We start from the raw sequence: 104,554 nt of genomic DNA, 5'->3' as shown, positions 1-104,554 counted from the left end.
AGGCTTTGAAACGAGTTACTTTAGGTCAGTGACCCATTTCCCCACCATGTCTCAGTACACCTTTGTGTACATGTGACATGGGGTTTTATTTAGTAGTTGCTTATTTGTAGAGGCTTGTTTGCTGAAAAGGTTTGCTTTCTCAGTTGTTTACGTGATACAATTATGATGCTTTTTAGAGGGAGGAAGTGGAAGGCAGTAGTCGTTTTTAATACATCTTATTTGAAAACACTATTTTATAGTTATTTATTTTTGGGTCACCCAAATAATTAAAATGTGTTTTTTATTTTTTAAGCATTTATCAACAAATGAAGCTTACAGGCTTACAGAAACATAGAAATATACATCTGAGCGATCTCAAAAAACAGAAAAGTGAAAAAACAATTACACGTTGGCATCAGGTTATTTCCCCGTCGCTCTTTAAACAGCGAAGTACATGATGTAATCTCAGACTCACAGTTGTGACGTCATATCACACCACTCTTTCCTTCGCTTCCCATTGGACCGTTCTACTGGTTCTACAGGCGGAGCCGCGAATGCGAGTCAAGCAAACTTGATGTTTTTACATTTGCATGCTGGCGCCCCATTGGCTTTCAGGAGACAAGCCCACGTCATACCCGCCCAAGCTGTAATATTTTATTGAAACGAAATGGCGCTAAATTGATGAGTTGATAGCGTTTGATCAAACCATGACGTTTACACGCAGATATGCAGTTTATAAATTACGTCTATGTGGTGTTGCACTTACTTTGTGTAAAGCGGTCGACTGTTTTCGTCCACATACTGTCACACAACATCAAAACAACCCGGCAGGGGGCAAAGTGAATGCGGAAGTGATTTGACTAGCTTCCCTATGACTGGTTGGATTATCTGTCCGTGATCATCAAGCGAGGCGGTCTTGTTTGGCTCGCACGAAGTGGTTGAATGGGTTTCACTGTTTGGTTTGATAAGTTTCCCTGAGCCATCATGGGGTTAGCACCGGTGAGTTAGTTGAAAGACCGGCTACAAAAAAGTCCTCCACCGTGTTACGGGTACACGTTCTCAAATGTAGCTAACCGAGAAGCTGACGAGTATTCGCCGCCGCGAGATCGTTTTACTTTACTCTGGACTATCCTAAAAACACAAAGAGCAGAGATGAACAATTTGTCGTTTGACGATCCTTCGTTGGATCATCTGGATCCGACATTGTCGCTGAATGACCCCAGTGAGATTGACACAGCCCTTCTGAACGACATTGATGGTAAGAACTACATCTTATTTTCACATAATGAGCATACGTCATGTTTACGCCACCATCATACCAGCGAGCATCTTAAAACAAAGCTTGCCCTGACAAGTCTTTGAGCACATCCTACTTTTGACAAAAACGTCTTTTGAAAGAGCATAAAGCGCTTACGCTGGTGCTCGTGGTTGTAGCTTTGTTCCAGCTAGCGAATCGCATGGACTGTAGGCGATAAATATGAGTTTCGTAGCGTTTTATGGTGATTGTGTCATTTAGCACACGCTTATAAAAGCATATTAATTTGTGCAATATAATACATTTGTATTAGATGATTTAAAGAGAGGGAAGAGTGAATAAAATAGACAAGGCTAACGTGCTCGTGACTGCTGCGCCCCGCCCCCAGCAAGTTTCCAGACGGAGGTTACTATCGTTCGTTTCCTCCTGGCGGGTTCATGGACTCTCATTTGACCGAAATTGCACGGAATCCCATTAAACACAAACAGATATGCTGGGAACACCCACAGACTCTGTTGCATTATTTTTGTTCGTTTATTGCAACCCAGCGTGTTGTGTACGCGCTATTTTGTAAAACGGCTAATCCGTATTTGCTTGGCCGACAATAAAATATCTCGTTTTTAACTATTGAATATTATTCTTACATTCATACCTTTTCATGTTATTGGGCAATTATTAATTTTATGACTAGATCAAGTCGCACGCGTAGACGAGATAAACGGTGTTTCCCCCTACCCACATGTGACCGTTAGTAACCTCTCCGTAATACCCTTCGTGTCTTGGACGAGACGCGCTGTGATTGGTCAAGAGCGATCACCTCATACAAAACACTCGCACTCAAGCCGGCTTCCTTGCAGAAAGATAGAAACGCAACAATGAACTATTATTATCATCAATTATTATTTTTCCAGCTTTATTGAGGCAGTAGTTTGCTAATTTCCACATAATACTTTACACATTCTCAATGTGTGATGCCTTACTATGCACATTATATTGGTAACTATATTTCAAGTGTTTCTCTTTTTTTCCCCCCGATATATATATATATATATATATATATTATACGTACATTGTTATAAAATTAAGAATAGATTAATTTAGTTGCCTTGTTTTTTAAATAATATATTAATTTAATTGCTTTGTGTCCCAAATGCACTTAACAAACCACACATTTTTGTTGCTTTGTGACTAATATTTTGTTGCTTGATAGAGACAGCTTTATTTTTTAGGACACCAGATGTACAGGCTTTTGTTCAATAGCGTTATTTTGTACATTTACTAGAACTTGCTTGCCGTGGTGAGGAAAAAAAAACAGCTGATTTTTGCGTAATTTTGCTCTTTGTAAAATTAAGAAAATGCTAAGGACAAGGTAATGTAAAACAGTCAAATATTCTGCATGTAATTTATATCTTTATTGTTGTTGTTGTTGTTGTAGTAAGGGACCAAAAATTAAGTTATTCTATACATTACATATTTTTTAATGAATCGTCCCGATTTGTCCAAGTAATCTGTTTGCATCATCCTAAAAGAAAAAAAAAAAAAAAAAAAATCAAATTTGGTCAGGCCCCAATAAGGCCATTTAAAATGTGGTACAGTGCTATTAAATTCAGTCCTTTCAATTCCGGTGTTTTCATTTTCAGACATGCTCAAGCTCATTATCAACCAGGAAGGGGAACTTGGAGGCTTCTTTGATAACCCTCCATACACAGGACCCGCCACCAATCTGCCCCAGGCGGTCACGTCGTCCGCCCCCCTGCCCACCACAACTACGCCTCCATCTGCTTCTTCTTCTTCTTCTTCTTCCTCGATCTTAAGCAGCAGCCCCCACCTGGATGCGCTCCTGGGCCCTCCCATCACCCGCAGCTCATCCACCCCAGACAAGGCCTTCCAGCCGACCACTTTTCAGCAATCACCGCTGGCTCAGGTGTCCATCCCTTCCCCGCGACAGCAGCCGGCGTCCCCGCAGCCAGCTCACAGTGTACAACCGCCCAAAGTGGAACCGTCCCAACCAGTTCTGGTTCAGACTCCTCCTGCCGTAGGAGCTTCACCTCATGGCTCACCGGTTCCAAACCCCGCATTCAGCAGCTCACCCCCAAAACTCTTCACTTCCACTTCACCGCCCCGAACTCCACCCCAGCCTCCAAACCAGATGCAAACGCAACTTCAGACCAAGACTCCGAACAGAGGCCAGAACAGCTACATAGGTACGTACTGTGATGATTTATCTTGATGGCTAACTTTATGTGATGTACAGTATGCCGGTAGTGTACGATACCTCTCAAGTAGGGCATTTGATAACTTAATTGTCTTTATAGTGGTTCCTTGAGAGATACTGTGACCACACTCACATTTCAAATCATCTTTCCCTATTGAAATCAAGGGAAATACCATTAATCCATTCCAGCCACCCCAATAAAACAAACAAAAATGTTATGTTTCTTCAAGGGAAGTTAGAACAATTTTCTTTACAATAATATGTTGAAAACAGGACTTTCTGGTTAATATTGCATTTGTGTAATATGACTTAAGTAGCAAAATCCACCCATTTTTATTCATCTCGGGGTTGGCGGCCATTTTGCCGTTTGCTGTCGATTGAAAATGAGATCACAGTTGGTCAGGTAAAGACCATTCACGACTCAGAAATGGGTGAGCAGTCATTGTTCGTTACATGAGCAACTGTGATGTCATTTTCAGCTGACAGCAACTGGCAAAATGGCTGCCCTGGGATGGTGGATTTTGCCGATTAACTCATATTCAACAAACACAAATATAAAATACTGTGTTTAGTAGGGGTGTGAATTGCCTAGTACCTGACGATTCGATTCGTATCACGATTCACAGGTCACGATTCGATTCGATACCGATTAATCCCGATATGAATTTATAAGTCGATTGTTGCGATTTTTTTTCATTCAAATTTAGAAAATACTTATCAGTAAACTTGTAGAGTGTAAGATTTGTATGAAAATGTATTATTTATTTATCTGAAACTTCAGTCTTATACAGGTTGGAATCTGTTTCATGCTTGAACAGCATTAAAATAAAATATTAAGGTTTAATGTTCCGTTCATATAACATTCTTCCATGCCCGAAGTAAGACGTTATGTTGAATATTTTTCCATTAAAAATGGAAGTTTAAAAATCGATTCAGCCGCCTATTGAATCGATTCGAGAATTGTGCGATGTAATATCGCGATATATTGCCGAATCAATTTTTTTTCAACACCCCGAGTGTTCGACGGGTGGGGCTGCATAGAGCATATTGCAAATAATTTTTTTGGGTTGACTTTCTCTTTAATATAGTGAAAGTAATGCTCTATAATGTTATGCTATAAAAACATTAGTGATAAGTTAACATAATTAAAATGAATGCAAATAATTAAACAGGTACTCCCTTGTGGTGTGCATGCTTTGGCCACCAGGGGCAGTAGAATAGTGACATAAAGATGTACTGTACACAAAAATGCTCAGAACAGATGGAAAGCTCTGTTGTTGGTTTTGTTCAATTTTCACATGGCAATTAGTTTTACTGCTAGGGGAAAAAAAAGTGCTTGACGGTTTTGTCCTGGCTTTCTAAAGTTGATAAGATAACAAAGGTGACACACTAAATGCTATCACTTCCTTACGATAACAGTTCACCTAGTGGTCTACAAACATGTAACCATTAACTGGCGACCATCTGCTGGGATACGCTTGCTGATTGTGGCGCACCTTACACATTTTCAGCTGGCAGCGTGTGCCAACCGGTTGCCACTTTGTCCTCCTCGCCACCCAAGGTTCAGCCAGTGGCCATTCAGACTCCCCTCCAAGGGTTGACTGCCGCCTCTCCTTTACTGGCTGCGTCAGGAAGCCCACCCGCTCCGACACTCACGTCTCATGTGCAACAAGTACCTGTAAGTGTGCAAGAGTACAACACACTTGAATAAATTGGCACTTGAGTGGACGGATGGTAAAAGATTATTAATGTGTTTCTCAGGTGTTACTGCAACCCCAGTTTATCAAAGCTGAGTCTCTGTTGTTGACCACGCTGAAGCATGACCCCTGCATGGTCACCACTGTGGCCTCCCCCACATCCTTAGCGACTACCACGCCAGTTCAGAGCGCGTCACTGCAGGTAAACAAACCCACAACCTGTATTGAAGGTGTTGCCATTTTGTTCCTTTGTCGTCGACTGAATAATGACATCACAATGCCCAAGGGCTCATGTAACGGCCGTCACGGCTCACCTGTTTTCTGGCTTTGGTGACCTTCGCAAGCGAAGTCCTTTGGCACTGTGATTCAATGTTCAACAGCAAGTGGTGAAATGGATCAAAATGAGTGGATTTTTCTGCTTAATTCATATTCTACAAAGCCAATATTAAGCACTCAGCATAGTAATCTTATGATATAAGTGTCACAAATATCAAGTGCATTTTATGTATTCCAAGGCTTTTGTGGGCGGAGGCACCTTCCTGACTACTGTGCCCGTCATGGTGGATGCGGAGAAGCTGCCGATCAACCGCATCATCACCAACGGCAAGACGGGCGGATTGCCCGCCAAGGGGGAGAAGCGCACGGCTCACAACGCCATCGAGAAACGCTACCGCTCGTCCATCAACGACAAAATCATTGAGCTCAAAGACTTGGTCGCGGGCACCGAGGCCAAGGTTGGTTATCCTCTCAACTTTGTTGATTAGATTTACAGCCGTGAGACTGAAGATATCTGACAAGAGGCAACATAGTATTCTATTGTGTATATAGTGCTCCCCATAATCGGGGTTCTTCTTCCTCTCTTATTTTTTTTGTATCTTTTCTACGTTGTGCACAGTATTCAATTTTTGAATTAACACCCACTTTGTACTCTATAGAGGACATTCAGAGCTTTCCAATCATACCAAATGTGTAGGGGTGGGGCTTTGCTACCTTTGTTTGCATCATAAAAGAAAATGGCTTCCCTCAGTGCAAGCACTTTTTAGGGAAGAGGAAAAGTAAGTGTATAACACATTTATTGAACAAATTTAGGCTTTAAATGTTGTTGGCATGTTGAGCACTTTTAAAGTATTGTTTGAAATATTTTAACTGTATTTGAGCCTAGCATTTAAGTTTTAAAAAATGTCCTCTGTAGTGGACACATCATAGCTTAAAAATAAAAACTTTTTTGTTTTTCAAAAATTTCTTTTGCAGTATTCCAGTTACTTCACAAAGATTGGGGAATGTCAAAATAAACACGATTGGACAATATTTTTTTCCCCTGGTAGTCAGGAGGATATTCAAGAAAACATTTATCATTAATTTGATTTCAAGTTTAACAAATGTTTATCACATGTAATGGATTTATCAAGTACAGCATCGGCAATTACGTTAATGCAAGTACTTATACTCGTACTCTGTCTCAAAAATGGGGTCTGTGCGTCCCTTTAGCTTAATTTTTTTTTTTAATGAGGATATCCTAAAACTTTGCATGAGCTGTCTAAAATGTTGAAGCAAACATTCATTGATAAGTGAAAATATTACCAATAAGAAGCCAAAGAGCTGGTCAGTGCATTGCTGTGACTCAACAACAGTATTGATTTGTTTTTATGGTATTGTGACAGTATATTCCCCAGTAATGGTTTCAATAATGTTTTTTTTTTCCCCTTCTTGAATGTAGTATGGATTTTAAAACGCATGTGTTGAAGTGAAATTCCTGAGGAAAGAGAGTGGAGAACAACCAAGTGAATGATTTTAATTACCAGTAATGGAATCATTTTTAACTTTATTCTACCCTTGTTTGTCCTAGCTCAATAAGTCAGCCGTGTTGAGGAAAGCCATCGACGTCATCCGTTTCCTGCAGCAATCCAATAAGAAGCTCAAACAGGAGAACTTGGCACTGAAAATGGCAGCCCAGAAAAACAGTACGCACTTTTCCTGCCCTTTCCCATCTCAAGATTCTTTTAGTTTCTCAGCAATTTGTTGCAGTTGACCTTTCCATGACGAACTGCAAGCGGAAAAGGCTCGCTTAACGGCCCTCTTCATACGGCGGATGCTTTTACCTCCGTGCGCTTGATTGCCCCTTGAACTTCTCATGTTCCTTCATCTTTACCGCAGAGTCTCTCAAGGACCTCGTTGCCATGGAGGTGGACGGTCCGGCTGACGTGAAGGCCGAGCTGCCCACACCACCGGCGTCAGACGTGGGCTCACCGTCTTCGTTCTCGCATTGTGGCAGTGACTCGGAACCCGACAGCCCGATGGGAGAGGATACCAAGGTATGGCGACGTTCTCCAGTTGTACCTCGGCATTAAAGCCAAACGTTTTAATGTGTGTGCGAGCTTCAGATGTGAAGTAAAAAAAATAATAAAAATGGCGCAGTTAAGGTAGTGTAACGCCCTGGCATGTGGACAAGGAGCATCTTCAGCCGTTTGTTAAATGGGGCTAAGGGGATTTTTAAAGTGGAACCTTAAAGATTTCTTGACAATAACTCTTTGGCCGCCTAATACGTTTAATAACGTTTAGTAAAAGCACAATGTATGCCGCCATAAACGTTAAATGACGTCAACTATGTTTTTTTTTTTTTTTTTAATCAATGGCCAATGCAACGTCTAAGTGCAGCGCTGCCGGGTCAATGAGTTGTGAAACCAACAACACCAACTAACTATGGCCAGCAGATGGCAGCATTGTATCTCTTTTCAATGGGCTGCTGGTGTATGGAATTACAATGAAACATGACGGGATCTGATGAAATCTGATGAATTAGAACGTTTTCAAGGATGACATGAATGATCAAAGACTTTGTCACATTAAACCAAATTCACGGAGCGTCACTAACAAAAAAAATATTCATGTTAAAGTCACTGTTGTGGAGAAAATGTATCTTTTCACAAAAAGCTAATTTTCTCCTTATCTTTTCCATTTTCGGTAAATGTCACTCAAATGACCTATTTTCAAATGGTGATTACTAAGGAACGGAATAAGATAGAGACCTATTTTTTCTTCTTTCTAAGAAAGAATGGAATGAGATCTTTCATGTGGTATATACACATTGTAGAACATGTCGTAAAAGAACACAATATTCTGTTTGCCTTGAAAGATGAGTTAAAATGCTTGAAATTTGCTGGCACTGTGGCGGTTGTTTATTTGGATAACGTGTGGCAGTAAAAGATATATTATATGTGACCTCACTAGTCTAAACATGACATTCTGATTATTAATATTACATTTGTGGAATATGACTGAAGCAAAATCCAGCCTATTTTTTTTTTTTTTAAATCCATCTCAGGGGGTGGCCATTTTGCCACTTGCTGTCGACTGAAGATGACATCACAGTTGCTCAGTGCTCATGCAAGGGCCAATCACAGCTCACCTGTTTTCTGAAGCTTAGCTGCGATTGGTTGTTACCTGAGGCCTGAGCAACTGTGATGTCATTTTCACTCGACAGCAAGTGGCAAAATGGCAGGCCCCTGAGATGGATAAAAACAGCTGGAATTTGCCGCTTAACTGATATTCCACTAACACAATATCAACCAGAATGCCATATTTAGACTAGTGGGGCTGCATATAACATTATTGTGTAAAAAAATAAAATAAAATGTGTTGACTTCCACTGTAAATAATAATTATGATCAACAGATTTATCACATTATCCAATTCATTATTAGTTGCAGTCCTAATATAAACCTATATATGCATGTGGGGTGATTTGACTTTTGTATGTAAGACACATTTAATAAGTTGATGGACATATAAAATAATACTATTGGCTTTTAATATTTAAAAGCATCTTGGAATTTTGTGCTTCAAGCTCAAGCATAATGCATTTAAAGTAGCCTCATGACAGAGTTATGAAAGTCATAAATCTTAAGATTTTAATATTAACATTCACCCAAACATTTATCTATAAATCAGTCTGCCCTCCATCTTACCAGCAAAGTAAAACATGCTCTTAACTTTCTGCACTTTTTTTTTTAACTTGAAAAACTACCTACTTGTCACCTTGTGTGTACCAGCCAAATGTGGGCATGCTGGACCCATCGGCGACAGGCAGCGGCGCTGGCGGCATGCTGGACCGTTCCCGCATGGCGCTCTGCGCTTTCACCTTCCTCTTCCTCTCCCTCAACCCTTTGGCCAACCTGCTCTGCTCATCCGGCACCAGCTCAGCGGATAGCGCAGCCGCCGCCGCCCCCCATCATGCAGGCAGAAGTGTTCTGGGCTTGGATATTGCAAGTGAGAGATTTCAACTGCAGCCCTTTATTGGGGGCGATAAATATTTTTAGAATTGCCCGTATTATTAAGTTCAATTGCAAATATACTACAAACTTTTAATTTCAGATCATTTGATTTGAATGCTGTGTTTTTGTGAATAGTAAACAAAAGTAAATACGGTAAACATGCCATGTCATAAAACGGCACCGGGCTGCTATTTACCAAAATGTTCCCCGCAGCTGACTCATGGGGCTGGATGGATTGGATGCTCCCAACAATTCTGGTGTGGCTTGTGAACGGCATCTTGGTGTCGGGAGTTCTGATCCGCCTTCTGGTTTATGGAGAGCCTGTAACAAGGCCTCATTCTGGATCTTCTGTCTTGTTCTGGAGGCACCGCAAGCAGGCCGACCTGGACTTGGCAAGAGTACGTATAGCTGACAGAAGGGAAAAATGTCTCGATCCTTGAAAATAATCCCAACATAAAATAGTGACTGTGGAAAACATTTCCGCCCCCAAGACCCGCTCTTGGTGGCCTTTAATCGTTGATTAATTGGGTCTTTGTTTGGCAGGGGGATTTTGCCCAGGCCAGTCAGAACCTTTGGACTTGTCTCAAAGCCTTGGGTCGTCCCTTACCGACCTCCCAGCTGGACTTGGCGTGCGCCTCGCTGTGGTCCCTCCTCAGATTCTGCCTTCAGCGGCTCTGGGTGGGCCGCTGGCTGGCCGCCCGGGCGGGTGGACTGCGATCGGACCGCCCCCTGCAGGAGGACGCGTGCAAGAGCAGCCGAGACGCCGCGCTGGTTTACCACCGCCTGCACCAGCTGCACATGACAGGTTGGCTTTACCGTGGAGTCTTTCGTTTTCTGACACGCAGATTTCAGGGTGCGTTTCTCAACTCGAAGCAAACATATTGATTCTCCCGTCTCTTGTAACTTGACATGCAGGTAAGCTGAACGGTAGCCACCTGTCAGCTGTTCACATGGCTCTCAGTGCAGTGAACCTGGCAGAGTGCGCCGGCGCTTGTCTGCCAGTGGCTTCGCTGGCTGAGGTCTACGTGTCTGCAGCGCTCAGAGTCAAAGCCAGCCTGCCGAGAATCCTGCACTTCACCTCCGTGAGTGCCCTTTCGTCAGCGCTCATTCGTTGATCTCGTGCTAAGGTCAGCAAATATATATTTTTTTGCCTACATGCAGTTTTTAAAGCAGCGTAGTAAGTATTTCTGAGGGACTAATACAAACTGAACAGCACGATTGATTTGCTATTAGTGTCAAAATCTGTCCAGCAGATTTTGTGCAGAGTAATCATTTTTGTGTTTTTGATTTAGCGTGTTTTCCTGAGCAGTGCGCGTCAGGCGTGCCTGTCATCCAGCGGCAGCGTTCCGCCAGCCATGCAGTGGCTTTGTCACCCTCTGGGCCACCGCTTCTTCGTGGACGGAGACTGGGCCATTCGCAGCGTCCCGAAAGAGAGCATCTACAGCCAGGCCGGCAACACCGGTAGGAAGAGACATGACAGCGGCATGTGGGCTTGCGTGATTAATCACGTTTTCTTTTCCACAATAGACGTGAGCCAGGCAGTTTGATGAGCTAAGAATCACGTATCCCATCGATTAATAGAGGAATCTGTTTACATGATAAAAATGTTGCCTTAATAAAAAACAAAACAAAAATGCCACCCCATAATATGCATGTGAGGTGCGTATTGATTTTTGTGGGGAAAAAAGGAGCATAACCCTATGTACTGTTTTTTTTTTTTTTTTTTGTGTGACTTGTATGTAAATGGTTTGTTGATGCTCTTTCCAGTGGACCCTCTGGCTCAGGTGACTCAAGCCTTCAGAGAACACTTGCTGGAAAAGGCTCTTTACTGCGTGGCCCAGCCAAAAGGGGAGAAAAGCCCCAGTCAGGGCGATGGGTGAGAAAAACACATCGAGCAGCTTCATTATGCAGTCATATGTGCTTGACAAAAAAGTATATGACATCCAGCCATCATGATATCAAGAAATCATAATCCAGTACAGTACACGAATTGCAGCAAATATTATGCCTTTACAAAGGTAATAATGGAATCAATATTTGATACAGCCCTTGTATTGGCTATCCTTATGTTGTGCAAGTGGTCATAACGGGCTGGCTATTTGGTGAATAGAAACTGCTAAAATGTCCATTGGAGAATATGGCAAATATTAAGATAGATTTATAGATTAGATCATTCTCGCCCTATGTTAACTGGGGTAGGCTGCAGTGCACATGTGACGTTATTGAAGGCAAACACTATAGAAGATGGATGGATGATATTTTCAGACTTTCCATTTGTCTTGACAGTTTTCTATATGGACCAAGAGGAGTCATCTTAAAAGGGACATCCTCTATCAATGTTTTATTTTTTTCTTTCTTTCTCTCAGATTAAAAAAAAAAAAAAAAAGCGGTAGTAGCTAACCTATAGAAAAAATATTGCATATCATGCCACAAGATTGACATTTTCAACATACAGAAATCTATATAAACTTGCAACTTTAAATTTTTAATCATTTGACTGGACATAAAAACAAAAACACAAAGCTACATCTGCAGTGCAGAAAATAATCATTTCCTCCTCTTTGCATGCATAGAAATACACACATGCACAACAGATGATCTGTCCTGCTGTTGTCTGCAACAGATTTCTTGATTTTCTTTATTTGACTTCATTGTTCATCTGTCCTCAGGGAGTATGCGGATGCCCTGGAGTATCTGCAGCTGCTGATTAGCGCTTCCGATGCAGCTGGTGCCACATCCCAGTCCTTCGCTATCGGCTCCAACATGGCAACTGTAACGGGTAAATGACTACTACTTCTACTCATAATAATAACAACAACAATAATAATAATAATAATAATGATAATAATGTGTTGTTTGCGGGGGATGGGGACCGACCTGTGCCGCAAATAGTGAAATCTGCAAGTTAATTGATGCCCCTTACACCAATTTGCCTGTGGATGCCACAAAATGGCAGCAAAGGACTAATTTTGTTGAAATGAAACTTCTCAACTCACTTCAACATTGTTCCTTTGAGATTCATTGTAATAATAATTCATGTGTGGAGTTCGAATTAGGCCTAAGTGTTCAACAAAAGCTGTTGAAAAAAATAAAATAAAGCCACTCTCCTCCTCCTTCACTTCCTCTTCCTGCTGTCTGTCTTGACCTGCTCCGCTGGTTCCATTTTTCCTTAATATTCATAATAGAAGCCGCGAGATAACGTTGATTTTCACATTACAGAGATTGAGTGGACTGATTTCCACCCTCCCACCGCTTCACTCTGTACTTACTGATCGCTCATCTGAGCAAAAGGGAAAAAAAAATGGTGGGAGGGAAGCGGGTGGGGCGAGTGGAGGCGCTAGCGCAAAACGGGAGTCATCCGCTGAATTGCTTCATCTATCTTCAGGCCTGTCAAATCAGTGATCACCTTGAGAGGAGGGAGGGACGGAGGGCGCGGCGGGGATTTTAATGGTCGACTTTTTTTTTTCTTGGCACTGACTTAGTGTTGGAATTGCGTGCGCGTTGGCCCCGTATCTAAATGAAGTACTTTGCTCTCATAACTGTGTCGTCAAAATGGTCTCTGGCCTCATCATGTTGTAAGTTTACCAGAGGGCTCTGACAGATTGATTCAGAGGTCAGACACAGACAGCAGATGTCTGTCGCCACTGTCTTGCATATTAAATTCCACCACGAGCGAGCGGTGAGGGCCTCCAATGTCGGCACTTACGCCATCGTCACGGAGAAGCACGGCGGCAGCAGCATCAAGCTGCCACTTTGCAACAGTTGCAAAGAGCAATTTTGGTACAACGTAAGAGGAATTTCACCTTATAAAATGTACAAATGTCAGCTTGCCTCCAAAGGAACAAATGAAAGCCTTCACCAGATGGAAATTAATGTTTTGGAATGGAGTCATAGCCTAGACCTAAATCCAAGCCTCATTATACTCTGAAACATTTCAAGCACTTTTTTTTCAAGACTATTACCCAAAGGTTATTTTAAATCTCTCTTTCAGCTGTTTTTCTTGTACAACTGAACAACTGAATTGTACAAGTTATGGGTCATCATGTTCAGGTCATCATTTAGCAGGAATGGGCTGATGATTTGATTGTTGGAGGAGGGGGACATCTAAGAGGTTGGATAGGGGCTCTCAACAACCAAACTTGGCTAATCCTGGTTTAGTGTATGGGCCACATTTGGCTATTAGTCAATACTGTATAAAAAAAAGTTCAAATGTTTTTAAGCCATTACCCTGTTTTTTTTTTTTTTTTCATTTAGAAATAATTAAATTCACCAATTATTGCATAAAACGCAACATTAAATGTATTTTTTAAAATGATTACTAGAATTGTTGGATTTTTTTCCAATGAAAACCAAACCAATAATTTAATAAAAGATTAAACCAAATCAATACATCAACCTGGGCAACTAATTTAATTAACCCATTAAGGTCGGGAGCGTGCGGATGCGTTTCTATCGTTAAAGCCTGGAGCACTCCAGCGCTCTTCTCTAGGGATGGGCACCTTTTCACATTTGAACCGATACTGTTCCGATACTCTGTACCTGGGAATCGATACCGGTACTCAACGGTACCAATTTTCGGTACATTTGTGCTCTTGTTTTCGTTTTATTTTTTATTTTTCTTCCCAACTTTATTTATTTATTTAGATGTAATAAATGTTAATCGTTATGTAACAGTATTTTTTTTCTAATCAACTTAACAATTACTTTTAAATATATAATTCATTTGGGGTTCGCCTGTACCTTTCATGTGTCAAATGCTCATTTTTTGTAGGATTATTGTCAAATTTGAACTGGAACTAGGGTTGACCTCGAGCTTTGATCCTGTAGTGTTTTCAAGCCCTAATTAACATTCTGAATTCATTTTCAAGGCAGATTTTGTGAAAAGAAATTAGGCAAACATAAAATTCACCCTTTTTTTTCTGTATTCAAACATCCATAGCTCAGTGACAGGAGCACTTACACAGCTTCTGACTGTTTGGCAGAAAAATTCAAAATGTTACCTTCAAAAAGAGACCAAAACTATGCTGATACTACAAATGGTTCAAGAACAGCTACAAATTTACTCTGGGTGCACCTTTTTTAGGCGTTTTTGGCCAGTTACCCTGATTATGAGGGGTTTTAAGAAAGACGCAAATTTGTTCACAGAAAGTGGTATTGGTTGTTAGTGTTGTTCCGATACCAGTGCCGATACTGCATTAAAACAGTGGTATCGGTATCGGTGACTACTCACAAGTAACATGCCGATACCATTAATTCCAACGCTAATATAGGATTTTGGATGCAGCATTTGTGTCTTGCTGGTGCACGACATTCACTGGTATGTGACATGTTCACTATATGCCGATCTAAGATATCCTATTGGCCCTTGAATGCTCTGAACCAATGGCAGGACAGCTTTTTCATGTTGAGGAAAAAAAACCTTAAGTATCGGTATCGGCCGATACTGCAAAGCTGGGTATCGGTATCGGGAGCCAAAAAACGGTATCGGAACAACACTATTTGTTGTATTTGTTTAAAACAAATACACTAAAGTACTGGCTGTGAAGAAGACACCAGTTTTAAAATTGTTTCAGCTATGGTACAAAAATAAATTATCTCATTGAAAAAATATTAGTTGATGTCTTGAGTAGTTTTAATGTAGATTATCGTGGATTTATTACCTGACCAATATGTCGATAATCACGGTATCGTCAAGTTGGGAGATAATCGTGAGCCTTGTTTCGTATTGTGAGGTAGCGAGAGGTTCCCACCCCTAGACTTAATATCGTTTGTGTAAACTGTTAGTACATGTATTTGTTGTGCGACATCACGCCGGTTTGTTTGCTAGCTAATACTACTGATAGGCCTCATGAGAAGGTGGTTTGTGTGTGTTGAACAATTTTGAACAGCCATTTGGATTCATGATTATAGGTTCATGATTGTGTACAGGCTAGATGCATGGTGTCGATGTTTTATGATCCTCTCCGTATTGTTTTGCTGCCATCTTCTGGCATCCAGACGCCATTACAAAACCGTTTTGGCGATTCGTTTTGTCTTGACCTCGTGTTGCTTGTGTCCCGTCATCTAGGCTGCGACCCCCACTCCAAATGGTGGTCCTCTGTCGCTGTGGTGATCATCAACTGGCTCCAAGGGGACGACGCGGCGGCGGAGAGGCTGTACCCGACCGTCGAGCACCTGCCGCGCGCGCTGCAGAACGTGGAGTGAGTGTGCGCCTCGCATACCCCTCGGGGCCCGCCGCCGCCGCCGCGCTGACCCGCGTTCCCTATCTGTGGCTCCTCTCGCACTGTCAGGAGCCTCCTGCCCAAGGCTTGCCTCAACACCTTCCGAGCGGTGCGGGCTCTGCTGTCCAAGCCTGAAAACTGCCAGTTGAGTCTGAGCCACAGCGACAAGGCCAGCGCCCTGCTCCGAGACAGCCTCAACTTGGGCCCGCACTCCCACAGCTCCAGTTTAGACAAGGTACACACACACTTACAAGCGTGCAAATTTGTTTGCCATAAAAGTTGTTGCTCATCACTCCTGAGAGGGCGCTCTGCGTGTGTGCGGTGGCGTCTGTCTTAAAAATATAAAACATGCCCAAGCACGCACGCAAATACTCGCTGACAGATGTGCTCGCACATGGCCGTGCGTTAAGTTGTAAACACGGCCAAATTGCCTGCACAAACGCATCATCACTCACTCGTGCAAACACACACGCTTTCCTTATCGCAAAGTCACATACGCACACACAGCCACTGGTGCACGGAGTGCGTGTTTATGTGCGTTTTTGGCCGGAGCTGTGGTGCATTGTAGTTGCATTGCATGTGTATATGCTAAGTGCGATGTTCCTGCAGTGCAACACAGAGCTGAGACCCCAACAGCAACAAACAAAAACGCTCACATTTTGAAAGCAGGAATACATTGGATGTGCCAGTACTCTGATTAATATTAAATTTGTATAATCAGAATTAAACAGCATAATTACCGGTAGTCAATTTAAGGGGGGTGTCCGGTGAGTATTTATTTTTTTGTTTTATTTTTTTTTGTTGTTAAAAATGGATCGCTATAATGGTTTGGTGCAGCAGGAGCTGGTCAGCCACGAAGGTACATTTGCGTGCAGATAAATTTCTACCAATTAAACTACTCAATAAGCTCATAATTCTATTTATTGCATCACTCATGGCTTGAAGACCTTTGAACGTGATTTAGGGAAGATGTAATTAAAGTCTGGTTGGGAAGGGGCCATTGAGTTCGATTTGGATGATATTCTACTAGGGCTGCTTGATTATGAAGAAAATATTCATCATGGTTATTTTGGTAAAAATTGAAATCACGATTGGGACAATCATTTATTTTTTGGTAGAAAGAAAATGTTTAAATGTAAAAAATATTAAGTCAAATAAAATTCTTTGAAACACTAATTATTATGCAACTTCCTTTTGGATTAATGTTTTTTTTTTTTAATTAAATTATTTTAACATTTAAAAAAAGCTGCTAATGTATAAATTTAAACACCTCAAAATTATTTATTTTTCAAAATTATTATTATTTTTTTATGGTTATATAATAATGGAGTAATAATTGAAATAGTAATACAATTTTGATTAATTGCATAGCCCTATATTCTACTATTATCAATTTGCGAACATGCTTTTGGGGTGTTGTGTTAATATTTGTGTGCAGCAGTATATGATTATAATATAGCGTACACTGGCGCTCTTTTCATTTCCTGAAAACTTTAATTATATAGCACTTAAAAATGCAACTCACAGTTGTGCTCCTAAGTTTACATACCCGAGCACAACTGTAACTGGAGAGCGATGCAAGCAATCCACCCAATAGCAACAATAGGACAGGTTCACCCCTAAGATTCTGCAAATGTCGAAACACAAATATGCAAATGTTTTCTCAATGGATGGTTTTTCTAATGTTGAATCAAATTCCATTTTATCGGCAGGTGGTGCAGTTGCTGCTGTGTGACTTGTTGTTGGTGATGAGGACCAACGTGTGGCATCTTCAGCAGCAGCAGGGGGCCAGCGCAGCCGGGCCGGGCCCCGGTTTGGGCCCCTTGGGGGTCCAGCAGGCCTCCCCGCCTGAGCTCCAAGGCTTTCAGCAGGACCTGAGCTCCTTACGCAAGCTGGCGCAGAGCTTCAGGCCGGCCATGCGAAGGGTATGTACAAGTACTTTTATGTTTTCCTTGCCTTTTTTTATTTTATTTTTTTTAATTTGATTTGCTAGCATGTGGAATTAGGCCAAATGAAAGCGTCGTGATCAGTGCAATGACATCATCAGCATGCGTTATCACGACGGGTTGTGTTCTTAAGAGTCTTTTAGAAAACATGCTAACAACATTTAAGGCCTAAATTTGTTCAATGAAAAGTGTTATACACTTACTTTTCCTCTTCCCTAAAAAGTGCTTGCACTGAAGGAAGCCATTTTCTTTTATGATACAATCCAAGGTAGCAAATTCAATCGTATGCACTGGGTGGGAGATATTCAGTTTAAAAAAAGTCCACTACAGAGGACACATTTGAATTTCTGGCAGTCAGGAGGATATAAGAAAAGGTGAATGCTTTACAGCAGTTGTAAACATGTAAGAATGATTTTATTATCGACATATAAATCTATACAATAACCTTGTATACTTCATGAAATTTGTTGATAAGGTCAAATTATGAACTTGTCATTCAAAGCAGGGAATCTTAATATTGTGTGTAAGTGACATGCATTGAAAAGGAATTTTGTTGGGGGCGGGGTATTTTATGCATTACTATATATATATATATATATATATATATATATATATATATATATATATTCTTAAATGATCGGCAGATTAATCGGTAATTGGTATTCTTTTCTGATAAAAATTGGTATCTGCATCGGCCTAAAAAAATGCATCTCGGTCGGGCCCTAGTTTGAAGCCAAGATGTTGGCTCTCGCGTGGTCGTCGCACACGCACACACCGTATAGGCTTAAGTGTTTGGCAGCGCTGCCGGCAAAGCTGAGCATTCGGCGTGAGTCATCATTCTTCACTTTCATGCGTCCACTTGTCCCTCTCCAGTTGTTCCTTCACGAAGCCACGGCCAGGCTGATGGCGGGGGCCAGTCCCACGCGCACGCATCAACTCCTGGACCGCTCGCTGCGGCGCAGGGCGACGCCCGGAACCAAGACAGGTAGCTTTATTTGTGTGGATGTAATCCTGTTGCCTTCCTTGTTGTTGTTGTTGTTGGGGAAACAAAGTGCGCATTCACAGTCGATACCATTCTGACATGTGAAGGAAGCTGAAACATACTCAACGTATCACACTGCTTATGCTCAGGCTAACTTCAAAATAAAGTTTGTTTACATTGATGGCAATGCAAATAGCCTTAAAAGACTTTTACTTTGAAGTTGGCCCACGTCGTGGCCTGATGGCTAGCTGGACTTCCCTTTTAGACGTTCGTAGTTTTGATTGACATTAAAGTTGTGACTAACATAAACATAACGCTATCCCAAACTCAGATTCAATTGCTAATTTAGGACGCTAAGAAACCATTAATTAGCGGTGACGCCACACTTGGCAAGTGTGCCTAATGTTTTGGCCATTGACTGAGTGTGCTGCGGAAATGTCACCTTTGTGTGCGACAGAAGAGTGCGAGACGCGACCGGGCCAGCGCGAGCAGGCGGAGGCGGTGATGCTGGCGTGCCGCTACCTCCCCCCGTCCTTCCTGTCGGCCCCTGGCCAGCGGGTGGGCATGCTGGCCGACGCCGCCCGCACGCTGGAGAAGCTCGGGGACAAGCGCACCCTTCACGACTGCCAGCAAATGATCATCAAGCTGGGCAGCGGCACCACCGTCACCAACAGCTAAGAGACTCCCCCCGCCTGACCGAGCCGACCCATCTTGGGCCGTCGTTTGTAGGGAAGGAAACAACAAAAAAAACAGCGCAAGTTCTCATTTGCAAATTGACTTGTATTTCCCCTCCTAGGCACTTGATGAGATCATAGCATTTTTGGATTATGAGCAGAATCTAGGAAGCATTTCTCTTTCTTTGTCCTAGTGTGAGTCCAGTGCAGTGCCACAGTTTGACCTCAGAGAGGCGCCATCACATCCTCATTGTGGACAGTGCATGTGTTTGAGTGAGTGAGTTGCTTCTTTTGATTTGAAAGGAGGAAAACGGCCACATTTGGTCAAGGTGCACTCGGCCCAGCAGGCTTATTTCAAAGAGATACGCGAACCATGATTGCTTTATGAGGTTATTTTCATAGTTTTTCATTTTGTTTTGACGTGTACATATAATATTAATAATGTATTTATAATCTGTATGGATTTTGATTCAGCAGTATTTGGCATACGTGACATGTTTTTAGAGGGCTGCGTTGCCATGGCGATTGTGCATCAAATCATCAAGGTGACATTTTGTGCGTGACTCGGCTGACCTTTCGCAACGTTGCCATTATGCGCGCAACGGCCGGTGTCACCATGCACTCGACAGGCAAACCTTGTAGAGCGCAACATTTGTTGCTTTTTTTTCACGCAACTAAAAAACAAAAAAGTTTTCTTCCAAAGAGGACCTTCTGGTTGTGGCTCCATATGGAGAGCGATGGTTTTGTCTTTCAGTGTTTTCAGGACCATAGATGCATCTTCGAACTGTTAAAAAAGTAAAAAAAAAAAAAAAAATGTTGCAGGAACTGCAAGTATGTTTGCGGGTGACACGCACAATTCAACGTAAAAGACGAGGTTTGTGGGTCCTTGCATATTTTCATTGCCTTCATCCATGTTAATATTAAAACAGTTTTTAGAGAAACAAATCTTCTTGTGTTTCTTTATTGCAGTGAAGTAAAATGCTCTTAAAAATGGTGCAATTACACCAAGATCTTAAAGGGATAGTTTGGCTTTTTTGACATGAATCTCTATTTCATCCTCACCTCCAGTGTGTGCGATCAGCACTCTTACCCCTGACAGCGTTCTGTGACACGAGTTCTGGTCCGATGTTGGACGAGAGGAAAATAGTCCAGCAAGTTGGCTGGAGTCACCGAAATAAATTGTTTTTCTTCTAAAAACAATTTCTGTTCAAAAGCGTGATACATAAAAACGCTTTATTAGTTGGTATCGGTGAGTACTAAGGGTCTGACTATCGGTATCGGTCTGAAGAAAAAGTGGTATCGAACATCCCTAGTTATTAGCATCCCCGCTAAAAGTAGTCCAATTAAGTGTATTTATTTTTTCCATTTAGCTCATTAAATAAGGGCTTAATGAGTTACTGCAGATAAAAAAAATATTGGTAAAATAATTACATAAGAAAATACTGTTTATAATAACAAAAAAGAGAAATTATTAAAATCTAAATGAACTTATACATTTACAAATGTTGTTAGAAGTAATTGTATTACGAAAATAGTCTTTTTATTTTAATTATTACAAACTGAGAATCATTAAAAAAAAATGTATACAGTAAATTATTCTCAAATTGTTTTTTTTACTTATTGTAATTAAATAAACACAGCAAAAGTTTATTAATTTGACTTATAATAAACAAAAATAAATTTTGCTATTAAATGTATACAGTAAATTATTCTCAATTTTTGTTTTTACTTATAATTAAATAAACACAGCAATCAGTTTCTTAATTTGATTAATAATAAACAAAAATACATTTTGCTATTAAAATAAAAATGTACATACCTTTCTAAGCACTAGAATATACAAAATGAAATTCTAGTATCTTAAAGCTGTTCAATGTAGAAATTTGCTCAAAATATCTTTACAATAGCCATTTTATTTGACCACTTTTGACTCAAACATCTTTTAATTAGCAGATTAAAACCTTAGCTGTTCACGATGGGTACTCCTGCAAGCCTCCGGCCAATAGTTTTCACACTGGAATCGGGTTCGAATTTCCTACCCTGTCTGCGGATGTGATGTCATACAAGTATTGTGTACATGAAGAATGGAGGATGCAGTTTCATTTTTCGGCCACATTTGGCAGTAGCGAAATCCAATTTCCTCCATTGAGCAGCTTTAATATTATATTTTCAAACTCATTAGATTGATTTCTGTGATTAATCGTTTGCGATTGAAGCTCACAATTGAAAGGGATTCTGAATGATGGAATAATGACTGAAGTGTTTTAAGTTGGTGTGTGAGAGAAAAGACAAAAAGGAAGGGAAGCATTGAAAGGTGCTGGTATATTTTCACATTGGCGGTACAAAAACATGTCAAACAAAGCAATGCTGCGTCATCGAGTTCAAACATGAAAATAAATTATCCAAAAAATAGCATGCTCCAACTTAACAGGTGACATTCCAAAAAGAGGACATAATATAGTCATCAATGGATTCTTTTAATAATATTTTATAAGCAATAACATATTCCATTTTATAGAAAATAAACATCTCTAGGAAGTACTATACACAGTTATTATTAGTACAGCACATTTTACATTTAAACAGCATCAAATACTTATATACACCATGAAAGAATGAGCGTCATAAAAGTGTTGAATGTTTGGCGTGGTGTTTGTTTGTTTTTTCCCTTTTTCTTTTTTCTTTTTTTAAATATGTCACTGGACCGTGACATGAGCCGACACCTTGTGCGGCGTGTCGTCACGGCGCGGCGCAGTGGCACAGGCTACATCGGAGACCGCGGTGGATTCACACGTCGTGGCCACAGGAATACCATTTTGGAACTGTACAGAAGATATGTGGTGAGACAACCTGACCCCCGGTTGACCCCTTAGAGCCTCGCAAGTCGCAATGTAAAGACAATGGCAGCTACTGAATGTTTTGTTCCATTTTTTTCATCACCTCTTTTGATTTTTATACTATTTTTCCAAGAACACAAAGTCAGATGTTGGCCAAGGGTGGTGAGAGGATGTGGTTAATGCACATTATACACCTCAGAAGATAAGAGAGTGTTGTACAGTGGTGCCTTGAGATACGAGTTTAATTTGATTTTTAATTAGACTTTCCCCATTGAAATGAATGGGTCTGCCATTAATCTGTTCCAGCCTCATCAAATAAATCGATGAAAAACAAATTTTACTAAGTAAATGGCACTAAATTATATTGTACTTTATTAAAACATAACTCAATGAATGTAAAATTAAACCGTTTTTGACATGTTTTTGGCTTTAATTGAATGGACTTTGCACTTCTCCCTCTGGTGTATCCATTCGCATTGGCTACCTGGAGGCATTTTAAGACATTTATACTGTTAATTGAGACGTTATAACAACTCATCTCGGCTCATCAGTTTGGCACTAATATTATCGGTAGTCGTTCTTCACTGAGGATAAATAATATATGACTCAGTCCTGTTACATTTTGTCTACAACATGTATTGCTCTACTGTTCAACCAGTAGCTTAAAGGGTTGTAGTGCCACAACATGGATGCGATGTAGCATTAGCGTTAAGCTAGCAGGCTAATATGTGGTTGTTTTAAAACACAAGTTGTAATTTCCTTTGTTTTGTGTTTAGTGAAAATTTGTTCACTATCTGCCAAATTGCCGCTTTAAGTCAAACTATGGCTGGTATCTACAAACCACTCGCATATCAGATCACTTATCTCTCAAGGCGTTGCTGTATTTAAAACAATAATATTCAGAACCTGTGCAAGCAGTTTTGTGTCACATCCAGTGGCTCTTTGTCGACATTTTGTGTTAGAATTGTACAGATATGCACAGTAGAGTGACGCTTATGGAGATCTCACACACACATACGCACACAAACGCCTTTTGGCCTGCAGACAAGGTGGACAGATGGATGCGCCTGTCCAATCTCTGTCGGCCAGGTGTGGGAATATGATAGCAACCCATCGGAAGGCCACACACGCGCTCCTCGCTCCGCATTTCAAGCAGACCCCCCGTCCCGGAGTGCCTTGGCTCCCAAACGCATGGTCCAGAACACGTTCCGTGCCCGAGTCCTTGAGGAGTTGGAGCATCTTTCTCTCCTTGTCTCTCAGAGTTCTCGCTCTCTCTCTCTCTCGCTCTCTCTCCCTCGCTGTGTCGGAGCGACGCCTCAGGGCGCGGGGCTTGTCCGTCATCCTGTCCGTTTTTATAGGATTAGCTGGCTGTTAGGACAGCGTTTATCTTTGCCTTGCTCCTGCGAGGTGGTCCACTCGGATATCTTACAAATCCTGTAGCGAGACGGAGGAGAGATGGGCGTGAATACGAGACACACACACACACAAACACACAGAATGTAGCGTTTTTGGGTTAGAGCACAGGCGTCAAACTCAAGGCCCGGGGGCAAGCTCCAAAAATAAAGTGTCTTTGGTCCTTTCATTTGGCATTCTTTGATTTTAACATTTATTACAAGCGTGTTAGAAGTGCTAGAAGTACAGAAGTTAATATTTTAGCACAAACATTCAAGCCAGAAAGGTGGGAGGGACTCCCTTCCACTGATATACAGTCCTTATGCAAGTACCTAGCTTACATCGGGGTATGTGGAATATTTCTTACATTTTGTCACTCAATACCAACACACTATTATCGTTATTCGTTACCATTCCACTTTTTTTTTTCTTTTTTTTTTTCTGCTTTTAATTAAAGCTCACCATTTTATATTGTTAGGTAAGAATTGACATTTTTCTACCAAGTAAACATTTCAGGTGGTCACATATAGCACCACTGTCCTCTGAAATGGAATGAGGAAGGTTAAGAGGCAGTTGTATCATGTGCATGTGTTAATATTAGGGGTTGTCAAAATGAGTGCCTTAATTTTGTGTTAATTTAAAGTTCTTTTAACGCCACTATTTTTTTTTTTAATGCTCGATTACTTGGAAAGCCACGTCCAAGTCAAAATTTAGCAATAATAAATTAATGTAAAAAACAATTAATTTAATATATAATGCATATATTTGTGGAGACTTGGCTCAAGTTGAACTTTACAATTTTTAAAATGTGTAGAAGTTCACATTACTTCAGGTTAAATATCAGATAGCTCTTAATATAAAAAGAAAAATGCACTGAGCTGTCAACAATGTCTTACAAATGCAATTATGCCATCTAGTGGCAGAGAAATGACCAACACAAATCCATATCACACTCGTTTTTTATAGTACAGTACATCTTTTTAATGTAACCAAATGTTATGAATTATTTATGAAATTACTGTATTAATGACTAAAAGATGCAGCCATATTTCTATTAGTTTAACTTTTTTTTTCACTTTTATGTTATTAATAAGAGTATAAAAACTTAAAAAAAATATTGTGCATTTTATTGTACATTTGGAACAGATATAAAATTTATGACTAATCATGAGTTAACTATTGAATTCGTGCAAATAATGAATTAATTAATTACATCCCTATAGTTAATATTAAATACTTTGCTTTACTTTCTGAAATGTGGGAAAGGCATTACGTTATGTACAAAACTTGCCTGGCCGAGAGCTCAGCGTTACCTCTACCCAAGTGGGTCACTGTTGTTCCTGTTTTCTCCACAGCCAAAGCCACGATTAGCCACAGTTAGCAATAGTTTTAGCCACGGCACAGACAAAAAAATGACAATTCTTTTATTCTCGCAATCATGTTTGCATTGGTCTGAATTTGATAATAACAACATAAAAGCCTTGTAAAGTTCTTTTTTTTAAGCACATATCCAAACCACAGCATTGGTAGAGACAAGCTTAATTTGAGCAAATTTGTTTGCCTTTTGTGTAAATCGAGAAGGAGTTTCAAGTTCTACAAAGGTTGGTGACCCTTGATATCAAATGTATTTGCAAAGGAATCTCTGAATTCATCTTAGTCTTTAACACATTCACTGCCAGTCCAGCAAAAAATTTTTTTTTTTTGCCATTGACGTCTTTTTCCGTCAATGGCAGTGAATGAGTTAAACGTCAACATGGACTGAGTTAAGTCGATTTATCTGCTGGTCGATTAATCGGTTCAACTCTATCCAGCTGTGCAGGTGTGCATAATGACGCGGCAGCTAATTGCACGCGGTCGCCATTCATCTGGCAAGATTCGCCGTCATCAAAGACGAATGCGGCCGGCGCGAGAGGCAGCGACGCAGCAGGAACGCCCACTAATTGCGTTGATGTGTCGGCGGAGAAGCGCTTACTTCCCCCCCCGCTTTCCTCCTCCGCAACCCTCCCGGCGTCTCCTCGCCTTCCCATCGTTGGATGCGTCGCCTCCTCTGATGTAACTGTCCCCATTTGTCTCTGGCGCCCACGCAAACAAGCCGATTTTCTGTCTTTCCTGCCTCTTGCTATACGTGCGGCGAGCGTATAGGTGATCTGTTAATGAGCCTTGTGTTTTTACACACGATGAGTCACCTAGCTGGGGGAGAAGCTGGCGTCTTTTTTTTGCTATTTCACTTTTTATGTGTGTGTGTTCACAAGGGGACCCTTGGGTGTGGTGTTTGCTTGGGGGGTGGGAGGGGGCGGGGGCTGTTTGTGTGCGTGTGCCAGGCCTTTTGATCAGGCTTTGCAGTTTAAATTGGCACAGCACCGACCTACACACACACGCACTGATGACAGCTAGCTGCCTCCTCTTGCTAACACTCTCTTTCTTGCCCTCCCTTTTCTCTCCTCGCACTCCGCTGGCTTCTGCGGCTCAGACGTGGGAGTGAAGGTGAAGGGAGACGGCGGGGGGAGAAGTGAGGAGATAAGGGGAGGGACGGATGAAGGCGGCATGACTGAAAATGGAAAAAAAAAAAAAAAAAAAAGGCAGGAGCTCGTCGGGGATGAGAGGTGAACGCAACGAGAGCGAAAGCGGGGGGTGGGGTGGGGGTGGGGGTGGGGGGGTGCTGAGACGCCAAATAAGCGGAGTGAGAGAAGGAAGGGAGAGGAAGTGTGTATGTTTGTGTGTAGCATGCGAGGAGCGTCGCAGGCAGTAATGGTGGGTGGGGTTTTTGATCAGCAGCCAGCGTTTCATCACTGTCAGTCTGCGCGGAGGAGAACAGAAACAGGAAGGGAAAGGGGGGAGGAGGGAAGGACGCCGATGCTCCCTGCTGAATGTCAGCCTCACACACTCCCTACCAATCCCCCCCCGCCCACACCTGCTGCCTTTGACCTTCCTCTTTGAGGGCTGCAGTGAGGACAGAACGCCAGCAGATGACGTCTGGTTGACAGCGAAAACATCCGACCGGCCATCTATCCATCCTGTCGGTGTTACGGTGCAAGGTCTCCCTCTAGTGGTACTCAGAGTGCGGTAGGTGGCGAAGTTCTTAATCAAAGTCATGCCACCACGGAAGTTTGTCAACTCAAGTCCAACCATTTTTTCCCCCTGGGTGATTATTTTATCGATTAATCAGATTATTTAAAAAAAAAAAATAAAAAAAAAATCCACCCTGTTATTGAAACACAGTATTTGAAATTGACAGTGTAGAAAATGGCATAAACGTACATTGATTATGATTCGGTTAATGCTCTGGCCGTGTCAGAAAATTGGCAAAAATGTTGACCAGTGTCTTCAAAAGTGAAGTAGACGTTTGTAAATGTCTTCATTGATTCAAGAGGATTTTTACTGTTGAGAGAGTAATTTCCAAGTTTTTGTACAATTCTAACAAAGCCTTTAAATGGTTAAGCAATTCTGAAAATAGTTGTCAATTAACTTGATAAATAGATTTAACTGTTGCATCTCTAAGAAGTGTGTGTGACGATTGTGACAAAAGATGATAGTTCGTGGAGTGAATGACGACCACCATGTAAAAAAAAGGCCACTGACATTCTACTTGTGCCATGCTTTGAGTCAACGCCACTCACGATGTGTTTCGTAGTTGTACATCTGTAAAGAAATAATCTCTTACAATTTGCATTACATGTTACCAGTCTGTGTTGTATCGTAAGGTACAACTGTGCATGACTTCACAGTAAAAACGTCCCTCTGAGGGAAACCATATGTATGACTATGACCAGAGAAATGAGTTTGAGATGACATGAATGTGGGCAAACTCGAGAACCCTGACCTCAACCCCATCCAGTCCTTTTGCGATGAACTAAAACCGAGATTGTGAGCCAGCTCCAACAGAAGTGATGTTATTTCTTCCATTTTCACTTCCTGTTGGGACGTCTGCGCCAACAGAAAAGTGCTTTGACATTTATGATTGATGCCTTGTTGTTATTTGGAGCTATTCCAACCCTGAATGCGCCAAACTGAATGCCACATGATTCCGGGGCCACGGCTGCAAGTGCACAAAATACAGCCACCACCTGAAAAGTGAAAAGAAGCCCCCCCACTGACTGGCGTACACGCATCGTCGTGCGAGCCTGCTTTTGTTCCGCGAGGAGCACAAAAAAAGAAAGCATAACGACGAGACGAGAAAGGGGGCACGCCGAGGAAAATCGAAGCTGTCCGCTCAAGTGTGCTTGCGGGAACACCAACCTCTTCATCCTTTTTGTATTTACACAAACGGTGTTTGTGTGTGAGAGCTTGATAGCTCCTCTCCTTTCCTCAAAGCATGACTCATGGTGGATAATGTGGATTCATGTTCTTTGTCTTTGGGATGTTCTTACCTCATGTTTGGGACATTTGATGGAGAAGTCATCTTCGTGGAATGTGCAGCCTGGACAGTTAGGGAAGAAAGCAAAGACAAAGGAGGATAAGGACAATAGCAACAAGTTGCAGCCCTGCACAAATAGCATCTTAAACAGAGCACAAATGGTAAATAAATAAGCACGGAGGAAGTGGGGAGGAAAGGAATGAGGAGAGGATGCGTTGCAGGGAGGCAGTCCGTCACGTATGGCTGATGCACTCAGCAGGAGGGAAATGGGCCTTATGCTGAGATACCCCCTCCCTCGCCCCAGGTGACTTTGAAATGCTCAAATCCTTAGCATGATGTAATGCCTTAACATCAGATACACCTGTGTTTTAGATTGTTATCAAATATATCAGAGCTATATAAAAAAGATTGCTTTTTATTCTAAAAGAAAGAAAAGTAAAATAGAAATGCAAATCCTGTTCCATAATTTGTATCGTATGTGTATATTTTTTCCTGATTACGCAGATTAATCCATTAATTTTCATCAACTGCCATTGTCCTACACCGCCCCCTGCTGTTGATTGAAATCGACCTCAAAGTTCCCTTAGAGTCTCATTGCGAACTTCACGTGACCAAACTCCGAAAAAAATGTGAGGTGTGACGTTCGCAATGCGAACCCAAAGGCACTTTATGTCAATCCTAGTTGTCGGCAACTTCCTTCAGTCCGCATAATCGCCCGGAATAATCTTCCAAATTGCCGCTTGCTGTATCACAAGTCACAGCAGCAAAAATCATCTGTAAAACTTGTAAGGTGGGTGCCCTTGTAAGACAAGGTAGGACTGTTGTTAAAGTAATCATGTACAGACAAATGTTATGCAATCATGCAGAAAAGTGTGCACAGGTTATGTGATGCATGCCGACATAAAACCTGCACATTCAGCCATCTTGTTGCAGAATGAATGAATGACTAAAGCATTTTGATCTCCCCCTCCCGCTCTCTCCGGCTCGTCTTCAACATCCTTCTTCTCCCTATATCCAATTTCCTCCCCTTCCTCATCTCCTGTTTATAGTGCCCCTCTCACAAATGTCTTATTCCCCTCTGCCAGTATTCGTCCCACCCCCAGCTTAACTCTTTTTTTTTTTTTCTTTTTTTTCCCCCATCTTTTTTGGGGCAACTTTTGGTCTCCTGCTGTGTTCTCTTACCTATCTCTTTGGCGCAGACGTAGTGGTATTTACGAGAGCAGCTTCTCCAACAGCAACTGAGGGACGCCCCCGCAATCTGGCACTTGTGGCAGCTCTGGGGTTAGTCAGACAGATGGACATATGGGGCGGGACCGAGAAACAGAAAAAGTGACCGGGCATGTATAGGGATAAAGAGAGGGAATAAAAAGCAAAGGACAAAAGTTTGAAAGTTAGTGGAAAGCGGCTGCTCAGTGATTTGATGATATTTGCTCTCATACCGTTTGGGCTGAGTTGTTGGCAGCTTCCTTCAGTCCGTATAATCGCCCGGCCACCATGATCACCCCCCTGGTCCAGATAGCACAGTTTTCATGAGCCCAGTGCTCATTGGCCTCTGCGTCTTCTTGCAGCCTTTGGAACAAGCCCTCTTGGTTATTGGAAGGCCCAGCCTGGAACTGATTCATCCTCTTTAACCTCTCCCGAAGGGTTATTCTTCGAGGAACGCCCTTCCAACTCGTTCTTTCCTTTCTTTCTGCTCTTCTGAACGGCCAGTGATGATGTCTGGTAGTATGACCCTCTTGCGGTGATTCCTCTGTGTTTTCTGCTTTCTGGACGTCAGTCTCATCTTTAGCCTTTGAGGATGTGCATGGGCCTTCACTACTTTCATCCTGGTTGGTCTTCTCTCGGCCTTTCCCAAGGGAGAGTGCTGGCTGAGTGGTCAACAGTTTCCGAGGAACTCTGTCTTCTGTGTAGTACGGTCCACAGAGATCGCCCAAATCTCTATAGTTTGATGGTTTTCCGCACAGGCAACATGTAAGACGGCTACTAGTTAGATCTGTATTGACTGTGGGTCCTTGTAGCATGGCAGCAGTGTGCGGTGTTACCTTTGCAACCGTGAAAGGATTCTTCATTCGGAGAATTCCTTTTTTTCTCCGCCTTTGAAATACATGCACATCCTCAGGCTTGTTGACGATGGCGCACCAAGAGGAAAAGTCTCTGGAGTTGTTCATGCGCACATACGGACAGAACGACAGAGGGTGTTGTTGGATTGTCTTGTTTCTGATTCTCTTTATAGAAATGGTCTCTGTCTGTTTTTCTGATATTGTCACCACAGGACCCACAACACAATCTTTTTCTTCCTTTTCACACGGGTCTATTTCTGTCTCCTGTTGTTGCCGCTCGACTTTCTCTGCCTCACACCCAGCAGCCCTCACAACCGCCTCAATGACCTCCAAGGCATCCTTCATTCCAGGTTTTGGCCCCGGCTTTTTGTACACTTTCACTGGCTTGTCGGAAATCTCCTCAGATAAGGCCTTTGCTCGTTTCCGCTTAGCTGGATTTGCAGATGGCTTTCTGCCTCTTTTTGATTTCTGGACAACTTCTGTGCTGCCAACCTCAGGGCATTCTTTGATGTCATCAGGACTGATTGGCATCGTGGGCACCTCTGAAGGTGTTATCGTCTCCTCCACCATCCCGTCTTGTTGCTCTGTGGCTTCAACTTTGATCTCCTTTGCTGCCTCCGTTTCTCCTGTTGCCGACTGACCTTTTCGTTTCCTCTTCTGCTTTAAGTGCATCTCATGGTTGTTTTTAATGGCCCGCTGCTTGGCAGCTCTTGGGGTTGTCACTATTAGAGTCCCTGCTTCCAAAGCTACGGCAGAGGCATCTGCACTCTCCACCATGGCCCAACGCTTCCTTTTTGAGGACTTGGTTGTCAGTAAATCTCCTGATACAAGTGCTTTTGACTCTTGGGTCCATTCTCCTCGAGGACCGAGGTCTACCTGAGCGCCCATTGCTCTTTGGACATTGCACATTGTCCCAGGTTGATGTGCTTGTATTGGCCCTTCATCGTGTACATGCTCTTCTAACAGCTGCTGTCTCAACTCTTCTGACGCTGGTGGTTCTTGACTTATTTCCTGCCTGTCCATTTCTTGTTTGACCTCCTTTCTTATGACGCCTTCTAGGTGTTTCACAGCCTCCTGTCTGTTTTTCACTTCACTTTCCATCATTTCAGTGCCATTTACAGGAATAGCTGTCTCTCCATCTTTGACAGCATGCACAGAAAAATCCTTAGTTGTTGCATCATCGTTGAGATTGATGTCTGTCTGAGAAGTTTGGAAGTATTTCTTCGAGCTAGGTGATGTAATTTTTTGCACCATGGCCTCGTATTTCTGTCCTCTGCCCTTACGTGGAGGAAGAACTTTTGTTCTAGTGGGGCACTGAGGAGGCACTACTGTCACATCACCTTGATCAATTTCAGTGACATTAGAGGGAATATGTTTAGGTGGGTAGGGGGCCTCAGGGTCTTTCATGGGTGGCCCTCTTTTTCTTCTGGGCTCCAGAACATCCCCCTCTTTAGGTGTGAAGACAACCTGCTCAGGTGGTGCAGCTTGAGGTTGTAGAGGTTTTGATTTAGGCTTTGGACCCCTCTTCTTCTTTACAGGCACTGGAGAAGGTTCCATGGATGACTCACCTTTTAGTGGAAGCATAGTCTTTTCCTCAGTATTTTCGGCTGGAAGCAATGCAGGAGGTTCTGTTGGAGTATCTATCTTTTTAACCATGTACGGAGTTGGAGTAAGAGATTGTTCCTTAGTTAAACATTCCTCTTTTTTAGAACAATTTGTTGTGCCTGTTTCCTTCAGTGCTGGTGATGAAATATCTTTGTGTATGGTTTTCTCCTTTTCTTTCAATACTTTTGTCTGTGACGGCTTCCTTGACCTTAAGGTCATATTTTTATTGTCATTTTCTTGTGCTTTTATGTCATTTGGTGTTTTTTCATCATGGTTTATTACTTGTATATCCTGGTTTATTTGTGATAGTGTAGTCTTTGTAGTTTTCCTGCCCTTGCCTTGTGGCCCTGTTAAATGTGGAATGATTTCTTCCTGTTGTGTCTGCTTTGCCTTAGATAAGGATCCTTTGGGGCGACCAACAGGCGCCTTAATGGTTATGTTTTCAGTGGGTGGCAAAGCATCTTCAGATTTGAGTCCAGGCTTTGGTCCTGGTTTCGTACCTGGCTTTGAAACAGGTTTAGGCCCAGGTTTTGATGTAGGTTTTAAGCCTGGTTTGGGCCCTGGTTTTCGTTTCTCCAGAGACTCAATTTTCTCTGCTGGATCTGGTGTATTTGTTTCAGACTTTAGTCCTGATTTAAGTCCTGGTTTTGGCCCTAGCTTTGCTCCAGGATTTAGAGCAAATTTAGTGCCTGGTTTGACTCCAGGTTTTGGCCCTGGCTTTGATCCATTTTTTAGTCCTGGTTTGGGTCCAGGTTTTGGGCCTGGTTTCCTCTTTAATTGAGCCTCGCCTTTGGGTGGTAAGTCTGCCGCATTGAATGAGCGAGTGCACATTCTTGAACTTAGTCCTTCAGTTAACATTTTGGCTGTATGGCTCACTATTGATTCTTGATGAGCTAGGTCCGTTTGATCTGAGAACAGCAAAGTTTTGCTTGAAGGCCTGCAGGCTTTCTCTGAGGCCAGTGGGTCCCCTTCTTCATCCTTCTCTTCATCCCTTTCCAAGCTTAGCTGTCGCCTGATTGCCACGCCTGAAAGCATCATTTTCCTTCTCCCCCTTGCATGCTTGCGTCCAAATGCCCTAGGTTGAGCAGATGGGGCCACGGGCTCTGGCTTGGCCAAGGGGGTCACGGCACTGGAACAGCTGAGGCCCGGCTCCATGTCCTCATCACCTTTCTTTGGGGAGGGTGGCGTGTCTGCCCAGGAGGGGGCTGAGGGAAGTATTGACTTTCCGGGCAACTGAGGAGAGTCTGGCTCCAGCACTTTAGCATCGCTGTGATCCATGTGATCTCTGGACTGGGCTGGATTTGTTGGTGTCTTGTCATTGAGAGCCGAAAAGACTGGCATTGCAGATTGGGGCTGCGGAGCAGTGTCACCAATGGCCGATTCTCTCGAAGAAGCGTCTGGGGCTGCTGCCACATTTGGATGTGCAGGCACTCCTGCAAGCTCATTGTCAGTATGGAACTCAGTTCTTTGATTCTCCGTCCTGCCGCAAAGGTCGGCAGATGGTTTCTCAGATTCATGTCTGTTATTCATGAGCTCAGAAGTCAATGACTGGCTAATGTTCTCCTCCTCCCCTGGCTCTTTTCTCATCTCATCAGACAGGGGAGGGGTAAGAGCATGTTGCTTTCGTTCATCTAAGCCTGTTTCTTGTCTATCGTTTTCATCCTCCTTTTCCTCTTCCTCAATCAATTCTTTGCTCCCTGTCTTCTTTGGAAGTTCCTCTTCCAAAGCCTCAATTTCAGGGGTTGGAGAGGTGTTGTCTGAACTGTCCTCCTTCTCTGTGGAATATTGATCCTGTTCAAGGTCACTCACAGGATTGAAAGGCAATGTTTTGTTGGGTGAGCTCTCCGAAGCAAGTGATGACTCTGATTTGTATGCTTCTTTCATCTCTTGGCCAAAATTGTGGCTTGAGTCAGAGCACGCAGCTGGGGACTGTTCAAGTGAATCTGGGTCATATTTCCTCTGGACCCCTCCGTACACTGTCTCCGCATAGCAAAAGTCTTTGTCTGCTGCCCCTTTGTTTACTTGGCTGTATAGAAATGAACATTTGTCCTCATCTGACCATTTCTCGGGTTGCTGCGTAGGTTTAATTATGTCAGCATCTCTTTCATAGTCAGGTGTTTTTGGCCTAGTCGACGCTTGTTTGTCAGCCGACTTCTCTGTCCATACTGATTCCTCAAAGTTGTCTTTAACAGGCTCACTGATCTGTTGCATGTCGGAAGATGAGTCGGTGTCAGGTTTAAGAGGACTGGGAATGGTAATACTGATAGGAGATCTACCCTCACTGATGTTCTTCACCGGATTGGTATCTTCTCCTTGTACGGACTGACATCTAATTGGGTCAGGAGTAAAGTTGTGCAATCCTGAGTCTCCAGACCTGGTGGATACATCATCTGGAGATGTCATGGAACAGGATGACATTGTGTCCACGTTAATATGTGTGTTGTTGGGAGGCTGAGCTGGACTCCTGCCCTGGTTTCTGTAGTAGTAGCCCCTCTCCAGTTGATCATCACTACTGCTGGAGTAGCCACCCTCGTGTAGCTCCACTGGCATCCGCTGTTGCGGCACATTAGAGTAAAGGTCCTGCATTGGGCCGCCACATAAACTACCAGCACTTTCTGGATATGGACTTTTGTACTCCTCACCCTTTTTGGAGGATGCAGCACTTCCAGAGCTGCTGTTGCTTCCGCCACTGTTTCGTTTCGTGGCTTTTTTGTTGGCCACCAGAGTCTCTGAAAGCAGCAACTGTTGGACATTGTTGGATATGTTCTCTACCTGGGAGGTGAGAGCATTCAGGCTCCACAAGCTGGGGTTTGACAGCAGCTTCTCTGAGAAACGTTCTTTCATGGTAGGTCCTTGTAGTGTGTTTGTGAAGCTGTGGGGTGCTGCGTGGGGCACACTGGGTGATGGGTGTGAGCGTGGGGGCAACAACATAGCATTGGACCCACCTTGCTCTTGGTGGCCCGTTGAGGTGGATGACGACGACGAGGCTGCCCCTGGGGTGATGGGTGGCTGTCCGTACTGAAATGACTCTGGGTTAGTCATTAATGGCGAAGGGGTAGAGCTATATGAAGGGGAGCGTCCTAATGAGCGTGCAGGAGAGTGGCTTGAGGAGGGACTGCAAGTTTGATAATACTGTTCAGGTGACCTCACAGACAGTTCAGAGAGACAGTAGTTTGGTTGTGGTTGGCCGAAATGTTGGTATTTTGGGTGGGGTTCCTGGGGGTTGGCCATGGGTTGCAGAGAGGGCTGTGGCTCATAACCTCTCGTGTGTTGGTACCCATAGCTATTCTGGGATGACCTGTAGCCCCCTTGCTTCAGATTACTGTGACTGCTCATTTGTCTCCCATACTGCGAGGTCGGCGGCATGCTATAACCTTTATAACATGGTGGCATGGGACTGCACTTTTCTATGTAAGGTGAAGGAGAGGGGGAAGGTTGGGGATAGTGCAGGTGACTTTGTGGATACATTAATGGCGAAGGGGAAGGGTTAGTTGGGTGTGACTGGTGGTGGGGGCTGGGGTACGAGGGGGTGGGAGGTTGGTGGCACTGGGTCTGGGAGTGGCCCAGCATGTTCTGGTCCATGTACTGTGAGGAGTTAGGGGCAGACGGCGCCGCAGCCTCAATTCGTCCAACCATCTCTTGCTCATATGACGTCAACTGAGCCGGGTCTTCCCATTTCTGCTGGAGGTGGCCCCCACTCATGTACTGGGCTGAGTATGTCCCAGGGCCCATGTGGTTATTGTAACCACCATGACTTTGTAGATGTTGACCCGAACTTGGTGTAGGGAATTTGGGGATTTTCTTCTTTGCCTGCGAGGGTGCTGAAACTCCATTTCCATTCCCACCACCACTGACTGGGAATACAGGGTAGGCTGGCTGGCTATAACAGTCCTTAGGTGTTCCTCCAGTTCCGGCTCCTGCGGCTGTAGAAATACTTGCAGCGTTTACCAGTGAGCGGGCTTCATAGGATGACCTTGAAAGCCCTGGGCCCGGGCCGGGATGCGGACCAGGACCCGGGTGGGGTAGCTGAGGGTGGGTATGATGTGGGTGTTGTCGGTACGTCTCCAGGCGTGATAATTCGTGGGGCTCCTGCTGGTAACAGGGTTGGTTGCTGTGGTAACCACCAGTGCGCTCACGGAAGGACTGCATAGCTCCCACCGTCTGAAAGCAGAACAGGGAGGGGGAAGTGTGATGGGAAAGAGGGAAGGGGGTAAGGGTTTCTGATGGCAGGGGAGAAATGGGGTGGTGGGGCGGACATAGAGGTATTTGTTATACATTTTGCATTTTGACTTCAAAGGATAGATGAATGATAGTTTGATCACTTTTTGGCATAGCTTAAGATCCAGATTCAGGTTCAAACAACTTTTTGGATGTCGGTACAAGAAATTCAATTGCAGCGTCCAGGTCCAAACGCTTGTTCAACCTCACCAAACTCTCAGTAAGACAACATCAAGAAAATACATTGTGAATATACATCCATCCATCATTTTTTTTAACCGCTTACTCCTCATAAGGGTCGCAGGCGTGCTGGAGCCTATCCCAGCTGGCTTTGGGCGGTAGGCAGGGAACACCCCTGAACTGGTTGCCAATTGCAGTGCACACAGAGACGAACAACCATCACATTGTGAATAGTTTCCGAGAAATAACAATATGAATATTATTTAATTATATAACAAGAAACAAATACTGTCAGGCCTTGAGATTTGAGTTTAAATACTGAAATAGAACGTGAAGAATTGAACAGTTTGTTCTTCATGATTAATTTATTTTGGCTTCTTCTGCATTGCGTGACATGGCCACTGGGCGGCAGTGTCAAAGTCACTCAGTATGGGGCACCCTATTCATTGTTTTTCACAGAGGATAAATAATAATAATAATAATAATAATAATAATAATAATAATAATAATAATAATAATAATAATAATAATAATAATAATAAAAACATGTCCATGTCATGTCCACTTAAATGTGGATATTAATGATTAGGCACAATGTGTTCTTGTTCAAATTCCCTTCTAACTTCATAATCACTGCACTGATCAACAAATTCAGCCTGTTTTTAACTTACTTGCATATTCCAATCTATTTGTCTGACACATGCTATAAATCTTTTTTTCATGGTTTGGCAATGATATATAACTACCTAAATCATTTTTTCTTGCCACACAGATTTAAACGTCATTTCACCCGAAGCATGGGGGGGACAGTTTTGTGGACGTGCTTGGAGTTTAGCAGTAGAGGTGTAATAGAGTGCATCCACTTGTTGCATTTATTTTTTTCCCCCTTCCAGCGGTGTGCACATGGCGATATTTGTCTGTAAAGGTATGTTCGTGTGTGTCTTCTTACAAAATGTAAAAGGGGAGAAAATACAAAGGGTGGATTTCTATAAGAGGAACACAAGGAGACAGAGTCACCTGAAGACTGAGCGCTCAGCTCAGTCTGTCAGCATGTGTTTTGGTGTGCGTGCCTGCTGCCTCTCGCACAATATCCCAGCATGCATCCTGCCCCAGGGAGCCCCGTGCGCCCCACCAGACGCATCTTGGCATTATTCATGTCTGAAACGCACATGTGTGCGCATTTGTGTGTTTGTGTGTGCGTGAGGAAGCAAAGCAGTAAGAATAAATTCAAGCAATCCCTCTTATGTGCATGTGTGCTTCTAAATGGGGGTTTTGGGGGCGTATTGGCCTGTGAATATAAATGAAGACCCTTATAGGTCGACACATATACAACAATTCTATTTGTTTAGGCAAAGACATACAGTGAATGTTACGAGACAAGAGTATATTTTCTTTGCAGCCAGTTCTGTGTTGTTGTTGTACCTTATGTGTGCAGATCCATCAATGCATTGACGCCTTGAGATTCTAATGGTGTTTTTTTTGTTTCTGTTTTTTTTTTTCTTTGACTTGTGGGCAGAAATTTGAGGTACAAACCTGCATGGGGGCAGGAATAGAAATGAACTCAACTAAACAGTGGAAGTTAACTGACAATCTAAACATAAAATAAAGAATTTATTTTCCTGATTTTAAAACAACCACATAGCTTTAATTAAAGTCTGTTTAGCTTACTGCTAACATGCAATACAAAATGAATAGTTTTATAGCACTGGAATATTTGAACACAAATGGGGGAGCAACATGTGTAGAATGACCATATTCCAATACATAGATGCTTATATTCTTTATCCTTAGCAAAAAATTATTACGTAATACTGTATTGCAGCTGTCTGGGTCAGTGAAAATCTCTGTGTGTCACTAGGTCTGTATTATGCTGCCCCCAGATGGCCAAGGCGGGCACACCAGAAAGTGCAGCACAATGTCCATTGAACTGAAATAAAATTCGGTGAAAACGGTTTAATTATTTACATGACATTTGATTGTGTCATTACTGTATATTTTAATAAACTACAATATAACAGACTTGGGAGATAACAGATTTCAGAGGTAGTATCAGAGCAGTAAGAGATGTGGGAAGGTGCCTACGTTAACGGAAATCCGTAACAGGAACCGAAGAAGTCTCCTGCTATTGAAAACTAGTCCATCTGAAGGAAAAACTCGCGTGTCGATTATCTCCACTCTTTCATACAGCACAACATTTACTGAAGGCTAATTAACTGACTTTGTTCCTCATTCCAAAAAGCGACCAAAGCTAAAATAAAAATCCTCCTCCTCAGTTTGCCTCACTCCGCCTGCTGTCTTCTCCCTCCTCCTCAAGCTTAAATGTGTGCACACACTTTTTTTTTTATTTACTTATTTGTATATATAATTCTAATATAATCTCCTCTTGCACCTCGTTTCCACGACAATCTCACAGAGGTATCACGGAGCCCACCACTAATGCATTTGATGATGATGCTACACATTGCATATCTCAGCTTGCTGCCTTGCTAAGGGGTCAAGATGTGAAAGACACACCGCTCAACCTGCATCGCATGGATGCTATATAGCGTAAAATACTTTCTAGAATACACTAGGGATGTAATGATAAGGGCAATATCGTGATATTAAAACTGCCACAATATCGTCGTCGTCATGTTCGCAATATTTACCTGGAAGATAAAATTAAACAACTAACGGATGAATATGCATTAAACCCAAATAATCAAATATGGATGGAACTACAGAATATAAAAATACAGTTAGATAACATGTTATCTAAAAAGACAGAGTTTATAATACAACAGTTGAGATATAATAATTTTGAACATAATAATAAATCAGGTAAATTCCTGGCAAATCAACTTCAACGGAATCTGGAAAAATCTCTTAGAACGGCTATTAAAGATATAAATGGTGAATGCACACAATCACCAAAAGAAATTAACCATATTTTTTATAACTATTATCGAAATCTATACTCAGAAATTAATAGACCTAACCCTGAACATATTGAGGTATTCCTAAATAGCTTAAATATACCTCAGTTATCTATTGAACATAAAGATATTCTAGATGCCCCGCTTACTATAGATGAGTTGTATCGTGCTTTAGACAGTATGCCTAATGGCAGAGCACCTGGTCCAGACGGCTATCCGGCTATATTTTTTAAACATTTCTGGTGATTGTTTGCTCCATTATTTCTAAGAGTAGTAACTGAAATTAAAAGTAAGGGTGATATACGTCAAGATATGAATATAGCAGCAATTAAACTTTTATTAAAGCCAGAAAAAGACCCCACCCTCCCGTCAAGTTACCGACCGATATCACTAATTAATACCGATATTAAAATTATCGCTAAGGCCTTGGCATCTCGATTAGAGACAGTAATCTCGACAATTATTCATAGCGATCAAACAGGTTTTATTAAAGGTCGTCATTCTACTAATAATATTAGGAGGCTCTTTAACTTGATTAGTATGTCACAGCGGTATGATAAAAAGGCAGTTGTTATCTCGCTGGATGCAGAAAAAGCCTTCGATAAAGTTAACTGGTCCTTCCTCTTTGCTGTCTTAAATAAATTCGGCTTCGGGGAGTCATTCATTCAATGGGTCTCAATATTATATGATTCTCCTAAAGCTACAGTTACTACTAATGGGATTACATCACAGAGTTTTACTCTACAAAGGGGAACAAGACAAGGGTGCCCAATGTCTCCTTTATTATTTGCTATATTTATTGAGCCGCTTGCATTAGCTATACGTCAGGATAGACGGATCCAAGGAATCCACTCCGGGACAATAGAACATAAAATTAATCTATATGCCGATGATATACTACTCTATTTAGAAGAACCTGCTATCTCGCTAGGGGAAGCATTTAACTTAATAACTAAATTCTCTCACTTATCAGATTACTCTATTAACTGGACAAAATCAACATTATTACCTATCACAGAAAATTCATGGAATCCTACAAGTCAGGATCCACACTACTCCTTTCCTACAGGTAATTTAAAATACTTAGGGGTTAAAATTTCACCAAAGTTAACTGAATTAACTTCTTTAAATTTTTTACCGTTATTGGACAGTATCCGTAGTGATCTGGAGCGCTGGAATAATCTTCCGATCTCTTTAATAGGACGGATAGCTACTATAAAAATGAAAGTTTTACCAAAGATTAATTATTTATTTTCAATGATTCCATTTAAACCTACGTCTAACTGGTTCCAATCGCTGGACTCTGCTATCATAAAATTCTATTGGAATAAAAAAAAAGCTAAAATTAGTCTATCTACTCTTCAGGAAAGTAAATCTAAAGGAGGTTTAGAGGCACCAAACTTTATGTACTATTATATAGCTAATCAACTACAATATCTTGTGCTATGGACACAACCCAACAGAGATACTAACTGTTGGTTGGAATTGGAGCAGAAGGATTGTAATAATCTTAGACTGTTAGATTTACTCTTTATTACAAAATCAATAAAACGACATAATTGTTTTAAAAACCCAATGATAGCCGCCACCCTGACTGCCTGGTGGAAGGCATTAGAAATTACAAACTCCCAATTGGCGCCCTGTGGGCTCTCTCCCATTTGGCATAACCCCGACTTTCAACTTAATAATCAGTCGTTCCTTTTAAGCTTATGGGAGCAGAAAGGAATTACACACCTTCATCATCTTTTCTCAGATAATAAGTTTATATCGTATACAAACTTGGTCCAGAAATATTAAATAAAAAATGGAAATTTCTTACATTATCTGCAAGTTAAAAATATGATTAAGAAACAAATCCCAACACTTCAGGATACGCTCCAACTGCCTGTCTTAGCTAAAGATATTATAAAGCTTTCTCCAACAACAATAAAGAAAATATCATAAATATATAAGTTATTTTTATACACAAATAAAACGTATTTACCGACTTTAAAATGGGAAAAAGACTTGTCTATAGTTCCGGAACCAGACTTTTGGACCCAAATCTGTGAAAATGTATTTAAAATGACCAAACAGACAAATTTGCAACTTATCCAATATAAGATACTTCATAGAACATATATTACACAATATATGATGAAAAAAATGGGACTCTCTGACTCCGACATTTGTCTCCAGTGCTCACAAAACACTGCCGATACTTATCTTCATGCTTTATGGTCATGTACTCCAGTGCTGCATTTCTGGACTAAAATCTTGGAAAAGCTCGCTGATATATTAAACTGTAGGCTTCCTTTATCTCCAAGATTGTGTTTACTAGGTGACTTAACAATAACTGAGCTACCATGTAAAAAATCTCAATCTATACTTATAGCCCTTACTATTGCTAAAAAAATAATCCTTGTCAATTGGAAAAATAAACAATCTCTAAATATTGACCACTGGTTAAACTTACTAATAAATTATATCTCAATGGAAAAAATCTCTGCCTTAAATAAAAATCAAGTATCAAGATTTAAACAAATATGGTCTATGTACATAGAATATTTTAATCTTAATTTGGCAACTTAATCCTGCCTAGATTCTGCCTGTTAACGAGAGCCACCACATCGTTACAACTTCTGTTTTCGCTGCTTCTGTATTTGGTATTTTGTATCTGATTGTTTTTATTTTTATATAGTCAGGAACCTAGTTGCTGTTAGTGGGCTCGAGCATACCACACTATACGACACTATACTCACTAACTCCTTAAGATCTATTTCTAGTGGGCACTAAGCATCAACACTTGGTGTTACTGCATGCTAATTAGTCAATTTTCTTGACGCCGTCCCCCGTGGTCGGGCGGGGGGTAGCTCTGCCCCAACGTCCCCCCCGCCACCCGTTGTCTGCTCGGTAGCGGTTGCGTCTTGGCCGCTCCCTGGGCCCCCGGTGGGGTGCGGTGTTGGGGTGCTTTCCCTGGTGCCCGGGGCGGTGCCGTCCCGGCGCGGTCCGCTGCTCCGTGCCCGGCGGCGCGGTTCGGGGCGGGTGGGCCTCTGGTGTGCCCCGTGGTTCCCTCTCCCCTCCCCCTTCCTCCCCCCGTCGCCTGTCCCTCATCGCCTCCCCCCGCCCATCCTCCTCTGCCTCCCGGTCCCTTTTCCCTTGTCGCCCCCACCACCTCCCCTACCCCCCCCTCCTGCCCTGCAGCCGCCCTTTCGCCTTCTTGTCGTCTCCTCCACTCTTCCCCCTCCCCCCTTCCCTGTCTGCCCCCCGCCGCTGTGCTCGTTGCGCACGGCTGGAGGTGGGGTGGGCACGTCTTCCCTCTCTGCGCTGCTGCCCGGTGCCGGTTTCCAGGGGGGGGGGGCTCGCGGGGGGCGGGGTTCGCGGGGGGGTTGGCGGTCGTCGGGGGGGGGGCTTGTTTGGGTGGGAGGGGGGGGTATGGGTGGGTGGGGGGTTGGGTGTTGGGGGTCGGGGTGTGTTCGGGGGTTTGGGGGCCGGGGGTGGCGGGGCCTGGGTCGTGGTGGGTGGCGGGTTTGCGTGGGGTGCGGGGGGGTCGTGGGGGGATGGGGGATGGGGGCTGGGGACCGGTGGGGCGCTGTGGGGGCCCGCCGGGCCTCGTTCTGCGGCCTTGGGCTCGGGGGTGTGGGCCGGGGCTGGGGCGGGGGTGTTCCGGGAGTCTGGGTCGGCTCGCCGACCGGTGTCCGCTCGGGTGGCTTGGAGGTGGCCTTGGTGCTGCCGCGGCCTGGGGATTCCGGGGGGGGGGGGGGGGGGGGGGGGGGTTTGGGCGGTGCTCGCTTTGCTGGACCGCGGTTGACGGCTTCTTTCTTTGGTGGTGGTTCTTATGCATGCCAGATCCATCGCACCAGCATCTACTGAAACTCAAACAGAATTTGCCTCTCCCTCCCACAGCCCCTTGAATCAGTGGGTGCTGGTGTCTGGATCTCACTTTGCTTTATCTATCCTTCCCTCCTTCCTCTCTTTAGTTTTTCCTCTGGTCACTTGAGATCTCAATTTATTGGAAGTTTGAGGTTTATGGGGTTAGCATAAGACTCTGGTTTTGTAACCACGCAGGAGGGGTTTGGTTGGTGCTGGATTTCACTTTGATGGATTGGATGTACTGGCTTCTATGGATCTCACTCTGCCTCATCGATCCTTCCCTCCTTCCTCTCTTTAGTTTTTCCTCTGGTCTCTTGAGATCTCGCTAATTTGTTGGAATTTAGAGGCTTCCGGGGTTGGCGTAAGACTTTGATTTTGTAACCATGGGGAAGGCAGGAAGCGTTTGGTCGGTGCTGGATTTCACTTTGATTTATCTTTCTTTTCTCTTTATTTTTTCTGACCTTTTCTCTGGTCTCCTGACCATTTGAACCTCACGACTCTGGCAAGATTCTGAAGTACCTGGTTAAGGCGAAGGGTAATGGGATATTTATAAGGTTTTAGGTGAATTAATGAGTATAAATTTATACGTATTTGCACGCACGCGCACGCACGCGCACGCACGCACGCAAACGCACACACGCAAACGCACGCAAACGCACGCACACATACACACAAAAAAAATAAAAAAATAAAAATGTTCGCAATATTTAAAAGGAGCACATCTGTTCAAAAAGTAAGGTTGATTTTCATTTGTGCAGTTCTAGAACCCTCTAGTGGCTAGTTTATTAGTGCAATTTAATTTTCATTAGGGATGTTTTGGCCTTCTATGTTTAAAATTATGCTAATTGTCAGATGAAGGGGAACCTAATTGGCTTGTGAAGCGATCAATGTGTGCTTGCATTCCCAAGTAAGTGTCTCAATGTTGTTATTAGCGATTATAGGTGGTTATGTACAAAAGCACAATATTGTGCTTTTTTTTTTTAGTATGAGCTCTTTTTTACAATATTGTAATCTTTTTTTAAATATTGCCAAAGCCCCACAATATCGTGATAATTATCGTATCGTGACCTTCATATCGTTATAATATCGTATCGTGATCCCTAGAATACACACACACCCCGACACGCAATCGTGTATAATACACCCCCGAAAATCACAATTAAATGGCAGCTTTTTTTCTTGGTACATGAGTATAAAATGACATTAAAACAAATTTAAATACAATAAAAAAAATGATTATTGTAACATATAAACACAAAATAATTTGTGATTATAAAACAAGATAAGATTAGCAACTTGTGTTGTGAAAAAAGGGAAGAAAAGAAGAAAAAAGAAGAAACAAATGAATAGATAAAAAAAGAAAGAAAAGTCTGAAGAAGACTGGTGAGTATTCAAAGGATGATTTACTGAGTGGGCTTTGCAATCTGGACTCTTGGGAAATATGAGCTGTCGTAATGTCTTTACACACATGTACGCACACACAGATGTAGTGTAATGCAATGCAAAATGGTACATTGCACACACTGGTACAATGAGGTGAGGCCCGTAATTAGCTTTACCTCCTGCTGGAAAACATGAAGTGGCTGATGTGTGTGTAATTGACTGCTGGTGACTGTGCACGCCTCACAACTTTGCAAAGCGCCTGAGCCTCACGGGCAACATTTCCACAAACCCCGGGCATTTATTGGCACCTTTTTTGGGCTAAAAAGTAGCAGCGGTGACCTTTCCAGGCGGCAGATTTCAGTCTATAAGCGTACATCAATAAGCCGGCGAGCAGAGTCGGGAGAAAATCAGATTGTTCAGCTGGATGCTTCATAATGTGCCGAGCTGCCACATGGTTCCGCTCCTCTCTTGGCGCCTTCTTCGCCCTCTCTCCATCGCTTTCATCGCATCATCTTCAGAGGCGCTTTGAGATGGGATTTATCTTCTTTTGCCACACACACATAAACACAAAAGGTGACCTTAAAGCACGTCTGTGCATGAAATATAATGACGGTATGTCGCAGGGCTGTGCTTTCGGGGGAGGTGCGGAAACCGATTTGCGTGGCCACGACATGAGGAATACCCGCTATCCTCGCAGAGCGGAGGGTTGGCGGGATGGAACGGCGCGCTGTGTGTTTACCTCCACGGTCGTCCTTGTTAATTATGCATGCAGACGCAGCTTCTTATAAGGAGGCAGAGCGGGCCTAGTGGAAGCTGACACACATGCACACACACTCGCTCATCATCATCATCATCATCATCATCAAAACTAGCACTGTCCAAGTCAGACAACACATGATCAAAAACAACACAAAAGTAAAGCCTTCAACCAAAAAAAACTTCTAACACACCAGCCTGAAACACGGCGTAGCCTACTGAAAGAAATAAAGAGTAGACCACACTAATCAACACCAACACTAACGCCTCTGTAATTACATACACAAAAATAACATTCACCCCCTCTACTCTCTTGTCAGACACCACAGCCTCTAACTTCAGCTATCTTATTGGCTAGCTAACTCATTAGCGAGACAGATACATGCAAGAAAAAAAGTAACCCCACCCCCTATCGTGGTGTTTGCGTTCCAGACCACCACAAGTGAAATTTGTGATATAATGTTGACATACACTATAGAAATACTTCCTAGGCATATCTATTCTTTTTTTTTAATAGTAGGCACTTATATTTAAAAATGTCTTACAATTTTTTGAAGTAATACAAGCACATTTGAAAACATAATACATTAAGCAAGAGCAAGAGCCGACTTCCGTGATTTTGCACATGAGCTTTGATTACGGTCCGGGTTGCGAACGTGCAACCGAGGGGCACAAAGTAGGAAGCACAAGTATTGTGACGCAGCCCACACGTCGCAAAACGAACCGGAACCAAAGCTGATGTGCAAAAACAGTCCCACCTCTTCAGTGGCATATACCCCATACAGTGAAACTTTTGTTTATGAACCACATGGTTGATTAACAATTCAGTTTATGGACTAAATTTTTGAAGAAGAATTACCTCGGTGCATGGACTGTTTTTGGTTTATGAACGGTCTCAGCAGGGCCACAGAAGGCTAACAACATTGGCTCCGTGCCTCACACATTGCAGGTATCTTTATTGTTTGTTTTTTTTTTTGCTGTAAATTGCCTTCAGTATGGCTCCAAAGAAAGTGAAAACTGCTAGCGATAGTGTTATTCCAAGACTTAGTCACTTTCAAGCACCTCATTCTCGAGCGTGATCCTGCTGACGCCATGGAGTAAAAGGAGTTAGAGTAAACCCCCGCCCCCTACCACCCACAACTTTTCGTCCAAGAAGGACACACAGGTCTCAGCTACCGAGAGAGGTGAAAGTCTGCCCAAGTTTCACCTTCGACCAATATAAAAGAGCTTGCCGGTGAGAGTGTAAGTGAGGCTTCGTGGTCTAATGGTTCCCTTCAATCCCCTTCCCATTCTTGTATTTGATAAGAAAGAAGATTCTGTGTTCTAAGAATTCAGAATCTGAACAAACGTCCCCAAAAATAAACTATCCTTTTATGATGCAATGTACCAAAACTCTGAATTTAAGCTGAAGCTTCAGAAAAGCACTCAATGTGTAACAATAATAAAAACAATAAGAAAACAACAACAAAATATGTATCCTTTACAGTGCACCCTCAGAAAACAAATCACTGAGAAACTTCAGGGATATTTTGATCCAGAACCTGAACAAAATTAGGACAAGACCATTGGGTCGGAAGCCACGGCACTCCAGTATTTCATCAACAGTCAATTGAAATAAACACTTCAAGGAAGCACGGCGAGACAATCTTGAACTTGAACTGAACTGCTTGGGTGAAGACAGACAGACGGGCAGACAGACAGACAGAAAGTCCTCCTTCTCCCCAGTGTCAGACCAGGCGGTCAGGGTAGGTTTAGACCCCAAGGGAGACGCTCAGGAGATGGATCCAGCCAATATCTGCTCTGACATTTGTAAGTGTCCGGTTGTCATGGCACACATCTGGATGTCACGCGGGGTCGCACAGAATAATCGGCCGGCCGCGCAGAGAGGACCGAGGTGAGGCCATCGAATGGTCGCAGACAGACAGATGGCACACTGACGCTTGTGGACGGGCGGCAAATGAGGTGCCAAGGCTGGCTGACAGTCAGGAAGTGATGTGCTCGCCACGGATCACGGACGCATGCTGGAAGCAGTCTGGCAGACCGTGTTGCACGTTACCTCCACCAAGGAAGCTAGCTGTGTTTCCGTCAATGCCGGTTTGTTTTTATGCAACATCCTGGCTACTGTTTTGGATACTGTAGGTAGCGCTGTTTTCTCGCAAGATGTCACCACTGGACTTTCAGGAGAAAATGTTGATTGCATTATAAAATATTACCAAAATTGGTTTGAAGAAGTCAGCTATAAAGGCTGTCCCGAATTCAGATCCGATCTAGATTTTGTGATAACCTGTGGAAGGTAAAGGCAAAGGGTTTTTCACAAATTCCAAAATGGTTTGATGTGGATCCAGTACAGACTCTCACATGTTTCACATAGGGACAAAGGGTTTTTCATTAGGTTATAATCTGGTTTGATTCGGATCAGATCCAGATTTAGTTAGACGGGACCAAGGCCATTTTAGCATTTTCAAACCTTCCTTTTTAATCTGGATATACTCCAGATTCTGTTATAACATGTTTAAGGTTGGAATAAGGGCTGCTAAATGAGGTTTCAAAACCGTTTTCATCTTTTCCAGTTTCTGTAATCTTATATTTAGTGACAAATGATTCTTTACCAGGTTTCAAAACAGATTAATTTGGATCTAATCTTGATTCCAAGAAGTTTAATGTAGAGACAAAGGCGATCGATCTCAAAACGGTTCAAACTGTGTCTGATCCTGATTCTGCTATAACTTGTTTAACATGAGGACAATGTCATTTCCCCAGCTTTTGATGTAGTTCGATCTTGGGATGGGCAAGTACCGATACCAGGTATCAGCATGGAGCCGATAACTGACCTTTTCAAGGTATCAGCATACCGTTATGGCGGCCGATACCATTCATTTCATGCAATTTTCAAAGAAAAAGGCTAGGTTGGGATATATAGGAATATCTGTCATCGTTTTTTTGTTTGTTTGTTTTTTCACATTTTATCATTCAAAAGAATTAGTAGTATCGGTACTTGGCACCGGTATCAGTGTCTATTCAAGAGGTGAGTACTTGTATTGGTTATCGATCTGAAAAAAAAATATAATAAATTGGTATCAAACATCCCAAGTTTGATCCAGATCAACAGTCTTCAGTCAACAGTTTAGCATCTAGTTGTAGCGTTTCTCTCACCTGCAATGGTTCCAGTAACGGTGGTAAATGTTGACGTTTTTTTTTTTTTTTTTGTCCAATCAAATGTCAGCAGGCTGTGAGTTGTCATGTCTAATCTGCCCAAGGCCTTCAGAATCAGCAGTGCGCCCCACGTAACTTCAACTATATTTGTAATAGGACGGTTTCTTGACCCAATCAGATTTCAACTTCACTTTAGAGGTGGCACTTGCATTTTTCTGTCCTCTGATTGGTTGGTCAGAGCAAAACTCTTTACAGCCATCTTTGACTGGCAAAACACACATTCAATTGGTATCTGGTGAGTATAATGTTTTTTTTATTCAAATGTTTTATGTTTTTTTCCCAGTGTGATTATGATACTATTAAGAGGTGGTAAATCCCTTCTGAAAGCCCAGGCGCCAAATTCACAGGCCACCATTTTTTTTTTTAAAACTTCACTAGAATCTCATTACATTAGCCTCATCATTTTCTGATAAACGTTGAAGCCTTAATAGTTGAATCCAAACAAGTCAATTATTCCGTTGTGGAGAAACATGTTCGAAAATGGAGGATCCTCTCGACTCCACCCATTTTCCTCCAAGGGTCCAACTCAGTGTATCATTGCCAATATGGCCGAAAGCCTTATTGAAGGGATATTAAAGTCTAGCAAGACCCTCCTCTTCCTCACCTCTACTTGATTAAATCCAGTAATGCAGTATTTGTTGGAGGCGATCTGACGGAAGTGGCTCAATAGCATCTAATAGCGAGGAAACTCAGCTTGGCGCCGCTCGATTTTTCGGAGAGCGTTTTAGTTGTGTGAGCCATGGCGGTTAAACATGGGGGTCGGCGAGTGCGCATGTGTGCACGAGAAGTGCAATTGCCTCATCTCTGGGGTGTAGCATGACTCATCGACATTCACAGACATGACTTTGTGCTCTCACACTGATGAGGATGACACTCCAGATGAAAATGTCTAACCAGCCCTCAAAAAGAAAAAAAGAAAAACACACTCGAGCCATGGCGGTTACTTCAACACATACACTGGACACACAAACACACACATCCACAATCACACTCAAATGCAATAGCGATATGAACAAAAAAAAATAATGAAGAGTAGTATTGCGTAGGCATGTCTGAAAGTCCTTAATTGAATCTTACAATGAGTTTTCAAACTGAAACAAAAAGTAACATTATGAGAGAAAGGTTCAAAATGTTAATGAATGTCCCCACAAAAGTAAAAATATGAGCCAAAATGCTACAAGTACAACAGTGTAATCTTATCAGAATTAGAGAGCATAATTTAAAGAGACTAAAAGTGAACGTCTAAATTCCCACACAAATGAAAACATTGAGAATTTTTTTTAAGAGAGTCTTTTAAAGTTGTTCTCTTAAGAGAATAATTTTGTCTTCTTTTAAGAAAAGGTCTACTACCTGTGATGGAACAAGTGAACATTAATATCTGCACAGAAATGTAAAGACAAAGTGCTAATATTCGGACTACACTTTTATTTCCTCCCATTTTTCATGAGCTGAACTTTTTCCATGTACATAAAATGCCAAATTCTGCCGCGTCTGTTGTATGAAAATCAGAAGGGGCGAATAAATCAGGCACGGGATGACAAGCACGTGAATGCGGGCTTAACGCGACACTTCTTCTCTGGCACCGTCACTCTCTTCAACTGCAGGCTGATGATGCCTGCTGACCTTTACGAGAGGAACAAACACATGTCATCCAAAAGCCGCGACGACGACAACAACAACAGCACAAAGAGCAGGGTCCGCTGTCGCCATGACAACGGGGGAGCCGCTCAGTATGCTATTGGCGTGGAGAAATCATGCAAGTGTGTAACCTGGGGGGAACATCTGGCTGCATGATGTGAATGGCAGGTCGGTGTGTATATTAAGCATTCGAAACATGCACACACTCACACACACATCATCATCTATCAAGTTTTTTCTATTAACATGAGAAAACTACCTCATAGCCACCAGAGGTGCTGATTGTGATGTGCTTTGCTAGTCAAAGTTGGCTGTAACAAGTTTTGTTCTGACCAACCAATCAGAGGATGGAAAATTGCTGATGTCATCAAGGGCCAGCACACTGGGCCCATGAGGATGAATCTCAAATCTGATTGGTTCAAGATCCAATTTTTACTATAGTTTATTTCACATGGGCTAGGACAACTGAATGTGGCAGATTAAATTGACATAGCAACAGAAACAAGCTGAAATCTGATTGGATAAACGCTGTTTTAGAGAAATGAGCAGTTAATGCTCATGTTTGTGATGATGGTTGTTGAATGAGAGGTGTCCTAATATTTTGGTAAGCTTATGTATCATGAGTGGGTCAAAATATTAGGAACCTCTCTGAGTGTGAGTCCAAGAGCACTGCAAGTGTGTCCATTTCCATACGCATGTCCATATAAAAGCAATACTGTGGTGCCTTGAGATACGACTTTCATGCATTCCGTGACCATGCTTGTAACTCAATGCGCTTGTAGCTCAAATCATCTTTCCCCAATGAAATGGAAATGCCAGTTGTCTGTTACAGCCTTTCAAATAAATAAATAAATAAATAACTATTGTACTTACGGTAATTAAAAAAAAAAAACAGTAACGGCATGAATAAAAATACAAAGTAAAGAAAGAACGTTTTTGGCACATTTTTTTGGTTCGGTTTAATGGACATTTTCTGCGATTGGCTGGCAACCAGTCCAGGGTGTGCCCAAAGCCAGCTGAGAGAGGCTCCAGCAGCCCCCGCGACCCTTGTGAGGAATAAGCAGTCAAGAAAATGGATGGATGGATAATGGACATTTTGCTGCACCTCGTAGTGGATGGAACTGGGCCATCTGGGGCCGTATAAAGCAGACATACTTGGAGACGGTAACAATTGTTCAGTAAGCTGCAGTAATATTAATCACTCTCTCCAGAGGATAAAGAATACATGTCTTTGTTTAGTGCTATATTGTATGCATGTGTTGCTCTTGTATTTAAGGCACTGACATACAAAATCATTTTATACGACCTCACAAACTCACGTTTCCCAATTTGCCAGTTAGTCGCCCCGAACCCCAAAACATTGCATCCCTCTCCTCTCCTGCTCCACTAACCCTCTTCATCCCTCCATCCATCCCTCCTTCCTCCTCATCGTCACTCCACGTCTTTGGAGGCGCGGTCACCTCCAACGGGTGGCTGCTGAGCGTTGCCCTTTGAAGGACTAAACTTGGCTTTGTTGACATGGTAACGGCGCGCAGAGACGGGCGGGGATGAGAAGGACGGAGGTGAGACACGCACGCATGCACATGCGCACACTCTCAGCGGAATACACATCACATAGGTAGCGTTTGCCTCCCACTGTGCGAGGACGTTGTCGTGGTTACCTGGGCATGTGACCAGAATGAGGATTGCTCATTATTTGCTGTCAGTGTGTGTGCGTGTACATAGATGCTGATAGACACGGGGTACTTTTGGTTTGTGTTAGGAAGTCGATTCAAGCTTCCAGGATTACTCCTATATCAAGTGTGTGTGTGTTTGAAGCGGGCTTCCTGCTGACCTTCCACAGCACAGCGAGAGTGACACATGGCAACACCTGACAAAAACGACACAAGCAAGAAGACAGACCGCTCGGTTGACGTTCTCGTCTAATTTCTGGCGTTCCATGCGTCTCTTTCGCTCGCTCACGCTCGCTCGCACGCCCGCCAGGGAGTTGAGGTCCTGCAATGTGGTCTGCAGAGCTACTTGGTATTCCATCAGCGAGGGAGATTGTGGAGCAGCAGATAGAAACAATGCAAGAGGAAGATTAGACGAGGGGAGAAGACAAAAGCGAGCGGAACGGAAGGGACTTGCTAAGTTTGGACTTGTACGATGACTGACAGCTTACGGTTCAAACTTTTTTGAAAGCAGCCACATGAAGAAATACGGCCCATTTGGGCCGCGTTGAAATGGGAAAATGTCATAATGACGTGAACATTATGTCATAATGTTAGGGAAGAGAACGTAGGCTATACCTAAAATGAAGAGAATGCAGTTGCAATAAACTGTGTAGCAATTGAAGTTTTTATTAGGAAGAGCAGTCTATCTATTTATCTATCTATGCAAATAAAGTCAGAAGATAGCAAAGATGAAATTTTAATTTTACGAGAAAGGCAAAGTATAACAAAAAAAAAGTTTTTATTTACACAAGAGAAATATGTGAATTTCTGTACAGGATTAAAAAAAAACAACAACATAATTTTATGAGAGTAAGTTCTTAGTTTTGTAGGAATAAAACTGGAACATAGCAAGAAAGAAGTCAGATTATTTAAAAAATATATATTATTATTATTCTATGGAAAGACAAATCTAATATTTCTTGGGAAAAAAAAGTCCTATTTTTAGGATGAAAAATACAATATGACATGAACGAAGATATATAAATATTATGAATATTTTGTAATACGGAATAAAGACGTAACTTGCAAGAAACAAGTCCTTATTGTAAAGGAAATTAAGTGAGAATAGTCAAAATATTATGAGAAAAATATTGTGATTCTACAAGAATAAAGTTGTAATTTTACCAATTTTTTTTTTTTTAAATGAATTTATACAATCATGAAGTTGTATAATATTAAAAGAAAACCTCCCTAAAACAAGATTTTATTGTCATAGAAACATCACTTTTTTTTTTTTTGCTTTGTCTTATTTGTATACATATTGATAAAATCATACTACAGTATTGAATTTATTATCTAAAAATATTGTCTCAAGTTAAAATAAAACCAAGGATGATTTGCATCTGCCTTTCACTGCACACACACAAACATGTGCACGCACACACACCTGCCCTTTCCAGGAAATTGCAGGGAGCGTTTTGGTGTGACACCCCTGCTGGGGCGCTTCCATTCTTTCCTGCTATTCGACATGGCCACACATGCACATGCTCACGCACACGCAGACACTGATTTGCACCTGCTCCTGCTTTGTGCCACTTCATTTAATTGATGAAGCCCTGTTGCGCGTGCACACGCGCATCCTCTCGTGCTTCACGGCTTCTCTGCATCCTCTAAGAAATATGGCGTCCCTCATCATCGCGTGGCCTTTATTTGCACGTGGGTTGCATTCATATTTGTGTATGTTTGTGTCTGAGTGACGCTGTGAGCCTGAAGGGGTGGTTTGTGAATTCAACAACCGATCATCTCCATCAGTGGTACTCAGTAGTGTCGTAGGCGTAAGTGTTCATCAAAAACTAGGCAGGGTGTCATTCCTAAAAAGTATTTTTTATGTTATTGTAAGCCTCTATACTAGTATACACAGTGTGAACAACAGCAGATAAATACAACCTAACTGTACTTCACAATTAACTGTAGCTACCAGATTAATATGTAAAGATAATGCGACTTTATGCGCAGTTTGAACATTTACTTCAGTGATTAAAAAAATGCATACCACAAGAGGGAGCCTGTCTACCACTGACTGCCACAAAAAGCCAAACTGCAAATAGTTGATGCTTCCCAACATTTATATTGGCTTTACAAATAGATGCCAAAAGAAGGCCTCAAATGACGACTTCTGTCTAAATGAAGCTCCTCCCCTCGCTTCAACATAGTTCCACAAGATGGTGTCAAAGCACCACTTTTGCATTAGACAGTTCTTTGGGCCAAGTATATATTGCAAACATATGTGGTCACTGTAGATGTCACAAATTGGTGGCAAGGCACCACGTTTCTTTTAGAACGCTCCTCCCATCACTTCAAAATACTTCTGTGGCACCAACATGACTTAAGATGGCGCCAAAGCACTGTTTATTTTAAGCCTTTGGTTTGAGTACGTAAACAATGAATAAACAAATTATTTAGCAAAAAATGGAGGATAGGTTCCACCCCAAAATCTATGAATATTATATGCAAATTCGCAGATGCCAAACTACAAACATGTAGCTGCCAAAAGATGGCGCCAAAGCACTGCTTTTTCTATGAGACAGCACTGTGTCCTGCCTGAAGAAAGCTCCTCCACTCACATGCCACAGGATGGCGCCAAATCACTACTTCTCTGTTCGACAGGGCTTAGGTCTGAGCATCAAAATGGCGACAAGGTGACTTTTTCATGCCCATAATTATAGCTTCCTCTCAGCTATTCCTTTGCATCCTGCTGTGGCACCGTTGCAGGCCGACAGCAAATGGCAGTCAAGACGGGCGACGGAGAAGTGACGCGATAGGAATGTGGAAAGCCAAGGCGGCGAGGTCTTTTGATCCGACGCTTTGGGGAAGAGCGGGGGAGCGACGACGGCACAGGCGAGGAAAAGGGGGTCAGAGAGACGCGAGAGGGAAAATATGGAAGGTGCGATAGAGGCGAGAGGAGCGAGGCCCAAAAAAAAAAAAAAAAAAATGACAGGAAGTGACTGATTATATGGGAAAGGGCGAGGAAGAGATGAAAGGGGAAGGATGGTTGTCGAGTGCGAGAGTGCTGAAGGGAAGCAAAGTGGAGACGCTTACGAAGGGGAAGGTGTTCAGGGCGAGGAGGATGTGAGAAGAGGAGGAGGAGGCGGGGGGGGGGGCATAGATGGAGATCAAGGGAGACGCGAGGAAGGAGTGCAGCAGTGCAGCAGCGAGATGCACGCGGGGACGAGACGCGGAGATCGTTATCGCGCGGCCGCGCTGACTATTGATTTGCCGCCGTTGTCTCGAGCGGTGAAAGAACACCCTCCGTCGGCTTCAAACGATGTGTGTGCGTGCGTGCGTGTGTGTGTGTGTGTGTGTTAACATCCCTCTGGGTTTGATAGCCTGTGGCAATATTTACAACAAAAAAAAAAAAACTACAATGACACTCAGTGGAGTGCGGACCTTCGCCAAGGCCAAACGATCCAAATTTAGAGCATCGCTGTTAGTTTTCTATATCACAGTCAGCCCCCGATATTTGTGGGGATCAGGGGCAGAGCCTTGCTGTGAATAGGAAAAATTCACACGTCATTGATGTGAATTTTTGGAATCAAGTTTCCACATGCACGATGGAAGAGTCCGTAGATGAGAAGGAAGGAGGAAGCAAGTGAAATGATTGTGATAATCCAACCTTTGAGTCCTCCTGGTTAGTGACGTGAATCGCAATCCTGCTACATGTCAGAGGTTTCTTTTTTTTTTTTTTTGTACATTTCAAAACTCTATTGTGTTCTGCCGTTTTGTTTTTTTTATTTTATTTTGGGTGTAATTCCACTGTCGACCACTAGAAAGAATGAACACAGGAAGTATTTAGGTCAGCCTACTTTTTGCTGAAGATTAACAAATGACAAATCCTCTTCAAACCTGCTATTTATGCCTACAGACGTAGGTTCATTTTATAATATAAATCTTTGGCCATTGTTATAGAGTTATTTGTTTGTTAACTATAAAATCATGCCTAAGGTTACTTCAAGAGAAAGTCAACCAGCCCAAAAATTCATAAAGGCCCGGTTTGCCATTTTCACTTAGGAAAATGCGCTTTTTAAATACAGGATTTAAATAAACAAACTACTTCTCAATTTACAGCTATGGGCTTCTCTTAATGTCTGGTGGTGATTTTTTCCTAAACCCCAACCCCCACGTCCAGCCAATCGCAGAGCGGGGAGGGGTGCCGTGTTGCGAACGGGGCCGGGCGAATTTGTCGGCTGCGACACTCCGGCGGCAATTTGACAGCATGCACGGATTATTATTTTTTTTTCACTCACTCACTCACTCACTCACTCACTCACTCACTCACTCACTCACTCACTCACTCACTCACTCACTCACTCACTCACTCACTCACAGAAGGTACAAGATGTATTCTCCGGGGTTTGCGAACTCAGAAATACTGCGCTAATTCATCTTGCAAGAGCAAGGTTAGAAAAATCCAGCAGTGTTTATCAATATCAGAAGGTGGCCATTTTGCCACTTTCTGTCAACTGAAAATGACATCACAATTGCTCAGGTCTCAAGTAACAACTAATCACAGCTCAGCTTCAGAAAACAGGTGAGCTATGATTGGTCGTTGCATGAGCCCTGAGCAACTGTGAAGTCATCTTCAGTCGACAGCAAGTAGCAAAATGAGATGGATAAAAGCTCGTATCACAAGTTGGCACCACCGAACAAGAAAAATAAACCGACTGACAGCTTGCATCTTGAAAACTATTCGATTTCCAGGCCTAAAGTGGATAAACATAGAGTAAGTTAGTTAGTGTGAAACTGAACAGCTCAACCTCACTGCCCACCCCCCCCCCCCCCTTTTTTTTTTTTTTGTTAAAAGCAACTGTCGTTGTCCCACTCGTGGGTGGTGATGTCGCCACGCATCTCACTATCTGACTGCGTGAAGCCACAACAGCTGTGCTCACAGTATGACAACGTCCCACCTTGGCGCCGGAAAAGCAGATGCGTTTGAAGGGGAAACGATTGATGGCGACGCATGAAAAGTGATGGCCGACACATCCGTGGATGAAAGGAAGCCAAAGTTTTTGCTTTCACGTGCGTGTGTCCTGCAGGTGACGCGTGTGTATGTCTCACCAGGGAGCGCGCGAGTGTGAATTTGGCTGTGGAAGTGTGCCAAGTGAGCTGGGCAGCAATGGAAGGAGGCGGAAAGGAAGAGAGGAGAAGGAGGAGGAAGAGATGAGGGGTAAAAAGGGGAAGACTCCATCCTTTGTTCTTTGTTGATGAAAGCAGGAATCGGAGCCGCGACTCCCACTCCTGCTTTCTCTCTCTCCGTGATGAGCCTCGATGTGTTCGGGTGAGCGAGCGAACAGAAGGGACACACACGAGACTGCCTTATTCTACTCAACCGAGACCCAAATGACTCCTCGCTCACTAATTAAACTTTAATCTCCAATAGCGCGCAAATTACCTGCCACGCAGCTGAGCGCCAAACTACGGGGATGCGTGGAATGAGTGAGATGAGGAGGGAGGGAGGGAGGGAGGGGGGGGGAGGGATGGACAGATGCATGCAAGAGAGAGAAAGCGGAAGGTCACACTCCACCTGCAGGAGGAAAACTTCCTCCCTTTTTTGTTGGCCGTCACTCGTGTTGTTGAAAGGCGCATACGTGTTCATGCCTACAAGAGTGCTGCTCAAGTATGCGCACAAATGCGCAGTCCTTGCATTCTCGTCTTCCTCCATCTGCCTGGCCTTGTTCCCATCCTCCTCGCAACAGACGCAGCCTCTGCTCGGGCGCCGCCATTTTGTGCCACGCATCAGGCAAAGGGCATCACAACACTCTTGCATGTGTGTGTGTGCCACATGGTTGGTCACGGAGAACTAATGATGATTACCCCAATTTTCCTATACCTCCACCTTTTCCAAACCTGATGTTCATGCACGAGCATCTCTCTGTCTGTTTCGATTGTGTGTGCGGGTGTGTGTGTGCGGTCTGGCTAAGCGACAGGCTGCTACGACTCCAAATGTCAAAACCGCTTTGTTAAACGACGCCATCAATATGATGTATGGCTGTGCGATGGGACCACAATCTGCAATCCCACACCACTCCATGTCTCCCATATAATGATGAAGCACTTTCTTTCCTTCTTTCTTTTCCTTTTTTTTGCCAATTTAAGTTATGTCGCAGCGGGAGTTTGACCTACGAGTGCGCCAACGTTTCAACAAGTTTTCCACGCCGTTGCTCGGGCAATTATTTTGAAAGCCAAAATTTGTGTGACAAGCGAGATTCGGATATGCTGCCACTTAAGTGAAGTGGAAGAAAAATGGACCAATTAAGATAATAATAATAATAATAATAATAATAATAATAATAATAATAAAATAAAAACGAAAATACTTAAAAATAACTCACTCACTCGCTCACTCACTCACTCACTCACTCACTCACTCACTCACGCTTACATCATGTAAGACATACATGGTCTCCCAGGTGGAGAAGTGAACCCACGCCAACCAGCACCGAAGGCAAGTGATGGTTCCACTCCTCCACCTGGAGCCCGGAATAAGGACGCTTAAAAAGTGTGTCACACAGAAATGACATCATCTAGCAGCAGCCAATAGAAAAGCACATCCAATAGAAAAGCACATTCAGAAGATGTAGGCTCCTAGCCGACAATTTTGCGTGCGTGACTTTTGCCTCCAGTGGGTCAGCTCGCCTATTTTTTCATTTAGCAAAGCTGAAATGCAATGCTAGATAAGAAATGTGGTACTTTTCCCATTTTTTTCTTGGTTGCTACTAACAAATTCTGTTATTTTTTCCACTGAAAACACTTTTCAGTGAGTGTTTTACGCCAGGATCCCTGAATGGGATAATGACAGTCTAGCAACATTGTTTGCATCAACCATTCAGAGTATATTATCTCAGTATCATGAATGGTGACTTGCAGAAGTTAGGTTTATATTTCACAGCAATTTATTTATTTTTTTTTCTTGTGTGCTTTGCTTTTATTTCATTGTTGATGGTTCTGACAACATAATGATGCAGACCAATCTTGGAGTAGCATTTGCAAAAACATCTTATGAAAGAAAATTTATATTCACATTCTTACTGATGAAATCTGCATTTAGAGTTTTTTCCACACTTATTTTATACTTATTGGTACAACCGTACTCCACACACTGTGGTATTTTCGCCGTAGAGGAAAAAATAAGCTTACTGTAGGTGTGCCGACCCAAGATGGCTGCTGCCATGAGCAGTCCATGTTATTTTTTTACGTCCGTGCTGTGTCAGCCTGCGAATCCACCGCAGAGTCTGACGACTTTTTTTTTCAGCTTTGAGCCAGGACAGCACAGTAGCGTTTTTCTTGACATTTTCTTAACTCAAGAACTATGGTTTTACACACGCTTTGGTGTCAGCTAGCATCGGGCTAGGCTAGCATCACGTTGAATGACGCAAGCACGCTTCTCTCAGACAGCACATGTATATATTACAACTGGAGTCATCATGCGCTTGGTGATGTGATGCGCGCACGGACTTCCATATTATATGGAAGTCCGTGGACGAACGGCGCTCGGCGGAACATCTTTTTGGGATCCAAATGTGCATTGTCAAGCATCCTGAAACGCTTGACAGACTGTGACAGTACGTTGTTTGCATGTCGAGAAGTACCTGAACGCTCAAGGGAGATTTTTAGAAGTGCCGGAGCTCCGTACGTGCGTTCCGGCTCACTTTAAATACTGCATTTTAAGTGTTGATTAAACATTGCACACAAGTAATACATATTTTTTTAAACAAAACTAATACTGAAACTAATTAAAACTAAACTAAAACTGTCATGTTTTGGTTCTGTTTAGGGTGGGTTTTGCCTTGTTTTTGTTGGGTTTTTAGTTTGTCATGTTTATGTTCTGATTTCCTGGTTTTCCCTAGTCTCGTTAAGCCTTTCCATGTCCACCTGTGTTTACCTGCCCGTCCTCATGTGCCAACCAATCAGCACCCCCTTCCACTTGTGTCTTGCCCAGCTGTGTCTCGTCGTGTGTAATTAGTGTGTGTATTGAGTTATCGGTTTTCACATGCTTAAAAACATTCAAATACGTCATGAGTCATGACCGCTTCAACTGCTCCACCCTCCCCTCTCACGCAATGGACTATTCCATCGACTTACACAGGTGCAGACTTGAATCAGGAAGATGGAAGTTAGTGGTGTGCGATACTGCAAATTTCGGTGTCGATCCGGTATCAAGTAAATACAGGGCCAGTATCACTGATACCGATATCTATACTTTTCCATAATTATGGTATATATTTATTTATTTATTTATTTTTTGGCAGCACGGTGGATGACTGGTTAGCACGTCCGCCTCCCAGTTCTGAGGACTCGGGTTCGAGTCCAGGCTCCGGCCTTCCTGGGTGGAGTTTGCATGTTCTCCCCGTGCCCGCGTGGGTCTTCTCCGGGTACTCCGGTCTCCTCCCACATTCCAAAGACTTGCATGGCAGGTTGATTGGGCGCTCCGAATTGTCCCTAGGTGTGCTTGGATGGTTGTTCGTCTCTGTGTGCCCTGCGATTGGCTGGCAACCAGTTCAGGGTGTCCCCTGCCTACTGCCCAAAGCCAGCTGGGATAGGCTCCGGCGACCCTTGTGAGGAATAAGTGGTCAAGAAAATGGATGGAAAAAGTGAAAATTCAAAAATTGTAATAACCCTGATACTGTGTTGATGACCTTCTATTTTTTCTATTTTGTATACATTTGCAGTTCATGGAGCGAATGGTGAACATGTATTAAAAAAACAAAAAACAAAACACTTTCCTTTCAACTCGAGCCTCACGGTGACTGGTGAGTCAACGTCTCTCATGGCACTGCTCTTATTTGTATACCTCTAAATAAATGATTATTTTGCAGTGCAAAAGCCCTTTCTCAGTCTTGTTTTTTAGTTTGAGGTAATATTAATGTTCCGTCATCGGTTTGCTTGATATCCACTTATTTGTCAGAAAGAGGTGTTTTTGGTGAGCGCAACCCATTTGTTTATACTGTGACAGAAGAATACAAAATTCTGTAGGTCTTGGAAGATCAGTTAACATTTTCTAAAACAGCTGGCAAATTGACAGCAAATATTCTGGTGATTTCAAAACATTGCCAGTACAGTAAATAAATCTTTTATATTGGTCATGTGACACTCCAGGGTCAAAATCTCACCTCCGAGCTTGTGTTTGGGTATTAATGGAATAAAAAAAAAAAATAAAAAAAAAGACTGATTTGAAAAGATGACATGTCATCATACATTACATCATGCAGGATATCATCAAAAAGAGAAGTAAGTAACTTTTCGAGAATGGGAACATTTGTTTCACAGTCTGTCTGTAACGTTTCTAGGGCTTAAAATGCACCTTTATTTTTCTTTTGTACAGCCATCCAATTAACTTCCACTGCACTACCCCGATGACATGCTATTAAAAGTGCAATAATGAGCATAGAGGACAAAAAAATGCAATAAACAGGGATCAAATTTTAAGAGTGGAGTGCCCTTTTCCTCATCTATTTTTAGGTCTTCCAGTTGAACCTTTACTTTAATGTGCACACAAATGGTGGGCGGTGAAGGACATCACCCGAATTAGCTATCATCAGGCCCTATTTCGGAGATGAAGCGTGCCGTATATCCGCCATGAAATTATTGACTGAACACTGTTTCGCTAATGAAGGAGCAGGGCATTAAGTCAGCATGCGTGTGACCACTTCCATCTTGAACCACCTGATTGAAGTAAAAAAAAAAAAAGGCTTCATCTGGCCATTGTAAACAAAAGCCGGGGTCACCGTCATGACCGTTCGCGCCGGAGTGAAAGTGAAAGCATGCTTCACAGTGAATATTACCCACAGTTGGTGGGCAGGTGCGCTGTGGGGAACATCAGGGCACAATCAAGGATATGCCCGTCATGCAAGGCTGCTGATGTGCGCGCGGAAGCGCACCCGCCACCCACCACGCGTGACTTGAACAAATCTGGTGTGTAGGAGGCAATGATGCCCCGTTGTGCTATATCGCAAATAAGTGAGGGCAAAGGGAGGGCACCGCAAGCGGGGAGGTGGGCCGGACGGAGGCGCAAGTGCATGACTTCCTCCCTGCTGCATGGGGGACAAGGACAAGGACGGGCTGGCTGGCGTGATGGAGGCTGATAGTGAGACACTGAGGTGGGTTTGAATGCTTGATGCCTCAAAAGGACAGCAAGGATAAAACAATGCAAACTTTTAAGGTAACAGGCTCTTGTTCTCAAACTTTTTCCACCGGGTACCATCTCATAAAGAATGTAGCCACTTCCCCCTGCTGTCAACTGAAATGAATGTTGAAGTGCCTTCGGGCTCGCATTGTGAACGTCACATGACCAAACTCAGAAAACAGGTGAAACACAACATTATTCAGAATACTGTTTAGATTAGTGGAGACACACATCCCATCAAACCATATCCAGCACAAGAATACAGTACTTTACTATAGTAATTATTTGGTAAGCAAAGCTGCACACACACAGCAACGACGGCATCCGCAATGGCAGACAAAGGAATCGTCAACAATGCACACTGACAAGGAGCGATGGTGGAGGAAATAAGCGCTGGCGACCTGAAGCGAGCCGCGATAGATCCAGCTCAATTCGGACCGGCGGAGATTGCGGTGACTCGACAATGGCAGCGGAGAATAACATTGATTAATGGCGTCAAATGGGTCATATTGCAGAGCGTTACCTTGGCAACCACAGCCCGCCAATGTGTCCAATGTGCCACTGCCAGTGACCACCTGTCAAGTGACAAAGCAACAGGCCATGAGACCAAAAAGAAAAAGATTAAAAAAAAAAAAAAAAGCTGCCTCTTTCATGGACATTTTGAAAAAAAAAAAAAATGTAGTTAATAAATGTTTGTTCAATAAGGTTTTTTTTTTTTTTGGTATATAGATATATAATTGATTTGTACTTTTGATGTTTGATTTGCACCCCAAAAAAAAAAAAAAACATTTTGTAATGTGTTTTTTTTAACAGGGAAAATATAACACTGTAAAATAAGTAGAGCTGCCAAATGATAATTTTTTTTAAATCAGATTAATCACATCTTGAATTTTGATTCATCACGATTAATCGCTTAATTAAAAAGGCTTTTTATCAACATTTTTTTTGCCTGCCAAATTTAAAGAGCACCTGTTATGTGTTAATTCTTTCGATATTTAATGTTATGAGGACGTCTTCAACATTTTTTGATCCACTGCACACACTCATCCTCTTATTCTAATCAGTTAATTACTTGCATAATTTAAAATGGGTAAAAAAAAAAAAAAACCCTATAGTTTGACATGAACAAATATTCTGAATGTCATACGCAACATTTATTTATTATTATTATGTGTACACAACCAGCTCAACAGCTGCTTTCCCGTCCATCCATCCATGGTCAACGTCTGTGGACCAGAAGCCACCTAGCAACCAACGTCCAGCCAATTAGTGTCATGCCATTCCTGTTTCCATGGCAACGCACCACTGTCCTCTTTAGGCACAGCCATTTAGGCGCCCGCCATGCAGTCACGGCAAAACAATTTAGCACGGACAAGTTTGAGAGGCTGACGTCGCCTCATCAATAAACCGCCGTTGTTTGGATTCATGAGTGCGCCGACGGCAAACAAAGGCCGCTCATCACCGGGAAGACTGGCAGCGGTTTCTAATTGCGGGGCGCAAACATAGGCCGACGTCTTGGGAGAAAAAAAACGTGGCACGCAATCAGAGTTGCTCCTCCTCCAGAAAGAAAGGAGAAGAGGAAGAAAAATGCTTTTCGGGTTTCTTGCAAAGGCAGATGGTGGAAGTGAGAAGTGGAGAAGGCCGCTTGAAAAATTCTCTTCCAAGATGTTTATCCTTTTTCTGTGAAACGGATGAGAAAACAAACGCATATGGAGGGAGGGGAGCGGACGCATCTTTGTGATATGAAGGCGGGCGTTGTGCGGAAAACATGGACATCCAACTAAAGTGCTGGCATATGAACCAGGCGTCTCTTTGTACTTGGAAATGCAGCAGAAAATAACGTTCGCAACAGGATTCTGCAGTGCTTCGTAATTAGAACCATCTTTGCTTCTGTGATTGATGTTGAAAATAAGATGTTGGAAATGGTTTGTCCCAGCCAATCAGGAAAGACAATATAAAGATTTGAACACTAATAAAAATGAGAAATGCCATATGAAGGCTAACATATAGCATTTAGCATTTGACAGCACGTAATGGATTGTCCCACTGAGAAGCTAATGGTTAGCATTGATAGTTGCAGTTTTACAAATGTTTAACTCATTCACTGCCAATGACGACTATAGACGTCAAAAATCCAAGCAAACAGCCAGGGCAAATATTGACAAGAAATTTGAATTTAGTTTTAGTTATTAATTGTTTTCATTCATAGTTATTAATCATTGTTGTTATGAATAACAACGATGACAACAATTTCATTGCTAAGTGCTACCATCGTGCGTAGAATGGATTCCTGTTACCCTACAACATGGGCGTTGACGTTCTTGTGATCGGTCTCGGTCTTACTGAGGCCTCCAAAAGCCAATTTTAGTCGACTAAAATTGCTCTTTATTTTTGTTGACTAAAATTGGATTCAAACTAAAATACAATCAGGTGACTGAGTTATGACTAAGGCTTTAATTAAATTTAGTCAGAAGACTAGAACTAAAACTAAATTATTATTTTTTAATTACAATTTTAATTTAAAATTTTCTCTTTCATTTTTTTTTTTTTTTTCAAAATTAACACTGGCTGTTTGCTTGCATTTTTGACGTCTATATTTGTCGTTGGCAGTGAATGAGTTAAGCAATGGATTTTTTAAAAATTTTTTTAAACACAACATATGTAGACTGGCTATCGAACAATACTCACAGGCTTTTATTCTTTATCCCCTGTGAAGAACAACTAATAATACTGCAGCTTACTGAGGAGCTGAGGCGTCTCCATGTACAGTATATCAGCATGTCTGTATTAAACTGCCCCCACGTGGCCATGGCTCACACATCAAAAGACAATACCTGTTTAATGGGGTATATGCCACGGATGAGGTGGGACTTCCGTGATTTTGCACATGAGCTTTGATTCCGGTCCAGGTTGTGAACGCGCAACTGAGGGGGCACAAAGTCGGAAGCACAAGTATTGTGACAAACCGCAAACCGAATTTATTATTTATTTATTTATTATTATTAGTATTAGTATTAGTATTATTATTGTTGGATTTTTTTTTCTTATTTACAACCAAACGTTTTTTAGGGGATGCTGGAGTAAATTCATGGCATTTCCATTCATTCCGATGGGAAGGATGATTTGAGATATTTATGCAATTCAACTCGCATCTCAAGGTAACACTGCATTCCAAAAGAGTGCTCGATGTTGCACAAACCTCAGCTGCATTGAAATTCGTCAGAAGGCAACGTGCCGACATCACTTCCTCTTTCACCTCCTGTTTACCTCATTACACTTTCCTCTTTCTCTCCTTCCCTCCAGCACTTCCTCTCTATTGCCGCTACCTGTCTCATTTGCATAGGATAACTTATTTGCATACATATGAGCTATACGGAGAGAGGGGATTTGTGTGTGCAAAAAAGCTGATGAAAAGAAATGAAATCTTACAGGAGGGAAAGCGTGCTCGCAACCAGTTCCCTCCCCTGAGGCCGCAATTAAAGCGGCCCGAACAACACAACTTTGGCCAAAGGAGGCTTTAAAGGAAAGAGCTGGAGAAAAGGAGCACGCGTGGGCCATTTATGCTACTCGGCGTTGTTGTTGCCATGTTGTTGTTGCCGTGGCGGCGACGGATGATGATTGCCTCGCCAGAGCACAAGTGATTGGCTGTGACGCAAAAACCCACTCCCCTCCCTTCTCCCACCCTTTCCACACACCCACAGGGTCCCGTTCCCGCTAGCTAGGCCAACGCACGCATACACACCCACACACGCATGCACCTGAGAATACACATGCATGCATTAAATATGGACGACAACACATGCTCACGCATGCACGCCTCCATCTTGGTCTCGGCACAAGAACATACATCAAACGCTGCGTTTGTGTTACTATGATTCGCATGTATGCTGCACAGCGCTTCTGGAGTGTAGGTGGACCTGTTTAAACGAGCATGCACACACACACAAACACGCATAAACACAACACACCCCCCCACATGGTTTCATTTGTGCATTTTTAAAATGTTGACCAGATGAAAAGTCCACACAAAGATAAATATCCACATAGCCAAGCGTTGCACCACACAAATATAGAAAGACAAAAACACATTTTCATGCTTGCATTTTATAAGTTTGCTTCATTTCCATTAGTGGTGGGCGGATTGATCAAATATCGATATTATCGATACCAAATCAGTGTCGCTATCGATACCTATAAATCGATCCAGTAGTTTAGTTTCAGTTTGACTCTTTTATGCACAGGCAGACTTGCTCCCTCTCTCCTTCCTCCTCTCCTGTGTTTCGCTCATGTCGCGTGACTTAGCATCTCTTCTTTGTAGTAGATTGCCTGAACACACAGTTTAGTTCTTGAAAAAAATGGTTTTGTATGTTGCTTTATGTTTTACATTTGTTGCATGATAATCTTTAACATCTTTTTATGTAACAAAAAAAATCCACAAAAGTGCAATGGAGGTTTGTTATTTTTTTTTGTATTTGCAGTTTCTGAACAGTATATGACAAATAATTGGTTTAAATTTGTTTTCCTATAATCACTTTGTGCAATTTGTTCATCCATCCATCCATCCATCCATATATATATATATATATATATATATATATATATATATATATATAGTAGGGGTGTGAATTGCCTCGTACCTGACGATTCGATTCGTATCACGATTCACAGGTCACGATTCGATTCGATACCGATTAATCCCGATACGAATTTATAAGTCGATTGTTGCGATTTTTTTTCATTCAAATTTAGAAAATACTAATCAGTAAGCTTGTAGAGTGTAAGATTTATATGAAAATGTATTATTTATTTATCTGAAATTTCAGTCTTATAGAGGTTGTAATCTGTTTCATGTTTGAACAGCATTAAAATAAAATATTAAGGCTTAATGTTCCGTTCATATAACATTCTTCCATGCTCAAGGTGTGAATCCTAACACGAAGTCAGATGTTTTGTTGAATATTTTTCCATTAAAAATGGAAGTTTAAAAATCGATTCACACAAAAAAAAAAAGAAAAAAAGGCAATGATGATAAGACGTTGAATCGGTAAGACTACCGAATGAACAATTCTGAACTCTTAAAAAAAAAAAAAAAAAAAAAAAAAAAAAAACTCGATTCAGCCGCCTATTGAATCGATTCGAGAATCGCGCGATGTAGTATCGCGATATATCGCCGAATCGATTTTTAACACCCCTAATATATATATATATATATATATATATATATATATATATATATATATATATATATATATATATATATATATATATATATATATGTATTGTTATGGTTGTAATGTTTCTGGAAAAAACATTGAGAAAGTAATTTCTATTTATCACCAAACTTAGTTGTGATTTTGTCCTTTGTTCAAAAAGGAAACTACACAAAAACACTTGAAAGTTGAAAATTGATTGTGACGAAGACATTTGTTGATAGAGCTACCATAATTACAAAAAAATAGATCCATCCATTTTCTGAACCACTTGCTCCTCACAACGGTCGCGGGGGCTGCTGGCGCCTATCTCAGATGGCTCTGGGCAGTAGGCGGGGGACACCCTGAACTGGTTGCCAGCCAATCACAGGCCACACAGAGACGAACAACCATCCACACTCACACGCACACCTAGGGACAATTCGGAGCACCCAATTAACCTGCCATGCATGTCTTTGGAATGTGGGAGAAGACCGGAGTACCCGGAGAAGATCCACATAGACACGGGGAGAACATGGAAACTCCACCCAGGAAGGTCCGAGCCTGGACTCGAACCCAAGTCCTCAGAACTGGGAGGCGGACGTGCTAACCAGTCATCCACCGTGCTGCCAAAAAATAAATAAATAAATAAATAAATAAATATATACCATAATAATGGAAAAGTATAGATATCGGTATCAGTGATACTGGCCCTGTATTTACTTGATACCGGATCGACACCGAAATTTGCAGTATCGCACACCACTAACTTCCATCTTCCTGATTCAAGTCTGGACCTGTGTAAGTCGATGGAATAGTCCATTGCGTGAGAGGGGAGGGTGGAGCAGTTGAAGCGGTCATGACTCCTGACGTATTTGAATGTTTTTAAGCAACAGAAAACTGTAAGAATTGCTTTCAATTGGAGAAAACTTCATGAAGCCGTGCAATGAGACATGTCGGGCCCCTGGAACTATCAGAGCAAGGCAATTGCCTGTTTTTGCCTAATAGTAAAGCCGCCCTTGCAAACACACACATGGAGAGGCAGGCAAGCAGCCTCTGGAATATTAAGAGACTCAACCTCCTACCCCCCTTCTTCATCTCCACATCAGGCCGACCAAGATGCGTGCCTTGCAATCTGTCCCTGATTGCCTGCACACACACACACACACACACACATGCACACGCACGCACACATGCGCATACACACTCGCATATTTATCCTGCTCCTCCAGCTCGCTAATTGCACACGTCTAATAACCTGCCGCAGACCCTCCTGCGTTCTCGCCGCATGCGATCCAGACGTGACCCAAAGAAGTTGGGTTAGGTATGTGCAGGGGAACCTCACTTTTCTTATGCCCGAGGTTTCCCATGATTTGATTTTTTCTTTTAAAGTCTAAAAGTTGTTGGTTTTGGTGCAAAAAACCCCCAAAACAAAACAAAACGTGCGACTCATCCATTAATTTCCCAGAATCGATCAAAGTAGAGTTTATTCAAAGCATTTAATAAGTAGTGTAAAAAAGGTTCAACAGAAGAGCAAGACTTATGCCACAAGGCAACGTTCCATGAACAAGTCATAGCAATAAACTCAGTAACTTCCTTGCTTAAAGTCAGACCTTCAAAATAAAAGCATTCAACATAATAAGCACAGTTTCACCATGATTTCTTGTTGACTTACATGTTGGCTGATTTAACATTCACAGAAATAGTCCGAGTGTAACAGATAACAGAGTGGCAAAAAAAAAAGCCACGTGAAACGTATTATATTGGTGTGGTTTTATTTTGTAGGCTTGACTTTAGACAGGAAGTTATGCTGAGATGGCCTTGACTTGAGCATTGCTGTGCAGCCGGGAGGCTTGTTATGGCCTCAAAACTTGCATTTTTGTCTGTTGAACTCTTTTGGCACATAAAGTTTGAGTGGCAGGCGGCAGCCATTTGACAAAGTGTTGTGTGCTTTCTCGCCTCTTTGCTGTACGGGCCATCTAGAAAAGTGACATTAAATGTTCATTAATCAACCGCATGAGTCATTTACATTTATTTTACACTGCTTCCCGTGTGTATAACTATCTCAATTCTCTTTGAAATATGCATTTTCTGTTCATATTTGTGAATTCCTGGAACGAATTAACTGGACTGACAGTATTTCCTATGGCAAATATTGCTTTGGATTTCAAACTATTCAATTTGAGTCATTTCTAGAACGAATGAATTATCGAAAGCGACCTTCCACTGTATGTCGTGCCTTTTCAGCCTGACTTCAATCGTGCACCCCCTTCCATTCTCCACACAAAAACACAAACAGAGCACGGCCGCATGTGTTTAGCATAAAAATCATCCATCAACACACACAATTTCCCCGCCACACACTAATGTGTTATTGTGTGTGCGGCATACGCAGACGTGATGAGGCGAGCGTCGTCTCCTGCGTGTCATCCCGATCGGGCGGAGAGGATAGTATGGGTGTGTGTTGGAGGTGGGGAGAGGGGTGGGGGATGAGAGGTGGCAGGGGGTAAGGGGCCGAGATGAAAGCGGGCGAAGGAGGACGACGATGAGGGGCGGGCGGGGAGGGGGGAGTGTGTGATTGTAAAAGGGCAAAGGAGGGATATGAGAGGGAAGTGAGAAAGAAAGGGAGGGGGGCGAAAGAAGGAAGGACAGATGCGCTTGACTGCTGATTGGCTGGAGAAAAGGGAGCGAAGGAAGTGCGAGAGAGGAAGCGAGAGAGAGAGACTGTCACCTCCAGTCAGAGGCTATTAGAGGGAGCAGCAGCTCTGAGGCGCCATCGCTCATTCGGGCTTGGCACAATTACACGCACGTACATGGGCACGCCGATGCAAACATACACACACTTTCCCCTTCATATGTGCCACCTTGAGATAGGAGTTACATCCGTTCCATGACCACGCTTGTATCCCAAATCATACTTTCCAATAGAATAAATGGAAATACCAGCTGACAAAACAAGAAAAAAAAATGTAACGTGTAGCACTCCATAATATTGTTGTTGTTGTTGTTGTTTTGTTTTTTTAATAAAAATTCTCATCTCCTCTCTCAGCTAAACAGTGCAGCACTAATATGAGTCATTTTACACAGAGGACAAACTGTGAACCTCATGTGACAATTATTTGTATTGAATAATTTAACTGTGGAATACAGTTGATGTAAAATGGTAAAGTTGTAACTTGAGTCACTCGTATCTCAAGGCACTGCTGCATTTGTGCAGAGGGGCTCAAACTAATTGAGTGCATGCATCCAAGTTTGCTGTCTGCTCCGTGTGTGCGTGTCTGTGTGTGTGTTAGAGCGAGACTTAGAGAGGGAAGCGATGTCCTTGTGTTTGATCCGTGTGTGTGCGTGTGTGAGACGCAGCCATCCAGGGCCTCGTGCCCAGGCCTGAAAGCGACTGATAGAGTCCATGCCAGCTTGAGATGCATGCCACAGTCTGCAACCCCCCCAAGTTCCAGCCCCACCCTCCTCTCTCCTTCATCCCTGCGCTCTCGTCGCATCTATTTTTGTTATTTTGCCTAAATTGTTCCATCTTGGTTGTCCCAGCGTGCAGCCCTCTCATCCATTCAATTACTGAAGACACCCCAGCCCACTCCCCAGCAGCTAATTTTTCACATCCCACCGTCTCTTGTGTTTGCTTTTCTCTTTAAAGTGTATTTCAATGGCAAATGTGCTGTTATTTGTCCATTTCACCATCAGCCTTTCATCTCCGTCATTATTCACCAATCACCACCACAGGCCACCACTAGTGGTCACTGTTTCCTACAGTCCTGGCCCAGGACTGCTCCACTGCTGCTCCGTCTTCGTCCTGTTTTGCACCCCAAGACAATTTTTATCCTCTTCTCCTCCCCTGCATCCTTCCATTTCAGGGCTGCGTCGCCTCATTTACATAAAACCTTTATGCAAACCTCCTCAATGCTTTTCCACCTTGATCCACATCAGTGAGGATACATATGGAAATAAACTAAATATAAAACATGACATGACATCATGTTTATGGTAGTTTTCTCCCATGAGTTGATTGGGTCTATGCACCGATAGGAAGGGAAAATAGAAAATGGAGGAAAATGGAAGAAAATACAAAGTTGGCTCCCTGCTTGCAGCCTTCTGGGAAGACATTCTAAAAGATGTCCAGAGGTCACTGATGTTCTTCCACACTAAAATCATCCGAGCGTGCTTTCATGGACCTGACTGGCAACAGTCCCCAACACCCCAAACAGTCCCACAAAGAGTGGAAGCTCAAAATTCTCCAAAATAGCTTCACTTTGAGGGAAATAACTAAGCCTCATCTCTAATTGGTTAATGCATTATTTGTATAAAGTGGACCGCCATGATTAGTAGGGGACAGGAAATGGATCCAACTTCCAATTACGAAAATCCACCAGTTACACGAAAAGTGATTCTCTTTGCCAATAATAATAGTTCAAAACATAAACATACCACAAACTATAATCTTAAAACACTTGGTAAGGGGCTCGTAGAATTTAAAATGCTTACCAATATACTGCAGACAGTATTTTGCCATGAAATAATAAACAATCCAGACTAAAAAAAAACAAAAAAACAGCGAGGCGAAGTTTCCTGTAAATAGGTGGAAGATAGGTTCCCCCCAAAAATCTGCAATAATGTGAACTGGTGAACTATGGGTTAGTATACTACACTGTAATTGTCTCTACATTCCACAAGATGGTAGCAAATGAGTACTTTTGTCTCAATGAAGATCCTCAACTCACTTCCACACCAAGGCAATCAAAGTCAGTGTGTTTTTCAGTGTGATGGCAGTGAACTCAACCCACGTCACAACAAGCTGCATTTTGGCAGATGGTGAACAACTGTTCCAAAAGAGCCTGCAAGCTGTTTATTGCCACTGCCAGTTGAAGTTTACTGTCAAATTAAACATAAGTCAACAACAACAACAAAGATAAATCATAGATGTAATAAGCTTACACAGCTCTGCCATAGGAAAGTCCGTTTAGCATAATGCTAACAAACGGTGCAAAATGCTATAGACGGGTTAATCAATAGCATCAGTGTTGTGGAGTTACAACTGATTTTTTTTTAACACAAAACACTCAAAGGCATGTATTCTTTATCCTCAACTATAACTGCAGCTGACTGAGGAGTGACCGTCTGGTGGTCATTCACAATTCCTCCAGGCATCGTAACAGCATTTCAAGTACAAAGAATGTAGCTCTGAAAGTGCTGATCCAAATAAGGACTGTTTGGCCTTGGCGGAGGTGCCGTTCTCGTTAGTTTCAGGGAGAGCGAGGCAGCAGGGACGAGGGAGATGGATGGAGCAGTGAACTGGGGCGGCCCAGCACTGTGCCGTGCCGCATGCGAGATGGCTATCTGCATGTCCTATGGGAGAGGCTTAGCTTGTTATTTTAAGGAGGGTGACTGGAGCTTACCCTTCAACGGAAGAAAACAGGGACAAACACATGAAGGTACCGCAAATAGCCTACTCGCTAATACGGCTGCGTGTCCATGCAAACGTAGAGCGCGCGAGCGTACGCAAAGAGCCTTTCACCGCCACGTGAGAGGCCTCGATGGCCGCGCGGGGGCAACACGGATGAGCGCCCGCGTGCGTGTGCGCCACTTGTGACATTTGACATACTAGAGCGCCCGCAGTGGCTGCTCGCTAAGCGCGTGGGCAGCTCAGCGCGAACGCGGCGGCATGCTCGTCGCATCACATCACGTCACATCATAAGTCATCTTATCACATCGCATTTCCTGCTCCTGCGCCTATATGTGCCCCCCTAAACCACCACCACCATAATTCCTACGCCGCCGCGTTTTTGTTTGCGCGCTCCCATTGTTCTTTTGTGTTTGGGCCTTCTTTGCGTCCTGGCTAATGCTTCTGTTTCTCCTCCTCTCCTCCTGCATTGTTCTTTATCGGAGCTGTCTCTCCCCGTATCCTCATTTCCTCTCTGTCTCTCATCCGCCACCCAACTCTGTCACGTCGCTCCTTCTTTGGCTTCTAATTTCCTTCCCTTTTTGCTGCCTCTCTTCTTGTTTTCAGTGGGGCTGGGCATGAATTAGGAGGTGGTGATTGGAACTGGGATTCAAGTGGGAGTGGAAAAGCTATCAGCGAATCCTAATTTTCAGATGGATCTGAGAAAATCAAACGTACTTATTTTGTTCTGACATTCTGACAAGCGCCTCAAATGCTGCCACGCCACATTTACTTCAAAAAATAACAAATATTTCACTAGTTTTAGCCTGCGTTTTGTTTTTGACTGCACATAGCTTAGATACGCAGCTTAGTTCCGTGGAAAGACAAATTCTTGAAAGGAAGCCTCAAGAGCTAGCTGGCTAACTGCTAGCTATAAACGAGGCAGATTGTCCCAGCCAGCAAATATTGAAGCAAACGACACAAAACCAGCCAGGGTTCTTATCCTTTGGACACGGTACGAGAGTGACTGGCTATAAAGTAAGCCATTTTGGGCAGAAGAAGTGACAGCCAAAATGTACCGGTGTCGGTACCAGATGTGATCGGGCTGCCAGATCGTATCAAGGTCACCTAACGATGACTTCACGCTATAGGGATTGGCGTCGAAACATTGGAAAGAAAATATTAAAGATGGAATTTAAATAACAAAATGTATGGACTGAAATTGTAAAAACATAAATAAACCTAAGGATGCAAAAACATGATACTTTATATTGAATAAATAATGACATAGATTGAATAAATGATAAATGAGATAAAATACAAATAAATAAATAAGTGCATCAATAAATATAAAAGAATTGAGATATAATGGCACATAATTACATCTTTAATATTTTCTTTCCAATGTTTCAACGTCAGCACGATAATTTCCTGTGGAATGACGTCATCGGTAAGAGACCCCGATACGAACTGGCAGCCCGATCACATCTGGTCCCGACACCGGCATACTTTTTGGGTTCAATAGTTTAGTTAGGGGGACCAGAAGTGAAAGTCACATTTTTGAGCATTGTGTCCTGAGCCCTGGCTGATTTCACCACCCCCAATTGTTTTTTACGCAGGTTACGTCCCAACATCCCAATTAATTTGTTTGTTTTTTGTATAGGTAAACTACACAGCCAGCTTCCAATAGTTTCCGGGTCCAAAGCAAAAAAGTTGGATGATGGTGAGTGCTCGACTTGTTTAGAGTTGTTGAAAATAGCATTTAGCATTAGCATAGTCAATCTGTTGACTGGTGGTTAACACAACCACCAGTCAGATTGACTACTAATTACATTTGTAGTTCCTGTTGAGTATTTATTGAATATTTGAATTTCAATGAAATTGTTGTGCTGATTTTTAATTTTGAAACTCCAGTCACCCAAAGTTAAGTGAATGTAGGCTTCGTAATGCATACATTTACCATTTTGATCAAATTAATTTTTCTTTTGTTGGACTATGACATGTATTTATTTTTAGACAAGTATAAAGGTTTGATTCCATTTGGAAATCATTTGTCACTGCGAATTGAGCTGTAATTTTCAGAATGTGGCCAGGTCACATTGGGGCCGATGACATCACCACCGTCACGCCACTCCTGTAGGCTCGAGTGCAAGCAAGCTGGGGTTTATTTAAGTTTGTTTACAAAGAAAGCAGTCGGAGGCATCACTTTATGAGATCTGCTGTTTTGGTGCATGAAGTCATCAAAACACACACGCACACACACATCTGCTCAGCAAGAGGGCCCGCCACGCACACACTCGCTCCCTCGGCCAACAGATAAACAAGAGCGCTCGCATCTCCCGGGAAGTAACCATGGCAACCATCTCGCCCTCTCTCTGTCATGCTCTCGCGCTGGCTGCCTCGCACACTCGCTCTTTGACGGAGCCGCAGCTTGGCAGTCCTGGAGGCAAGACAATAGCGGGCTTCAAGGCCAATGTCACTTCCCGCAGCCCCTCCTCTCCTCTCGCTCCATCACTACACCCCCGCCTCTCCTGATATTGGTAAACAAGGAAGAAGAGAGAGAGAGCGCGAGGGAGAGAGAGCGAGAGGCTTCCTGGGTTGACGAACTGTGATGTCACATCTTGGGCGGCAACCGTGCATCGCGGCGTGGGGAAATTAGAATAAGGGAGGTTTTGCTCACACATACACAACACACACACATATACATACACAGCATACATGTCTACGCACATGCACACGTTTCCCTCTGCTCCTCTTTGTATAACGTGGCCAATTGCCATCTTTGCTTTGTAGGGCGCGAGAGGAAAAGGGGATTTCATGCAGACTAACCGAGCCTCTAATCCCCTGTTTCATGCCGCTCTCGCTCGCTTTCTGTTCGGAGATACAGTTCTGCATCTCTACCTCTCTCCCTCACACTATTTGTGTGTTTTGCTACCTGGCTGCAATGATGGATCATTGCAGATAGCAATTGAGAAGTGACAAACTGCCCCACTTCCCCTCAAATGCCTCAAAGATTAAGTAACTAAAAAGATGCCATCATAAGCTCATTAGCCCGTTTTAATTGCTAGGGCTGTTTATTTACCCCCAACCTGAAAGATCCAAGTGTTTATTCAAAGAAGGCGTCTATTTTTGGTGGAGAACCCCCCCGGTCCCCACCTTTTATTTATCTATCCATTTTCTTAACCGCTTACGTCTCACAAGGGTCGCGGGGGTGCTGGAGCCTATCCCAGCCAGCTTCGGGCAGTAGGCGGGGGACACCCTGAACTGGTTGCCAGCCAATCGCAGGGCACACAGAGACGAACAACCATCCACACTCACAAGCACACCTCGGGACAATTCGGAGTGCGCAATAGACTCCTTCAAAGTTTGTAAACAATTTAAAGCATGTGCGGTTCTAACTCCGGTCAGCATAATTTCACAGAAAGTTCACGTCGGAAAGGACGCGGAAAACGACCATTTGAGTTAATATGTGAGTAAACTGACTCCCCACGACCGTGACTGTTACTTTAAAAAGTTAACTCTGACTCATGGGCCAATATTTACTGACCCCTACGCACTCACGCACTAGATAGATGATTTAACGGGACTACCCACCATGCAATGGCCGGACATTTAAATCTACCTTATAGAAAAACTGAGCGTTTATACTGAAGATAAACTGAAGGCCTATAACTCATTACATGTCTACAACTAACTACGTCTTGAATGGACATGTCCAAGTCAACGACAGGAACAGAAGACGAGGATATACGAGGCATGTACCTCTCCTACAAAAATTTTACATGAAGTTATCGGAACCATTGTGGAGGCTTTCGCCTCGACAAAACTGAAACATACAGCTAACATTTGGTTAGCTAGCGGTTAGCATTCGCAATGTAAACACGGACTTTTTGTAAGTTCGTGCATGTAAAAATAATCCCACAAATAATGACTAATTTAAGTAATCTCAATCACAACTAAGTCATTGTCCAGGCTGAATGTGATAGTTAAATCTTACCTGATATGAAGTGTGCGCTGTAAACACGAGCATTGTTGATAATAGCCTCAGTCCAATCCTTTTGACTAATCACGTTTAACCACAGCCGTCTGCCATTACTTGACTGGCAGAGGCTGGGATGCGATAGAATTTCACGTTTTTGTTGGTGCTTTTACGGTTCTGGCAACCAAAAACACAACAAAATGACATTTTCTACAGACAACCAGCGTTGTTTACTTCTAGCGGTAAGTTGTTTTTGCCTCCGGTAAACACTGTGACATCATCGTCACGTAGGCCATGAAGGGGTCCATTAACCTGTCATGCATGTCTTTGGAATGTGGGAGGAGACCGGAGTACCCGGAGAAGACCCACACAGGCACGGGGAGAACATGTAAATGGTTAAATGGTTCAGGTCCTATTTGGAGGAAAGGAGTTACTTTGTGACTATTGGAAATTTTGCATCTGATCGAAAGGCCATGACATGTGGGGGTCAAGGGTCAGTCCTTGGACCCCTGTTGTTCAGTCTGTATATGTTACCTTTGGGTCAAATGCTTCAGAACGCCGATGTTGACTATCATAGTTATGCATATGACACACAACTGTATTTATCGATGTCCCCAAATGACAGCAGTTCTATTAACGTATTGTGTCATTCTCTAAGAAAAGAGGATTGCTGTTAAAAAACAGCTTGAGTCACTGTCTTTAGAAACTAAAGACCAAGTTCGAAATCTTGGGGTACTAATAGACTCAGATCTGACCTTCAGCAATCATATTAAATTCATCACTAAAACAGCCTTTTACCAGCTGAAAAACATCTCCAGACTGAAGGACTGCATGCTTCAAGCAGACCAAGAGAAGCTTATCCATGCTTTTATCTCCAGCAGACTAGATTACTGTAACGATCTTCTGACTGGACTCTCTCAAAAGAACATGAGACAATTGCAGCTCATTCAGAACGCTGCAGCTCGAGTTCTGACCAAAACAAAAAGATCAGAACATATTACTCCAGTACTTAAGGATTTACACTGGCTCCCTGTCAGCTGTAGAATCGATTTTAAAGTTCTGCTACTCGTCTATAAATCACTAAATGGTTTGGGTCCTGAATATATCCAAGAAATGCTGATTGAGTACAAACCCAGCAGGGCTCTGAGATCTACAGACTCGGGCCAACTAGTGGAACCCAGAGTTCGAAGCAAACATGGTGAAGCTGCATTTAGCTATTATGCTGCACACAGATGGAATAGGCTGCCAACAGAAGTGAAGTCAGCCCCGAGTGTAAATGCTTTCAAATCCAGGTTAAAAACTTTGCTTTTTTCTTATACCTTTGATTAGGGACTTTTAAACAGCTTTAAGTGTTTTTTATTATTTTAAAAATCCTTATGTTAAATGTTTTAAAGTTTGTTGAATAATGTTTTAAGATTATTGTATGTTCTTTTTAGTAAATTTTGTAACTTATTTTCATTTATTTTTCTTCCTCTGAATGTTAACTACTGTTTCTTGATGCTTATGTGTTGTCTTTCCTCGTGTAAAGCACATTGAGTTGCCTTGTGTATGAAATGTGCTATACAAATAAACTTGCCTTGCCTAACCAGTCATCCACCTTGCTGCCCACCTTTTATTTATTTATTTTTTAATATATGTTGGTGTGAGGAACGAGCTGAATGGTGGTTGGCGAATGGTTGGTGAAGAATGGTTAACGTTGTGTGATTGTGTATCAGTCTCACATTTGCGGTTTATATTTGCGCGTATATTTTTAGCTCCTTTGATAAATCCCGTGCATTTGGAGGTTTATGTACTTGTGAGTTCACTGTACAAAGTAGTCATGATTCAATTAGAACACAGCAGAAGTGGACAATCACCCCCATCCATCCATCCATTTTCTCAACCACTTGCTCCTCTCAAGGGTCGCGGGGGTGCTGGAGCCTATCCCAGCTGGCTTCAGGCAGTAGGCAGAGTGCACCCTGAATTGGTTGCCAGCCAATCAATATGTCATATCATCCAATACAAATTTATTGAACCACAAAAACATGGTGCGGTTGTCAGGGAAGAAGCGGATTGCCACACAGAGTAAATGGGTGACAAATGAGGAGAGAGTAAGTATATTCTGAAAGGTTTTGGCAATGATTCACTGATTGCTCCCATCCATTTCTGTGACTGAGACTCTCTGTGCTTTGCTTTCGAGCCAAAGGTACTGTATATTGAAATTCTAAATATGGCGTAGCTCAGTATCATGTATCATTGAAGCCTCAAAATTTTCCATAGTTGTGAATGTGAATGCTTGTTTGTCTTTTTGTACCCTATGAATGACTGGCGACCAGTCCAGGATGTATTTCGCCTCTTGCCCAGAGTCAGCGGGGACAGACTCCAGACTCCTGTGCGTTTTTATTTCCTGAGGGAGAGGCGTTTATTTCTTCAAGTGGACAAAAGCGCGACTAATTGAGAGCAGAGGCCTCTATTTTGAGGATTTACGGTAAGCCTGTGCTCAAGCAAGGCTCGGTGTGATAAATGTGAGATGGCGTCAAGCTTCTCAATGGTGAGAGAGTCCTTTGCTTCATCAGTGTCTGTGCGTTGTTGTTTTTTTTACCTGTTCTGAATGACTGAAGAAGGTTCAGCCAATCATTCTGTCTCGACTGAGCAAGGGAAGGTAGGAGGGGTGGGGGAGCTGTCAGCTGCTTGGGCTAACCGTCTAATAGGTTGCCATGCTGAAGTGACATTTCAAGTGTATGGACGCATTAGTCCTGAAATGGAAAAGAGGGATGAGTTAGAGAGAGAGAGAGAGAGAGAGAGAGAGAGATTGGATATGCAGAATGAATATTGTGAAGTCGGCAGAGCTTATCAATGCATCTGTCTCACCATCCTGCTCCAGAACACGCCTCCCCCTCAAGAAGAAAGACCATCATGGAGGAGGGTCTGCGTGAGCATCACGAAGTACGACGCCGAGGCGGAACACAAGGACATGAGTCAAGGTTAGAGCACGGCCGAGAATTGATGTGGAATTTTTTTGGGGTCTTTCCAGGCCGCATTTGATGGAACGAGTGCTCCAACTTCTGGGATAGCAATCGGTCAAGGTGACCTTGGTGTCCTCAGATGTACATGCACCTGCATCCATAGATACCAGACAAATCTGGTACAGTTATTTATAGGAAGTTTACCCCTCTGTGCAATCCAAGAGATGTGGTGGGATTATTAGAAAATGAAATTATTGTACCTCGTTCCTCTATAGGAACCATCTCCAAAGTTGAACCCTTGGGCCACTTTCTACCTGCCATACGTTTTATTGAACAAAAAATAAAAATTGGCAATGGAAGTGGCTCCTCTCATTTCCCTTAAATTCAGCGCAAAAAGTGGCCCATGGTTGACATGGCGGAAGCATAATAGGACTCACTAGAGTTCATGCAGGAAATCAACGCGTGCAAAGTACGTTTATAATTAGCGTGTAAAAGAAAATGCAATCGGTCTCCCAGAACGCCCAGCATGGTACTGCACAATCAGCCAAATTCCCAAACACACAACTGCACGAAAATCAAGATGTGGCAGTTTGGATGCTCGAGCGCACGTGTCAAGGTCAGATTTGTGAAATACATCACGCGAACAATCTTAAAAAGTAGCCACCTCAGCTCACCTCACCTTCAGCTTACTTAAGATTGCTCTTATTTGTGTTCAGAATGCCGAGATGTGATTTTGGGCGGATATATTCGAGGCCACCCCAAAATCATGAAACTTTTGCCTTAAAGTGAAGATGTATATCAACAATATGCTTATATGCAATGTTGCCTATCGCATATCTTAACTTACATTGATAGATTGTTTTTCCCCGCGCCCTCGCATAAAATAAAATGATGATGTGGAGTGTGGTCTGGTTGGCTCCTGACAATATAGAAATGATGCCATCATCACAGAAAGCAGCCAGGCCCTTTGCCAAAATTAATTTCTGCATGCCAGTGTTTGTGTAATAAAGCAACTGGTGCTTATGCTCCATCATGAATTGTCAATGATTGTTATAGGAAGAGCACACACAAACACAAACACGCAAACAGATACACAGAAGGTCCAACCCATCCATGATATCGTGATTGGCCAGACAGACAGACAGGCAGACAGAAAAACCGACGACCTCAAGAGGTTTTCAATTAATGGTCTCTGCTATGGAGGAGTTTTCGGGTCAAAAAATGCTACATCTATAAATACACAACGTACAATTATGAGAATAAAGTTTACATTTAATGAAAATTTAGTTCTAATTAGGCGTGTGGGGGCTCAAGATTTTACAATTCTAATTTCACGAGTCTTAAGTTATAATATATTACTAAGGCGAAAATTCGAAATATATCAAAATTAAGTTGTAATACTGGGGGAAAAAAAATTGTTATTCCAGAAAATAAAGTAGATTTTTGAAAATTATATACTTTATTGCAGTATTTATCATTTTAAAAATATATTTATGTTTTATTATATTTTTTCTCAAAATGCCTTCTTCCATGTAATTTTACAATTTATTTTCTGAATGGGCCATATACATCATATTTTGTTTTATTGTGTCCCATTATTGTGATTATTATTGAGTAAATTGGCTGGGGAAAATTTGCTAGCGCCTCCCAAATAACCAAATGTGGTTCTTTGACCTCTAAACGATGAACAATTTTCAGTGAGGCTTCTCTGACCTTGACTTGGTGTCATACTTGATAAGTCTGCACTGAGTTGTGAGCGACAGAGTGCGTATACTTCACTGTGTGCGTGTGAACGTGTGTTAATGCCTCCACGCTCTGCCAAACTTTGTTGTGTACAAGCGCGTGTTCACAGAGCACAGTCGCCGCACGTTCGCCGCGCGCATGTGCGTGGAGGCGATAAGCACCTGGGCCTGGAGGCGGCCTTCTGATTTCCCCTCACGTCCTTGGTAAAATCAGCCCAATCACTGCACTGTCATCTGCCTGCCACCAGGAAGAGGCCTGGCACGCATACTGACAAGCTCATTTGACTATCGCTGTTACACACTAACATGTGTGCGCAAGTTCACGCACCAAGGCCTTCAAAAAAAAAAAAAAAAAAAAAAACAAGAAACAAAAATAACCTCCCAAGTGGGATAAGGGAGGGAGAATCATACCTCACTTGCAAACCTGTTTATGGTGGAAATGGCGCCCCCTGGCTTATGAACCCTTTAACCCCTTGCTCATACAACTCGACCTTGCAGTGTGATTTTTTTTTTTTTTTGGTTTATTTCAAACAAATTCTACCTAATCTTATCATGTTGAGCATTTTCCCTGTAAAGTGAAAATATGTCTTGTAAATGTGACACATCACATAGAAGACAAACGTGAATGATGAAGAACATTGCCAAATACATCAAATGAGGCTTCAAAATGGTGAAAAATGAAGCACTTGTTTCTGTTCTCAAATATTGTAAGCGTGTTCACTGGATGCATTGAAACTACTCAAGCTCAACTGGCAACTGTTAATCAAATGTTCAACAAACTGGGAAAATGGCTGACTCTTATCTATTGCCTGGTTAAAGCCTGCATTGGCTGGAAAATATCCAAATGTGTTGTCACTGGGCTTTTCCACACACCGCAACAACAAGGCACTCTAAAAGGACCATGCAAGCCCAAAGCCCCAGTCCACATGCAGGCTGTCAAAAAAAAGAATCCCCCTTTCTCTACATGACATGCATACACTTGTGGTAAACAATGAGTCTCTCTACAGCTCAGACTTGTTCCCCACACCATCGCTCTTCTTCTGCCTTTCAATCTATGGCTGGCATGCACTCATGGCAATCCATGAGGCACTCTAAAACAGCCAGAAAGTATCCCGAAAATGAAATCTCTGAATTCTCGACATAGGGTCTTGAATGAGTTGATGAGTGTTAGTTGGCCGGTTTCGAACCTTCCTGAAGGTCAGAATGCTTCTGAAAACACAAACACACGCGTGCGCGCGCACATGGTGTGACATCCCCCTGACCTAAAAATGTCCCCTAAGTAACATCCGGCGAGAGAGGGGTGATGTTAGTGTTGATGACCCACAGTACTGAAGAGGCAGGATGTGTGTGCGTGTGTGTGTTTGTGTGTGAGCGCCAAAGAGGGAAGAAAACACGCAGAGCGTATGAATTCTGCATGCACTTGTGTTCTTGTGTGCGTTTGCGTGCACGCATGGTGGCAGAGTGCTGTTCTCCTGTCAGTGTGATTAGACGGCTGCATAAACATGGACGGAGGGAGGGGGGGGGGAGCGAGGTGGATGGTGGGGGGGGGGGGGGGGGGGGGCGAGACAGGGTGCGCGTGCATGTGTGTGCGTGTGATGAGGGAGTCTTTTAAGGCAGTGGACCTGGACTGTAACCCCCCCACGCCCTCCCCCCATCACACATCCACCCAAGGGCACTGTGAGGTCATTTCAGCCCTTGCGTCCCAGTCAGTTTTACACACACACACACACGCACACACCGAGACGCTGACATGACAGGAACGTGTGAAAGAGAGAGGGAGTGAGCACATTCTCTATGTGTGTATATGTTTGATGAAAGGTTTCCATGGCAACAGCGACACCGGAACTGCCTCCCTCTTCCGATCATGGACTCCTCATTTGCATATTCAAGTGCAACAGCGTTACAGTTGAATTACAGGCTGACATTGAATGGCTTAATCAATAGAGTGGTTGGAAAGGGAGGGTGGGTTGAGGGGTGGGGTTCGGGTACGTAATGGACGGATGGAAGTGGATCGGAGCGGAGGCGGGGCTGTATGGAGAGGAGGTGTGGCGAAAAGGAATGCAGGTGATGTAATGGGAATGATGTAATGGCTTATGTGTTCTGTTTTGTTTTTTTAGGGCATATTTTGTTCATTTCAACCTTAATTCTGCTGTTACTGGCCTGTCAATCACAAGGTAGGTCCGCCCACTTCTAGCATTGAAGCTAGTGATTGAGACACTTGACAAGAATTAGAAAGTCACATTTTATGGCAGTTCAGTTTTCATGGTTTCAAACATTATAATCACACGGACCTTTACTGCAGACTTACATAGCCGCAATAAACGTGAGCCAGGAGGAAAGTGTACGTAAAAGGCAGAGAATGTCCAAATGTCCAAGGTGACCCTGAGAGCTAAAAGAAGTCAGCAGGTTGTCGAGCATTCTCTCATCGGGCTCCAGTTCTCTTGAAAGCTTTTCTCTCAGAAATTGCAGCGGCTATTGAAATACTTAAATGCTTGACTGGCCTCAGCATCAAAATGAAGATGCGGCCATTTTCACACCTGTCCACGAAAAATAGGGCCAAGAAGTCACCAGGTTCCAGAGCCTTCTGTATTTGGCCTCCAGTTGGACAGGGGGGGTCAAACTCATTTTTGTCGCAGGCCACGTTGTCGTGACGGTGAAACCAAATTTATGTTTAATTGTCTCATAGTCTTACTTGCACATTAGAAATTGATGGATTGGTACTTAGAAATCAGAATAATAGCTCAGTTAGTGTAAAATTGTTAAAAAAAAATATCGCAAAATGTCAACGTTATTTATTATACGTGATAGTTTGAAATTTTGGTACAAATTTTAGCAAGGGTCATAGAATTTGATTTGCTTTCGCGGGCCACATCAATGATGTTGCGGGCCAGATCTGGCTCGTGTTTCACACCTGCGCAGTAGAAAATGAGAGTGGATATGCCGATTGAAATGCTGAAATATCAATTTGATGTCTACACTCCCATTTGGTTAAGCCACAACACAACAACTCGTCTCTCACCCTGCCACACGCACTTACATGTGGATTTTGGCCTGTTTTCTCCCTTTTTCTCAGTACGAACATGATGGAAGTTGATAAGAGGAAAGTTTTTGACTGACAACAAAAACAACAACAGCCGGGACCCACTTTCGTGCTCTCTTCCTGCTTCAGCATCAACATGCCACCGGGAAGAGGAACCAATCCCGCTTTTATTATGATGAGTGACTCTAAGGAAGGTGTGCGTCTTACAGCGCAAATTGCTTTTGCATAATGAGAGGAAGCTGCAAAAGGCTTACGGTGCAAGAGGAGGAAGTCTGCATAAAGACAGAGGACAGGCCGAGGTTGCTGACTGGGCTTTCTGCTGTTTTGGGATTAACGGCATGTTGCGATACAAAACGCTGGGCGTGCGTGCGTGCGTGCGTCCTCCGCGAGCGTGCGCCGACCGACTTGTCGGCGTTTGGCGCAGTGGCGTGACAGAATGGCGAACCCGAGACTGTTTTGCTGTGACAATGAAGGCCCAGTGGTCACAGGAGGGATGGAGGGAGGAGGAGGATGTGGAGGGAAGGAGGGAGTCTGCCGGAGAAATCGGTGATGGGGAAAATGGATGGAAGGAGGAAGGGGAGGTAAGGGGGGGTCACTAATGGCCCGAAGACACAGCTGGCTGCAGACACCCAAGGACAGACAGACAGAATGTGTGTGTGTTTGTGTGTGTGTGAGAATGATAAAAATAGAGGGAGAAAGAGGGTGCAAGAGAGGCGTCTCGTCGTCGCGAGTGACGAGGGAGGGTGGGAAGGTTATTTTCTTGTCAGGCCTTCTACGCCGCACACGCACGCACGCACGCACGCACAAAGACAGACAGGCAAACACAAACACGCACAGACGCGGCTGCCTCGCATGTCAATGAATTATCCATGCAACAACGGCGCCTCCTCACATTAATGAACATAAACGAGGGGACAAAGGAGGAGCTAGAGGCAAACCACATTTTATTCACTTGATTGCCTTCACTTTTTGTTATATACACTTGAATTGTTGCACTTGTTAGAGGTAAACTTATAGGTTCAGTTTTAGCAGGACTGCTACAGCAGTTGTGCGGCTACACATTCAACAACAACAACAACAACACAATAACAACAATAATACAGAGACTTTTATACATATGATTGTACACAGTAAATTCTGTAAATCTGACTGATTTAGAGAGGGATTAAATAAACTCAGTTTTCGAGTAGGCTATGATTTACACTAGAAAGAGAGTAAAATAAAATACTGAAAAAAAAAAAATCAAATAAAAGTCACTCAAGGGTTGAGGAATGAACTCACACCCATCAGCTTGGTAGACTGCCACACTACCACCTGAGCTATGCCCCTTCTACTGTTTGCTTATCTCCAAGAGCCCAAATACCTCGTTTTTGGTCTCTGCGGACGATTCAATGGAATCATGTAATCAGCTGCAGCTGACACGAGCGATATACTAACGGGAAGCAGGAGGTGTGTGGCTCAGGGAGTAGCCTCGGCTGTCTCCCAAGCTGAAGGTCATAAATTTGTTCCTTCACCCTTGAGTCACTTTTATTTATTTTTTATTTTTTCCAATTCTTTATTTTACTCTCTTACAAGTGTAAATATTACGCCAAAACTGAGTCTATTTGGTTCCACTCTGAATAGGGTCAAATTTACTCTACAGAATTTACTGTGTATGTATTCTTGCTCAATACGTAATGTACTTCTTTGAAATAAGAAAATTGACTACCTCTAACATTGTATTTTCTTTAAACATCCAGTCACAACATAAGCCAATCAGTTGTAAAGAATTAAATCGTTTTTGCGTCAGTTCAATTGACATTGCGCTGCTCTTCTGTTGTTTGCGACTTGGCCACCTGGGGGCAGTATAATACAGACATGGAGAAACAAACACAGTAGAGTTCCATAAGTGACTCGATAAACTGTAAAAGTATTTGTCATTTTTTTGTAGAGGATAAAGAATACATGCTTATGAGGCATCATTTTGCTTATTGGTTAGGAGAAATGAAGTTGTTCTAAAGCTTCATATTGGGCTAATTTTGAACCTTTATAAATATAAATATATATTTATATCATTGCTTAACATATTGTATTGTACATTGTTGTTTTTTTAACCATTATTTGAGGCAATACAGAATTTTTGTGGCGATAAAATAATTTTATGGAACTAAAGTCAAAATGTAAATAATAACAGAATCTTAGGAGAGAAAACATTTTCTCTTAACATTTTACACTCTTTCCAACATGGCCCTAATATGACATCATACGTTGCTCTAAAAAAAAAGAAGATAATTTTCAAGAAAGACCTCTCTAAACAATATAATAATAACAATAATCTTCCCTTGAAATTGCATGAAATTAATGGCATTTCTCTGTTCTTTGAATTTCCAATTTCTACGTCTTGATTGTAAAACAGCCACAAGAGGGCAGCCGAGGCCCTTGAATACCTTGAAATAATGCTGCCTTCATGTGGTATCGTAATTATTAGGGGTGTGCCAAAAAATCAATTCATAAAAGAATTGAGATTCTCATTTATTAATCAAATCAAATCGATATTAATATCCAAAAATCGATTTTATTTAAATTGGAAACGAAGAAGAAGGGGAAAAGGCAGTTGTAGCCCACATGCTGTTTTTGTGGAACAAGGCACTTACAATACAAAATTAATACATGTTTAAACAAAAAACAAAAAAACAAAAAAAGACACTTTAATGTAATTTTGTCTTGCAAGCCAGACTGGAGTAGATCATGACAATGTTGTGCATATCTGTAAATTGAAGCAGAAATCATTTGTCAATCAAATAATTTTGAATCGAAAATCCTTTGAATCGAGAATCGAAAATCGATTCTGACCCAAAAATCGTAATCGAATCGAATCGTGAGACAGGCAAAGATTCCCAGCCCTAGTAATTATGGTAAATACCTCATGTCGAGTAGAAAATTGCACGTGCCCCCTCATGTCGTATTTTCTACTGGAGAACTGGGAATTTATTTTGATACCCGAGTTTCGGAGTTGAGTGAACTTTTCAATTTTCAACATGGCAGAAAGCGCACAAAGATTTGCGAATGGCAAGAAATGTTAACACTTCTAAGGGCGTTAACGTCTGTTAGCACAGCAGGCTGTTTTAGAATCTACACAATTACGTTTCGCACACAATTTTGCTATAACAACAAAATCACATGAACAGAACTTGGTCGTAATTAGGAATTTCCGAGTGGTAACGTCCATCTTTCCCATAGCACATGAAGGCAGGGTAAGTCCGGCTGTACTTGCCCATCCCTATTTTGTTATTGTTTGTTATCTTGTGCTTTGCACATTAATGTTGTTTATACGTAATGCAATTATTTTCTAAAATCGGTTTATCCCCAAAACATTCAACATTCAAAAGTATATCGTCCATGATCCAGATTATGAATATATTAAGAGTAAGATTATGCACCCCATCCTGCACCCTCACTACATTACCCACAAGCCCCAGCATCCCTGCACCATTAGCGCCTCAGCTGTTAACCTTGACGATGACATCATGCATGTTGAATAGTGGAGCAACGGCCGAAGGTGTGTGTGGGGGTGCGTGCGTTTGTGTTAACGCTCGAGGATGTGAGCATTTGAATGAGACAGGAATTTGCCATCATGTGTCATCCTCCGTGCGAGCCAGAGGGGCGGAGAGAGGAAAGAACGATTAAAAGAAAAGAAAAGAACAGAGCCGCTAATGAAGTGCAGAAAAAGAGGATGGAGGTGCAGGAGGAGGGGGGGGGGCGGGGTTTTCGGATGCGGAAAAGGGGGAGACGATGCGGGATGAAGTTGGGGCGATGTGGGGGGAAGACGGAAGAGGAAATTGGAGGAGAGGAGCCGGGCGAGAGGCGCTACGGTTTGGATGTTGACAGCGTGTTGGAGGATGGATGGATGATGAAAGTGTGAGAGTGGAGGAAGCGCGTGACACAAAGAGGAGGAGGAAAGTCACGGCGTGAAGGAAGTAAAGAAGGATGTGTACATGAAATCAAGAGAATGGAAAAGAGACTGAGAGAAGGAAGTGCAAGCATCGTGTTTCCGCTTCATCACGTCTTATACCATAATTAGCAAATGAATGAAAATCTAAAGTCACAATTCTCTTAATGAACCTGCTTGTTTGTTTGATGGTCTGAAGAATGACATCAAAGGTTAAGATATAGTTGCAAAGGGTTGCAAAGATTTCATGTAATTATCATGTAAGATCAGACAGTGAAACATCAACATATTCAAATTGCTACAACTATTACATTCGGACATTTTTGTAATAGTTTTATTTTCTTTTAGCAAGCACAATAGAACTCTATAATAGTGTACTGTACTTGTAATAACATCATAATAAAGTAACTAAGTAAAATGCAAAGAATTAAACAGCTTTTGCATCATGATTCATTCATCTGCACAACTTTGCCACATTATCCGTTTGATTTTCACTTCTAATGGACTCAGTAAACTGCAGTAATGTTAGTTATTTTTAATAGAGGATAAAGAATATGTCTGACTATTGTCTACATGTGTCGCTGCATTCTTTGTCTTTCACCATAACATAGACGATAGTATTTCTTCCAATATTGTGTTAGCAATTAAGTTTGCAGACTAAAGGCAAAACAATGTGGTTATTTTAAAGAAACAATGTCCAATCCTCTTTGTTTTATGTTTAGTTTGACAGTAAACTGGAAGTGACATGGTGAAATAAAATGTAAATTAAATTATTTCGAATCAGAGAATACGATAAACAATTAATACATTTGCACAAAATTGTATTTTATTGTGTCAATTAATAATGAGCATCATCATTATCGAATGAGATCCAATACAAATTGTGTTTTATGAAGCTAGTAATAAGAAATAATACATAATGAATTCAATATCTAAATAAAATTATACCAATTATTGTAAAATAAATTTGTTTAATGAAGTTTCGTACCTGAACCTGAACATTATTATCTAGCAAATAGGGTCATTTAGAAAGAGATTTTTTTTTAGCTATTGCATTTAAACCTATCCCATCAATATAACGTCTTCCCAATTATACATCTGATGCACATGCTTTATTGAGCTACGCGTGTGCTCAGAGTGTGTTTAGCGTGAACTTTATGCGCACGCTTACACGTGTGCGCGCGTGTACGTGGGATGGTGAGTGTCAGTGCACATAAATAAACGTGGCCAGGGAGATAGCCCAGGGTTTGTTGACGGCCCCGATGTTTAAAAGTGCGCCGCGGCTCCGCTCGGCAAAGCTGGTGACTCATGCTCTTACACAAGCTAACATGCTAACAGCCTCACTGGGTCAACACCAATGTGTTAGCACTTTCAGCCTAACTCAACTTAGTAACAAAAAAAAGTGAATTGTTGATAATTCAGAGTGACACTTCATACAGGCAGACAAAGATTTAAAAAAATTAAATAAAAAAACTTTCTGGCCTCCTTTTACCACCAGTCGTTGCAGTTATACAGACCATCACTACTATACAAAGATGCAAAATACAAGCGCACAACTAACTGGGATAGATCAGAGTCAATATTTTTCTGATGACATGACAAAAACTGAAAGCATTAAAGTATAAAGGTGTTGATTATTCATTATAAGGCTACAAAGCGCCCCCTGGCAGCCAACCAGGATATTTCCCGCTCGTCCCGCCGGGCCAGACAGGGCCTGGTGCAGCCAAGAGAAGCGTTTCCAAATAAAGAGAATGGACTGTTGGAAATAAATGAATACAATTTCATGCAATTTATGCAATATTTGAATATAGGTTGTCAATAGCGGTGAGTTCTGAGAGCGATTGGGACCGATTTAGATAGTACAGCAGCTCTGACAACAAACCTAAAAAAAAACTTACTGCACATTTTACTATATAACTTCAAATAGAGATGTTATTGCAATATACAGTGATGCCTTGAAATTGGAATTTTTACTTCCTCGATTAAGCTTAATTGTAACTCAAGACTCTCATATCTTATTTAATCATCTTACCACATTGAATAGAATGGAATCTGTTAAACTGTTCCAGCATCCCCAGTAAAATATTTTTGAAGAGTCATAAAAGCTGAACGCTATTCTTAAACCTATCCATGCCATTTCCTACTATGGGTTAGCATTAAGCTAGCAGATGTGACGGCAAAGTTATGTGTCGTATCTCAAGGCACCACTGTGGTTACATGCCGATTTCCACAACGTGCTGTTATAGTACTGCATTTAGTTGAATTGATTTAGAAGGTTTTAAATATCCCAGTTTTCTGGAACGCGACATTATCCAGCTAAGCCGAAGCATTTTCTTTGTGACGCCGTTATTATCCAGGTGTGCCACGTGATGTTTGACTCGCAGAGATCTCATTACTGATCTCGCCGGCCTTACAAAACCTCGTCAGCCGTTCTCCTCCCTCTCCATCCATCCATCTTGTCCTCCATCTCTCTCTTGTCTCGTTCATCTCTCCCTTCTTAACCCGTCTATCCATCTATTTGGTATGCATTGCTGCGTCGCTCCTGGCTGCAGGTGAGACCTGATGATTATGTATGAGTCCCCTCCGAGTGGATGTGTGTGCGCGCACTTTAGTCGTCATGGATTAGTGAACATATGTGGGCGAAGGGTGCGTATGCGTGGAAAATCGAGATTGTGCGTTAAGGGAGAATTGGTGGAACTTGACCTGGAATGCACAAGCAGGAACAAACAAGGGAGAAATTGTCAAGTGGAAACACACATGTAGTGGGCGTGTCTTCTATCTTATCACGCCCCACAATCTACTCCTTCTGGTGTGCTCCCTTTGGCCACCAAGGGGCAGTATAACCCAGACATACAGGCACAAAAGAAGAGTTTCACAACTAAGTGACTCAATAAGCTGAGTCACCGAGTCCGCACTGACTTCACAGGACAATAAAATGACACCAGATCCACCAACTATCGTGTGTAAGTCAATACTGAATCCTAAAATAAAACGGGTGCCAACGCTTTGAAATTGAGCAAACAAATGCCCTCGGCCACTGTTTGCGGAACTGCGCTCTGCAGAAAAACTTTCTTTTCTGCTGTGAAAACGTACGCTCGCCCCCAACCTAAGAACATGAAAGCAGACTTGCCTCGCAGCTCCATAATTGCCGATATCAAATTGGAATTGGATTAAGAAATTAAGCTTCTCCTTCCCCTGAGCCTCAGGTGACCATTTCCTGCGTGGATGCGCGCGTGTGCGTTCCCATCCAGGCCACACCGACGAGCTCGGTCGTCCGATAGACATCAGAGAGGTCATTAGCAACCCGGCCGTGTCTCCGCTACCCCCCGCCTCGTTTCCAGGCATGAGAACAGTAGCAATTAACCGCGTGACGATTGCAGCCCGCGTGAGGCTGGCGCACCTTTGGTGCTCCAGATCGCCAGCCAACATGGAGTCCGCCGCTGACGTCTTTGCTGCCGCTTGTTTGTGTTTTTGCCTCCTGTGCAGCGAAAGCTTTGGTTAATTCAGTACAGCTCAGCGTGTGATGAGCGGCTCGCTTTGTACTGTGTGTGTGTGTGTGTGTACGGGGAGACATGCTAATATAGGTCAGCCTACAAAACAAAAATAAACCAAAAGCGAATGTGAAACTCAAGGCCCGGGGGCCAAATCTGGCCCGTCACGTCATTTTTTTGTGGGCCACTGAAGCAAATAAATTGTTTACTTCATATTTCAGTGAATGGTTTGGTCCATAATATGTCAGAAAAGCGACTAAAATGTTGATCACTGTTTTCCATGTTTGCAAACGTCTCATTTGGAAGAGAGAGAAAAAACATTTTAATGGAGGACTACAGCAATAAACTCTATTCATAACGTTATATGTCCCTGAGACAGAAAAGCGAAGCGTGGAGAGTCTCCGTCGCACCAAAAATGACATTTCCATGTACAAAACATCCACCCAGCCACTGTCGAGCTGTACAGAAAGAATCAATACAGTACTACATATATTGTGTTTGACTAAAATATCAAATTTGAGATGTACCTGAGGCTAAAAAGTGAGGCGTGGAGAGTCTTTGTTGGATTGAATACACAAGTGCATTCAATGAATGCGGCGGGATCACTGCCAACACTGCTATATTTTAATGTTGATTATGATGGTGGCACTTGAAGAGCTCCGTATCCTTTTAGGTGCTACTAAAAATGTTGAGAATCACTGATTTAGCCATTAGTACTGTCATTTTTCTTACCTACAAAAGTGTTATTTTCCTTAGGGATGTCTCAATTAACATGTTAAATTCTGCTTGTTGGCCTTGTCTGGCATCCGAAGACCAGAGAGCAATTGTTACCACCCCTCCTCGTGACCAGCACGCTGCCCTATTGTTGAAGGCAGTCAGTTGGTCGGCATGCCCACGGTAGCACAAGTTGGCATCTGGCCTGCGCCCGCTTTCGCATCGCACGAGCAGAGCAGCCCTTCGTTCACTTCCCTTGGCTGGCTGGCTGTGCGGCACGGCACGGTTGCTATGGAAGCTAATTCACAAGCGGCAAGCTTACTTCGCGTCCGTTGCACGGAGGCAGTCAAGCAAAACACGCACACGCTTCCACACGGGCGGGCACACGCGTATACTGTCGGCATGCAGCCTAGCAACAGCAGCGCTGAATATGGGATGGCGCTAATGCGCGTCAAACGTTTGGCACATCCGACCAAACAACTCGGGGGTGGGGGAGTGCGGAGTAAAGCGAGTCCGTTATTGTGCCTCAAGGTCACTTAACAAGTACGCTAGTAGACTCATTTTAGGTCTCTAAAGTACCATTTCCCAAAAAGCACGGAAAAGTCTAGTGTCAAGTATACAGCAAAAATCAACCCAGTCACTCTAAGATTTTTAAAGGTTTTTTTTTGTTTGTTTTTTTTTAAGATTATTTTGGTCTTGTGTTTGGATGATGTAAGCACAGTAAGGCGCATTTCGCTACAAGTGTTGTCACAGACTGTTTGTTGTTGTATTCTTTAGTTCTGTCTGCCTCTTCTTGTGATATCCTCATGTCACCTCTTGTGTTACGTAACTTCAGCAGGTGTTTGAAGACGCAGCGGCGGCGAGTAGGCGCAAAACTTTTCTTTGAAGTCCATGTTGAAACTCCGGTACAACCATGAGCTGTCATGCAATGGCGTGTACATAACAAATCATCTTTTCCCATTGAAAAGAATGGAAAAGCCATGAATTCATTCCAGTCTCACTCCAAAAACAACAAACATGTTTGTAATGTGTTTTTTAAATAAGAAAACTAGCACTCTATATAATTGTAATTAAAATGTGCGGCGGCACAGGGCACCATTCAAGCAAGGCCTGCCCTGCCCTCACTTTCCAATCTTCCATGGCTTGAAAAAAATAGACGCATCACATACTGCCAATGCCTCCAGTCTTGGTTTTAAAAGGAATTGTCATCGGTTAAGTCCTTCACAAAGAAGCCATAGTTGAAAACAGCTGATTCCTGGTCTCTCTCAGTCCAAACAAAGCTTGTTGTCTCTAGTGAAGGTACATTTCTCAGCATCATCTTGTTCATTACTCCCTAATGAGACACATTTGATCAGCAACTCTTCATTAAGCTAAGATGGCCCTAAACACCGCTGGATGCCATTTTTTTGGGTTGTTTTTTTCATCTACTAACAGCGCCATTCCAAAGTGGCAGCGCTGTCATTCCCAGTCAGCTTTTTAAGGAAGGATAAGCAAAGGAGAGAAAGGAAAAAGAAAGCCCACTCCAGTTCAAAACAAAACGATGACGCAGACTTGACTTTGTCCCCGCAAAGTGAGGCCTACCTGGAAGACGCTAGAATTACACAGGCGATATTCATTTCGCCTTGGCCACTTTGTGGCATCCTCCCAGCCAGCACGAAGCAACACCAATCAAACAAGCCGCACGCTCTAAGATGCATACAGATGAGATTCTGCTTCCTTCCTTCGTCACTTTCTGTCAACGCTTCCCTCCATCCTCTCCTAACCCCCCATGAAAACAACCACCAAATATGTCTTTGCATATATATCCTTCCATTTCCTCACTTCTCCCACTACATGTTTACAAAGTGGCACAATCCATGAAGGCCATGTCATGTGACCCAGGTGCACTGGCCACATTCATTAGTGACTGCGGCGGTGTGTGTATGTGTGATTTCATCACAATGCTGCTGTGTTCCAGTGGTTTCCTTCAACGCCGCTTGAGTCCATTCTGCTTGTCTTTAATGAGGGACAAACATTCTCCCCACGTCACCTCTCTTATGGCACTGCAAAGCCACCCCCACCACCTGTCCTTGCTAAAGCACAAACTGATTTAAAAAAAAAAAAAAAAAAAAAAGTCAAGATGACGCTTGCATGAGCACAATCACGTGGCCACCCAAAAAAAAAACCAAAGAAGATGGATGACGGGGGTTTGGTAATTATTTAGCCTGTCTCCTTTCTGTGACAGAAAGGTGAGGAAAGTTAAACAAGGGAAGCGAGGCCAGCAAATGCCAATTTCAAGTGCCCTTTACTGATCATTACACACTCACACACACACATGCAACACCGATGGAAAAAGCTGTTTAATGGGCCTGTGCTGAAAACTTCACGCCATTTTTGACCCCCTCACGGCTCAAGAACACTCTAAAATCAGATTGTTCAAATCTACCAAAAAAAGGGTTGAATTTGACCAATCTAGCTGGTAGTTATGTGTCCGGCAGATCCTTTGGTTAAAACAACCACTCTGGAATGGGTGTTTCCAACCAATATATATTCGTGATTGGGCCAACCAACACAAATTGGTCATTCTGACCATGAGATTGGTTAATCTGTGTTAGACACACATTTCCATTTTTAAACACTATTTTTTTTAATATAAATAAAATAATACAATAAATTCATACAAATAATATATTTCCAAGTCTAGTCTTAATTTCTATTGTAACCAATTTCATTGGTTGTTTGGCTAACCAATAACCAATTGGTCTGTCCATAACCAAGCAGAATGATCAATGTCTGACCAATCGATTGGTTAATCAAGCCAATATGAGCTTAACCACTAGATTGGTAGTTTTTTTTAGCCAATCCATTTTAGAGTGAAGTTATTGCATTGATGTGAGTGAAATCATCGCGGTGAAAAGCAGAGCTCACTTTAAGCTGCTTGCCTCGTCCAACCGTTTGCATGATAATCAGCTTCCTTTCATTGTGTTGCATCATGCGGGAAACCCACTTTTACACACAAGGGATGAAGATGAAAACTTCTGAGAGAAGGTTCACACACATACACACGCACAAAACAGCAAGAAAGTTGAGTCAGCACTAAATCCGCGAGCATCTAAAAACATCACCAGCAAAAGTGCGATTGAGATCAGTTAAGGCAAAGAGGGCCCATAGCTTGTCTTTTGTGTGTGTGTGTGTGTGTGTGTGTGTGTGTGTGTGGGGGGGGGGGGGTCTCATCCTCCGTTCATACATTCTTCTGCCCTTCACCTCTTATCCCTCAGCCTCTCTTGCTCCCTCACACTCTCACTCGTACACTTTTGCTCATATGTCACTATCTTGAAAAGCACACACTCTCAGTGCAATTTCTGTCCTTACCTCACAACACGCTAAAAGGACGCACAAAAGTGCGCTCCGTGAACGTCACAATTTCTACACGTCCCTCCCTCTCTCAATGTCCCCGGGGTGAGCGAGGATGTCGGTAGCATCCGTTCAAGTCAGCGGTGACACTGCAGTCTTACTTTTAATGGCACAACTGCCATGCACACGCAGTCACACAGTCACACGCGCACTTTAGGACCGACATGCAGCAACAACACTACTAAAAAAAAATTAAAAAAAATGCAGTTGACAGAAATATGCATTTCCGGTTGATGCCGGAAAAGTCATTCTAAACAATTCACAATAACAAATTCAGCGTCATTGGATTTTGCGTGTTTACATTTGTGTGTGTGCTCTTATGCAATGGGCAGAATAAACAGCGAACTATGACACATGGCTGCTCTGATAATGTTCTATTTTGGCAACGAGGGGTAAGCATGCAGATCAAACGCCAAAGTTGAAAGCCACGCGCGTCGCTTCTTCTACGTGACATCGGAAGAAAGCAGTGAAGAAAATGAGGGAGCCGTGACGTGACGGACACCGGCTGTCCTCTACGCACCCACGCGCTCACACGTACGAGTTTCCACCTGTGTGGTCCACACGGGAGGGGAGCTGATGATGAATGGGGGGGAGAAGAAATAGAAGAAGAAGAAGAAGGAGGAAGCGTACGTGCTACCTGTTAGCGGTGAGCCGTGGTCTCCGGTGCGCTTCTTTCCGTGTCCGCTCGTCCTCTGCCGAGGCTGCGATGAGCTGAGCCGAGCGTCAAGCGGCGAAGCCTGCGTTCGCCTTCTACTGCCGAGGCTGCAAATGGCAACCCGGCTCCCTCGCAGTGGCAGCCTCTCCCACTCTCTCTCTCTCTCTCTCTCTCTCTCTCTCTCTCTCTCTCTCTCTCTCTCTCTCTCTCTCTCTAATTAGGTAACCATCCAATTGTTTCAAAATTTTTAAGCGAATTTACTGACAATGTTCAAAAAGTATATGCGACTTATGCCCGTTTCCATCTATTCTTCTTTTGCAAATATTGAGAAGGGACTCCGCAGCTGTAGGTGGCGCTAGACACCATAGAGATGTGATCCCCATCTCTATGCCTGACATTCATCTCGCAAGAAGAAGAACAGGAAGCAACTGAGCCGTGCGAAAGTGTCGTATGAGTTTGCTTTTGTAGATTTCTTGATAAACCGTATAGTGTTTCTTTGCCGTTTTCTATCTAAAATTGCATTAATATTCGCTTCTTTCATTAATTCCAAAAAGTTTCGGCGTCCCCCCCTGGCCTATAGACATACCTTACTTATCGTCCGCCATTGCTTTGAGACTACAAACGTACGTGTAACGTAATCTCTGGTCAAAATGTGCAACGTGTGTCCGTTCTTGTCGGCGTTTATTTGCAAAACCTGTTTCCATAGCCAAAATTCGCATTTTCCTTTTTTCAATCCGCTTCAAAATCCATCCCCTCCAAGCGTACAAGATTTTTTTTTTTTTTTTCGAATTTATAGCATTTCCATTCAATTTTTTTCACATTTCTTGAAAATTGGAAGAATACAAATGGCTTGATGGAAACCTGACTTCTGTCTTTCTGTCTGTCTCTCTCTTTCTTTGTGTCTATATTTCTGTTTCTCTCTGTGTGTATCTCTTCCATTCTCCTTCTTCTACGCTCTCTATCTGTGGTCATCTCCCTTCTGTGAGGTTGTGGGTTCAATCCTCACCCCTAGCAACCATGTTGAAGTATCCTTGAGCAAGACACTGAACCCCCGTTTGCTCCCAGTGGACCTTCCAGTGCCCTGTGTGGCAGCAGTTGACCACTGGTGTGTGAATGGGTGAACGTGAGGCTATGTAAATTGCCATATCTAAATAGCAGCTCATTCCATTCCAATCTCTTTCCTCACTCTCTCTCTTTACCTATTTACCTATTTTCCTCTCTTTCCTGATGCTCTCCATGATCAACCCACCCCCCTCAATCGGGAGGGAGGTGGGGGGCCGAAGTGTGGCGATAGGAGAGAGTGATGGGGACTCAGGGGGATAAGAAAGCAATTAGAAGACAGCTCCTCTTCCTTCCAGTCGGGGATATATAATGGAATTAGCTTGGAGGAGGTAGAGGTGAGAGAGTGGAGGGAGGTTGGGGGTGGCGGGACATGGTGGTTGGGTGGGCGGTGTATAGTGGAGGTATTCAGGGAGGAGGAGGTTGCAGGGGTGCTGGTGTCAGCGGGGAGCCTTTCAGGCCGCCACCAAACTTGTGTGCGTGTATGCGTGTGCGTGTGTTCTTGTTTTTGTTTCACGGTGGGGCCAATTTTTCGGGATTTCATTTCCAATCATTATTTTTTTTCTCTGTAACTAGTGGGGGCACATACAACACATTTGTTTGCAGATAAAAATAAATAAATAAATAAATAAATAAACCCCCCCCCCCAAAAAAAAATAGTTTTTCATTTAGCTCTCCTTTGTGTGTAAAATTTGACATTTTTAACTATACATATGAGAATTCAAGACAGGAGAAAATATCGAGAAAAAAAAACATTTTTACAGTTCTGGCTTCTTTATTATTAAAAAAAAAAAAACTTAGTTTTTTTATTAATAAAAATAAACTTTTTATAGGAACAGTTTTCTGTTTTTAATGACAGTTGGTTATTTGACTGCAAATATGTTTTGGTTTTATTTCAAATAGCTTAGCAGGTTTGGTGGCCCAAACAGCTGCCTCACAATTCAGTAGTCCAGAGGGATTGTTTTGGGGGTTTGTGATCACCCCGGCACAAAATGTTTTAGGGTGTAAAAAAAAAAAGTTCCAAAGGGGGGAAAACAACACTATAGTATAAAAGTATATTAAAAAGATGTGCTGTACACCAATAGGACAGTTGAACGTTTTTTTGGGTTAACAGAGGCATCAGTCATGAGTTTGAATGTGAATGGGTAATTCTGAATTCAGCCACGTTCATGTTATAAAGGGGGTGTGCACACTTGTCCAACCACTTTTTTAAAAATTGCATTGCAAGTTATAGGTCACATTAATGGTGGGGACTTTTTTATATAAATAATTTATCTTTCGCTCATTTTTGAAATATTACAAATGCCTGGCATTTGAAGAGGGGTGTATAAACTTTTTCAATCTGCTGTATGGGCAATTTAGAAGCATAGAATTGGGGGTAAAGAGGCTCCATTCAATACTTGGACTAGTGGACCCAGAAAAGGTGGACAAAGTAGAGGACGCAAGCACTTGAAATGCAAAGCCACTGCATGCCTGCTCTTGTTTGAAAGGTTGTGTATTGAAGTGGGAATTGCGCCGCTCCATGTTTACTCGCCGATTGGCCACCATTGCGTGCCTCACGTCTCGTGTGCGTGCGGCAAAATACGTTTACTCATTTATGTTGACCAAAAATAATAATAAATGAATAAGGATAGGAGGGGACTGCAGTGTTGTGTGTCTTTTCGGCCGAAGAGGGAAAAATGTAGCATGTGTCTGTATCAGGGGTGTCCACACTTTCTTTTCCCCCAGTGCCTTAAAGAGAAAAACAAAGGATTCATTTATTTAATTAACATGCTAAAACAAACAATGATGTGGAAAATGTTTTTTATGAATTCTGCATTTGCATATAAATGCCAAAACATAAGAGGAAAAGCACTTCACACAGATGATCATCAAACACCAGCACCATGTATCTAGCCCGTCCACATTCATGAAACCATGTTGCATTCAGTAGTTAAATTCGTCAACACAAACAAACGTCCATGAAGCTCAGCCACAGTATATTAGCTTGCTTACTAGCCACAAACACAAGCAAGTATAAAATGCCTCATGGCATGTTGCACGTAAACTTTACACAAATAGAAGAAGTTAATGTCACCTCTGTTGTGTCATTTATGCACAACAGGATAATACAAGATTATAGAATACTGATACAACTGGAGTAATATTAGTCAATATTTGCAGATAAAGAATATATGCCTGTTTTGTCTGTCTACATACCTTACTGTATACTTTCACTTTTGCTTTCACTTTTGACTGAGGTGCATTCAAGGACCTTAAAAAAACAAAAAAAAACAAGACATCACAAATGCCAAATCAACACCAACATCCCAGCAAATGGCACCAAATTCCTACTTTTGTTGCTTTGGCATGAGTACAAAAACAACGAATAGCAAAAAAAATAAAATAAAATACAAAATTAAAAAAATCAGCGAATAGAAAAAGATGGTTTCCCACGAAGAATGCACGAATGGGTTCGCTCTGTGCTATATGGGCTGCTAAAAAAAAGAGATGCCAGTTTGTGTAACACCGCTTGATATGATGGAGGGATGTTTTGATGGCGAATGACTGAGGCAGCTTCTGCATCAGGGCGATATGCTCACGTCACTGATTGTGCTGTGAATGAAAATAAAGGAGAGGATGAAAAGGAGGACGCATTGATTCTCCTCCCATTCCACCTGCTCCTGTTTGACTGACAGATGAACAGCCAGGCTTTTAGAATAATGAAAATAGCAATAGTGGCGCATGCGCACTGTTAGCCACTCGCACACCTGCTTTCATTCTCAGGTCGCACATGCACAGAAAGCGCGCGCATCTGGCAGTCAAGTAGGCGCGCATGCGCACAGGTGGCCAATTGATTTGGCGTTGAATTTCCCTCCGAGGCGCTCTTGACGAAGACGCCCTCGTCTGACCTTGAAGACAGACGCCAGAGGTCACGTCCCACGCACGCGCATCACCTGCACCCCCCCCCCCCGCTCCCGCCCCCTCATAATAAACGAGCGCTTTCCATCTGCCTTCTAATTATAGACAAAATGCGGCGCTTCCTAATTTTAGCTGCGGCTGCGAAATAGTGCGCCGTGAATAATTCATGAGTTGAGACACGGAGCCCGCCTGCTTCTGCCGGCACGCTTATTGCCACCTTGTTGCATGGCGCACTCACGTCAGGCCTTCAAAGAGATAAAACAATATATATATAAATGAAAGAGCAATACATTGTGAGTTTGTGAGAAATGAGCCAAAGCTGAAACAATAATAACGCAAAATGGCGATGCCGATGCGATTGTCGCATAGCTCGGAGATGAGATGCGACACGTGACCGCATGGCGCTTGAATGATTTGCTTGAGCGATCCTCACCGGGACGCGTGTGTTTTTGATCAGCGCGGATGTGAAAGCGCCTGCAGCTTTGACATCAGTGGAGGCGGACCTGAGGTTCAAGCGGCCGGGCTGCGAGGGGAACAAGCGTTTGAACGCTCCTCTCATCTCAACGCGCCTCGGGAGCGCGCCAACGGGCCCAATATAGGCTACACGTAAGCCAACGTGGCTGGACTGTCACGCTGCAGTTGACTTTCAAGTCGGTCTGATTTCAAAACATTTTCTTCCCCCAGTGGAAATAAGGTGAAATGCTTTTAAACTCATGCATGGGCCATGTTTTTCACATTTCGACCTTCAGTTGAGAAATTCACAGGCCCCTTCAGATATGAGTGGTCATGACTTGTGAGTTTTACGAGTCATTTGGCTGTTTTGTTGTTGTTGCTCTTGACTTGCAAGCGCAAACCTGAGATACAAGTGATGTATGATGGCAGTGACCTTTGATCTATTCAGTAAACTCATTTGCTTCCAAAAAGCTATAAACGTTCTATTTTAAATATTGCCATTGTCCCAAAAACATATATATATATATATATATATATATATATATATATATATATATATATATATATATATATATATATATATATATATATATATATATTAATGCTAGAGCATACAGAAGGCTTTGATGCAGTTCTGAAGTGAAGAGAATGCTTAAAGCAATGGTAGTTATTACAGAAGTGGCCTGCAGGTGGCAGCAGAGTATAAGAGATCAACCAGGGCCATAAAGGTACTTTTCCCCAGTGTTTTCAACGGATTTGATAATAATGATGAAACTTGGCTATATTCTAAGGCCAATTGCTGCAAAACGGAAACAGATAGAAATATACGTTTTTTTTCCTGATGAAAAAAAAAAAGACTCTAATCTTTCTTTTAGTGGCTTCAATGTTTTATAGCAATAGAACACAATATTGTGCGGGCCTTGCAAAATAAGTCAAATCCAGTAAAACAGCCGGGAGCGAGGTGGGTTGCTTCAATGAAAATGGCTGCGGGTGAATGAGTTAAAAACAAAACAGTGTAGGTTAAGTTTGGCAAATACTGAACAATTCATCATTAATGCCATTCCCGGCTGAAGTTTACACCCCAACTCAACCCAAAACAAAGACAATTACACACTGTATTTCTAAAACAACCAAACATTGCTTAATGCTAACAGAATGGAAAACATCATTGGCATGCTTATAGTTAGCGTTGCATTGGTTGCAATGGCTGTGATTGGCTGGCAACCAGTCCAGGGTGTCCCCCGTCTACTGCCCAAAGCCAGCTGAGATAGGCTCCAGCACTCCCCGTGACCCTGTGAGGATTAAGCGGTCAAGAGAATGGATGGATGGATGGATGGATGGTTGCATTGGTTTTAGAACTAGAGATGGAAATTTAAACACAAATGGTACAGCAACACATGGACATAGATAACATTACTAAAAGGCATGCATTCCTTATCCTCTGCAAAGAGTGGTTGTTTTACAGTAACGCCATCTTGCTTACAGTAGTTGTGAAACTACTCTTTGTTTGTATCTGCATGACTATTATGCTGCCTCCTGGTAGCCAAAGTGGAACAGAACAATACATTGAGTTGTAGCATTAAATAATAATGCACAAACTGTTGTGGGAGCTCATCACATTTTGAAGATGCTTGACAGACACAAATTGGACGGGATATAGGAGCGTGTCCTGCTATCTAGTGCTGTTTTAGAGGCATTGCTGGAAGAAGTGGATTTCCAATAGCGTCTGATTAAACTGTGATTGTTATTGGAATGCATGCATACATTTGAGCAGAACACTGCAGGTGTGTTTTGTACTTAAGTTGAACAGTTTTGTGCAGATTGGGCAGATTGGTTTGACCTGGCAACACACAGCTGTTGAAACCTGATTGGACAAAAAAACAATAATAAAATAAATAAAGCCAATGTCATACACGTAGTAGAAGCAACACTGATAACAGAAGTGCTACAAAATGAGAATTAAGTGATTGGAACACACATTTCCAAATTGTGACAAAAAAATATGCACATTCACTCATATTAAAGCAGCATTTCAAATGAAAACCATTATAATTGAAATGATTATACTGCAAATGTGAGGTCTGCCTCATGAGTGAGAACTATTTAAGTCGCGTTTCACCCCCATGACATCATCCTGTGGTACCTTTTCCTCTTGCTTGCATCGCGGCTGCTAATTGGCACGTTTTGTATTCAGTACAGGTATGCTGACTGATATGCGTTGGCGCCCTTCAAGTTCTTTTTTTTTTTTTTTTTTTGAAAGACATTGTGGTTTTATTTATTTTTTATTTTTTGTGTATGTGTGCGTGCGTTTGCGTGCGTGCGTGTGCGGGCGCCCTTCAAGTTCACCAAAGGGCTACATAGCCTGGGGGGGGTGGCCGGGGACGTGCATGCGTGGGTCAGGGTCGTGGAGAAACAAAACCACACACGCACACAATCCTCGGATCCATGGGAGGCAAGGGAAGTGTGTGTGATGGGATGCTCTGTTGCTATAGAGACGAGGGGGACAGTGATGTTACCAGGCAGGAAAGACTCTCTTTGAGTGACGTAGATAGTAAAAAACATCAGGAGATGTTTTTCCTTTAAAAGCGCAGTACTTCTTTATCAATGTTATCAGTATATTAGCCTAAAGTAACGGTAGGAAAACAAAGGGTATGTGAATGACGTCACAGAAATTGGAAGATTATCATTCTGAGAAACTTGAACGAATCAGTAGAAAAATAAACAATTGACAACAATACCTGCATGAGTCACCAGCAGCAACGTAACAAATTGTGGCTTGTTCTTGGAAAACATTCTAGCAGAACAATAGTGCCACCTAGCGCCTGTTTCTCTGTTGGGGACTCTGTGTTGAAGCCGCTTTCATCAGGAACTGCATTGCCCTTGCGCTCCCTGCTGGAGAATATTGGCATTACACACACACTCATCAATACGTGCTCTTTCAGCACCACGGACAGCACCCATCATTCTTTTAACAACACCGTATTGGCTAAATATTTACATTTTAAATTCAACTTTTCGTGGTTGGTGGAAATTTACAAATCGATTTAAAAGTCAACTTCAGAAATACAAAAATGAGTGTAAAATAGTAATGTATATAAATAAAATTGCATTTCAAATGATTAAGAATGTCCAAAAGGGGATACGGAGAAAGAAAGAAAAAAATATCCTCTACTTCTGAGTAAAGAAATGTACAACAATGAATGCATTCACGTGCTGTTTTACATTATTTTTTAAAGTGAGATCTCGTATAAGTTGTGCATTATCTGGCAAAGTTTTTTGTTTTTAAACTATTGTTTTTCGTGTCACCTTGGGGGGTCTGGAGTTTTGAATATTCAAATAAACAAAATTAAAATATATTTTTGGGGGAATCGGTAGTCATTTTGATTTGATTTATATCTAACAATATACAGTGCTTATGAAACGTAAAGGATACAATATTTGGCTTTGAGGGTAAATTTCACGATGAATCTAAAATGTAACCCTGACAGGCGAGCTTAATTTGACCTCAACACTTGTTGCACAATGTTGACATTCACAGTACCTGTTACCCCCCAACAATTACAAACGCTCCCCTTAGCCAATGTGGTTTCTCCTGTCTTTTATTTGGATTGCACACTTCAATAAACAGATCTTCACAGTAACAATGCAATAGCAGAAAACCAGCCAATCACTGTGCAACGCTTGTTAGGTCAACAAAGTACGTCTTTGTATTTACAATGGACGAAAAAAACAAAACCTCAAAAGCAGAGAGCTCCTGTTATTATCTGTGTGGATGACATCAAATATCTTGTCAACGCTTTTCCATCCTTTAAAAAAAATGTTTTGTCTCTGACTTGTAGCACAGTTCCTTTGCTTTCCTGTCCAACATTCAAGAATTGCACGACTTTCTGTCATTGCACCACTTGTCATTTGGATTTCAAAATAAGACTACATGTCAATGGGAATACCATTGCAATGCGAACCCAGCTAAATGAAAGCGACGATCTTTGTGGCTCACCAATAAATACTCCTTTGGACTCTTCACATCAAGTAAACTGACACACAAATTGCAATTTTTTTTGTATCAAACAATTTCATTAAACAAGACACAAAAAATGTCAGGTCTGGATGTGAAAATCTGAAGTGCTGTTATTTAAATCAGAATAAAAAAGACGTTCATACTGTTCATATTGACTGAATTCCTGTTAATAGTTGAATGTGA

The 104,554-nt window shown here is 42.5% G+C and overlaps 2 protein-coding genes across 3 annotated transcripts; one reads left to right on the top strand and one right to left on the bottom strand.

Annotated features, from left to right (window-relative positions):
• Nucleotides 1-769: 769 nt before the first annotated feature.
• srebf1 (sterol regulatory element binding transcription factor 1) lies at nucleotides 770-20,185 on the top strand. The gene is made up of 19 exons (XM_077532542.1): nucleotides 770-1,237; nucleotides 2,875-3,438; nucleotides 4,961-5,127; nucleotides 5,211-5,348; nucleotides 5,662-5,880; nucleotides 6,993-7,107; nucleotides 7,301-7,458; nucleotides 9,196-9,412; nucleotides 9,631-9,815; nucleotides 9,961-10,222; nucleotides 10,333-10,499; nucleotides 10,710-10,878; nucleotides 11,185-11,293; nucleotides 12,087-12,196; nucleotides 15,485-15,617; nucleotides 15,708-15,873; nucleotides 17,351-17,563; nucleotides 18,458-18,569; nucleotides 19,024-20,185. Exons 1-19 carry the CDS (start codon nucleotides 1,132-1,134, stop codon nucleotides 19,242-19,244), a joined length of 3,531 nt encoding a protein of 1,176 aa, XP_077388668.1. The 5' UTR covers nucleotides 770-1,131; the 3' UTR covers nucleotides 19,245-20,185.
• A 1,357-nt stretch (nucleotides 20,186-21,542) lies between these two features.
• rai1 (retinoic acid induced 1) lies at nucleotides 21,543-96,086 on the bottom strand. Of its 2 annotated transcripts, none has more exons than XM_077532520.1 (5): nucleotides 95,923-96,086; nucleotides 29,263-35,708; nucleotides 29,006-29,099; nucleotides 27,837-27,886; nucleotides 21,543-23,511 (listed from the first exon to the last, which is right to left on the bottom strand). In XM_077532520.1, exons 2-5 carry the CDS (start codon nucleotides 35,635-35,637, stop codon nucleotides 23,503-23,505), a joined length of 6,528 nt encoding a protein of 2,175 aa, XP_077388646.1. In that variant the 5' UTR covers nucleotides 35,638-35,708; nucleotides 95,923-96,086; the 3' UTR covers nucleotides 21,543-23,502. The 2 variants fall into 2 exon arrangements, with proteins under 2 accessions (XP_077388646.1, XP_077388656.1); XM_077532530.1 differs by having other exon boundaries at nucleotides 29,263-35,649.
• Nucleotides 96,087-104,554: the final 8,468 nt, after the last annotated feature.

The sequence above is a fragment of the Festucalex cinctus genome, chromosome 1 (assembly GCF_051991245.1).
Source record: "Festucalex cinctus isolate MCC-2025b chromosome 1, RoL_Fcin_1.0, whole genome shotgun sequence".
Lineage (NCBI taxonomy): Eukaryota > Metazoa > Chordata > Actinopteri > Syngnathiformes > Syngnathidae > Festucalex > Festucalex cinctus.
The sequence above is the reverse complement of the archived record's forward strand: the minus strand, read 5'-3'. Positions and strand labels throughout refer to the sequence as shown.

Bases quoted from the DNA above. Each gene is read 5' to 3' on its own strand.
- rai1 (XM_077532520.1), bottom strand. From the start codon at position 35,637: ATGCAGTCCTTCCGTGAGCGCACTGGTGGTTACCACAGCAACCAACCC. The intron at 29,100-29,262 runs GTATGAGAGCAA...GACTAACCCCAG, and splicing joins CCAACAACTCAGCCCAAACG to AGCTGCCACAAGTGCCAGAT. The intron at 27,887-29,005 runs GTAAGAGAACAC...CTAACTGTCCAG, and splicing joins CGTCTGCGCCAAAGAGATAG to GCTGCACATTCCACGAAGAT.
- srebf1 (XM_077532542.1), top strand. From the start codon at position 1,132: ATGAACAATTTGTCGTTTGACGATCCTTCGTTGGATCATCTGGATCCG. The intron at 1,238-2,874 runs GTAAGAACTACA...TTTCATTTTCAG, and splicing joins CCTTCTGAACGACATTGATG to ACATGCTCAAGCTCATTATC. The intron at 5,349-5,661 runs GTAAACAAACCC...ATGTATTCCAAG, and splicing joins TTCAGAGCGCGTCACTGCAG to GCTTTTGTGGGCGGAGGCAC.